This window comes from Tympanuchus pallidicinctus, unplaced genomic scaffold, assembly GCF_026119805.1.
Source record: "Tympanuchus pallidicinctus isolate F22 unplaced genomic scaffold, pur_lepc_1.0 scaffold8, whole genome shotgun sequence".
NCBI classification, from domain to species: domain Eukaryota; kingdom Metazoa; phylum Chordata; class Aves; order Galliformes; family Phasianidae; genus Tympanuchus; species Tympanuchus pallidicinctus.
In genome coordinates this window covers 38,644,833-38,789,011 of record NW_026294802.1, presented here as the reverse complement: position 1 = coordinate 38,789,011, position 144,179 = coordinate 38,644,833, and the positions used below count along the sequence as shown (strand labels likewise).

Below are 144,179 nucleotides of genomic sequence, written 5' to 3'. Positions count from 1 at the left end.
CCCTGCTGACCTACCATGAAACCACTGGAGGTTGTGGAGCCCCAGTCAGTGTGTACCATTGTTCCAAGGATGTGTGATAGCTACAGAGTAAAAGGTCACTCAGAGTACTTGCTTTGTTTTTCTCACTGGGACAGGAACTGCTCATCTGCACAGCACTGATTTTTTACCCAACGCCTTGGGAGTCAGAAGCATGCTGCTAGAGTGTTTCCAGTTGGAGACCCACTACTGCCTTTTAGAAATCCTTTTTGCATCTCTGAAAACAGCATTTACTGTGACAACTCTTACAGCTGGATGCATTCTGAAAAGCTAAGAACCTAAAGCTCTCAAGCTCTGAAGCTTTAAGTTTTCACGCAGCACAGCAAAGCTTACAGCATTTTCAGAAAAGCCAAAGTTTTGCAAGATTAGTTCTAGCTCAGCTTACCTGCTTTGAGATTCTAATATGACAGCTTTGTTTCCAGCCTCCTGTGTTTTGTCACAGAGGCCCTTCTGGGGAGGTGGGAAAGGCTTAAAATGATATTTCTGATCATTCCAGATTTTACTCTCATTTTAGTTCTAAAGTTCCATTAAAGCTCAAATTAAGCAAGGCTCCTGCTGTCAGCCCAGCCAACTGTGAATGGGTCTGTGCAACTACTACACATCCTTTGAAAGTATAGAATAATGGAAAAAATCTGCTAAGGATTCCCTTTTGATATATAAGCATTTTTACTGCAAGGATGTTCGTTTGTTTTAGGGCTTTAATTGCTTAAATATTTTCAGAGAAGAAAGCATACATGAGTCTTAATTGCTTCCTAAATTGGAAAGCTGCTGTATCTGAAGTAGAGAATTAAATTATTGTGCTCTTTTTGAGGACCTGTGTCTTGCTAATCTTCTAGATAAAATGAACTTTGGAGTGAAAGTCATTAATCATGATATCTTAATAACACACACTTCAAACGAAGGATCTAGCCTAACAGATTAAAGATATCGTGAAAGCAGAGCGTAGCGTGACATGCTGAGGACATCTAGTGGACAAAAAGTAAAATAATAAAAATACGCAGCAGGAGCGTTGCCTGCTCCTTTAAGGCAAAACCAAAATCAGGATTCAGAATTTAGCAAGAGTTCCACCTATTCAAACCCCGAAGTGCATGTTTTTGGGCAAGATAATGCTATTTTATTTTCGTAGATGAGACACTACTCATTTCTACTTGCCTTTAAATAATACATTATTTTCATTTAATTTTGGATGTGACTGTTTATTTTACATTTCCATATACATTCCACACATAGTTGTATTTATTTGCCAAATACATTATTTACATTCTTTTCTTCAACCCATTTCTTCAATAATGCAAGGATAATACTTACCAAATCATACATGTCAGCCAGTTTAATAATTCCGATGACCTTTGGGTGGAAGATGTCGGAAGTGGTATATATAGGTATCTCAAATTTAACTTTTATTAACCACAGATTTGGAATTGCTTTTATACAATCTTATAAAATATCTTGGTTTTGGAACTGCACTGTCATATTAGAAGGCAAAGCATCTACTTTGACTACTCTCACCAAAGTATCGGTCATCAACTTGGATTCTGAATCCTTGTAATGAATAATCTGAACTCTCCAGAAACTTAAATAAGACTGGTATAACTTCAGGTTGTTACGTGATGGAGTCTGCAGGTTTTAGAAACTGTTTAGAAGCTGTTACCACAACCAAACTGCCCAGAGAGCTGCCATGTGGTGAGGGAGGAGACAGATCATTATGAAATAACACAAAATAACCTCTGTCAGCATTGATAAAGGAAGAATTAGGAAGTTCAAAATTCACTCCTCTGTTTCTGGTTTGCTTTGGTGTTGTGTTGGCATGCTTGCAGTTACAGATGAACCCTTCTGGTCCTGCCACCCCTAGTGATAACTTGCTTCTCGAGTCAAGAAGCAACCTGGATCAGGAGCTTACAATATGGAGAGTTCAGTTTTACCCAGAAGGTCATACTAAACTGGGGTGTTTGTTATCAAACAAAGAAATTGGGTTCATGCATAGAAAATTACAATTATTTTAGACTTTGCTTCAGGGGGTCTCCTATTACTATTACTTGATAAATGTTGAAAAAGATCTTTATGCAGTGTGACAGATGATTTAATAATTATTCAGTCGTCAATATAATGTTTACAAAATAATATATTAAAAAATTACTGACTTGTCATTATGATTAGAGACAGAACAATTCTTCCCATCCATCTCACTTTACTTACATTCCCATCTTACTTACAAGCAAATCCATGCAGTCATATAATTACATAAATATGATAAAAAATAAAATAGAAAGATGCAGTCTTGTAATACACCAGATCACTCCTTATGGAAGAGTGTTTGGATGAGCTGCCAAAGTTACAGAGATCCACACTGTCCTGAGCAATGCTTCAGACTAGAAAGCGTGAGAGGGTATGTGTTAAGATACAGTGCTAGACTGTGGCTAAATGAAGCAATGTTGGAGACCTGCAAGGAAGTGGAGCACCACTGATACGTCCTGATTCACATTTCAGTTGGTGAAATATGGTTATATTTTTGGGCCAAGAACAGCAGAGTTTTAAAGAGGGTAATGAAGTTGGGTCTTTAAAGTAGCAGAGAAAGGCAGCTTCTGTAACTACAACCTTAAGGAAGAGCTGAGTTACTTTGGGTCTGAAGCTTGAGAAAACCAGGAAATGGCACATCTTCAGAGATATGGTTTTACCTGCTCAACTAAGGATCACTGTATTTTTCTCAGTGTGTCAATAAATTTTTGGATATACAAAATTGTGCCATGGCCTTTTTTCTCTCTCTCTTTTTTTTTTTTTTTTTTTTTTTTTTTTTTTTTTTTTATCATAGAATTTATGAGGTAGTTCTTTTGAAGGTAAAGTCTAAAGGGAAAAAGTCAGTGGTTAAAAGGGGTTGAATTTTCTGCCTTAGTTCCATAAAGCACTGTCTTTCTCCTCTTCAGCTGAACACAGTGATAATCTTCTTTCCCACAGATTGGATTGGACGTGCCAGGTTTACACCAGTCCTGACCACCATTTTCCAAAGATTCATGAGAAAAAATGTGTATTTAGGTATTGAGTTCTGCTGCAAGATCAATGTGAATAAAGAAACTCAATATGTGACTAAAATTTAGAAGTGTTGGAATCTATGGGACTGTGATAAATTGTTTCTTTATGGTATTTTCCTCAGAACTCTTCTATTATGCATACTGAATTTTATAAGGCTGATAGGAAAGTAAAAGCTTCTTCTGAGGAAGGATCAGTATTGAAAATCTTACAGTTATTTAAGTAAAACTTTAAGCTGAAAAAACTGTAAGATTTGCTAAGATTACATGTGGATTTTCCAGCCTTGCTATTCTGTTTGTCAAACTTATTCCTAAAACTCCCCAGTGAAGTTTTTGAAACAATCTATTGAAATACATACCTTATAAAGTTCTTAAAGGTAGCAAACTTTAACCCTTTTTGTCAAATCTGCAATGGGTATGAAGAATAATGGGTGTTATACTACCTATAATATCCTTTCACGTACGGCAACAATATCCCTAAATTTCCTCAAAATGATTTTTTTTTTACCTCTTTATTTTTATTTTTTTTAAGACAGAATAATCTTTTAACATTTCCTTGCAGGCCATATTTTCTAAATCTCTTACATTCTTGTTATCCACTGAGTTATCTCTCAAAGCAGCAGTTATCTTTGTAATACATGGTAGTGCTCAATAGCATACAAGGCATTGTAGGTTATATCTCTCCTATGCTGAACAGCTGTTGCATCTTGTAGATTATGGCCCTCAAAACACCTTCTAGAATGCCCTTCTTTAATCCTGTCACATTCTTAACTTAAATCAGGTGTCTGACTTACTGAAAGTCCAGAGCGTTTTCTTCAGTACTGTTCCATAGTTACTTATTATCCTGCTTTATTCATGCATTTAAAATTTCCTTTTTGAGTGCTTTACTTAGCATTTGTTGAATTACATCACACTGTTTTCAAGCTATGCCTTTCATTCATTAACATTATTTAAAATTTAACTGCTATTAAATTGAGCATTTGCAGCTTGTTCCAGTTTGAGTTTCTCTGCAAATGTTACAAGTATACCTTGTATACTTGTATATCTTGTATATCCTTGTATATCAAGATATACAAGGATATCTTGTCGGTCATCCAAGGCATTGTGGGGCATACTGAACGTAGCCTTTAACAGATCTCTGCAGTCTGTTTCTTGATATCTTCTGATGGACAAATAATTTTTGGTAACTGTCCTGTGAGATGTTTCTTTTTCTTGGGTGGCTACAAACCCAACTCATGATGTTTACCTATACCTACTCTGTATTTGAGATTTTACTAGTGAAAATTACATTTCAAACAGTATCAGTTAGCTAAGTATAACGTATATCGGATATCTGACCAAATATTGCAATTTATGAGTGCTGAAACAAAGGTGATACTGACATTTCAGTCTTTACTGCCTGCTGTTCTATTTTCTTCCTTGTTAAGGAACAGATGTATTTTTTCCTTGTTGTCTTCCAATTTCTATAATGTTTCTCTTGTTGCGCTTGGTACTTCTTGTTACTTTAAACTCATTTCCACTTTGATTTATTCTGGATTTTATTCCTTTGGAAACACCTACATCTATGCCTGTAGATTCTTATTCCTGGTTTTGTACTTAAATTTATCCTTTTTTTCTGCTTTTTCATCTTTTCCTGGCCCTGAAAGAGCTTTTTGATGGAGCCATATTGGTCTCTTACTATGTTCCATATATTTTCTTTGCATCATGACAGTCTGCCATTGTATCTTTAATATAGTCCCTTTCAGTAACTGCAAACTCTCTTGCAATCCTTTTTTCCTTAGAATATCTTCCCGAGAGACCCTACCTTCCAGTTCCCTGAGTTTGATGAAGTCTGCTTTTTTGAACTCTATTGTCCTTATTCTGCTGCTCTCATTCCTCCCTTTCTTTAGATATGTGAACTCTATGGTTTTGTAATCACTGTCACCGAAATTACCTTCTACCTTCAGCTTCTCAACCAGATCCTCCCTATTAGTCAGAACCAGTTCTAAAACAGCTGTAGGCTTCTCAGTATCTTCTTCCATCTTCTTAAAAGAAAGTTGTCCCCAACACGTCCTGAAAGCCTGCTGGACTTTCTACATCCTGACATAATTTTCTAGCATATATCTGTATATAATGCATGTCTGCCACTGTTAGGAGTGAGGAGGTCAACTTTGCATCTTTAGTTGCAAAGATGCTCAACTAAAAAAATGAACAAAAAAGTCTCACCTCTGCTACATTCTTATGTTGAGGTTATTCTATTAGGTCCCTATAATAGCATTACTTTTTTTTTCTTCTTTTTTTTGTCTTTGCTGTTGTCTTCTTTGCATCTTCAACTCTTCTAGAAGTTCAGAGAAAGCACCTTTATTTCTGACAGACAGTGTGGCATCTGCTTTTTCCTCAGGGCCTGTCTTTCATAAACAAATTGTATTCGTTTATCCCAGTTGTTAGAGGAAACAGCATGGAAACGTAGCCATTACGCAGCAGTCAGAGAGAGCTGGGACTCTTTCTAAATTCAATAACTATTTCTAGACAATCAGATGACTTTAGAAACTCCCTCTTTTTTTTTCTTTTTCCTACAACTATCTATGATTTTTCAATTAAATAAAAACTTTAAACAAGAGAGAGGCCTAAAAATGAGTTTCCAAGAGTGAGATTTCACAACCTGTGCAGGCAATTTGTTACAGTACTTCAACAGTAATTATTTTTTATATTTAACTGGAATGTCCACCATTTCAGTTTGCTCTCACTGACTCTTGACCTACGCCTGGACACAACCGAGAATGGTTTGGCTTCATCTTCTTTACTCTCCTAGCAGGTATACATGGAGAAGACCCTCCTGAGATTTCTGTTCTCTAGGCTGAACAATCCAGCTCTCCAAGTCTCTCTATATAGCTCACTTTCTCCAAGCTCTTCAGCATCTTCATAGTCCTTAGTCAAACTCATTTCAGTATATTCATGTCCCTCTTGCACTGCAGAGTCCAGAGCTGGACCCAACACACACCTGTGGCCTGCCCAGAACTGAACAGAGAAGGGTCACATCCTCCACTTGCAGGTGATGTGATGCCTTTCCTGGTGCAGCTCAGGAGAGGCTTCTTTGATGTGGAGGCTCATTGTTCACTCATTGTTGTCCATCAGGACATCCAGGACCTTCTCAAAGCTCCTTCTCAACCAGTTTGTCCTCCATTCTGTACTAGCACATGCAATTGTTTCTCTCTAGGGACATTTCCCTTCGTTCACCTTAAGATACTTATTGGCTCATTTCTCTAGGATGCCAAATTTCTTCTGAAAGGCAGCACAATCATCTGTTGTATCAGTCACTTCTGCCAGTTTTGTGTCTTCTGCAAACATGCTGAGGGTACACTCTTCCCCTCATCTAGGTCATTAATGAAGATATTAAGTCAAATTGGATGCAATTTTGACCCTAGGGGACAGCCCTAACAAATGGCTTCCAGCTGGAATTTGTGTCACTTATATTTCTGCTGAAATTATGCCAGCCTTTGAATCTAGCAGGTCAGCCAGATCTTAGTCCACCTTACTGAGCACTTGCCTATCCTGAACTTTGTCTTTGAAAATGTTTTGATGAATAGTTTTGAAATCCTTAATAATGTTGAGATAGGCATTCTCTATTCTCTGCTTGTTCACTGAGACAGTCATATCACTAGAGAAGTTTATCAAGTTGATCAGGCACCATTTCCTCTATGCAGATTCACTGATTACTCCCAGTCACCTTCCTAAGCTTAACTTCTTTGTAAATGGCTTCCAGAAGGAATTGCTCCGTAGCTTTCACAGAGATCAAGGTGAGGCTGGCTGGACTGTTTTACCCTGCATCATGGGTGTCCAACATTTTGTCTTGCCTGTGCTGCATTGAGTGAAGACGAATCGTCTTGGGTTGCACATAAAATGTACACTATATTTAATGTATATAGTATATGTATATCCTTTTTAGTATATATGTTTATTAAAACATTAAAAAGAACAGAGTTACAAAAGCATAAAAATATGGGAATATTTTACCATCAGTTTGGTTTGATGGAAGTGACTGTAATTTCCACTGAGCTCTCAAGTTGTGCATTAGAGATTTTTGATGAAATTTTACTTTTCCTGTGCTTCATCCTTGAAAATGGTTGCTCACAAATGTGTATACTGCCAAAAATCAAATACATAAGGTGTGATGTGAAGTGAGAGATAATTAAGGGATGTTTATCTGTGGTAAAATAGGTGTAGTGGTCTAGTAAAGAGACATGATCAAATTTTTGAGTTTAATATCTGATTGCAACTTTATTCATTCCGTTTGAAAATGTACAGGTAATACAGTTATGTAGAAATTCAGTTATGGTAATTCAGTTAGGACTGAAAATGGAGTTGCAAATATACAAAAAATTGATATTTTCAGCACTCTTGAAACCTTTTCTCAAATTCCTTTATCAACACAGAAAGCATGGCTGTATATATTTTGCTCTTCATAAGACTGTCTTTAGCCAACATAGCAAAATGCATAAAATTATTTACCATTACTTTAGTTAGCACTGCATTGCACCCTCCGCATGCCCTGGTTTCAGCTGAAACAGCACTGACTGCACACAGATGTTTGGCTGTTGCTGAGCTATGGGTGTGCACCTGGGGCCTGGCCAGGCTTCTAGGTGGGAAGCACCACTGCTATGATGGTGTGGGGCAGGGGCTGGGCTGCATGATAAGTTACGTGCAGCCCGTGGACTGTGGGTTGGACGTGCCTGCCCTGGGTCCTCTTGTTTGCCCTTCTTGAAGGTGGCAATGATATTTGATTGCTTATGGGAAAGATAATGAAGTGTGGCCTAGCAATGGCATCTCAGTAAGTCACATGTGCGTATGCTCATTTCTTCACATTTACTGTGCTCCAGAGGAAATGCTGTAACAGGAGTTGTAGGTGCTATGGGGTGACTAGTCTAATGATATACAGATTGTTTTCCTCTCAGAGGGGTGTGTGTTCACAAAACTGCCTTTTTTCTGACTGAAGTTCACTTTAATTTTACCTATATTATTTATTTCATTCTTTATTTTAAGAGTCAAACAACAGAAAGTGCCATAAGATCCAACCCAATGACCTTTCTTTTTCTCATAAAAATGTATGTCCACTCAAAATCAAGCACATAAATCGTATCTTTCAACAAAACATGTTCATTAATAGAAAGGTAGAAGTCATATTAGAATATGAAATTATCTTCTGAGGAATGCAGAAGAAAAACATTAACTGGACTGCATAAAAAAAGAAAAAAGGATTGTTTTTCATGTAGACCTAAGGAACAAAGCTTATTAGCAAGAGAGGAATTGGCGATTTTTCTAATCTACTGCTAACATATATAAAAGATTAAAAAATAGTTTACAGCATTAAGAACATTATTCAACTTGCTTATTTGGAGTATGAAGAATAAACCTGATGTTTACAGGTTTGTTCATCTTAGAACATGGTGTTGAAAGTTTTCTTATGAATTTAAAATTATCTGCATGTGAAAGACATGTGAAAGGATGAAAGACAAGAAAGGATAATGCAAAGTTGGCTGACAACTGATCAGCAATTTGCAGATCCAGAAATCAAAATAAAGATGCAAAAAAGAAAAAATCTTACAGGCTGGAAAACCATATCCTAGGTCCAGGAATTTCCTTGTTTTGTAGAATATGCAGTAGCAACTAGGAATGTTTGACTGGCCATGACTACATTTCCTCCAGATAATCATAGTCTTGTTTAGATTGGAAAAGAACCTGAAGATCATCAAATTCAATTGTCAACATGATCTGCAGAATCTCATCACTAAATCATGTGCCTTAGTGTGACATCCATGTCTCTTAAATATCAATAAAGAAGGGGACTCCACCACTTCACTGGGTAGCTTTTTTGCAATGTTTGCTTGCAATGAATCTGGAAAATACACAGTATAATATTAAAAAAATGAGTGAAATACTTCCTCAGCTTCAGTTCTCCCACCTGCTTCTCCAGATTCATAGATATCTTTGGGTGCTACAGATCCAGGACATGCTGTTTCTGCGGCACTGCCATCTTTTCCATCATTTTCAGAGCTCGAGCACTCACAGGAGGTTGTACTTCAAACTTTGGGAAGCAGAATTAGCTGGGATGAGAAAACTAGAAATGGCATTTATAACAGAATTCCTTCAAAAGAGTTGGATGTCTTTTTAGGTGCCCATATGAAGTGTTCAAATTGACATTTATATGTTGACATTCCCCAGAGTAAAGGGTTTGCTCAAGCGTAGCATGGAACCTGCCATACATAGGCAACATGGAAGGCACAGGAACACGGGTGCATTTTACTGGGTGAGGAATTTCCCATCTTGCAGCTATTCCTAGGCTCCTGAGTTAGAACACTGAGCTTTTCTCTCCTTAAAAGGCATGTTTTAGTACATTCTCTCTAAGGAGTCCCTTTCTGCCTTCTGTCCTCACTAAACATGACTGAGAGAGGGTGAAAATGCTGACTTCATGACTTGGACCAAAACCAACGTGAGTAGAACTGGTTCTCTGTGGCTTTAGGTAGGTTTAGATTTAAAAATGCATACTTTGTACACAAACAGCAGAACATATAAAAATGCATTGATTCAAAACAAAATACTGGTAATAACTTTATAATTTTTATTAGTTATCTGTCTGGTAAAAACACACTTGATTGTAATTCAAATATGCCAATCCATACAGCGTTTTTTACCAGGTGTATGCCTTATGCCTTAAAAGATAATGCCCTTACAAGTACCTTCTAACAATTTGCATACACTGAGTCCACTGTAGAGCAAAAAAATATGACTTGCATAATGAATTACACATACACACACGCAAAGGGAGTTATGCAAAATAAACACAGCAACTAGCTGAATGCTAATTACCTATAAGCAAAATCTGGAGATACTCAGTATGCAGAACCAATCAGTTATTGCAATGAACACCTATAACTAATTTCCTCCAGGAAGAAAATTTTCCATTAGCTTTAGCGAATTTATACCATTATAGAAAGGTTGTAGCTAAATAAATATTATTTTAGTTTAATTGGATTAAAAATTAGAAATGCAAATTGTGGTGCACCAGGTCTCTAAGTCCTTGTCTCCCTTTTTATGGTAATACCCTTCTAATGGTTTAAGCCTATGAAGAAAAAACACTGAAGATTTTAACTAGCAGCTTTGCAGGGGGGCAGAAAGGAGCAAAGAAGATTTAGTGGTGAAAAGAGCAAATAAATAGGTGCTCCAAGATTAAAAAGAGGGTAGAAGTGCATGCTGAGCTGTTGAAAGACCTCTCTGTGTTTAAAGAAAAATATTGTTTGGTTCTTTCACCAGTGCATGATCAAAATAAGAGGTACAAATTAGTTCATGGCTGCTGAAGCTACAAAACATCATGCAGAGAGCTGTCTTTGGGAACGTTTTAATGAGGAGAAGAGGTCATCAGACTGTGACATTGCTTTTCAGAATTCTTCAAGAACAACACAGACTTCCTGTTCCAAATGTGGTAAAGAATAAAACAACCTTAGTAGTAATCGTACAACTTTTGAACCGTGTTCCTTGGAAATACTGTACCGTGCTCATTTTGTAGCTTTAGTTAGCTATCTCAAAGGAACTCTTCCATATTTTCCATGTGCCCTTATTTCAAAAGTACAGTGAAATGGTAGAGCTTCAACAAGGATTATATTTATAAAATAAAGTTTTATTCAGTCTTCTAAAGAGATTTTAATGTTTTCATTGCTCTAGGTGAAATGGTACACTGTGGCTCTGTTCATTAACATTTAGCATCAGTGCAAAAATCAAGGATTACCACATACAGTTTGAAAAGACATTCAAAATGACTTTGAAATTAAATTCACTGTAATCTTAGTTTTGCAGCATTTCAAACGTGATTTTAAAATGCATAAGTTAATTAATGGCATTCCAGGTCAAATATCTCTAGCCCAATAGCATATAGAATGCCATCATTTGTGATATACCATATGTGCTGAGGACTGAAGAATTCCACTGTAGATATAATAAATAAGATGTATAGTACATGTAATTGTTTGAGAAGAGGTTCCTTGAGGATATTTACAGAGACAATTAGCAAAGAGAGGACACCAGTAAGTCAAGCAATTATTCTAAGTTCAGGACATCATTAATAGAATCCTCAAAACTGGAATAGTTTCAGGATTGTTAATAATTGTAAAAATGCCAATATATAACAATTGATAGCAGCTGAAAAACAATGGCTCCTGTGAAAGCTATAGTTATCAAAATCTTAATTTTTAGACTTATTTTTCAAAGGTTTCCAACGTTAAGAAAGAACATGAACATATGTCAGATAAAGTTCATGAATCGAATGCTATGGTTAATAATTTGGCTCAAATTTGAATTAGTTACAAAATAGTTAATATAGAAAAAGCTGTGTGAAAAAAAAAAAAAAACAAAAAACAATGCCCCTTTTCTTTCTGGAAGAGTTATAATAAAATATCATTTGGAAAAGCATCAACAACAATGACACAAAAATGGTACAGATAGACTACCTTTCCTGACATAGAAATTCTATTATAATCATTCATTTCATGTTCTTTTAAATCATAATTACTATGTTAAGAAAAGAAAGGATAATATAAGCCATTCTATATGCTACCTGTCTCTTTCTTTTCCTTAAATAAAAGGAGAAAATGAACTCTCTTCTGTAACGAGAAAGGAAATCTCTGTCATTGTGGTTTCACTCAGCTTTTTTTCAGGTGTACATAAGTGCTAGTATCTGTCCACCATATGAAGTATGTATTTGTTATCTGAATACTGCAGCTCTACAAAAGAATCAGACGTATTTACTAACAAATCCAAGCTGTCATTGACAAATACGTCTTAGTAATACAAATTCTTATGCCATTAATCTTCTAGTTTTAAATATTAATAATTGCCAGATCATGGCACCCTGGAACACTCTCCCATTTTACATAAGTATTTATGTTGATTTTATATTCCTTTTTATCATTTCCATTTCTCATACGAGGTACAAAAATGGCATTTGGAGATGTTTCTATTGCTTGCTTCACATCTAGAAAAACCCTGAAGCAAATTTTTCCCAGAAAGGCTAATAAGTTTGTTAGTTTTCAGTTTAAACCTTTAATCCTGTTTGAATGGATTGATGTCTTTTTCCTTGATTTACTAGATTTTTCTGTCAGTGATTAGGGCCTGGGAGTTTGGGCTAATCTGAGATTTCTCCTCTTCTTGTATTGTCATTCCAGAGCCCATTATTATTCTCTCTCTCTTTCTTTTTTTTTCCTTTCCAAGAATACCACTGTATTCTATTCAGTGACCATTGCTCACTGAAAGAAGGTGTCTTAGTTAGCCAATTAGCTGTTATGCATAGAGTTTTTAGCCAGCATGGTAGCAGTATTTGTTACAGGACTGTAAGCAAAGCATTGAAAAGTAAATGTTAAAAAAGAGAGAGGAAGGAAAAGGAGATTCTGCAATTCTGAATTTTGCTTTCAATTATCCCAAACTGCATTTACAGACAGTAATGACAAGTGTAAGTTTTGCGAATCAACATGATAGGAGAAAGGAATCTTTGATTCAGTGGATAAGCTGTGATGTAGAAATCCTGGAGCAGATTTACTAGTAAGTATGCTTTTATAATTAGTGTATCAATGAATCTCCATTTAATGCTGAAGTGTTGTAGGGTCCTTTGGTAGCAAATGTGGGCAGCTCTTGGGAAACTTTTATGTAACCATCATAAAAGAAGACACTACACAGTATTTCTGAATTAAATGTCATTAAATCTAGTGAATAACTTTACTGACTACAAGAGATCTGTACTGACATACAGAAAACAAGAAAGTGTCCTTGGTACATAAAAATGTAATTTTTGAAACAAACAAGTATCATTATAAACAATCACAAAGTAAACGGATATAATTTAGGAAAAAAATATCTGCATTTACTCCAATCAGAGTTTGATAGCAGTATTCCATCCAAATCTGTTTTGGATAAGGAAAATAAAGAGAATTATAACAACATCCAAAAGCATTATTATTATTATTATTATTATTATTATTAATTTATTTTCTTTTGTAATCAATATCAGATGGTATTCTCCATTAAATGAAAAAAGATATCCTTAAAGAATGATATGTAAATAAAATCTTTGTGAGATTACATACATGCCATTTCATGTGAGTATAACTAACATGGTTTTTTATTCATTGAATATTTGCATTGCTGTCAGTATTTTCCATCAATTTTCATGCAAATATTTTATCTCCTTAATTGAAACTTTATCAAACTACAACCTGTTTTCTCTGTCTTCAAAATTTGATACACTTTCATTTGGCAAGTGACATAAGATGTGCTTACCTAAGCATTCTGTTTAAAATTACTTCTGTGAAGACTTCACTCTGTGCATCTTTTGGTGCTAAAGCGAATATCTGCCGATAGCAAAATAATGCTGGGAGATGCATACCCTTCGAACTGTATTGCTCCATAAACTTTCAACTCAGTGAAAGCAAACATTTCTAGTTTACTACTGAAGAATGCTTAACAAGCATATGTGTACGCCTATGTCCATTACCAAGCACTGTGTAAAATAAGATGTGTTACTATGCCATGCGTACATTAGAATCTTGTCAGGACTTACAAAAGTTGTTTATGAATGTAAGTGACAGGACAATCTTGGTGTTATGTAGGAAACGTTAAGTTCATCTTTACGTTAAGAAATACAAGTGGTACCACAGGGAACTGGGAAACTTTCCCACTGCTGTTATTTTTTGGATAAAAGATAAGATTGTTTCATTGTAAACCCCACAGATTGCAAGGCAGTTTTAGCAGAAGTAATGTTTAGTGCTGTACCCAAAATAAGCTCCACATGAATTGGTTAGATTCTTCTATTGCAACAAACTATGTCAGTGGGTTTCTCACTTCCTAACCCAACCAGTGCTGTTTTGAAACAGCTTGTGTTGTATTAGCATTGGTAATAATGACTACAATATCCAGAAAGCTTATATTTAAGTAATTTACCCATAAACCTTACTTTGGATAGTTGTATGTGCAACAGTCTCAGGAAGTGCTTTGCATAGAAATGGTAGAGATCATTTCTGAGATACATTTCCATAAAGAATCCATTTCTGATATATTCCATGGGATGGGTGAATGTAGTAGATTCTAAATTACAGAATTTTGTGAAAAATAGTTGTGATTAACACAGAGTAAATCTTAAGACTTCAGTCACTGGAAATTCTTCTCTTCATGCCTCAATGTTTATTTATGATACAACAGTTTGTGTAGCCAAAAATTTAATTAGGCCCAAGGTTTCTAGAGCATCCAGGCAGGAGCACTGACCTTCTCTCTCCTCAGCAGAGAGCAGCTGGGTGGCATTCACTACTCTCTGCAGAATAATTCTGCTTGTCCTCAGGGCCCTCTGTGCATCCCTTCTATGCAGCCCTGCTGGTTCGTGCTCAAAGACTGAAAGGTGAAAGAGGAGAAAAATCTTTCAGAAATCTAATAGAAGCAACCTAATAGACAGCTAAAGTGCAATGAGGCAAGGGCAGCACAGAGCTTGAAAGGGCCATGGTTCATGAAGGTAAATGGCCTTCTACTCTGTCATAAGTTCCAGTAATTTAGGAGGCCAAGCTTCCATTTTGTGACAGTTATGGGAAAATAAACTGTATCCCAGAAGAACAAGAAGGAAACTATGCAAGTAGAAAGTATCAGCCTGTTAACTTTGCTAGTCCAGCATGGAAATAGTATTACTCTGGGAGAATAATAAGAGAGAAGAGAGAGAACCAGGGGAAAGGGAAGTAGCAAAACATGTAAAGAATGTACCAGATCCTTATAACTGATAATATTAGCCTAATGCTGACAATTTCATACTCAAGTTGGTAGCTTAAACATAGTAACCATGCATCAGTGGCAACATTTATTAAAGTCTCGTCATTAAGATTTAAAATCCTGGTCTTTGTAATCATTGAACAGGTTATAACTACCTACAGGCAGAAAGCTTGATCTTCTTCTCCATACCCTTGATTCTCAGTCTACGGCTGATTGCTGGTTGGTTGCAAGGGAAGCGCTAACTGTGGCCACACACATACCACATCAACATTATATAGTGTGAAAAGGTGGCATTTGTTTATATACCTTTCCAATCTACTGCAAGAAACTTGTCCAATCTGTATTAAATAAAAGCTTCAGACATTTTTCTGCTTCTCTTTTTCTTGAATTTGCAGACACATATCCTATTCTAAAACTGGCATGTGTGCCCTGCATGTAAACTCTTTTTCGCTGGCTGAGCTTTGAATATGAGTAATGAGAAACTGTGTAGTAGCCACAATCCCCAGCCTTTTCAGCTGTCTAGGGAGACACTTCTCTATTCACATGCCAAGACTCTTCAGAGTTGAGAAGGCAAAAATGAAGCTTGCGTAACTAGAAGAAGGTAAAAACATCAAGTTTTTTTTTTTCCTCTGAAGTTATTTGTGATATTCACAAAATGGGTATTCATGATTTTGTCCAGGTTAAAGTTTGACACCTTTTGCAGATGCCATAACTTTTTAGTAAGGAAGCTGCAAAATTGCATATATCATTTTTACAGTGTCATAGATCAGAGTAGAATTATGAGAGATCAAGCGTCCTGAGAAGTGAGCCCCACAGAACTATGTACAGTATTTGCTGCATAATGTAACTCGGCACTGAGATTATCCATGCATCTCCTTCATTATACCAGCACCTACCACAAGGGAAAAGAGATTTAAGGTAAGTAAGAAAGACGTCACAAATAACTACATTTGTTGGACTAGGACACCTTCAAAAGTTGGTTTTATGCTGAGTGCCTGAAGTTGTAATGTTAGTACACAAATAATTCTGAAATATATAGGTGGAAATTGAGCTGCTCTAAAACTTTTCAAAAATACCTCTGTATTCCAGTGAACCTGGCAGCAACAGATATTACAGAGGCTGTCTACAATTTTTAACTGTGCAATTGTTTCTGAATTAATAACTGTGTTGAAATGCTCTCATTCTTGGACATGGTCCCAGGCTAATTTCTGTGTGCAAGTGAAAATTTCCTTAGAAACAGCACTATAGTTCTGAGTGTGAGATTATGGAACAAATACATTAAGTCAATGTTAAAACCTCTTGTAGGGCTCTACCTGAAAATCAGTTGTGCTGCCATGATGTGGAGATTGTACTTTATATTTGTCCAGCAAGCTATAGTAGATCAGAAAAATCTCATATGAATAACAATAATAACAACAACAACAACAACAACAACAAACAACTCCGGATTAGTAATTTGAATAGTTTTAGATTGCACACTACTTCTTGAACTTCAGAGGTTTGTTAAAATGTAACAACAAAACCCCTGTTTTCCTCTGAGCGTTGCTCCATCATATAGTTGCAGAGACTAAGGAACAATTTTTGTGCAGCTGATCTTTTGTCTTCTGGAGGTCAGAAAAACAAAATCAAAGAGATACTCCAGCTTTATTTCCAGGGCTCCCCTTGGTACAGAGATAGGGAAATAGAGAAGAAGTCAGAAGAAAAGGAAGTCAGCTATTGAAAAGTTGGAAAACATCAGGAACTTAAAACTGGCCAGCAGGTAGTCACACTGTGTAGTTCAGGCTGTCTGCTGGAGGAATTTCTATGTTCTTCATCTTATTTAATATGTAGTAACTATGCTTCTGATAGCTGTTCTGCTGCACACCTTATTATAGATTTATCAGCAAAAATGTAAGAACAACAGGATTCTGTCTGCTCTCAATAGTTGTGATAGGATGCTACCAGGCTACCCTGTGGTCCAGAGCATGATGACCTATTATTTTCTTCTATGCAAAGATCACTCAGTATATCAGAGTTAAGGTCTCTTTGGGGCACCAGGGCATAACAATTCATATATGGCCGTTTACCTTTTTCCTCATATTGAAAAAATCTATTAAGAAAATTAAATCCAAGTTGTGCCATTCTTTTTTGGTCTGTTTTTATTTTGTTTTTCATGAAATAACATGATTTGTTATACAATTATTGAACTCAGTGGATTCATAGGAGTTTTAAGAATATTTCATTAAGGGGAGCCTGTCAAATGTACCTGATCTGAACTGTATTCTGAACCAGATGCGATTTATTCTTCTTAGAGGGCACAGGAAATCCCAGTTTAAATCTCCATTCATCCAAAAGACTGTCACTTGAACACAGATCATGAAGGATGCTGTGTTGAATTGAGGAGACAGCCAGTACGGCAGGAGGCCAGGTGAGGGTCAAGAAACAGCCAGTCCTCTTGGTCCCCTTGGCACCCACACCAACTTCTGGATGAAAGTGGGAACTCTGAAGAGTGCCACGTGTCTGATCAGATGTTCCTGTGTTAGTGCATCACTGTGCTTTCAGTGCTGTGGTGTCCATTGGGTGCCTATGAGAGGACTGCACAGGTGGTGTGTGTTTGGCTTAGACTGGGAAGCTGCCAGAGGGATCCAGAATCGGTGTCTCTGACAATGTTATTAGTTCTGATCAGGAAGATGTGTGCTGAATACAAGCAAAGATTGACTACCCTGTGAGATGAGCTCCTCACCTCCTGAAGGCTGAACTGCACAGTGGAGTGGATTCATTGTGCTCCCTGACAGCTCTCACACAAGAAAGTGGCCATTGAATCAGATCTGGTTTTGGCTCCTTGTGTTAGGAACCTAAACCTCAGTGTATAAACAGATCCCTCCCAAGCTAGTAAGAAACTTTTAAAAACAAACCACACATTCGATGTCAGTATTCAGTGTAATAACGTACAACAACAACACACTTTTAAAGAGATTCATATAGATCATATTCAGATTCCCCAATGTTTTCATTAACAAAATTGACAGTATTAATGAGCATTTTAATATACTGTTTGGGCATGCACTATCTTCATTTCCACACTGAGTACTCTAAGGCTGAGCATTTCTCAGCTGTGCTGCTGTTTTGTGAGATATCAACAAGTGATTCATTAAATGATTGCAAAAATCTCTAGTAAAATTTACACATATTTCCAAATATGCAGATTAAAAAAAAAAAAGAAGAAGAAAATACAGGGAAAAAAAACCACACATACACAAAAGAATGTTGCAGATTTAGCATGATTTTATGGCATCAGATTAGAAATTAAATGGCTTTTGTTTTAAAAATGTAGAAAATACATTTTTTTATAGTACAGAAGATGACTTAATATAAAGGACTGAGGGATGAACATTCTAAGGAAGTAAAATTCCTAAGAGGTTCTGAACACTGGCAAGAATTCATGGCCTCCAGAGCTGATGTTCCTTTAATTACATCAGTTACAGCTAGAGTTTCTGATACCTCTGGTAGCTGCCATCCTGCTAAACATTTCTCAAGACAAGATCTTGAGATTTTCTGTTTTATTTCCTGTTTCTTCCTTTCTTTCCAGAAAAGCCATTATCTTTGAGAGGGAAGACAGAATTGAGGCATTTACTACCTTTATAAGGAGAAAATTAAAGTTGTACTCCTTGTTTTATCTGGGAATATTCATGAAAATTCATCTAACACTAACAGAACTTGATTTCATGAGACTGGCCTACTAAAACAGAGCTCCCAATATTTCCATTGACTCTATATGAGACTTTGGTCACTCTTTTCATTCCCAAAGCTTTGCTGCCTCTGCCTGTCAATAGGTGAAGAAGGAAACATCACTATTCCTTCCTCCTAGGGGCAGAGTGAAGTTTAAATATACTAATGTAAGGCAGGAATAAGGGTGACTGTATATGCCAAGTGTTGCAAAAAACCTGATATCTAAAGAAGAACAAAAGAAGGAGAAAAAATACAGAGAAAAAATGAACATTAATTGAACACTGAACACTGCTAATAGAAAAATATATTTTAATATGGAATAATGTGGATGGATTTTTTTTCCCTTCTACTATCTTTTCTCCAAATTTGGCCTACATCATCATTATCTAAAACTGTTCTTATTCTAGCCAATACTTTGGGATGAGAACCTGTGTTCTTGTTTGTGGCTGAAACCATGGTGATAACCATTTATGACACAAGAAGAACTTTTATTTTTAACTTCTCTGTGCTTCAGTGACTTCTGTACAAAAGTTTTTTTCTTTTCTTTGAAAACTATCTCAAGACCAACTTTCTACTAGTTTGTGCTCTGTTTATGGCACATAGAATGTAGAACCTGTGTTGCTTACTAAGGATCCACAAGTATGACAAAAAAGTTTACTCTGGAAGAGAAACCAGATTATTTTCTTGTCTTAGTGGCCATGTTCAGTTTGATGAAATTTCTGGCAACTAAGTACCTAAAGGATTTTCAGTAACTGTTAGGACAAATCTATCTATCTATCTATCTATCTATCTATCTATCTATCTATCTATCTATCTATCTATCTATTAATCTATCTGCCCATCACTGATAAGTCTAGTACAGTTCTCATGCAGTAAAGTTTTAAAGAGTTTCTTGATTGTAAATGATATTACCGATGAACATTGCCCTAGAAACAATCTCATCTCCCCACATCTTCTCTGTTTTATCAAAAAATGTATTAGTCTGCTATAGTGAATCACACCAGGCATCCTTCTGTCTCAGTACCCTGACTTCAACAGCTGTCAGAAGGCTAGAAATGAGTCAAAGAATCTCTCAAGAAAGCAACCATACTTCTGTTTTGCTTGGACTTGTTCATCAGCAAGCTTTGAGGCAAGCTTTGAGGCAATAATCTCTTACAACTTCTTCAGGAGGCAATCCCAGCTTCAAGGAACCCATGACTCAGCCAGTTCCTGAGGCAGGCATATGACATCTTTGCAATTACAGCCCTTGATGTTTTCCCATTATTTATCCCATTTTCAAACCTACTTTTTTTTTTTTTTTTTTACTTTTTTTTTCCTTTTTTTTCCCTCACACCTTAATCCTCTGACAAAAAAAACTGAGTTTAGACATTATTGATTTTTCTCCCCATGTTTGTTCTGAGATTGTCTTGTGGTCATTTCCTCAGGGATATGATGGTTCTGCTTCTCTTAACTAATCAAAAGTAAGAAGGTGAAGACCTTATTAACTCCATGTATGTTTTACACACACTTTTGTTATACCTTTTCTCAGGTGTTTTTTCTTCAAGATAGACAATTTTGTCTGTTTACTTGATCCTCACAGTATGTCTTCCATGACCTTCTTTGTCCTTTTTAGCACCTTTTATGTTATTACTTTGTTGTTTTTACATAGTGATATAGTATTTGAGGTATGGATACACTGTGAATTTAATCCATGACATTGACTTGTATTCAGTGTTTGTTTTTACTATTTAGTCTGCTAGTTTTATTGCTAATGAACATTGTATGTACAATGTTAGCAAACTGCCTTTTAGTTTCAACCCCCCTTTTTAAATAGTAGCAGCTAGTTTCATAATATTCTCTGCCAAATAATGTATGAAGTCAGAAATGTGCTCCCTTAAGTACATCACATAATTTTTGCTGACATTGAATTTAGTCTGCCATTTTTTAACTGTTCAGTCAGTGTCATGAGACTACTCAGTTATACTACTCTCAGAAACCAGCAAATTTTGTTACTTTCTTCTTTAAAGTTTTTATTTCTGAACCTCTGGACTCTACAGAGACACCTCTGGGATTTTGCTGTTTTTTTTCCCAAATTTTTGCTACCTGTTTGTCATTCTGCTATTAATAGTGGTCTCTTGTTCTTCACAGTAGTCCTCTTAAGCCACATTTGGTAAGGGAACTTCCTCTATATCTTTTTGCACTTGTGCTTTGGGCTGGCCACCTCGACACAAGGTCAGCCTGACACATAGACTTAGAGGTACTACAGGCTGTAACATTCAGTTTCACACTCTATTAGGCTGACACTCTGTGTTTTAACAACATGCTGATATGGAGAGGAGGTAAGAATGCCTTCAGCAAAATCTGGGCCTGATGATCAGACTCTACGATTACAGCAGACCCAGGCATTATGGATCTTCATAAACAGCAGTTATTATACTATTTCACCACCACCTGTGTTCAACAATAACAAAAACCACAGTTTCTTAATTTTCTCCAGAGTATGAATTTTCCTGAATACTTTTAAATGAAGTAGTTTTATTCGGGTCTAAATTATTTCTCAATTATCTCAATCTATCTCAAGTATCTCAATAATGCTGACAATAATTAGAGGAAGATTAGAAATAGCCAGATAGATAGACAGCAGTGAGGCTTTTGGTAGGACATATTTCTCCGAAAAATTGTATATATGTGAACAGCAATCAAGAAAATAAAACTTTGTGCATGACATCCTGCACTGCCATGCCTCAGAGACCTGCATTTTCAAGAAGTCGATGACAGGGGACTGAGCATTTTCTTTTGCTACTGTACCAATCCTTCTGCAGAAGTGACCTCTATGCTTACTTTGCCTTTCAGTGTCTTAAAATTTAGTTTTCTGTGCAGACATTCACACTGAACACTGAAAAGAAGATACATATATATTTATAACGATAAAAGAGAGAGAATTTCTTAACTGTTATGGGCTTCTGATATTTTATTAGCCAAGTCTACATTCACTCTCACCCTTACAGGTCTCCCTGTGGTAGCTCTGAGCTCTGCGGATCTTGTAGACAAATGATGGAAGCATCTGACTTAGTGCCTTTTAGAATCAAAGAAGTTTGAGAAGGAAAAGACCTGCTAGGTCATTTTGTCCATCCCCTGCCAATAGAAGTTCATGACCTACTGTACAATAACTTCACTTATGTTTTGCCAACTCTCAGTTTAAACGAAAGAAATGATGGGGATTATATCACATTTTCTGGGACATTATATCCCTCTTGCTTCATATTGCCCATGCAGAATTTATGTGATTTTCTACTTAATATTCTTAATATCACCGTACTTACAAGGTAACTTATTTTCTGGTAATAATTGTTTATTCCATGATGTTATTCCTTTTCACATACATCATATTATAAAAGCCCTATATTTGTCTTATAATTCTTCCCAGTTTTCTTCATAACTCATCTCCTTAATTCCTTACCAGTATTTGCTGTTTAACTTCAACTTTATTCTTCTCTCTCATATAGGCTGTTCAAAACTGTGCATAATGCTCATTAGATTATTCTAGGCATGAAATTCAGGTGTTAATGTTCTACAGCAGGCTTTTGCCTGAGTCATAACGTGATGCATCTGGATATGTAACTCTAAATCTCATGGGTGTCCCCTTTATAGCTTAGTGCTGTTCTCTGACCAGTTCTCATTTTTGTCTTTTATTGCACCAATAAACCTTTTATACACTGCTGAAATTCTGTTTTAGTGGATCAACCTTCCAATTCTCAAGTAAGCCTACTTGTTCATTATCTTCATCACTTAGTATTCTAACTCATCCTACTTATTTTCTCATGCCCTTTTGTAAAATGTAAAACTTTTTTTTTGCAGGATTTCTGTGTCTTATATTTTACTTAAACTAGAAATAATAACAATAATAAAAAAAATTAGTATGCCAGACGTTGCGTTACATAAATGGTATTGAATTTTTAAAAATCAATTTAATCATTTCTGGAGCAGCAGAAATTGAACTGCCTTCAGAATATAATTTTTTTTGTTTTGTTTTGTTTTTCCCTTTGCATTGCTACAGATCAAAGTTAAGATTCTTTGTATATACTCACTGGATATTTCAAAACCAATATATATTTAGGCTTTTTTTTTTTTTTTTAAATATAACCTTCATGAAAATTCTTGTGAGATTTAATTACTTGTAATTTCAACCCAGCTTACACTATTGTTTCCACTGCAATTCTTTAGCTTGTTGGTCTGACTAGAAATATTCTAAAGCCTGAAACTATGAACTGAAATGAAAATACAAAAGAGAGATTGCATGACTTTTTTTCTCTACTTTGTGATCAGTTCTGAAGAAAAAATAGGAAGATGCAAACTGTATTTTAAATGACCACAGAGGTTAAGTAGGATTAACTTTATTGAACTATTTGTGTAAATATGTACAAGTAGCACAAATCAAGTTGGATTTCTGTTATAAAATAGTAATTTCTGTTTAATTTGACTTTTACTTTCTTAACTGAAAGAAATGCTGAGAGAAATGAAGCTTTTATAAACAGAAATAAACTTGAAATTCTACATGTTTTTTCCCTACTGGTATAACAAAGGGATCATAAGTATCTGTTCCTATAAAATCACAGATTCCTTAACTGTCTAAAGTTGCTTCAGGCAAACAGTTGGCAAACAAAGAGTTAAAAATAAGGTCAATGATTTGTGAAGAAATGTAGTCCTCAATGTAGACAAAAATAATATCAGTGGGTTTAGGTGTCTTTTATGTGTCTATTGCTAAAAAATACTTTTTTTTTTTTTTTTGATTGAACATTTTCATCCTTCCATTGACTGAAATAGATGACTGCCTTAGGGCATTTCTGAAGAGGAAAACTAAAAGAAAAATGGCAGAATTCCTTTGTTCAGAACTGCTGCTCTGCATATCCAGTAATTTTTTTAAAACAAAGACATAAGAGTCAGTGGGGAGTTTTGCTTGCAAAAGGACTGCAAAGTTAGGCTCTTAGTATGCAAGTGTGACAACTAAACAGGCAGGATAAGACTGCAGTTGCCAGAAAGAACTGATCACAGCCATCTTCTCAGTTTTCATATTTCAGAACTTTCCAGGTAACCACACGAGAGTAGTTTGGTCTAAGCACGTAGAGAGGGCCAGCGAGGAAAGGAAGAGAAACTATTCACACTGCAGAACAGCTAGGGAGCCCACTAGCTAACCACATGGTTGAGCAGTCTTGTGTTCAGATACAAGATCAAGGTGACCTTCCTTGAAAATGAGAAGACTTGTGCTTCTTCTGAGCTATAGTAAAAAGCTGACTATGAAACCTGCCTGCAAAGCAAGTTATTCATTCAGGATTACAGGGCTCTGAGTCATCTTCACTTGGGCACTTCCAGGGATCGGCATCTATAACATCCCTGGGAAACCTGTTCCAGTGCCTCACTACCATCATAATGAAAAGAATCTTCCTAATTTTTATACTAAATCTATCCATTTTTAGTTTAAAACCATTACTCCCTGTCCTGCCACTGTACTCCTTGACAAAGAGTCCCTCCTCATTTTTTCAGTAGGCACCATGTTTAACATTGAATATCCACAATGTGCTCTCCCTGAAGACTTCTCTTTCCCAGACTGAAGAAGCCTGGTTCCTTCAAACTTTATTTGTAGGAGAGATGCTTCAGCTCCCTGAACACCTTCATGACCCTTCTACGGAGCCACTCCAATAGCTCCATGTTTTCCCTGTAATAGGGACCACAGTTCCTCTCTGCAGTGCTGAGCAGTGTGTAAGAGGCCTAACCATTTACTCTTTGAGGCTAAGAAGTGACAGTAGCAGTTAGAATATCTCAGAAGTTTATGTTCTTTATTCCTCAGTCAGCACCAAATGACTCAGTCAAACTGTTCATCAGCTTTCTCTTTTGTTTGTATCTATTAGGAAAGGTTGCAGTGAGAAGCAAGGCTGTAGTTTCTGTGAGCTGCTTACATCAGTCTCAGCTGATCTGAAAGAATAAAACCAAGTTCTTGTCCTGACATTTGTTTTGGACACTTAGACTTCACTCTGTGCACAATTGCAGGGATTAGCTTTGCTGAAATCAATTTAGAATTGATGTCTATTTGTGAATATTGGGCAGTAAGAAATGCATTAAAAAATCTTTGATCATGAGGAAAAATTTGTCAGGCTTTCTTTTTTTTCCACTACTGCTGCTGTTACGACCAAAAGTGTTCTATGTAATACTTTAATTTTTTTTCTGTGTTCTCGGATATGTATTGACAAATTGGCTCATAACAGATACTTAATGGCTATTATAGGTTATAATGTTAATAAAATGTGTTTAAAAACAAAAAAATAAAAAAAACCATGAATAGGGTTCTCCTTAATGCGAAAAAGAATTCTAAGCGTAAGAAAAAACAATGCAAATTCTAAAAAGTCTTGTTAATATACTCTGAAAATTGACTAAGATCATAAGTTCCATTTGGCATTGAATATGGAGATGAACATGAACAACATGAAGAGTTTCTACATGTAGATGCACAACAAAATGAAGACCAAAGAAAATGCAAACCCACATAATAGCCTTCTGTAGTGAATTGACAAGCTTGGTGAGAGAGAACAGTGGGTATTGCTTAGCTTTATTTTAATAAGGTCTTTGAAGCTTTGTCCTATAGCATCCTCATAGAAAAACTGATCAACAATAGATTAAATAGTAGATAAACAGGTGTATTCAAAATTGGGTGAAATGCTGGGCTCCAAGTGTTGTGATCTGTGTCACAAAGTCTACCTGGAAGTCAGTAACAACTGGTGTCCCTTAGGAATCCATATTGAGTCCAGTATTGTTTAAAATCTTCATTAATGACTCAGATGATCTCTGCAAGTTTGCAGAAAACAAAGAAGTTGGTTGAGTGGTCACTATAACAGATAGTTGTACTTTGCAGAAAAAGCTCTGCAAGTCTTGGTGGACAATGAGCCAGCAACATGACCTGGCATTGAGAAAGGTCAATAGCACCAGGAGCAATTGCCTGCAGGTTGAGGGTGTGATTTTTCACTGCTCAGCATTGGGAAGCCCACAGGTGGAGCACTGTGTTCAATTCTGGATCCTGCATTGCAAGAGGGACAGGTACATACTGGAAGACTTCCAGCTTAAGACAGTGAAGATGCTGAAGAACTTGAAATAATGTAAGCTACGCAGTGAGGCTGAGAGAGCTGGGATTGTTCAGACTGAAGAAGAAAAGGCTCAAGAAGTTCTTCTCCATGTGTATAAATACCTGATAAACATACCTGAGGTAAAGAAGATGGATCCAGGCTCTTCTCAGTGGTGCCCAAGGACAGGTCAAGAGTCAATGAGCACAAACAGAAGTGGGAGAAATTCCTCTTAAACATAAAAAAAACCCCACCTTATTTATGGAAAAATACTAAAACAGGCTCTCTGGGAATGCTCTGTAGTCTCCAACCATAGATGTTCTTTCCAACCTTATCCATTCTGTGATTCTGTTCTTCAGATAATTCATTATAATTACTCTGCTGTGGACAGTAGAGATTTTGCAAAATCTCTTCACTCTTCTTTATTCTTATTTTATCTTATTTTATTTTATTTTATTTTTTTCCAGGGAAAAATCACATAGCAATTAATAAAAAAAAATCAGCTCACATCATTATGTACCATTTCTGTCATTTTGATTTCTGTTTAATCTGGTAATGCTATATCCGAGGGTGTGGGCCAATGAACAGTAGATCTCATGTCTCATGTTGTTCTTATTGCAAAATTATTCACTCTGCAGTGAATTAGTGATAGTGCTCAAATCTTATTGTGATTCCTGAAGGCAAAGACAGTACACACCAGTATAAATGTGCTACAATTTTAAAGGGTTGGAGGCTGATCCCACAAACCTTTTCTAGTGTGAGTAATTCTGATATGAAGTTTTCTTCCCCAGAGCTACTCATTTTTGAAAGGATTGCTTTTGCAGGAACCAATCCTTGTGTTATATATGACTGTTTAGATACTGGACTGTGAAAATATTTCTTCTTCTAAACATTGAATGATAATGTGGATGGTTGTTAGCAATGCAATTCCTCCAGCAAACAGGAGTGGATACTGCATATAGAATCAGTTTTACCATCATTACTTTTCAAGATAATACTTAAATATATATCTTATTTGCTATAGAACAAGTAGGAAAAAAATGTGGAAAAACGAAGGCTTCTCATATCAGTTGTGATTCTTTTTTTTTTTCTTTTTTCTTTTTTTTTTTGACTGGCAGTTGTTCCTATTTTCAAGTGTTTGTTTCTACTTTAATGAGGATACCAACTTTCATCCAGTGAGATGTGTGGGTCACTTTGTTAGCGCACTTGAACACACCAAGGCAATACACCAGCTGGAAATTTTGACTTTTAGTTGAAATTATTTTTTCCCCAGCAAATGGCTTTCCTTTTGACATATTTTAATGTACTTGCACACTGAGAGGAAGAGTGGGTGAACAGAAAACAGACTGTTTTATTAACCCAGCAGTCACTTTTGAGATTCATACATGTCCACTTTTTTCTTGCCTTTGTACCTAATCCCAAGAGACTGGTATCTGGCTTCCCTTGGAATAACAAAGTCAGTCACAAACCTCCAAACATGATTGTTAAGTGAATACCAACGGTTTCTTCTCATCTTTTTTTTTTTTTTTTTTTTTTTTTCAGTAGTGTGTTAGGGACTGTGTCCTTATAGATGCCCTATAACCATTACATTAATTTGGTTTAACATTTAAGGATTTTTTCTCTTGCAGTAGTAAAGGTACATTGTGCAAGGAATTAAATTGCTTCCTTTATTTTCTGTGTATATTTTACAGTGATTTTTTCAGCTCTGCTAATTGTGGAAAGGGAAGAATTAAAGCAATGCTGCAGGCACTGTCTGGACTACAGTTTCAACTCAGAGGAAGGCTACGGGATCAAGAGTGGACAGAGAAGTATTCTCAAGAAGAAGCCCATGCACGTTACCCACAGTGCCACATGCCACTTTCACAATACCCCGAGTTCAATGGATTTTTGCCTATGGGAGCACAGTTTTCACCAGACAAAGCTCCAGCAATCTCAGAGGTACCTATATTACCAGAAGACATTTACAAAGACTATTTCTGAATGCTGTTTTATCTGCAAAAAATTATTCTTAATTGTAACATAATTAGCTCATTTTTGAAGAACATCTACATGAAATCCAGGAGGGAGGAGAGGGATAAAACTGTTGGGGTTAATATTTTCTAAAAAATATATAGGACAAGCATATGCTAGACTATTAACTAGGTCTTGTACCTGTTCTGCTTAAAAACATGTTCCTTGATTTGTTAATCTTAGGACTGACTCTCTAATGATCTAGGGCTGACAACATATCCCATCCTTCTTTTGGGCAGTAGAATGGCCCTGGAGATTTCCTTCCATGCCATACAGCATTTACAGACAGCAATCAGGGAACAGGAATGGGGCGGAATTCTTGCCCCCTTACCCTGTGGGGGGGCAGGCAGCTTCACGTTGACGCCAGGAGGGAGGAGATGCTGCCTCCTGGTAGATCTTTGCCTGCTAGGTAGGTATTGAAAAACATATTGAAGTGGGACGTAAATGTGGTATTTCAGATACCACACGGTGGCAGCTGTTGATAAAGGCTGATACCAGTTTGTTTTTCATTTTTTAAACTGAGGAATGCTGAACAGCAGCTGGCAGACCATCCAAGTAGTCATTTCATAGCTTTTATATCAGGAATGTTCTGATAGCTTGATGTCTGATGTGTTGACCCTTTCTTTCTCATTTAGCAGAGGGAAAGAAGGTAAGCAGAGATCCAGCCACTATTCAACTTCTGGATCCAAACAGTGAATATTTTAAGCATTTTTCTCACTGCTAATAAACTTTCCTTCCAGTTCTTGCCACTCCCTTTCTCTTCTGGTCTCCCTCCACTCTTCTGTTCCTCCAGTATTCCTCAGCATAGCCTGAAGAAAAGGAGTTTAAGAAAAATAATGAAGTTTTTATTTATGCCTTACAGAATTTCTGCCCCTGTGGGCATTTGTCTGCCTGTCTGGCTAATGCGCTGTAATAAATCTACTCACTGCCATATCATCCTATCAATCAGTGAGAGGAAATGTTGAGTACGGTGAGCGTTAACAAGAGCTCAGAAGGGTCAGTGCACCAGAGCACTACACTGGCATGCTACTTTCCCTACAGGCTGCTTTAACCAGAACATAACAAATCAGGTAATGTGTAGTTGGCACCATGTTTTTTTTGCCAATCTCCTTGCCTTTACAAAAGAACATTCCTATCTCAACATTTAGGATAGTACCATCCCTTCTCTGGATCTTGATGAAAGGCAGTGTCCTCCTAATGCCTTTGGAGTCCCTGAGTTAGATGTGGCAGGTTAGGCTGCTTGCAGAGGTTAGTAGTGATCAACAGGTGCTGAAGAGCCCATGCGAATTGCATTTTGCTGGCTGGAAATCAAAAGGCAAAGAAATATGGGAAAAGGTGAAGAAAAGTAAGGAGGGGAATGTGGGGAAAGGGAAGCAAGGGAGAACGGGATAAAGAAAATATGAAGAGGGAAACAGTGAAAAAATCAGGAGAGGGAGAAAGATTAAGGAGAAATTGGGGAAAAACTAAGTAAGAGGAGAAGAAAAGTGAAAAGGAATGATAATAAATAGATGTGGAAATTCATCTATTGCTGGAGAGAAATACCAGAAATATGTAAAAATAGAGGAAGCTAGAAATACTCCTGTTCACACCAGTATGTACAATATCTCCAAAAGACCTTGAGGATGATCAAGAAAAAAAAATTAAAGACAGGTTTCAGGATTTAAACATGAAATGATGCCTCATTCATAATTAAGTAGCAGTGTTTATGTTACATTCCTACAGACAGGGCGACCTCTGTACATGGTTTCTTCTCATGCATTTGCGAGCAGCCAACATGCAATTAAGGACTGATTATTATTATTATGAACCAAGAGTCATGACTGAGTAAATTTTCCACCAGAGGCTTTACAGCAAAACCAATCTGTCCTCTTATGGCTGTCTGAAAAGTGAAGAAAGATTTGTTGGGAAGAATAGAGCAATTATAGATCTTTGAGAAGTTAAAAAGCCAAAGTGGGTTAACAGCAAGTAAGGGAAGACCATTATGCCTTTCTGAAAGTCTCGCATTTTCTTTGCATGCACAGAAGTTCTGATGTTGATAAGTGTAGCATGCTTGCATGGCAATAAAATGATAAAAAATCTTAATGCTGTTTTACACAGCCTAGAGCCAGTACTAATAAGGAATTCCTGTTGAGTGAAGAGGTACCATCAAATACCGCTGAGAACACTGAGACCAAGGATAAGGTAGCAGGAAAGAGTTAGCTTGATATTTTAGAACAGCAGTGCCTAAAAGAATTCAGAAGCTGATTCATTTAGTGGTCTTTTTATGTGACACAAAACCTGGATCCAGATTAATCTCTCAATTTGATCAAGGAGAAGCTATACTTTCCAGGAAGGTGGAAGTACCAGGAGTAGTAAAAGAGATCACATAATCATGGAATTGATGTCTTATTTTCTCCTGCAGTACTGGTAAGCAACATAAACTAAGCAACCTTGTTTTAGCAAATATCTGTACTGGAGATTTTGGAAAAAAATCTAGAGGAATGTTGGATGCATTTGTAACCCCAAAATGATGATTTCTAATTTTCAAGCTGTGGGCAAGGGCACAGTTCTTATTCTCAGTGACACACTCTGATGCCCTTTTCAGAACATTGTTCCAGTATCATAGTAAAAAGTCCCCTTAGATTCTGACTAGCAACACCTTTTTAGGAAAAATCAATTTTCTTTAGGAATGGCTTTTATCAAATATTAATTTTGGTGGAAAATTTAATGTCCTTTCTTCTTCAAGCAATCAATCAATGTAAACAAATTTTGTGGTATTTCAGATGATCACTGAAGTTGATCCCTCCTATACATTTCAATGGATACCTTTGAGTGGAGGTTAAAGATATGTAACATTTAACATGCATATAACCTTCTCCAGCCTCTCCCTTCTCAGTGGCATGCCTCTTTGTTGTCAGAGATACACTGTGTGGGAGAAAGATTATGCACATCCCTTGTAAGGACCGCTGACTTCTTTTAAGTAAAAAAAAAGCAATATTATATTAGAATAATTATCACTGCTAAACCCAGCAGCCATCGTTAAGGTATTTACACCCAAAACACAATATTAACTGGAAGAACTCCTTTGTTATGACAATATTTATAAGAATTAAAAGGTCATCATAGATTACACAAGCATGGATAATATGGACTTCACAAAGAAGAAAGGTAATGCAGTTTGTGGAAAATTAACTTTGTCAATTTAACCTTTCGACTGGTATGATCAGATTTCAAGTTTGGTTGATAGAGGTAAGTTTGTTAATATCATATAGTCAGGGTTCTTTGAATTTTTAATAAGTTTCTAAAATTAACTTGCCATGCAACAGTTGGATTAATAGACTGAATAGCCAACAGATGCAAAAAAGAATTTGGAAACTGAGGAACATTTCTGGTTTGGATGTAGCAGTTTGCAGTAACAAAATAATGAATTTTTCACTCTGTACTACCTAAATGTTATCAACTAATGAAAACTGCTTACATGTGTAGGTAACTTCATTGTTAAAGCACTGGAAATGAGTATACCAGAGAAACAGGTGTTTTTTCATAGTGTGTACTATAATAAGAGTTAAATAACTGCACTACCAGAAAATGCATGAAAAGCTTTATCAGTACATATCAAGGTGCAGGACTTTGTCCTGAGAACCTGTAACTTTGTCAAGGACCTGGGAATTCGGGAGCTTGGTCAGCTGGCATTAGGGAGTTGCCAGCATGGCATTGTAGCCAAAAGAATCATTAATTAATTAATTAATAATTAAATATGTATAAATTTATATTAATAAATCAAATAGGACCAGGGTTATTGTTTTCCATGTGTGTTAGGTATTGATCAGATCATAACAAGATGATATGTCAAAGCAGTTTAAAATACTCAATCTACTACTTCTGTATGAGTTACTACAAAAAATAATACCATTTCAATGACCTAGGATGCCAAGAAGGCTGGGAGATAACAATCTCTCAAGCTGACCCGTAAATAACTACATTTCTGTCTGAAATAGTTCTTCTGAAGCTGCTGGGGTTTAATCTTAATACTCTTAGAAAGTTTCTATGGGCAACATTTTGTATTTAGAAACACAAGTCTGGTTCACATATTTATAGGAGGGAAAGTCTTTTCAGGCTTTTTTACAACATTCTAAAATTGGCAAACATCTGTTTACTACTACTGCTAATTAAAAGCCTTGTGCTGCTTACATTATAAATCCTATGTAGAGAGTCTCATTTACCCAGTATTTACTTCACTGACATCTTTCCTGTTCCTCTTCTGAAGTTCTCTGCTGAATGCATTGACTGCCCACATTATTATTTCACATAACAATTCAAACACTTCCTAAAGCTGATTTTTTTTTTTTGGTGTTGTTATTTCTTTTTAGTGAATAGCTACATAATTTGATAAATTTTAGTACACTGAAAGAGAGAACAGAATGGCAGTAGTTTACTTCTCTTGCACAAGTAGAACATCTGAAAGCATGAAGATGAGGTGTGTATCCAAGAACATCATTTTCAGATGGAGGTATATATCCCATCTGTCTCTCTAGGCTTTGCAATATCTTGGTAGATCTTTGCTTAGGCCACAGCTCATGTTTAAATGAAATACTGGTTGCATACAGGAACATATGGATGCTTAAATTAGAACTGACCACTTGTACATCTGAAATAGATGCCGTGGTAACTTTTTGTTGGCAGCATGGTAAGCAGGTCTTTTAAGACTCTATTTATCTAGCTTATCTTAGGCTTTCAAGTAAGATGTGTTACATCATCAAAGTGCCATTTTCCACCTTGTTGACAGAAAAATATATGTAGATTAGCTTGGATATATGCATCTTAATTCTCTCATACACAAAAAATGTCAAATGAATTCCACATCCAAGTTTTTGAAAGGATAGAAGTTTTGAACTTTCTTGATTCCACTTTAAAATTATCTTAGGAGCTGATGCTTGAGGGTTAAAATTAATTTTATGTCAAATTACTGCAAGTAACGTAATTGAGGTTGTTATGATTTTTAAGTCTTCCTGAACTAGTTGCTGAAATTATCCAGCAGCACAGCTACCTGTATTTTCAGTGAATCCACATAGATTTATTCATGGTAGTCATTTGAAATATATTCCTTTTTAGTTTTGTGAACTATAGTATTATTTTTTTAATGCAATACATTTAGTACTGATATTCAATCTTTTTGTTATTATTTATTTGGTATTTATTTTGGTATTTATATTATGAGAAAGAGTATATAGAGAAGAAGAAAGGTGGAAATGAGGTGAAGAGAATCAGAAATAAGAGGGAAAATGGAAATGGGAAGGAGAGCAGGACACATTTTGGAAGATCTGGAAAGAGGAGGAGTAGAACAGAGAGCAAAATGTAGGGGTGAGTGGGAAATAAATAGATCTGTGTAGGATTCTCAGGCTCACTCATTATTTTGTAGACTTATAATATCTCTTCTTTTCTTCTTCTTTTCAAACTTCACAGACTTCATCTTTTTAACCTTACAGTGTGTAAAGTCCACAGTCACCATTCTTCCTCCCATATACCTCATCATTTTTGTCATTTTTTTAGACCTTTTTATTTTCACTATGTCTATTCTTGCACACACCTCCTCACATCTGAGCACAGCTGTTGACCTACTTCTGTGTGATAATTCCTGTAACATGGAAATCACTGATATCTCTGCTACTGAGAGTAAGTTCAGCGGGTCCATCACCTTCATCAGCTGAAGGAAGCGTTAATGCTGGATCACTTTGGCTCAAAATTAGAATTGCAGGTTACAATTCTCCAAGGACTAGAAACTGTCTGCTATTAGGATGGTTCAGTCTATAGAGTATTGTGATTGTATGAAAGAGGCCAAGGGCTGTTAAAGACAGGTCTGAGAAGCAAAATAGTCATGCTTTAATCACAGGATCTCTTGATTCCTTCCCATGTATTTTCAGTGCAGAGCTATGAGCAGCAGTGCTCGTATGTCCAGGATGTTTCCTGGCATGACAATCATCGTCTCAGCAACTCTTCAAAGAATTCTTGGCACAGCTTTGCCCTATGCCAACTACTACTCTCTCTTAAGAAGATTTCTAATTTATAAGGTTCTGGGACGATTCATAATTAGCACTTTACCAATAGTGATGCTCATGTAGAGGGTAAACTATTTGCAGACATAAATACAAGATTTTCTATTACTTCTGGGGTTAGCGAACACTGCCATTCCCCAAGCACATAAATTTTAGGTATTAACAGTCTGCAACTGGAGTTTAAAAAAGTTTTGCAATTCTATAGTAGAAAATCATAGTGGAAATGCTGTTGGCCTTACGTTGAGGGTGTGCAGGCTTTTCTAGTGTTAACTAGATGCACGAGATGTTATTTCTTATCACCTGCAAAACAGAAAATGAGTCAGCTTCTATGGCTTGCAAAATGGACCAGTATTTTATGAAACATTGGCCTAAGCTTAACAGGAATCCCTGCTTGCTGTTGACTTCAGTGGAAAGGAAATCACAATGGGAGTTAGGAGTCCAATATAAATTTTTACTTGACAGCTCTACAAGTCTTGAACTGACAAATGGCAGCCAAGCAAGAAGTAGTCAAGTTCTTCTGCTTGGGCCACAAGGGAAAGAGGCACTTTAGAGCAGTAATGCTAGTCTCTATGACAAGGACTATAGTAACTGAATTTTGAAGACTCTTAACTGTTGAGATATTAAGTATTATTCACTGCATAAGTAATTATATAACAGATGACATTAATGATTCTTATGCAAGTGTTTGTTAAACCTGTAATTCAGATTTAATGAATAACCAATGGTCTTTGTTATAAAGAGAAGGAAACCACACTTCATTTGTGAGATTAATCTTATTTAAAGCAAAAAATTCTCTCCCTGAATAGCTGGTGGTATTCAGCCTAAATTAGCATCTGCTGAACTGAGCGGTTGAGCTTCCTCTGACATTTATTAGAACAAATGCATAAAGGCTGTGCTGTGGCAATACCATTTAATTGTCAGGGCAATTAGTTGCCACTTTGGATATCAGAATTGCTGCTGAGTTAAAGAAAAAAAGAAAAGAGGTTGGTTGTTACGAAGACCCAGCAGAAATAGTTTCATTTTTAACTGGAAATTGTGTCTGAATTTTATGTTGCTCATAAAAGTGAGAATCTGGTGGCACAGACTGGACCCAGGCTTAGCAGAGAAAAAAGTAATCACTTTAACAGTGGTTGGTCTTCTTTTTATGACTTCAAACCAACCCTGACTTTTATAAAAAATATGTAAATCACCCAATGCTAGGGGCAAAGTCCCTGTAGTGTTTATGGTTCCCTTAGAAAAATAAGGAGTATTTATTTTCTTTTCAACTGCATTCATATATTAAAAATAAAAACCCTTATATTCTCATGCATTATTCTGTGACTCTTAGCTCATTTGTTCTGCAGTTTGTGTAGATCTCCTTAAGCAAATCAGATGTGCAAGCTGTCTAACAGTTAAACTCTTATCTCATACTTACTGTAGGATCCTTCTTATTTTGAAAAATACACATATGGTTAAGTTATACTCTTCCAGTATACAAGTAAACTCATCATTTCATAAGAGAAGAGGATTCAGTTGCATTCATTTATTGTTCTTGTTCCTGTCTAATGGCTTCTAAAGATCTTTGTAATCAAACTTCATTTACATGCCATATAGAACTACCATAGTAGAACCAGAGAAAATTCCATCATGGAAATGAAAGTCTGTTTAGGTCAAGACTGATCACAAGTGCAATGTCTGGAAGCCTGTACTCTGGCAGCTTGTACAATGGCTGGCCTTTGGATTAATATAGGAATGCAGGGCTACAAGTCCCTTAATCTTCATAAAGAATGACAACCATCTCTAAATGGCTGGAGTCTCAGTGTTGCGAATCCTCCCTCCTCCCCTTCTTACTAAAGCAGGATTTGTTAATTTCAGATTCATCCAGATGAAATTCAACAGCCTGACTTGTGTGTTTGTAAATTCTTCATCTGGACAAATCTGAGATTGAAAACCGAGATTTGATTAAGTGTTTCTCTGATTTATAGAGGGGAATTTTAAATGAAACGCTAGGAAGAAAACTGTAAGGTTTTATTTTGGGTATGCTGAGGACCTCTAGGCTATGTTGTGATTCAAATGCAAAGAGGGAAAGCTTTGCTACCTCAGCTACCATGCACATACCATTTATGTGCATGCATTCAAAACTACTTCCACCCCTCCCGAAAATCACAGTATGTTTTTACCATGAGAGATGATTCTGTCTAACTAAATGGCCTGTCTCCTTTTAGAGTAGAGCCAGACAAGGGTAAGTTCATTTAGAGCTATATTAAAATTAACTTAAAATTAACTTCTGTACATTATTTTCCGAGCAAAGATCTTTGAACTTTGGAAGCCAGCACTTTTCAGCTATTTCAGGACATTAAAAATGCTCACTACAGACAAAATTCTTACAATTTATAGATCAATTAATTTAATATTACTTTATTTTCCTGGAGTGAGGAACAAAGACAAAGATGAATGGAAACTCCAGATAATTTCTGCAATTAGTGGAAATCAAACTGAAACATGATTGAAATAGTGTCAAGATGTAAAGATTTTTCTGTGACCTGCAGTCCAGCAAAACAGCAGAGGCTGAAGATGATCAGATTCAAGAGATTGCACACTTTTGGCTAATTTTGAAGAACTGGAGCTGAACAGACCATTTTCTCAGTCCTCTGAAGTGCTGACATGCATAGCCCATAATATGAGTTATTTCTCTGAGAGAAATACTTCTCTCAAGTTCTGCTTCTTTCTACTGCCAGTCCTGCTACTTCTAAATTCTTGTTGATCTCTGGGATGTTGTGATCTTGATTAAACAGTCTTTCCATATATACAGTGCTATTATCTACCTGCATGATTTTTCTTCAGTGGTAAACTTACATAATAAACAATCTTTAATAATCCTCCTGGATAATAAGGCTTACCATTGGAAGTGCCATATTTTTACTTTTCAGGAATTCTTATCAGTTTTAATATTAATGTTGCATGTTAGAAATATGCAGTCATCAATGATCATTTACAAATCTTCTAGTGTCCACAGTATTTTGAAGAAGAGCGCGTAGTTGTACTCAAGTATCTCCTGAAATGCATTTTTCCAGAAATGAAGAACATAATCATTGTCAGTAAAAAAAAATTGTGTCTGATATTTTGCTTTATATCTCCACTAGTAAGGAGAAAAATTAAAAAAATATTTATGTATATATTTTTCTGTCCTGATTCAAAGCTCACAGCTGGTTCTGGATCTCTGAAAACATCTTCAGTTTGGGGAAATGCACCGCAAGCTGTAGAGACAGATACTCAAATGCAGTGAAAATGAAGTGATTAACTGCCTATAAAATGCAGATACAAGATAATCAACTACCAACTCATCATAGATAAATGAATACAAGGATTCTCTTCCACAAATTCAATCTCCTGCTGTTAAAAACTGTAGTCTAGAAACACAGCTTTGGCTTCCATGGCACTTTCCACCTGTAAATAGTCATACTTATCCCTTCTCAGGAGACAGCTACCTGAAAAAAATAATTTGGATCTGTGGGATTGCTTAAATTTCAGAGGGCTGAGAACCATACCAAATTAGTAATGGAGGAAAGTGTAACAGACAGAAATTGCTCTGGTGCTCTTCAAAGGAGAATATCTGTTGTGAATTACAGCAGCTTTTTAAGGTATTCATAAAACCAAAAGGAAAAAAAGATGCTGTTATTCTCCAGCCATGAATGTTTTCAAAGCAATGCAACGAGCAGAAGTTGTCAAGAAGGCAAAAAAAAAAAAAAAGCCCTCCACAATTACCCCCCACACCTCTGGCATTCCACATCCACTTATTTCATCCTGGTCTGCATATTTATTTTGAGTTTAATTTGGTACATGTAGTGTACATTTGCCAAGGGATTTTTGTTGTTGTTCTTTTTTTTTTTTTTCTTTTTTTTTTTTTCTATTTAAATCTTCAGTTCCAAAGCTATGTTTTAATCCTATTACTGCTAATTGAGTGAAGTCTGCAGTCTTTTTGAGTTAGGTGAAGTTCAAGTTGTAATTGGTATCAAAGAAAGGCACAATGCAAGAACTGAATATTAATATTTAACTCTTGCCATTTTACTATTTCCACTTGAAAATCACAGCAGTGGTTAAAAGACCTTTTTATGAGTTCATGAGGGTAGTGAATTGGAGACTATGGGATGAGATTTTTCATTCATGCAGCAAGATTAACAAAAATTGCTTTGTAAGAAGTGTAAATGAAATATTATACCGGTGCCCAGTAGTACTGGTTAGAGCTACAGGTCTCTCAATATTGCCATTATGAAATTTTGCCTGCAGGTTAAGTAGCTGCACTGCAGAATTTTGCTCGAGGCTAATACAGCATACAAGATCCTAACCCAGGAGCTATTTTGTTTCATATCTCCTATTTAGACCTTTGCAGATAACTGGAAATTGTGCCAGTTTTAGATGGCATTTTGGATTTGAGTACTTTCTAAATGACCATAATTCCAAAGCAGAACTCCTCATAAGATATGCATACAATGATGGATTAATTGCTTATGACTGAAAATAAGGACAAAGACCACCCAGGACGAAGACCAACCCTTTGATTTCAGATCCCTAAAAAAGATCATTAGTTTGACTAAAAACTGTTCAAAGACACAAATTATTTTTTTTTTTTAGAGATTATAGAAATTAAAAGAAAAATGGCCATTGACTTGGAAGCTTTGGAAATAATTTTCTCCATGATTAAAAGAACATTTAGAAAATCAGTTAACTAAGATTTTCCGTAAATTTTATTTTCTCCATTATCGTGACTGTTTGTCTCTTGCTTTTATCATACCCGTTGTAATATTTTATATTTGCTACTGTAATTTTTGGTTTGCTGTAATCAATGATTTGAAATCAAACAGACAGAAAACACTGTGGGGAAATAATTCCAGCAGTATGGTAGCAGCGGCTATATTCTCAGAACTGCATCTTCCTGAAATATCATTAACACCAGCAAAAGACACAGTGCCTAAGAGAAAGAAAAATGATAAGAAGCAATGCTGGAATTCACAGTAAACAAGCATGAGATCAAAACATAGAAAGGGAGCAAAAAGGAGAGATGAAAAATTAGGCAGAGAAGAAAAACTGAAAACACCAGAGCAAAAAAGACATAGCTGGAAATACTGTATCTCCATCATCCATTTCACATTAGATGGGATAAAATGTAATAATTGTTGCTTATTTTTTCTGCTGAAATTGTTGTCCATCACATGATCACTGCAGATAGTCCAAGTAAATCATTTGTTCAAAATACATAACTATCAATGGCAGCAAAGCTGACTATAGAGTGAGATATTTGACTAAATCCTTGCTCTGTGCAATGTGATTTTGGGGCAAAATACAGATAATCTATGCCTTAAAAAATTATCATTTATATGCTAATTTTCCATTAATATTTTATGACATCTTACTGCAGACTTTGTTGCATTGGAAAACGTTGCAAAGAGCAAAACTCAGATCCATTCAGATCTGATCTCCTGAACAGATCTCAAAAGTTTTCTAAAGCAAATCAACCATTTTCCTGTGTTTTTTGCGATTTTGTTGTTCATTGGTTTGTTTCTTTTTTTTTCTTTTCTTTTCTTTTTTTTTTTTTTGAGAAAATAATCTGAAATTAAAACTAAATTGGAACCACACAATATATATAAAATTACATATTTCATTAGTGCTTTTACATACTATGGCAAGATCTCTAAAGAAGAACAGACTTCCCATTTTGTTCATATCTAAACTACAAAACATTGAACAGTATCCTTTTTTTTTCCTTGAAATAAAAAGTTGAAAGAGGTTGATTGCAGTTACAGGCCAAAAGATGTGAATAATTTAAAATAGGTTGTGTTATGTCTTTAGGCAACATATGATCTCATATACATAAAGAATGAAAAAAAATGAACTTAACAACAATTTGGGCCCCTCACTGCAAGAAAGATATTGAGGCCCTGGAAAGTGTTCAAAGGAGGGCAACAAAGCTGGTGAGGGGTCTGGAACACAGGCCATATGAGGAGAGGCTGAAGGAGCTGGGAATGTTCAGCCTGGAGAAGAGGAGGCTCAGGGGAGACCTCATTGCTCTCTATAACTTCCTGAAGGGAGGTTGTAGTGAGCTGGGGGTCGGCCTCTTCTCTCGTGTCATCAGTGATAGGACCAGGGGGAATGGTTTCAAGCTACAGCAGGGGAGATTCAGGCTGGACATTAGGAAGTATTACTTTTCAGAAAGGGTGGTCAGGCACTGGAATGGACTGCCCAGGGAGGTGGTGGAGTCACCGAGCCTGGGGGTGTTCAAGGAAAGGCTGGATGTTGTGTTGAGGGACATGGTTTAGTGGGAGCTATTGGGAATAGGTGAACGGTTGGACTGGGTGATCTTTTAGGTCTTTTCCAACCTTGGTGATTCTATGATTCTATGAATTTCTATTGGACTTACAGTTTAGTCTCAACTCTGCTCCCGCACTCCATAAAAAAAAAAAAAAAAAAAAAAAAAAAGTTGGCTTGAATGCAAATAAGCAACGCCATTCACCTTCTGCTACTGAAGTTGGAAATTTTTTTGTTTAAAAATTAGTAGTTTCAAGACATTTCACACAGAGCACTTGAAGTATGATCCAATTTATTCAAAATCAAACTTTGAACTTTTTTCTCTAGTTAGTAAAAGCCAACAATATCAGAATAAAAACATTCTGCTAATACCTTTTGGGGTTTTGACTCATTGCCTCCAGCATCCTTTCCTAGCTAGTTATCTTAAGTAATTATCTGGCCCCCACTGGCATTCTGATAACATCGCATAAATTTTAAGGTTTCACCTCTCGCCATCTCACAGTGAAGAAGGTTTCATAATTTACAGGTGAAATTTTGAGACATAGAAGCAGACTCAGAGCCTCCACAAATACCCGAGTATATCCTGTAAATATTTTATATCTAATTAAGGTTAGTTGCCCAAATCACCCTCTGTGGAATGGAGAAAGACAAAAGATGAGTGTTTCCAGTGGAAAGACAATATATTTCCTGCCTCTGTAAAACATCTCTCATAAGTGTCAAAAAGTGAATCACTTTCTGGAGGTCTTTTCTCTGACCATTGTTCAGAAGAAACTCTTTTTATTAACTTAGACTAGATAGGTTTCTCTGAAAGTTGAATGTCACTTGTGATGTACACTCAGAATTATCCCGGGACTCATATTCATGCAGGAAATTGAAGTCTTTGTTCAGCAGGTAAGCACTGAGACTTCTAGCAGCCTTGATGGACTTCCTCCAAAGAATTTTTCCACTTCCTTTAAACCCAGTGAAGTACCAAGAATTCTACTTTTCAAATCAGTAATGCTTCATTTTTTCACAGAAGGCTTAGTACACACTACACCAAATACTGCTCCAAAAGTTATTGTGGGATGCTAAAACTCATGTTTTAGGGTAGTAGTATGGGCAATTAGTGACCTGCATGATTGTAAGTTCATCTTTCAGCTTTCTGCTTCTCTGATGTTGACCTCTGGTAGAAATAGGGGACAATGAACAGGTAAATGTAATGACTTTCCATTTCTAAAGCAAAGTATTCCATGTTAGATGCTGTATGTCAATTATGTGGAGTATTCACAATGTAAAAGTGCTTTCTGTGGTAGTGAAGCAATAAAACAAATGTAGTTTTCCTGCAGGCTGCATAAGGACTGACACACACAAACTGACAGACTTGTGACCAATTCCAAAGAACACCAAAAACACTTTTACTTCGGTAAGGTTTAGTTTGGGTCAACGAAAGCAGCAGTTTTAGAGTTAGAAAAATAATAATTCTATGTTCAAAATTAAAAATAACTCTGTAAACATTTTGAAAACATCCCATCCATTGATAATTCCCAGAGAATTTGCACGATCAATATACTATGCTGATTTGTATTTAAATCATTGTTAAAAAAAAAGAAAAACCAACATCCTACATGAGTTATTATTTTGGATGACAGATAATAAAACTTAAAGGGAAAATAGTTCTTTAAAACCCTGTCTGAGTGAATAAAATTGTGCATAACAGGAAAAAAAGAACAACACACACATGCAAAACTTTTCTGTACTCCTATTTGAAATCTTTCTACAAACTCAGGTCTCCATGTGTACAGGGCTAGTTTAAGCACATTTCCTACCAAAAGAAATGCTGACGTGATTCCCTCACTGCTATGCTACAGTTAATGGGCTACTCTTGTGATAATAGCAATATTGCTTCTAAAAGTGTGATGACCCTCCGCAGATAGAAAATTCTTTATCTGCCATCATACATATTGAATGGAAAAAAAAAAAACAAACAAACAGAAAAAAATAACAGCCCAACTCAAGCAACTCTAAAGCACTTCTTCATGGATTACAGACTTGGAAGAAATGAGGCTTAACTGGAATTTATTCTCAAAAATGAAAAACAATAAAAAGAAAATCTCTTTTAGAAAGAATAAACTCTTGACAGTTATTTTGTCTGTAGTATATGTTTCTACAGTAAAATAACATATGTATAACATATGCATGTAGAAATTTGTAGAATCAAAACCTGTGAGGAGTGGCCCACTGTATACATGGGCCACAATAAATATACATATGAGCAGTTACAGATACCTAAGCTCTGTGACCAAAGAGTCTAATCTCTGTCTGTTCCTAATGGATCATCAACAATTTCATTAGAAATTCATTAGAAAAGATTGTTGCAGTACAGTGTTTGCTACAATATTTTACTACATTTGCACCTTCATTTAGAAAGTGAAAGCAAGTGGCTAGACTTGACCCATTATCCACTGTTGCAGAAGATATAATTTCAGATCTGAACTCCTAGATCAGGACCTCGGGCACTAAAACTGAGTTTCTCAAGAGTGCTTAAATGTCTTAAAAATACAGTCTCTGTTATCTCAGTTAATTTATAATTCCCAAATTATGCAGCAAACAGAAGAATCCATATTTATTTTTCTTTTAATGGTAACACCTAAATCTTTCTGATATGTCAACAATATTAATGTAGTTAACTTGAAATTCCAGTTATTGCTTTCTGCAGTTCTTTCTTTCACAGCTGGAAGATGAAAGTGGATTTTTCTACAGTTTAAGTTCCTCTGAATATTATTATATTCTTAGCCAGTTATGCAGTTTCCCTGCTACCATTGTTGGCTCTATGCAGCCATTTGGTTCATTGGCTTTCTTTACAGCTCTTAAGTTCATCATGTATGTAAGTCCTTTCAGAAATATCCGCTTGCAGAAAAGAGAATGTTCCCAGGTGAATTCTTAACAGTACTCCTCAAGACTTAAATAAATATAAAATACATCTTTCATGCAATGTGTTTCATTAAGTAAGACACTAAAATTTCTATTATTAGATGACAGTTGGCATTTGCATCACACAAGCCATTGACTATGTGCTTGAATAGTTCCTAATATTTCAGAAATGTAATGATTAAAAGATGATCTTGAAAATCCAATTTAGTCTTGATTTAATTTTCAAATCATAATTGATTTTCAATTTTTTTCTTCATTATTCATAACAAGTGTTTTACTGCATCTCTAGTACACACACTCCTAAAACCTTCTCTAGCCTTTCTCACTGCTGTTTTCTACATATTTAGATGACAGAATTTATATTCCTACTTTTCAGTTAATTTTAATATTAGAGAGTTGTTCCACAATAATGTTGCAAATTGTGAGAAAAGTCAATGTTTCTTGCAAATGATAAGTTTTGCTTAAAGAGTATTATTCTGTAGTTGCTTACCTTCATATAATTGAAGATATGTGGTCTTATAGATCTTATCTTTTCTGAGATTCAAAGGAATTCATCATGACTCCTTAGCTCCTCCAAAATCAGTTAGAGAGCATTGTATTTTGCTTCAACCCTCAGATTTCTCTAAAATTTTCATTTTTTCAAGGAAAAGTACTATGGAACTCAAGTTTCTCTGCCAATCATAGGGAAAATGTCAGTGATGCTTCTTCAGGTTTTGTTTTAATAAATAAATGAGAATATATTGAATAAGCTTCCTAGTGAAGCAGTGTTCCAGGAGGTTCCTTATGGCATCCAACATTTTTTCAATTTTTTCCATTCCAGTGCAGCAATATTTGATCATTTTTAGCACAGCTTTGTAAAGAAATGCGGTGTTTTATGATAGCAGTTGCCATCAGTTTGCTCATCATCAAGCTTTCTTTTATGCCATCTCAATATCTCTTGAACCTGCAGACCAATTTCAAAAGAAGCACCTTGAGGTGTCATGAAAATCTGCAGGTGGGCAGGGGAAAAAAGCACGAGTTGTACATCAGAGAAAGCTCCTAATGAGTCCACCAAGTGTGCAGACGTGAGTGAGAGAAGCAGGCCTGTGTGAACTTGTAGGGCTGGAGCTTGGAAGCCCGTGTACCACCATATCCCTTGCCAGGCAGCACATAGGAACACCGCTTGGAAAGTGCTGGGTGGTGGCTGTGAGAAATAATCCAAAATGTGGGATCCTGGAAAGAACGATTCAAGGGCAATATAAGAGGAATCCACAAGAAGAGGTACTGTGTTCCTTTCACTACATATCAGTACAACATTCAAATTAGACTGAATTTATGTAACACTGTCATGAGATAAGGGAGGATTGCTATATTTTGAATTCATTCAGAGCACACACTGAGGTTGATTTTCTGTTGGTATTATATTTTCTGTAGGTTGTTAAAGCAGCCTAACAAATCAACACTTTTGACTTGTGCGTTCAATTTTGAGCAGTCTTTGTATTTAGTTGCTATGCTTGCAAAGTTCCATACGTGAAAACAGACGTACTTTTTGCCTCAGAGCGATGCACAGTGCAGAAAGTTCATTGAAAATATCACTATTTCTTATAATACAGAGTAGTAATTAAAACAAGAATAGAAGCAATTCCAGTAATTATGATTTAGGCAAAATCCCTAATTAATGGCACAATTTTAAAATTGGAATGGTAAGATCTTGCCACTATTGGAGCAAGTTATACTGCTTATTAGATTAGAGAGAGAATCTGAAAATTAGACAATTGGCAGGGTAAAAGCTCAATTTCTGAATCACTTGGCTGAAAGACAAAATATATTTGTTAATATCACTAGTTTAGAATATCCTTGCTGTATGGCTTTAAGAAGGTTGCTGTAATATTTACTGTATCTCCTTTATGGTATCACTGAGTGGATATTTAATTTGTTACCATTTTGGGAAAAGAAGTATTATTATACTAATACTACACAGCTCACAATGGGATCAAATAGGCTTAAGTCCACGTGGACAACCTAATCAATACCTGCATACAGTTAGGAATCAAGTTGAGCATAACTTGGATCTTCTTTTCCGTGCAGTTTTGTTGGTGTTTGTGCTTGTCTGCAAGTTCAAAGCAATTTCTCATGTAGGTTATCAACCCTTGTTTCTGTTCTTCACTATACTGAGTATCTAGTGCAAGTTCAAACATCATCATTGCTCTTGGAGACCCCTTATTAAAGTGTTCTGAATTAGTAGTTAGATTTTAATCTGTAAGTTGCAATGGACCTATTCACATATGAATTTCTATTCTTCCTGATTACTTATGGAAGAAATAATTTATGCTTCCTACTGTGTTATTTATAGAGAAACAAATCTAGAAGAACTCTGAAAGACCTCTGCATTTGGTTACTCTTATTGAATTTTTCAGGAATTTCTATTGAGCTCAGAGCATTTTCAGAAGCCTCAGCCATAGCTGAAAGAGGTTGTTGTCAAAAGTTATTGGCTAATTCTGGTTTCTTGAACCAGATCAGGGCCCCAGCATGCAAAGAATTAAACAGTCATACAGTGAACTCCTTCTTTAAAGGCTGTACAGCTGAAAAGGACGTTATTGACAGATAGCACTTCTGAAGTCTCAATGCCAATTTCAGCAATATGGAAAAAATATAGCAGTGGAGAAAATAGCCGTAATTATTCAATGCAGAAAACCTAAACAGTATGTTTAGTTGCTGAAGACAATATGTTGCTTCCCAAAATTAAGTGAAAAAAAGAAGTGTCAATGAATGTCGCTGTGTGCAATTATATCCACATGGAGGAATTCAGCAACACACATTTGCTTCATATGCATTTCCATGTCAGAGGTCATTCTGTCAGACTGCCCCTCTGCTACCATCTCTAGCATAGGAACAAATTAGAAGGGTGTATTTTGGTGGGAAAGTGCAGCCTTTATTGCTCTACCACTAATATCTGCCTCTTACGTCATGGGCCAACAGAATAAAAAAGGAGGCATTACTTTCAGAGCAGCTCTTGTAACTTTACATTTGAAATTTCAGCACTAGGAAAAAAAAAGTGTGTAAAAAAACTCAAGCTTTTTTAGATTCCTGTGGAGGAAAAAATGAAATCTGTAAACAAACTCCTTTCATCTTCCCCAACTACCCTATGCTCCTGGGTGTTTAACAAATGCTTATATAAGACTTCTGTAATTATTGAACTGTTCTTCTGACCTGGTTCTTGAAGGATATTGGATTTCTGTTATCTGCAAATGGAGATGAGCTGTTAGATCACCTGAAGTGCTAAAATACTGCTTTTTTTTTTTTTTTTTTTTTTAAAAACAGATTTATTACAAAATTTCATCTCATTTTTTCCCCCAGTATCCTGCACTTCAGCATTTCACATTTAACTCGTAATATCTGTTCAGTGTAATTCAAGGCTGACATTTCCTAGGTAAAATTTTATTAAGCGCTCTTATGACTATGGTACGATATTACAAATGAACTATTTTCTCTGAAAAACAATAACCACATAGCTGGAATATTACTTGGGTACCTAATATTATGATTTAAAATAATTAAAGCATGCTCTCTACGAGTGCTGTTTTCTGTTTATCTCAATTATCATTTTCTGAAAGGGCCTCTTGTCTGTGCACACTGAATCTCAAAGTACCCTCTGAGGACCTAGTTTAACACATCTCTTTAGCTTCCCAATTTTCAGAAGAGCCATTGATTTTACAGTTGGCAGCTACACTGCTGTCACTATGAGGAGCTGGAATTATTGCATAGGATCAGCTTAAACAATGGGGTGTATCAAAGTGTGAATTGGCTCTATGCCTTCTGTTTTGTGTCCCCCCCCCTTGTTTTCCCAATTTCCCAGTTTTTCAGAAGTTGGACTGTGGGTATCTGTGGCAGCACAGAATAACAAGCACAGGATTAGTGGCTGAACTTAAGAAACAGACATCTTCTTTCCCATTTTGGATGAAAATGAAGACAGTATTAAGTATGTGGTTTTTAGAATTGGAAGTCCATGAGCAGTGACTGAGACTGCAAGCAGGAGCCTATAACCTCACAGAGCACAATTTTATTTATTTACTTATTTTTTGTATTCTCATAATTCTCTTTATTCCCTCTCTCTCCCTATCTCTATCTCTCTGTCCTTTTTTTTTTTTTCCCCTTATTATTTTTTGGACACAAAAATATTCCAAGCAGTAAGGTCTATGTAGGAATATGATATTCTCTATTTGTTAATTACAAGGCTATTTCTAGAAAATCTCTCATAGATCTGAAGAGATACATACATCTCAATTCAAAAAAGACCCTTTCTGACAAAAATGAAGAGTAGGGATGGATAGGGAGAAGAATGAATTGTCTAATATAACTCTAATTTCTTAAAATGCAATAAAAGCACTAGATACTGTGCTTGTAAATAAAGAGACAAGCATGTAGGGAAGGAAAAATGAGTCACTGGGACCAGTGGCATGCACAAAGAAAGAAGAGGACAATTATAAAACATTATCTACCCCAGCCTTAAATCTTCTTCGGCCTCTGTTGTACGAACTTGACTGAAAACATTTTAGGCAAAGCTTTAAAAGAACTTGGAGGACTGTACAAAAATGCCAAGAATTGGATTAATTGGCATAATACAAGGTGGCTGGGCACAGTTGGGGAAAGTGTCAGTGTAGGGAGAATCCCCACCAAGTAAGACTGTCTGTGCAATTAGCTATCTGAACTCTAACCCTTCCAGAATAATTAATGAATAACAGAGGGGATCAAGACAAAGACACAAAGTGATTTGGTGGGTGCTAGCAAGTAATACATCAAAGAATGCTGGTAATTGGCCCTGTGGCTTTCATTCTTTGCCCTATTTCTTTCAATTCATTGACTCAAAATAATGGGTTCAGGTTCATTATCAACAGGTTTTAGCTGCAAGAGCACAACACTTCAACAAAGCTATGATTGTAGCAGCACCAGTGGTTAAGTAAAAAGTTGTAGGCTGTAGCACACTCCCTTGAAAGGGAAAGTGGCAACATAGTGATAAGCTTTGTCTTACATGAAACTGTTGGCATTCACAAATTTGCTCTGAGTTTTCTAAGACTTGGTTTTCACTGAGGTTACAATGCTGGAATACAGCTGGTATGGGCAGGTATGTATAACCACTTTGAATTATATTATAGCAGTGGCATCTATATTTTGTTCCTTCAGCTATAAGAAATGAAATAGATTTCTTGACACCATGTGTCACATATACATGACATTATTTGCATACTGATAGAGAGAATTTAGAAGCTTTTTTTTCTATGTTTTTGGAGGTATTACAGTAAATGGAAAGTTAATTATTTCTAATCCCTAAAATATGTTCTGATCTGCAAAATTTTACTGGTGAATTTGAAATTTATTATTATCTTTTTTTTAATCAAAATCAGAAATGGAATCTCCACTGATCTGTTTTGTTTCTAATATAAATGCTGTTCTAAGATGTTGATTTACCTGATGAGTATGTATTTAATTAATTAGAATAACTTTTCTTCAAGTATAGCAGAAACAGAATGTTAGAGTAGCTTCTTTATCTGTCATAATCAGTGGAAGAACACAGCGTATTTTTGCTCCAGTTTCATATTGCCATCATTGTTCTTTCCTATTTACAGCCTGTAGTATATATTGGCTTTTTTGTTTGTTTTTATATTTGTTTTCCCACCACAATAAATACAATTGACTTTATACTAAATACATATACTGGTTAAAAATTGTTATCTTGATTCAGTATTTGAGAAACATTACAAGTGATTTAAATTTTAGAAGCATGCTTACGAGTTGGATGTAAAAATTATTTTTCCTTGAAGATAAGAGGCACTGTTTTGAATGTGTGTCCATAACAAACACATAAAGTGCCATAAATGTTTAAATCACTGAACTGTGCCTTGTAATCTTATGGGTACCCACCTAATAACTTCCCACTACCTCTGAGAACTCTGTTAGTAGGCATCTGCTGGTACAACAATGATTTGTCTGCGTGTTACATGTCATATTCTGACCTCCATTATATCTCTGTCTTTTTGAAATTGCTTGAACAAAGTTTATCCATAATTTCATTTCAAGAGTGCCATATTTTTTGAAATGAGAAAGTAGTCTTCAATAATAACAGTAAAAGCTGATACAACTTAAGGCATTTTGTCATGATTTTAGTCCATTTTCTGCAACTAATAATGAAGTATGGAATATTCAAATGAGGGTATGATTCATAAGTTTATAAATACAGCAATAAATATACTGCATGACCAGAAGAGTCATCCCCTCTAAATACTGTTTAAAATAAGGTCATCATAGATCTGTATGTAGTGCTCTTGTGCTGTTGTCTTTGGTCACACAGATTCATTCATTAGAATGCATGCTTTATTCATACAATTTGAACAGAAGTGTTTTGGTTTTGGAAGAACAAAACTTCATTACACATCTTCTAAAGTGAATAGTTGCTTTTGATAAATTCTAAGGAACATTTCTTCACATTCTTTTAAGCTTTAAATATCTGTAGTAAGATACTGCTCTTCACTGACAACATTACATGCCTAATGTGAAAAAGCCATAAGAATATTTGCTTTTCCCATTCCCTGATTCCAGCTGGTTTTGATGGAGATTTCTTGTGTAAATCTTGTGATGGCTTAGACAATATGTAAAACACTGTGAAAAAAATTCAGTTGTTTTCTCTTAAGCTTAAGTTCTAACACCTATGGAGATTTTCTGTTTATCTTTTTGCATGCAGACAAGGATGCAGTAAAAATATATCTTCACAAAAATTGTTAAAATGGCAAACACTTAATAAATGGGTGTTTATTTTAGTCTTGTCACTGCTGCATGGTATTAAAACACATATTTTGAAAAACATATTTCTATTATGAAAAGCAATATTCGCAGTGCTTTCTATCACACGTATAACTCAAGATCCTGTGCTGGCAAAATACTGGTTGATCTTATCCCAGTGGTTCTTACATTTTTTCATAAAGTTTCTTCTCTTTTGTATAATTTTACCTTCAAGTGAATAACAAGACTTTGGGAGAGGAGGAAAATCGTTATTAAAAATACACAGAGACTTGATCAAAATAACTTTGATGGCTGGAACGATGAGAACAGTCATTCTATTCTTCTGACAGGTATTTTTTGGTCTGAGATTTGAGGGCACTGATATTGATTTAGAAAGCTATGTGGCTCAATTTTAAATGAAATGTAAAACTTTTCCATTTTCTCACCTATCAACCTCCATAAAAGAGCAGCTGCTCTCACAGGTAAAAGCGTTATTCTCGCTTTGGGTATCACAGTGCACTTATTATGTGAAGCTTAACTAAACATCTCCCTCTTATATGAATAGGAAAGAAAATCTGTCTTTATTTAGTGTAGAAGATCTGATTTTAGCACCTGCATGCAAGCTTGGATCCCAGTCTGGAATCTGGGATCCAGACCTTCCTGAGGTCATCCTTTTCAGTGGGCCCTTGCTTTTCTTCTCTCTTTGGGAAGTGACAATAGCAATTCGCTTCTCCTTACTTCCCCTGTCTCCTGTCATGCAAGTAGCTGTGACCCTGGCCTTTATATCCACTGCTCCCTCCTCAGAAAAACAGTAGCAGTCTGAATATGGCAGGGCAATGGCTTGGATCCTGGTTATCCCACAGAAGGCATTCCAAGAACACAGACAGGTATCCTTCTACCACTGTTGAACAGAATTGCTCTTCTACACTGAAAATGGATTAGATTTGGTAGCTGAACTACCCATATAAGGGAAAGGCAGAGGAAGAGGAGCTGAGATAGCCCTGTCTCTCAAACACACTCAGTTCCTGTCTCTCAGTGGGAACAGGAACAGCTCTAGAGATTTAAGGAGGTTTAGATTAGAATTAGAACATAATCCATTGTCTTACATTTTAGTAGAAACTCATGAAGACTGCAAAAGGCAGCGGAGTCCTGGCTGATGAAAATCTGTTTCTGTTTCAAAGGCTGACCTCCCTGGAAAAGTGGTCTCTATGCCAAGTATTCTCATAGGAAAGGAGTAGGGCCTGAATCCATGCTAGCCCACAGTAATGGACATGCTGAACATCTGTGCAAGTCACCTTTCCCTGGAAAAAGAAAAAAAAGTGCTTATGTACTTACGTGTTTTTAACTAATAAATAAATAAATAAATAAATAATTCTAAAGTAGGATCTTGATTTGGCTGATACTTATGGAATATGAATATGAATAAAGCATGGTCTAAACAGGAGGAAAAAAACATAGCTTTTTCAAATTCTTAGGTACAAGTTCTGGAGTGGATCAGGGATAAAAAGGTATAAACTATCAGTAATTACATTCAGAAGGCGCAGTCTATGTTTCTGGGTTTTATTCCTTGATGAAGTCATATACTAACATACCTCAAAATCTCTCAGAGATGATAATATTTACCGGGATAAAGTCTGGCAAAAGACTTACAAGAATTTTCAATGAAAGGTTTAAGTAGCAGGCAAATATCACAATAATGTCACTTTAATTTAACTGTGAAAGTGAAAAAAGGAAATGTTCGTAGCCTAGGGAGGAGAAGGAGACTGCCTCTTTTCAAAAGTGATTTTACTTTTCTACAAAGTGCATTCTTTAATCAAAAGAATAAGGAATTAGCTCTGTAATTCAAGGAAGGTGGTGGCAGGATGCTGATTGGCAAAAAAATGTCAAATACAGTCCTGATCAGGCATTTATCATGGAAATTTGTGATGTGAAAACAAAAAACAACACACGAATAAAGAGACTGTATCATATATAATATCTGATAACAAAGATGCATTGGTCAACTAAGAACAGACTCCTTCATTTGTATTCTCTATCCTTAATGCCAGGCCTTCCATCTCAATCTCCTTGGCTACTGTGAGACTCTCTATGATGTTTTTGGGATCCCAAAACGTACTCTTATGAAAAAAAAACAAACAAACAAACAAAAAAAACAGGTGATAGTTGACTATTTTTTAGAATTTTGAATTCATTGCATCTTTTCAAGTGCCCACTGGGGATCTGGGCTGTCCAGGTTAGACCAGAGTTTGAGAGAAGGTGGATAGAGGTCCTATGATTTTGTTCAGTCTGTCATGTTTTGTGAACAGCAACAGCATCTTCAGCAGCTATGACTCTTTAATAGAAAACACCTCAGGTTCAATGTCTGATGTGGACATTGTCCAAGTGTTTTATCTCACTGATGTTTTTGTCTCAGTAAAACTTCTTGCAATGTTGGATCTCCTTCTTGATGAGTTCAGATGCACTATTAACTTCTTTCATTAACATTACTAAAATTTGAGAGCTGCTGTTAGAAATTCATCCTTCTTTCTTTTTGTTATTCAATACACCATAAACTTGACATTCAAAGCATTTTATCATATCTTTTGAAGTATTTTATCATCTTTAAAATAAAGCAGGAAAATAATGTTAGTTGTAGATCTTGCATCATTTATTGTGTATCCCATCTCTCACAAAGGCTTAATTGATTCATTTACTCATGTTACACAGGGAATAATACACAGTGAGAGAAAATGGATCCTTCCCAAATGCAACTCAGATGTAAAGCTACATTTGCTCCCATAGCAGTTAGAGCAGTTATAAAAAAACAAGGTTTAAAACGGATTCCCTCAAGGCTTCAGCATATAGGCACTACTAGATACTTCAGGATATTCATACTTTGGAAATCACTGCATTAAAATAGTCTACCCTGATTACACAACTTTTAATCTCAATTCAAGATAAACATGTCTTCAACACCACATACACCTGAGTTGCCCTTTTTAAATACCAGAAACCTTGATCCATATTCAGGAATTTTTTCTTGAGTCTACCTGCTGTGATGAAAGAGTCATCTCATCTCATATTAATTTTGTCTCGGTACATGGAATATTATTATGCTATAGCTTTTGGGGCTGCTTTTCAAATCTGTTTCTGAGAATTTTAAATCTGTTAAAGTAATAACTAAAATTTCCAGCTTGCTTCCAAACTAAGTGCTGTGTAAGATGAAGCTTCTGTTACACAACTATTGCTCACTGTAATTGTCTTTAGCAGTTACAGAAAGTCAAATATAGAACTGAATTTGAGGTAGTTCCTTAAGAAGCAAACCTTGTCCCCACCCTTCTTACAGAGGAAAGCAGGATCTGTAAAACATGGGGTAGCTTCTCCTCTCTGTCTCACTGACACTCTCCAACTCAGCCATCTCTATCACCCACAGCCTGGGTAAGGAACTGGGGTGAGTAGGGGGCTCTGGGGATCACTTTGCTTCTCACACTTTGCTTCTCACACTTTGCTTCTCAGAAGGAAGGACAACTGGCAGGTTATGGGCTGCACTCAGAAACCACAGGAGATGGTGTCACTGCAGAAGTGGTGGCAGGTCTGGGGAGAGATCTTCAGTGCCTAGCCCAACATTTGGGCTCAGAGAGAGCAAAAGCACAGCAGAGCTTAGCTGTGCAGTCATTAATATCAATTTCAATGCAAAACTTTTAACTGCAATTGAACTTGTAGTGTTCTTTGTTTGTATGTTTTTGCTTTTTTTTTTTTTTTGACAGGAATTAGTTGGTTAATGTGATATTTTTCAGTGCCATTTGGATTTAGTCCACATTACAATCAAACAATTGTATTCTGTGGCAGCAGCATCTCACCATAGCTAACTGGGTTTAAATTAGACCATTAACTTAATATACTGCTTTCTGAGGAGACATGAACATTAGATTTCCCCATTTTCTAAAATTAAATTTGTTGTAGCGCATAAAACAGTACACGGTCTTTACTGCTTCCTCCTACAAAGCTTCTGTTGAGTTCATTAGAAGTTTTGCCAACAAACTTGGAGTGAGATCATATTCAAATGAAGCTTGCAGCACATCACAGTTTGCCATTAGGGAGCTTGCTACCCATTCCCTGCATCTCTTGTATGTTAAATTATGAAATAATTATAGAACTATAGGGACTTCAACATTTGTGTGTATACAAATGTTAAGTTCATATGTACGAATGTATAGACAGCTAAATTCATTTTCAGTTAAGCGCTCTGCTAAATATAGACAATTTTTCCCTAAGGGAAAGGAATATAAAACTCACTGATCAACAGAAAAAAATAGTAACGCACCTTCCCCTCCCCTAAACCTATAATTGCCACTTGGTATCTGAAGAATTTAATCATACTTATTCTTTTTGCCTCCGTGGTCATGGACAAATCCCTTAAATTCAGATGCCTAAGGTAGAGAAGAATTTTCAAAGCCTGGAAGTGATTTAAAACCATAGGGCATTCTTGAGTTGTTTTTGTGGTTCTTACAAGAATATCTCAAACACATAATTTGGCATCAAAGTCAATATCTGTTCTTTTGGAGCTATACACAGAAGTATTCTGGTACTTCTGTGGCAACTGATAGGATTGAATGCTAATTTAGGTGTCCAAATTTAAATCAAGGTAAATTAAAAAAAAAGAAATGGCACAAGACTGTAAATTTTCCCTAGCAGTTGTTATCCCCAACCTGAAGGAGAAAGAGAATGCCATCATGGGGGTCCTTTTACACAAAGGCATAAGAGTGTTGTGTCTCTGGAGTGTTGCAGAGCTGCCTTGAAGCAATATAAAGAAATGGTCAGCATGTATGCAGAGATCCAGGGTTATGCTCCATGATCATTCTGTTACTTTTGGCAGCTTCCTGGGACTTTATGAATATATTACCCATCTGGATGGTAAATAATCTGGGCTCAGCAATGCTGTGGTCGCACCTGCCCATGACTGACCTTGTTTGAAAGGGACAGATTTTGCTGAGTTTTGAAGGTAGGGAAGCAGCACATGGCTGTAGGCAGTTGTCAGTGCTAGGCTGGGAACCAAACAAATTCTGTCTTGCAAGCAATAATTATACCATGGTTCAGTAAAAGAGCACTTGTGAAATCAGGCACAGCCATGCACAAAACAGTCCTGTCGATCCACTGGGATCTATTAACATTTTATCTTGGCATAGACTACATAGGACTGTACAAAACCTGCTAGTTTGATGTTCCTTAAGGAAGAAAATCAAGCGCAGGCCAAACAGAAGCCACCCCTCAAGGCTTAAGCTATACATGCTGTAGGAATTACTTGTCATTTCTCTTGTTTTCACAAGATGTTCCAAAGTCTGCCTTTTTCAGAAGCTGATCAACACAGCTGTCCCTTGCACGCAGTTGGAATCTCCCTCTTCACCTCCTACATGGCTGGATACGTTGCAAGGGCTGCAGGGAATGAAGCAAGATATTGCAGCACAAAATCATTTCCCCCTTTTTGGGTGTTTAATGAATTGTGACTTTGAACTTGAAGAGTATATCCATTCAACTAAGGCAAATTCAAACAAAACATTTCAACATTGTTGAAATGGCCAAACTGGCTATATTAGAGAGACTATGCTAGATGTCTTAGCCTGAGTTTCTAATTTCAGGTTTCTTTTATAACAAATGCAGCACAGGAGGGGACTCAGGAGACCTGTGTGCCATCCATAGATAGATGCCTGTGGCAATTCAAACAGATCAGCTCCTGCAGATTAGGATGACCTCTCCTAGGTGGAGATGGTCAGAGGGCTGAAGCATCTCTCCTGCAGGTACAGGCTGAGAAAGTTGGGGCACTTCAGCCTGGAGAAGAAAAAGCCCTAGGGGAACCTTATAGCAGCTTTCCAGTGCCTGAAGGGGACCTACAGGAAAGCTGGAGAGGGACATTTTATAAGGGCATGTAGCGACAGAATGAAGGGAAATGGCTTTAAACTGGAAGAGGATAGATTTAGACAAGGTAGTAGAAAGAAATTCTTTACTGTGAGGGTGGTAAGACACTGAAAGAGGTTGCTCAGAGGGGTTGTGGATATCCCACCCTGGAAGCCTTCAAGGCCAAGCTGGACAGAGCCTTAAGCAACCTGGTCTAGTGGGAGATGTCCCTGCCTACACCTGGGGGATTGGAACTAGATGATCTTAAAGGTCAAACCCAAACCATTCTATGATTCTTTCTCTAACTTAAAAAGTGTTAGCTTCGAAAAGAGGAATTTAATCAGGTACAAACACATGGTAAGAAATAAGCATTGCATTGCCTGGAAGATTCTGTGATATCTCCAGGACCCTCAGGCAAAACAGCTGCAGAAGGATGCCCCAGAGAGACAGCAGGAATCATCCAAAGTGATTCAGCACCTCACTCACTGCATGGGGATACACCCTCACTGCCCTTAGATACATTTCTTCATCATATGTGTTGGATCCCTTTCAATATTATATTATTTATTTCAGCGTGCTCCTCCAAACTTCCTGATTTAGCCAGAGTTTTAAGCAATAGCTGAATGCCTGTGGGTGGGGATGAGGAGAAAGGAGAGATGTCTCACATTTCATACTGTAATCTGAAAGAGGAAGTGCTGAAAGTTTTGCAAGGTAATCAGACTCAAAAAAAGTTCAGTCTTTTTTGCAGCCACTTTTCAGCCTTGTGAATACAAGACGCCTGATGTCTATACTGACAATCTTCAAACTTCGATGCTGAAGCTGTAAAAAACAATTAAAAAAGAGAGAAAGGAGAAACAAAATAAAAATAATTCCAAACTTTAGCAATTCTTCACCACACAACAGCAAAAGGAATGGGATGGTCGGCTCCAAAAATGATAGGAACTATTCACAGAATGAAATGAAATGAAAGATGTTGATAAAGTTTAGTAAGCATCAGCATTCTAGATGCTCACTTAAAATTTAACCTGTGCACCGGATACATTTTACCTTACTGTTCTAAAATATCTTTTTTAATGAAAAAATTGATATCTTTTTTTTTCCTTCAATATCTGGGCTTGACATCTGTCAAAAAAAATCAAAATATGACTCAGTCTATTTTCCCTGAGAGTCTAGCATCAACTCAAACTAAGAGCAGCTTTTATTTATTTGGCTTTAATAGCTAGTGTTACTCTTTTTTTTTTTTTTTTTTTCAGTACTTCAGTGAAAAAAGCTGAAATTTTTGTTGTATAAATTAATATACAACATAAACTTTAATTAAATGGATAGAAATACTCAGTTACAGTGTCTCAGGATGTAATGAAGGCGTAATCACAGCCAATGGGACCAGCATACAAAGAAAAGTATAGTCATTTACTTTATTCTTTTATTACTTTTTAAAGGTAACTCCAGAATCATATAATGGGTAATATCTGTAGCTCATTGGCTGTACTATATTTATTGATGGTGAAACAAAGCGTTCCAATTACAGCACAGAAAATTTTTGAGTTGTCTTTTTGTAGATGTTACAGAACTTCAAGAGAGAACAAAATCCCCACCTCCAATATCTAAGTACTTATCTGTCAGTGGTAATTTGGGTGGGAGTGAGTAATCATGAAGCTGGTACCATATAAAGATGAGCTGTTTCCTGGTCCATCTGTGAAACTATTAGCAGCTGGGAATGATTTTGCTACAAGTGTGCAAAAAAAAAAGTTGGAGTGGTTTTTGGTACCTGTTTGAATGGAGGTAAGAGTTGCTTGGTGTGCTAATGACGTGTTTGGTATCTCAAAAAGCTTAAGATTTAAAATTGCTCTTTCTTAAGTGAATCTGTGAGAAAAGCTAGAGGATAAATACCACTTGTCTCCTCTGAGCAATAAGTCATTCCTACAGTGCCCAGGAGTGAAGATACTCTGTTACTTCAGTAGCTTTAGATGTTTACTGTAAACCTTCTTGTGCTTCATAGAAAAGTTCTTGTAAAAAGATGTCCAACCAGTTATAGACACCAACAGGAATTTTAGTTTATAAATGCTATACTAACGCGATGCCAACTTGACATGCTCCTACTTTCCAGCCAAGCTGAACTTATCAAATTCTCTTTTTCTTTGATGCACACAACTAATATTCACACTGCAAAATGCTCAAAGGGTTAAGTTAGAGATCAAATAGTCTGTAGTAGTGTGCAGGAGAGCCTCAGCCTTCACCAAATCATATTTAAATGATAAAAAGCATTTCAAGGGGGTTAGAACCTAACTGTGAAGCTACTGCTACATTTAATAATGTAACCTCATACATAGTGATAAAACTTAATTATTGTAAATTCAATTGTGGAAATTACAAAAATTATTTATGTCAGAAAATAATTGAAATGATTCAGTTTCTGTTTATTTGAATATTATTTAATATTTTTATGCACAAACATTTTTTATTTTGTTCTCAAGACTTTCACTTTAATGATTTTCTTTAATATTAGTTCTACTGGCTTCATCATTTTTCTCCACATCGGTATTACTGGACACATAACATCTCAATTAAATTTTATTTTAAATTTTAACTGAGCAGAAATTGCTACATTTGTATGTTAGAGAGCAGTGCTAAGAGTGTGTGACATTGAGGAGAATCGTGGTTTCATTTTTGGAAAATGTCAACAACTTTGTTAAATAAAATTAAATAAGGTAGCTTCAAAGACATACATATTCAGGGGCTACTGGAAGCGTGGAAGTACCACTGCTTTTTTGCTTCTTTTAATCAAGCAGGTACAAGGAGATCTTACGAGGAAATTAAAAGTATCATATAAACTTTGTTATTTAACATAAATTTATTTGAACATAACATTATACATCTGTGGAATTCATCATTGCAGATGGGCAGTCTTTGTATGAGAGAGGAATATTTATAAGTGAATGTTGTGAAATATTTAAATAAAACATTTTCAGAGAGCTTCTGTTCAGGACTTCCTGTTTCACAGTCACCAACATTCAGCTGGAAGTTGCCAGTCACTAATTTTCAGTTCAGTCAATCCCAATTGTTATTTGGATCATCTGTTCAAGTTATCATATAATTCTCTTCCTTTTCCCAAATATCTCAGAATTGTTAATGATTGAAACAAGTGAAAAAGCTGGAATACATTGCTCACTGTTATGGCTATCTAAATTTAGTGAGATTTCTCAGAATAGCTCTTAAGGAACTTAAGGTTATTTCAACAAATCAAACTCTGATTGGAGATATATGTATTTAATTTGTTAAACAGGATTAAGACAGATCCACAAAGATGCTTAGGGTCAATTTAGGAATCTATTTTTATTGACTTTTGCAAAATTTGAGTATGTAAAATGGAGTGGTCCACCCTGGGCATGGAATAGAGTTCTCTTTTTTTTCTGATGATGGCAAATGACAAACGCACTGCCCTTCATATTCACAATTGCCTTTACAAAATAACATTACAGGTGGTGAAAGTGATATTTCAACTGTGCCTACATACACCAAGATAGCGTACTGTAATAATAATCCTAACAAATTGCCAACCTATTGCACTTCTCAAGCAAAGTAACAGTGTGACTGGAAATACTACCCTTTGTCAGTTTCATATATGACTGTAGTGTACTCTGCAAAGGAACTCTAGTCCATCTGCATCGGTCGCACCTGTTTTTGTGTAGCAAAGATCATCACCTGGTTCCTTTTTCTGCTGACTCTCACATCTTTTTAAAACTATTTTTATCTTTACAAAACACAAAACAGCATCCAGCAGCCAGTACACAAAGAGATTAGGAGAGTGATCTTAACTCCCTTTTCCTTTAATGATTCGAATGGTAATGTTAGATATTTTTTAAAAGCTGTGCAGATTTTCATATTTAACTGTAATACCAAAACAATATCATGTCACTTGAATCTATGAGTTAGAATATTAATTAATTTAATTTTGGCAAAGACATTCCAAGCACAGCTGCATGAACAGATTTCTAGGGCAGCAGAAGGGTGTATTTAATGCTGGCTTCCTTTGCCATAGCCTTTAAAGCCTGAGATAAGATTTTTTTTTTATTTCCAGGCTTCCCCCTCTAAACTCATATTTAGAAACCTAGTCAGAAGTTCATGGCAGCAGCCATTGTCCATTGTATTTAGTAACCTGTATGCCTTTCCATGGTGCTGACTTTTCATACTTACAAGAATCAGTTCATTTACACTGAAAGTCCTAAAGAAAAAAGTGAAATGTACCTCTTTATGGGTATGAGTTTGAATATTTTGTTCCACTGCATCTGTGTGAAGTGCACTGATCCACTACTTCAAAAGCAAGGTCAGGATTGCTATTTCCATCTGTCAGCTGGTGTGCTGCCCTATGTACAACTAAAACTGAGACTAACAGAATGCATGCATCCTGTGAAGCTACACAGTAGAAAATAAAATCTCCTTTCCATTATGATCCACTAAATCTGTTCATTAGAGGCATAAAAAAAGCCCATGAAATTTTCCATCTTGTTTTCACTGAGTAAGAACATTGAATTTATAGTGTCCTTCATGGTGGCTGACCCACCCCAAAATGTTGACTGCATGTGGTTCTGCATACTTCAGGTATCTGGGTGAATTTTATTGAGGTATGTCTTATAGTCACTTAAGCTTTTTTCTTTTTTTTTTTTTTTTTTTTCCCATTCTTCTAGTTGCATTTACGGATTTATCAGTAAAGCTGTCCTGCTTTTGTTTACAGTCTGTCTAATGGAAAGGTGTTGAGATCCAGCAGGGAACTAATCTTGCAATTTGGAGCACACAGAAAAGCAGTTTTCCCTCATCTTGAGCTGAAAGTTAGTTTACAAATATCAGTAATCATAGCAGATCTTGCCTTCTTATTTGTAGTTATGAAAAATACATGTCAAAGCCAATGAGATTAATTAAAAAAAAAATAATCAAGAAACTCAAGTACGGGGAGCCTTTTTTTCTACCCTAAAAGTTCTATTTCTGTTTGCTCATCTATGGAGAAGAAATATGAGAAAGAGGGCCAAATATTTAGATATGCTTTTGTATATTTGTATGGAACTGAATTCAGACTTGTGTCAACTAAAAACCCACCACTTGCAGGGCAATTCAGATTGCCAGAGACAGCCATTTTCATAGACAACAGTTCACCTGCTATGCTTTCTCCAGAAGAATAAGGTCCACACTTAAGTACAAATCACTGTTCCTTTCTGTTTACCATACTTCCCTTCTGATGTATTGGTTGGGGTAACATAAAACTTCACAAAACATTTTCAATCAAAACTAACCTATAAATGGACAACAATATTTTTTGTCTGAATCTGAGTGCTATTTTTTTCTGGATTCCTACACTGAATGATGCAGGTATACAAATCTGATATGATTTGGAAGAAAAAGTCTATGTATATTAACTCGTTCTTAAGCTCTCACTCCTGGTAGGCAAATACTGCGTTATGTAGTGTGGATTGTAGAGGTAAGCCCCAGTAATTGAATAACTGTGGTGTTCCTGGTGGAGCTTGAGATGGGATGCAAATGTTTGTAGTGCCTACCTACCTCCTTCCTATCTCTATCTCAGTATCATGAGTAGTAAAATTCACACACAATTGCTTTTTTTTTTTTTTTTTTTTGTTAGAAAAATTGAACAGCTGGTGCCAGCCTACATAATAGCTAGCTATTCTAATGCCTTTTTCTTTTCATTAACAAAAGCACTCTGAATATTCATAAAAAGTTGACATTATTTCATTAGCATTTGCCAAGGATCTGTAAGTCTACTGAAAAGAGTATCATGCTCTCTGCTGGGTATCTGCATGAATGTTTCTAAAACATCATGTCCCACAAGCACAGATGACTGTACCGCCAGGCAATCAATCGACACTGAATGTAGATTGCCAGTCTTTCATTCCTGCTCTCTTTCTTGTTAGTTCAGAGCTGTATTTATTGTTACTTCTTTCACAAATCTGTGAGATCCTAATCTAGCTCTCCAATAGATAGACAAGAATGGGTGTTTGTCAAATTTCTCAGCCCTTCTGACCTCCTCAGTTTTTACAAAGAGGTTTTTATATATTGGATTTTTACCTGTACTACAGAAACAAGACTTTCAAAGTTTAATTCAAAATCGGAGTTGCACTCCAGGAGTTCAAAAACTTCCAGTCACGTTCAAAGAGCAGGAATTCTAACACATGGTGAAACTGGTAATTATAACTATTGGGATTGTGCCTCCTGAGCAACTAGTGACATGGGGCAGAGACTGAAATTTTGTTCTGAGTTTTCAAAATACATAGCATGAGGGATTTCTAGTACATTACAGGATCCTAGGAGCAACATGGCTACTGAATGAATGTGCAGTGTAGCTGCATTTGTCAAGAGGGTTGCAGGTGCTAAGTTGCCAGGATAGTAGAGAGAAGTGATACTGATGATACCCATGCCCAACGGGTAGTGGTTAATGGAGTTAAGTCCAGCTGGCGACCCGTTTCAAGTGGTGTCCCCCAGGGGTCGGTACTGGGGCCCATCTTGTTTAATGTCTTTATTGATATCCTAGATGAATGGATTGAGTGTACCCTCAGTAAGTTTGCAGGTGACACCAAGCTGGGAGGTAATGCTAATCTGCCTGAGGTTAGGGAGGCCCTTCAGAGAGGTCTAGATAAGTTGGATTGCTGGGCTGAGGTGAATGGGCTGAGGTTCAACAAGGCCAAGTGCTGGGTCCTGCACTTTGGCCACAACAACCCCATGCAGAGCTATAGGTTTGGGGATGAGTGGCTGGATGATTGTGAAGAAGAGAGGAACCTGGGGGTGTTAGTTGATGCTCAGCTGAACATGAGCCAACAGTGTGCCCAGGTGGCCAAGAGGGCCAATGCCATCCTGGTCTGCATTAGAAATAGTGTGGCCAGCAGGAGCCAAGTAGGAGCCAAGGAGAGAAGTAATCATCCCTCTGTACTCATCACTAATGAGGCCACACCTCGAGTACTGTGTTCAGTTTTGGGCCCCTCACTACAAGAAAGACATTGAGGCCCTGGAACATGTCCAGAGAAGGGCAACGAAACTGGTGAGGGGTCTGGAGCACAAGTCTTATGAGGACCGGCTGAGGGAGCTGGGATTGTTTAGTCTGGAGAAGAGGAGGCTCAGGGGAGACCTTACTGCACTCTTCAACTTCCTGAAGGGAGGTTCTGATGAGAAGGGGTTTGGCCTCTTCCAGGCAATGAACAGGACCCAAGGAAATGGCCACAGGTTGTACTAGAGGAGGTTAGGTTAGACATAAGGAACTTTTTTCAGAGAGTGGTCAGGCACTGGAATGGCTGCCCAGGGAGGTGGTGGTGTTGCCGTCCCTGGCAGTGTTCAAGAGGCATCTGGATGAGGAGCTGCGAGATATGGTTTAGAGGCTTGTGGTAGCAGTGGTAATGGGAGGATGGTTGGAGTAGATGATCTTGCAGGTCGTTTCCAACCTTGCAATTCTATGATTCTATGATGGACTGGAACCTTATTTTGTTCTTTGCTTACTCTCTCCCACTGCTTCTCTGTGCTGTTGTAATACAATTAATAAATGATAATCAAGTTAAAGGACAGCTTTGGTCTGTTAGCATTTTGAAGTAGTGTAAATGGGTGGAGAGCTTGAAGAGATTTTCATGAGAGTTTTCATTTTCACGAGATGTGCAAAACTCATCCTATGTTGGTCTCAATGAAGAGGTGTTGGAAAGAAATATTGGAAAAAAAGACATTAATGCTCGCTGCAGTGATTATTAAGCAGCCTGGGGACATTATCCATATATAAACAAATGTCCTGGGTTTCTCATAAGCTACAGAGCTCCTCTTTCAAGAATAATAATTACTTTGTGAATTTTGGCCTCCTGCCCCGAGACATTTTTTTGCTCTCTGGACACATGGGCCAGTCTCTTCCAGTCTCAGACTGACTCTAACTTTGTCGCATCCCATTCTGAAAAGGAAAATGGCCATATTAAAAAAACAAGTACAAATGACAAAATAAATAAGCATCATTTTTTTTCTTCTGTATTGAGAACTCTGTAATAAAACAGCAGTTGAGATTTGTGATTCTATTCATTATCTCCAGGTCCCTGTGCTAATTTTTATCCACTGCTTTTCTCCTCCGCATGGATTAGCAGCTGTCTGTGAACCTACAGCCTGCAGATCCACAAAACATGCTGTAAGAGTTGCACATCAATAGGAATCAGCTGCTTAACATCCCTATATTACCCTACACAGAGTCAGACATCACTGCAGGTGAAGAAGATCTGCAGAAGGAGAATAGTGATTCTGAACTCTAGCTCTCTCTTCCTTGTTCTGCTTAACTGGAATACAATGGCTCCAGAAAACGTAACTCCTGTAATAATGATCCAGCAGGAATAATGCACAAGAACTTGACCGAGAACATTTTGCAGATGTACTCTTCTTATGAACAAAATAGCCAGATATCTTACTATGGAAATCAATTGTTTTCATGTCTGTATATGTTGTCTAGCTGCTACCAGAGACTGGTGGCCTTTTAAATCTCTATGTGACAATATAACACACACACAATATATGTGTGACAGAACCGGGCTTTAGTTCCAGCTCTGCCTAAACTGGCTTTATATGTCTCCCAGTTACTTTAGCTGTTACACCAATGAATGTTTATTATACCCCAGTGCATGGAGATTTTTCTTTGCATATTAAAGGCAGAGTGATAGGAACACATTCTGCCATTTCTGTGATCAGAAGTTGTGATGCCTGTTTGTTTTTATCTGCATATATTGTAGCTGATTACAACCACAGTGTGGGAGAGGAAGCGTGTTTTCTGAGGGTAGATTTGTAATCCATGTTCTTTCCTGTGGCAGTCTGCAAAAGACAGAACAAAAGGCAGATGTGGCCCACACAGGGGTTGGGGTTGAGGTGAAACTAGAATAATTTGTTCCATTCTGAAGTCTGTTATGTGGTCCTAGTTCTACAACTTCTACAAATAAAATTTTTGAATGGAAAATTTAGGGATAAATAGGAAACAACAAGTATTTTCTCACTAAGTGAAGCCAAATCATAGATTCTTGAAATAAGCTTGGCAAGTAGGGTTGACAAAAGGATATTCTGTGGATACACTCCACCTTTTCATAACAGACTTGTTCCGAACAGTGAGAGCGATCTATACTTTATTAGGCTGGATTCCAGTGCTCAATTTCCCAAATTTCATATAGTTATAAAAAGGAGAAAGGAATAAAAAGTCCTATATATATATTTATATATATTGAAGACATTGACTTTAAAATATAGGAAATTCTAACATGTCATCCGATGTAAATGGATTTGGCTGCCTTCAGCTCCACTGTAGCTGCATTGATTGACACAACCTGAAGACCTGTCTATTTTTTTGTTGTTTCATTCACAGTTTCAAAAGCAAAATCACTGTTTGAATCTTTATTTTAAAACAAAGAATGCATATAAATTGTGTCCTCTATGTTCATCAGACACGCTGTTGAGTTTGACAGTCCTATCATTTGTAAGCTACATATATTGTTGCTTTAATGCATTCCCTCACTACTTTGATAAAAGCCTTAAGATGTTGCCACTAGTCCTTTGATGTTTCCTTCTGATGTTACAGTACCTCTTTTCTTCTCTTCCAAAAATTCTGTATTGCATAAACATGAGCAGGCAAGACATTTCTAGTTAAGGACAGAAATATCAAGTTCTATCAATAAAAGGATAGGGAAAAAAAAAAAAAAAAAAAGGAATGAATCCAGACTTTTGTATAGTTTAGTCAAATGTTTATAGATTAAAAAATACCCTGCAAAGGTGTTAATATTACACTTAGGCCAAACATATTTCACTAGTTCTAAATAAAATATCTAGGCTGCAATGATTTTTCTTGTGATGCAACCATTTATTTCTTAATAGGCTGCTACAGAAAGTATTTGTACATCTGGTTTTGTCCATGAACTATCAGGCTACTAACAGGAATAAACTGATTTTTGCATAAAAGAAAAGACTGACATTTTATATATACTTTCAAAGCCATATGTCTTCCTTAGAAGGAAAAAACACTTCGTTTTTCTTTTTTGCTGTGGATAATTAAGGGATCATTAATATATATATATTAATTATTGTTATTTTTATGTGTGTTTCAAACAAATGTTTCTGTGAAGAGCAGGTTCCATTTTCCCAATGGAAATAAAACAATCTTTGTCCAAAAATTTTCAAAGTAAGAAGTAATAGTGAAATTGTGAAAAATAAATATTATTGTTCACAATTTCTAAGGAAAATCAAGGCAAAGATGTAACATTCTGCTCAAGACTGTGTAGGGAAACTATACCAAGTGCAGGGACTGAACACACAAAGCTCGTGAGTGCCAGTCCACTGTAATTTAAATTACTGGCAAATGTTGAAAGAGGGATTTTCTTATGAATGGCAGAACTGTTTTTCTGCATTCAGGAAGAACCCAGTGTAGTGGAGCCACACCATGGTCTGGTGATTAAAGGATGTTAACTTAAGCCAAGACATGCCAACTTGTAATCTTATTTCTTCCAAGACATACATCTCCAAATACGTGTGCAAATCTTTTTAAAAGCTTTTTATGATCAATTCTTAGTAACATAAATAGGGCATAAAATATGGCTGCTTTGTTTCACAACTGAAGAGTGATACAAGTTTTAAAGATCTGTTTCATAGCTCTAATACAGGATGCTCTTGACAGTTACCACTCAGAGCTTAAATCCAACAGATAGTTGTTCATGTGAATATTTCCCTAAAATCAGTGAAACATCTTGGTAGGACAAAATGGGAGAAATGGGGGCTAATTGCTGGATAGTTGCCTAGGAAGGAATTAGCAAACATTAAACATTCTTGCAGCAGCGATTAGACAAAAACAGTCACTCCACTCTCCTTCCTCTCTTCCCTACAATCCCCTTCAATTCAAGATGAAAGTGAGAAAGAATATTCTTAACTAGGGTTAAATTTTGAAACTGGAAATAAGGGTTAAATATAACTATTTTCTGTGAAATCAAAAACTACACAATGACAAAGGGTTATAGAGGATCAGAAAAATGGAAGGAAAAAGGTAATTCTTGTGAATTAATATCTGCTAAGCACATTCATTTTTCATCTCTCCTCTTATCAACTACTACTTTTGTGCCTACCTTCCATCTTGCCTGCACTGTTGAAGCTGCTGAGTTCAGACTCAGGAGGATGAAGGGATGGCCTTCAACTTGCTTATAAATAGAGAAAGTCACAACTCCAGAAGGTGACTTTTTTTTCTAACTTGCAAACCTTTAAAACTTTATTCTAATGCTGGTTGATTTTACTATACAGCTGTAAAAGAGAATCTAAAATTTATGCCTCGATCATGTGAATGGTCACTATGAAAGGTCATATATAAACTCATATATTTCCTTATAAACATATATATTTCCTGTTGCTGTGCAGGCTCCTTCTTGTTCTAATCATAGGATTAAAGAATTATTTGGGTTGGAAAGAACCTTTAAAGATCATCTAGACCAATCTCTCTACCATGGACAGGGATATCTTATACCAGGTAGCTTACCTGAAGGCCCATCTAACATAGCTTTGAACTCATATAAAACTATTAATTATGTTAATCTCTCTTATAAAATTAAATTATTATTGAAGCCTACATCCTGCTAGAAATGAACACCCATGACACAGATATTGAAATTTATATTCTGGGACTGAGAGAGAAAATTGTTTTATACTGAGTTTTATGTGGGTTTTATTGAATTATTTTCAACCTTAACTTTTCTGGGATCCCTCACTCCTCTGCATTTGAAACACAGTGCGCAGCCAAATCAGATGTCACTCACAGCACTCATCAAACACCTTTCTCCTCCAATCCACGGCAGTTTTTGCACACTCACATAGAACCCAGATCAAGTAATTCTCTGTGTATGCCTTCTAAACAATGACACTCTTCTTCCAGTATGGCCTTACCTGTGACAAAGTATATACAGGAATTTACTTTAATGAAGCAGTTAGAAATTGAAAGTATTTACCAACCTCTTCACTGTGTGGTCCAAAATTTTCCATTTTGGAAGAAATGCTACCAACAAAACAACTAGACTTAATTTTGATCCATAAGAGGTTCAAAAGCTCTGCTAGGAGCATTTTCTTGTTTTGCTGGCAAACTTTCATGTGATCTGCAGCCTATTCTGGCAAAGGAATTTTTGGATGATGTACTCTTCCATTCGGCTTCACATGTGACATCAGGTCCCTTTGTTCAGTGCAAATATACAGTGAGCTAACCAGGGTTTTCTGAATCCAAGAGTTTTTATGTTGAACAAGTTCTATTTATTTGTTTTGCTTGATAGTTAAGCATTTCTTATACATCAACATGCAGAATGTTTGGCTTTGTGTGTGAGTTAAACTCAGACAGCGGTGTTTCACTTTTATTACGGGCGCATGCTTCTCACTGCTAGGACCAGTTTTAGACTTGGCACCTAATTAAGATGTCCACTAGAAAGCTTGCATATGGTTTAAACTTCTGCTTATATTCCAGCATTGTCTGTTCAGTGTTTTGTTTACTTCCTAGGCAATTATGTAATTGTCATATCTAGATTTTCCTTTTCTTCTCTTAAGGTTATTTGGTTTTCATTATGGTGGCAGACTTATCTTCCCTTTGCTCCCTACTTTTTTTCTTCCTACATTGTTGGTGTTGGTTTTTATTTTTCAAGAATTCTGGGTAGGAATACAGGGATACTCAAAATTTGTTCTAAGAGGAGACTGAACTTAATGTTCCTTCTGTTGTTCGGTCTCCTGACAGCTCTTAATTAAACCCTATTTTTTTCTACTTACATTGTCAGCCTAATCTACCTAGTTGGTCTAACTTTTCTAATTTTTCTTAGTTGTAGTGTTTCCTTCTTTCATAACTGTATTAAAACTGTTACTCTGCAACTATTCATCCAAGGTCAACATTTTCTGCCCTTGTTCAGTGCAGAACATTGCCTCAGATCTTTCCAGAAAATAAGATAATGTCATCTGCAAATCTAAGGTGACTTGAGTATCTTTCATTGATACAGATATGCTCTTTTCATTCAAGGATTATGGAGACCTTCTTCATGCAGCAGAAAAGGGGGCTAAGGAGATAGTTCAGCAAGATCTTTTCAGTTGCCTTGTCAAATATAAGTTTCTACTCAATTGCACTACAAATGGTTTTTGAAGAAACAATATATAAAATAAAGTATGCATTTAGAAGGGAAAATTAAAAATCAGTTGTTGTCATGAAAATCTTGCTCTGGGAGTTGAAAATGTGGGTTAAATTTAGCTGGGCTGGTGAAGTATGGATTAATGTGACAACCTAAGTACTTCTGTTAGAGATCATCCCTGGAGAGTGACAGCAAGAAATCTGCACTCCAAGTAGTGGGATTTCATGGTCTTTAGGGAAGGATAATCTTGTCCAGTATAGAGACCACCCTGACTGTGACAGTGAGCTATGTACCATAGCAGCTGTTGTCAAAGGAGACATCAGGTATATATGAACAGCTCAAAGAATAGTGCAACTAAAACCAGAGGCCAAATTTGGGTACAATATTCAATTCATCAGTGTTCAATCTGAAAGTTTTCCTCGCTTTGACAAGCTTTTACGTATCTGATTCAGTGAGACATTCCATAGGAACAAAAATGTAAGGATAAAATCTGGACTTGATTGAGAAAAATAATGATTTCACCAAAATACAACTCTCATACATCTACTCTGCATCCAGCTATGGAAAAGACAGTAAGCTCAGATAAATCTCAGTAAATCATGTTGTTAAGCTACTTCAGAACTGTGCAGGATATATTGAGAATATGAACTAGGTTCAGAGTAATCCTGGGGTCATGGGATAAAGCAAAGAAAATTAGCTTATTCTAGATGATAGTAAGTGTTAGAAAGTGTTTTTCCTCTGTGTTTAGATTTTGTGGCTTTTTGAATGGAAAAATTGATGAGAGAATGACAAAATGATTGAAGAAAACTATTAACACAGCCATTCTATAATGCTATTGATTTCTTTCAGCATCTATTTTTCAGTTTATAGTGAATTTAAGGCACAGACAGGAAGTTACTTTCCTTGAAAGTGCTGTATCATTTCTTCTTCCTTAACTGAAATTCCAGACAGAGTAAAGGAAATACCCTTCTGAGCCACTTCTCCTTTCTCTCCCTTGAACCAACTGGGTATACAACAGCAGTGACATACATAATTCATAGTCAGATTTGTACTGGTCTTTTCTTGTTTGCCCTGCTGTGTTCATGTCCCTGGGCTCCAAGCTGACAGTGTTTTGTAGAGGTGATAGTGCTGACAGAAATCCAGCCTCTGCCGGTAGGTAAAGACATTGACGCACCGATGCTTCTGCACTTTAACCGAGTGATAAAAATCAGCTTAATCAATTCTTGTTTTATTTTGCATATATGTCACATTTATAGTTTTAACTATCATCTTCCTAAAGCAAATTGCCTTCTTTCTTTAATGTGACCTACTGACTACACTGACAACTGCATGAATGCACTTGCTAATTGAATAAACTTGCTAATATTAATAAACTCTTCCTAAATTTTACTGTTTAAAATTCATAGAACATCACTTTGTTGCAGTATAAATAATGTGGTATGTTTTCCTACTGAAAGTTCTGTAACAACTTGCTGAAGACTAAAATACTGTTGTCATTATTAAAATGAGAAGAAAGTAAGAAAATCCAGTGACAAAAACCACATGTAGACGTATTAAATATTCTATATTGCTTCTTTGTTTAACTCAACAATATATATATTTAATGATAATCTTTTCACCACTTTCTCTTTCATTATGAAAAAAGAATGATTCTTACTTTTCAATCAGAAAAATATTAATTTTGGTGGCTGATTTTATACAGATACATAACTACAACAATTGATTTTCTAGACAATTCTAACCTAACTTATTATTAACATGTACATTCTTTTCCACATTAGGACTGTTGTATTTGTAAGACTTAGTTTTTCTTGTTCTGTACTGCTTATAATTAATACTGCTCATAATTAATACTGCTTATAATTAATACTGCTTATAATTAATGCTCTAATAATGACTTACCAGTAATAATCGTTCATTCTATAATTCACACAGAACTCTCTTTAAACTAAGTAGTATTTTCTTTTCATTAATCTTACTAAAATCAATTAGTTTCTGTTATATAGCATGCTTGAATTTAGTGGATATTGGCTGAAACTTGTTGACTAATTTTAGCTTACCTGAATATCACTATTCTGGCTCCTACTCTGTAGTGTCTACTGAGTGTTTGTTGTACCTGAATTGAAATGGAGATGCCATAAATTATAACAGTAACACTGACAGATGGGTGCTTGGTTCTGCCAGGCTACCTCCTGGTTCTATTTATGACATTTTAAAAACAGTTTTAATCCTAAGGGTTTTTAAATATTGATTTCAGAATTCAAGTATTTGGAAAAGGAACTAAATTTTGGTCTGCTGTATATTAGAGAAAGTATATCGTTTTGTTTTTTTTTTTAACTATTTGAGATACTGCTGAATGGAACATGGTAAACTGAAATTAAGTAAAATGTGTGTCAAAAAAGCAACACTGCTTGCTCAGTTAAGTATTGAAAATACCAATTATGCTATTTTTGTAAGAATTCCAGTCAGCTGTGGAGTACAGCAAAAAAATAAGTATCTGGGGCCTTGCACTCTCTAAATGTTCTCTGAATGAACTCTTGGCATCCTCTTAGATATTCATCAGTGTCAGACCGACCAAAAAGTATTTTTTCAGTTTCAAAATAAAAACCTCCAATTCAGAAAAGGACTCCCCCAAATGAATTATAAATTTTAAAAAAGTCAAATTATATTCATTATAACTCCTGGTCACACTAGGGTTCCTTTCCCACTAATTTCTAGGATCTTTATATAATTTTCTCTCTCTCTCTCTTTTTTTTTTTTTTAAATGACAAATGCAAATCTTGTGAAATTACTAAAAAATTCAAGGCAAAAATTACTCTATCCACTGTAATCCACTGTTAATACTCTAAGTGGAAATGCACTGCAAAAGAATATAATGATTTTTAGTTAACATTCAAGTGTTGACAGCAATACGTGCTATTCCCATGAATGATATGTAACAGCATGCTGAAGCATAAGCATGGTCAGACACATTGCCATTGCAGCCATAAAGCATATTTTAACACAGAATGGAGCAGGTAGGTTTAAAAGAACCACTTAGCAATTTATATGAAATATTTGTTTTTATTTTTTTTCTTGTACGGTTGTCCTTGATGTCCTGTATATCCTGTTATTGTCTTCATGGAAATGTCACCTACTACTGCCAACTACTCTTATTCTGTGACAGCAATCTTTGCACTCAGACCCTAGGCTGGCTCAGAATTATGTTCAGCTCTGATTTCAGAAAAAACAAAACAAAACAAAACAAAATGACAAAAAACATCACATTGTGAAGCTGATCCTAAGATTCAAAAGGCTGCCCTTTATCATTCAGAGACAGAGAAAGGTACTGGAAAGCAGATTTCTTAGGCTGAGAATCATTTTGTCAATCTTTATTGAAACTGAAATGCTTCACAGAGTTAAATGTTGCATACAAAAATATCTCAACCAATAGATTGTCCTCCATGACCTGGCTTGATCTTGCAGATCTTTCTCAACCTAGATGATTCTGTGATTCTCTGAATCTACCTCACCAAACTGCCTTATGCCACCAACTTTGATTTCTCCTTTCTTGCAATGTATGAGTTGGGGAACAGCTTCTTTTTGCATTGAGGTAGGACTGAAACAAAAAAATGGGGTTAGTAACAAGCAGTGCAATCATCCGGTGGTGAAATTATCACCCACTTTTTAACAAAGTGAATGTGCTTTTCAACCAATGGATTCCATTTTTTGGGAGAGAAATACATGTAGTCTCCTTGGCATGAATCTTTTAAATTAGAAATAGGTAAAAATGAAGTTTTTATCCAAAACGACTGCATTTTGAACTTTATTCTTGAAGAAAAATAACTGACCAGAATCAGACTTGGTGTTTTCAGTTTGTTACTTTCTTCTTTAGCTTGTGCTGCCAAGGAATGAAAAACTTTGAAAGAGTATTAAGAACACTGTGTACAGATCTGCCTTATTGACAGAAATTAAGGAGCAAGGACAAAAACCATACTCCTTCCACAGAAATATAAGTATATTCAAATACCAAAATACTATTTTCCCCTCTTTTTTGCTTTCACATCCATACCTTTTCTCATAATTGACATCCTTATGTTTACAAGCCAGAAACACACAGTTTTCAGGTCTAGCTTCTATAACTGTTTTACAATCTCTGTATCAAAACAAGAGGTTTATTACTGCTATCGCTTCATCTCAAATGTCACAAAATCTGCTCTCCTGTGGAGTCAAAAGTGCAACAAACACTGAGTAATCTGCTGCTTCATGATCCTTCTTCCTACTTCTGGAGGCTGATTTACCTCTGAGTTCTCCTAGCCTTCTAAGTGAGATATAATTAAGAAGAGGATGGCTGTGGTCACATGAAAACAATCAAATCAAAGAAAGAACCACTGTCTTTTGAAATTAATCCATTAAACCCTTAAAAGGAATGAATTCAATTAGCTGCCACACCAATTTTTTTTTTTTTTTTTTTTTTTTGCTTCAACCTATTGGAATTTCTGGCACCTGACTTTCTTATCTACTGATAAATGTAAGGTATGCATGTGCTGGTTCTCTGCAATGTTAGACCCATTTTCTATATCTCACTTATGGATATCAAAGCACAGTAAATATATTTATTAACAATATAGACTTTTTTGGTCTTTTCCGAATGCTTTTATCTCCAGTTAAAAACAGTGATGTAAAAATATAAACTGTTAGGATTGCAAACATTATCGTTATTCTCAATTGCTGTATCATTCAGTGTTATATGGAGTAGATTTGGTTTTGACATGGTATTTGCCAGAAAATATTGAATCTCTGAATCAGATGCATCATTTTAGTTATGCATTTACCATACTGCAAGGACTTAATTTCTATGGATTTGTGGTTGTTGTTGTAATTGACATACACAGAATTTCTAATGTTTCTGCTTTGTTTAGTTAGAAGGACCAAACAAACTGCACTCATTAGCAGAGATTTTTAAACTAAAAAACAGATTACCTTTTTGTATTCAAAACTGATTTTCCTAGAATGCCTGTCTAACAGCCTTTTTTTCATTTAATAGCATCTTATTGGCTGACCTAATTAGAATAAGTTCTGGAAACAGAAGCAAGTAGTTAAGTAAGGGCATCAGGAACCAGTTCTTTAAACACAGCTGTGCAAAAAGTTTCTTTCCATCCTTGAAGAGCAAGAGTCACACTCACTGTTCTTTAATAAAATCAACAATAAAGAGGAACTGGAACAGTAAAGGTTTATTATATTCACAGATGTCATGAATCAATGAGAACACGGACAGGGTCACTGCAGAGTCAAAGTAAGGATATTAGCCAGAGTTTCATAATTTGATTGTGATCCATTGTTATTCTTGTGTGGCCCATTAACTGCAGTGCTAGGTTTTATTCGCAGTTTAGATTTCCAGCTTAAATTCTAACTAAATCAAAGGGATAGTTTTGTAAAAATACTTCCTGTAGTTTGCTTTTCTTAACTTTATAGGCTGTTTTTATACTGCAATGTTAAAATCTTGAGTCTTTTCTGCCAGTGAAGACCACAAAGTCATGGAGATTCATTGTTATTTTAAAACATGACAAGCTGGCCTTAAGACCTTAGGGGTCCTTTCTTCAGAAGTCAAGCTGGTGATGGATAAGGAGCCATGAGAGGTATGTGTATCTTAACTGCAGGAGTTCAATTAAGAAGCCAAGAGTGTCTCAGGTACACCAGCGCAAATGGAAGTGCTTGCTTTGATAATGTCTCTGTAGATGCTGAGTGCAGGTAGTTGGCTTCCCCCAACTCATTTCTGATTGCACAAGGAGGTTAGCACAGAACGGACCTGAAAGGACTAAGCTCCATCAATGCTCTGTGAGTGCTAGAGAATACCACAATGGGGAAATGCTATCAAAATCACTGCATCTGCAAAGGGATTTGTCAGAAAATGGGTAGCTGTATGATCTAGCCCTCAGCAGCTATAACCATGAGAGCTCTGTTGCCTCTCCTTCCATGACAGACATTCTCTTCTACTGTTTATACTGTTCAGAGAGTTTTCTCAGTCAACCCTGTTTTCTCCAAAGTCATTTTTGGAGTTCTTTTACCCCCCACATTACTTTTGTTTATTTCTTACAACTGTTAATTTGCTGAGCAACACAACTTTTTTTTGGTGCATGTTTGGCCGAGTCTCACTGTATTTGCTCTGGTGGCAGGGTGGATTTGCTTGAAAATGTAAGGCTGAAGTGGATTCAGGAACGTTCACCACTTTTGCACACTCCTGTAATTCCCAGTATGCTTGTCTGAATTTAAAGGCTTTTGATTTTTGGACTCTCTCCCTTCTTCTGCCAATGTTTCAATGTTCTTACTCTGAGAACTCTGTTCTTGGTATTTAGCCAGACTCACTTTTATTGCCATTTAATGCCATATTACTGTTTGGCCTATTCACTTCTTATAGAAATCTGTTGCCTGGCCACTGTCCTTTGAAGATAGGAGGACACTTATTAAGTTCCCTCATAGCCTTCTCTTCTAAAAGTAGATACTCCCCCTCCTTTCAATCACTGACCATTTTTTTTGCTTGCCTTTGGATCTACTTATGCACTTCTCATCTTCAAAGTCAGTATTTCCACTGTAAACACTTTGTTAAGAACACATCCTATTTTCAGCTTCTGATATTGCAAGATGCTTGATATCAGCAGAGCCCTGTGAAAACCTGTCTCATAAAACTTCCTAAAAGCCAACAGAGCTGTTCTTGGAAAGACAGGTTCACGCAGCACAGTGCAGAAATGACATCCTGTATTTTTTTTTCTCTTCTGTTGCAAATGCTTTGTGTAGTTTAAGTATTATTCCCCCATCCCTGCTTCTGTTTTTCCAACTGTAGTAAAACAATGGACATTATGTAAGAAGACAAGTTTGTTGCAGTAACTTTTACAAAACAGAGAATTTCGACCCATTTTTTATTAGAACTGTGATTAGAATTAGACACTGTTTTCTGAATATACCCTATTTAAGGGGCTTCCTTCATTTTTTTATTTCAATTATAAAAAAGATCAATTCCAAAAGGAAGAGGACTGGTCCAAAATGCAAATAACTGTTAGATCCTTTGGAGCTTGAACATGTACTTTACTGTGTACATATGTCTGACCTTTTACAGGGAAACACTAGGCTTTGTTTTTTCATAGTACACATGAAGTTACTGTGACTTAAACATGGGTTAGCCACAAAATTAACTGTGTATTCCTGTATTTACCTTCAAATTACAAGGTGTAATTTACCTTCAAATTACTATGCTTATGTCTTACTACTGGATGCTCTATTGTGGTACCATGTTTTGTGCCGATGATTCCTTTCACTGATGTGCATATTACAGAGATAGCAACTTTTAAATTAAAAAATAAAAAAAAGTATTTATAGTATTTTTCTATAGTATTGTAATAATTGAAAAGGTACATATATGTAGCTGAGAATAAAACTGTGAAATTAATATGTTTTGGCATTGTTTAGTATAGATACAACTGCAAATATCTTGGTTTTTGTAATGATTGGCAGTGAGAAAGATAATACTCCCATGCTGCCCTGCGTTTATCTGCTATTTTTGGATGTTGATACGCTAAATCACAGAAATAGTAGTCATTGTTGAAGACAAGGTCTTTGTCAAAGAACTTTACAATGTTTCTTCTTCAGTCTCTTCACCCTTGAAAGAACATTCATAAGTTCCTGATGAATATGATGTCAAAGGTTAAACAAGATGAAAAATAGTGCATTAGAGTCACATGAGATTTTTTTTTTTTTTAACTTGAAAGCTACTGTAAGGCATCAACTAAACACACAGCTCTGAATTGCCAGACTGGATGTCTTTTGCTTTGTATTCTCTCTTCATGCATATTAATGGAGGTCTTCTCTAGTCAGATCAAAGTTCCAATAAGAAAAATATTCACATTAAAAAATTAATTACAGTGTTTAGCTTAAGTAATTAATTGACATAATCACACATGCTTTTATATACGAAACATTAAAGTGAGAAGCTACATTATTTGGTGATAGTTTTCAAGATAGAACAGAAGCGTATAATTGCTATGTTGAAATTTCATTTTGTTAGGAAATTTCACAAACGTGCTCTTCTCAAAAAGTCTAACAGAGCAGGACAAACAAACAGCTGACGTTCGTTTGTAACAGAAGTTAAAAAGGATAAAGGATTATTCCATCACTGAAATTGCGAACTTCTTTTCTAACTCTTAAAATTCATTTGAAAGTCATCAGAAACGTCTGTGTTATGGCTGTTTTTCTTATCTTAAAATGAAATTAGACTTTTTGGGTGCTTGCAGAGCATTTTTAATAATTAAAGAGTTCATAATTAGATGCTTATGTTCTGGTACAGTGACTGAAAAGAACATGAAGTGCCATAACTCAAACAATTTCAGAGAGATATTGTGTTCAGGACATGATAAATGATATGATCAGTGAGAGAAATTTTACTTCAAGAGCAGTTAAAAACACTGGAACAAATTAATGTCCAGCATAAATGAAGTCTACTGTTCTGTCCAGCATATTTTGACTTTATTTAAATATTATTTTGTAACAGACATTTAAACATTTATTAAATTCAGAGTGAATTTTCATCAAGTTGATATTATAATAGCTAGTTCTCAAATCCATAAAATTTAAACAAACAGAAAGTTATTAGACCACTCATTTTAATTCCTAGAAAATCACAAGCTATTGTGTTCCATTCAGTTATTAACCTAGAACTCAAATGTGAGTCCAATAATGTGTTTGATAAAAATATATGTTGGATTTGGATAACACATTTCTTCCACAAGGTCACTGAGACTTAGTTTGAAGAGAACAAAATTTGGAGTATTTCCTTTTGAATATTTCACTGTCTATTTACTTAATTTCCAATATAACCTTGCTTAACATCAGCCTGTGGCCAGTGGCTTTTTCCACACTTCGAGTTAGCTTAAAACCCCTCTCAGGTTCAGCCTCCCACATTAATTTCACAAATTTTAGTTTGACAGCAGGAAAATAGTGGAGATTCTTTGAGCCTTTGTTGAGACACACTTTTCTTACTCCTCAATTGCTTCTGTAGCTCCATTCTGTATCCTTTCAAATTTTCAGCTATGTTTTGAACATCTACATTATCAGGATAGATGTATTTGCAGGTTCCATACTTAATTAATTCTGAGCTGTAAATAAAAGCAGAGTATAGTCAGGCTCCTATTCACTACTTCCTTTATACCAAATTCTCTGTCTCGCTTCAGTATCATCTGGGCACTCCTGTGAGTTGCTGGTTTGTTCCTAGCCAGATTCATTGCTTTCAGCGTATTCTCCATGCAGTCTTCTCCAGTGTTGTATCCTATATATATTTTTATATATATTCCAGAATATGCATATTTCACTGACTTGGAACATATTTTGTTTCAAACAGGTCACTAGCTGTAGAAATACTGACAGAGATGTTGAATAGTACAACACTGTGAAGAGATCCCTTTTTCTGATGCCAATCCTTTGCTGATTGCTTTATTATGCATATTCGTTAACCAACTCTTAATCCAGTTAAAATACACTTTGTTGATATTGTGTAGTGCTGTATTTTTAATTAGAATATTGAATGATACTACGTCAAAAGGCACACAGAAATCCAAGTGTACCTACATCATTATCTTTGGCAACCTAAATTGAAATCTCATCAAAGAACAGAAGAGGATTTGTTTGACAAGGCTTATTTTCCACAGAGTTATGTTGACTAGCATTAATTATATTCCTGTCCTTTAATAATTTATTAATTGAATATATTTTCAGTTTTCCCTTTATTTTTCCCAGGACTGATGTTGGGCTAGGACACTGCAAGTTAATGTATCATCTGCTTGCCCATGGTGGAATATCAGTATGGTACATGGCACTGCTACATACTGGAATATCATTGGCATGATTCATGTTTTATTTAGGCCTCCTAAATGTGACCTTTTTTTACTTTTGACATACTATTTTTTTACTGATGGAAAAATCTCATCAGCAAATGTGGAAGTAAAATAATTGATGTAAATATACTGAAGACCTAGTCATGCCACTGTGGAATTTTTAGAAATGAAAGAGAGAGCAATGTGAGTGTGGGAAAAGATATTGCAAAACACTACCACAGTTTTACAACACAAGGCTGTGTGCTCAGATTACAAAGTGCAAATGAAGAAGTTTGACTCTGCGTCTCTAATTCTGAAAGGCAGTTATGTTCCTGTTCTCAGAACTGGCTTGTCAGAAACAGGGACATTAGGTTACACATGCACTGGGATTTGTTCTGGATTCCAAAAGCTATCTCAAAGTGTTCATTTCTGTTCTAGCTTTATTCTAGTCTAACTATAGTATTTGAATTTGTACTGGATGCTTTGGGTCCCCAAATGCTTCGTGTTACTGGTTTTGAAGAGGTTTTAATTTCACAGTAATTAGGATAGAGACAAGAGATAAGAGATATGACATAGAGATAAGAGACAAAAGTAGTGCCTCAGAGAAAGGCGCTTTACTGCTGAATTTCGTGCTGTCCTTCGCTCCTCAAATAATCTGAAAAATTGCCATTTAAAATGTGCAGCCACATCCACTACGAGAAAATGTCTGAGAGGACAACCATCACTTATCTGCATAGATTTGTCACCTATGTGCACACAATAGTCAATATAGCTTCAGGAGTACCTGGCAGGAAGGTAAACTTTGCTGAGAATTAAGCAGGTGTTCCAACAGGACATCTCTGTCCTGGACTGTGTCTGAGGCTCTTCTCTCCCTGCAGTCAGAATCTACCTGGTTCCTCAGCTGGTCATTGGGTCCCTATTTATACTTAGGTTTCCCCAAAATCAGGCATATCAAGGAGCAAGGTAATCCATTTTACACAAATTGGGAAGACATAGGGATGATTAGTAGCAAATGGTCTACTGACAACTGCTCATTTTGTGTCAGGAACCAGAATCCAGTTTGCACTGAGCCATTGGTCTTATTGATTATCTATCCTGAAAAACATGAGGTCTTCCTTTAAGGTGTTTTGCTTTAAATAAATGATGAAGTATTCATTATATAAGGAAAGAAAAACAAACAAACAAAAAAACCATCCTCTATGTTGAGACTATATTGTTGTTGCAATAAAGAAGGTATAAAAATAAATGCTGCATATCCCAGATTCAAAATTTTTTTAACAATTTTAAAATGGAAGTACTGGGAAGTCTCCTACCTTAAAAATTCATGTATTCTCTGACAAAATGTTATTACTTACTATAGGAACTCTTCAAATGATAAGGAATTAGAAAATTTCTGCTGGAATTTCCAATACTGCTGAAGGAAACTGCTGGGATTATTGGACAAAAAAGGAGGATGCTTTTACCCTAATAGCTACTCTTCTCACTTGTCAGATAAACAGAGATCTTATTTGGTGGATTTAAGATATGTTCAATGCCTCAAAGCAGTTTAGAGCATGTATACCTAGGCTCTTTGTCTTGTAGGACTGCTTACACATGGGAGTGATATTTCAGTTATCTTGCTTTTCATATTTATTTTACTGATCCTCTAACATAAATATTTAAATTTTACCGATTCAAATTTCCCTATTTCTGAATTTACTTTCTTCCTCAGAAGATCAGAGCCTTGTCCAGACAAATTTTGAAAATCCCCAAGGATGGAGATCTCACAGCCACTCCAAGCAACCTATGCCAATTCTTAACCACTCCTTTAAAATCATTAAAAGAAAGCTCAAAATCAATACAAAGTTTATTGCATGTAATTATGGTAAAAGTTATTTTTAAATATGTATTTAATTTAAAGCATTTAGAAAACCTAGCCTGAGTTTAATATTACTGAATAAGATAATAAAAATTTTCCAGCACACAATAGCCTGATCATACTTGATAATTGACAGGTTTCATAGAACGATTAAGTTTTGAGTTTCCTCTCCCATTTCACACATGTTGTATGGGCAGGAACTGTCATTTCTAATTTTCAGAGAGCTTGACTTTGCATTCTTAACATTCCTTTAGCATAACTTGACTTTTTCTCCCCATTTATTATACATCAGAAATACGACTGTAAAAATAGGAGTTCAGTCCTGCTTTGCCTTTATACAGTGATTTGACTTTCAAAAGGTCTTGACTTATTATTATTGACATTGACTTCTCAGAGTTATTTAGATAAAAAAGGATGATTAGGGACAACTTTCAGTACTTTTTGTAAATATAGGCCTAGATTGCCTTTTAACTCTAATGGTTCTGTGTTAAAATGACTGCATTTTGCATCGTGAAACCATACCAACAGATCCCATCAGTGGAGTTTAAATTTTTTTCTTGTTTGTGAAAGTTGAAGACACTGCTGACAAGATCTAAGCACTGAAAGAATGTCAGATAAGAGAAATACTCTTAATAATCTTGATTTTTTTTCTTGATTTTTTTACTTGAATTCTTCTCAGAAAACATGGAAGTGGTGGGATAGCTCTGTAACGACTCACCAGGTAATATGACTGCACATACTTTTAGTCTGCCACCAGCAATCTGCAGGCCAGAGAAAGTAATAAGCAAGCCACTTCTCAGCAATATCCTTGTGGCTTAAATACATTTCTGTTTAAATTTCTGTCTGTATGCAAAACTTAAACAAAATAAATTCCCAAATTTTTAAACAAAATAATATAGTTTTAAGATATTGCAATTCTCTTATGTTTCTCATTTAATTTGAAGATATCCAATATTCTAGATTTCTTGCTTTAGGTAGACCTGTAGAAATTTTAAGAAAACAAGGAATGAGTTTTAAGAAAAATTAATTGCTCTTTCAAGAGAAAAATGCAGATAGGGTAAAATGCAGTAATTGTATTTGTAGTCTGTGCTTTGGTCCTGTCCCATTTGTATCATCCTAAGAAACTGCATTTTCAAAACTGTTGACTGAAGTGTTTTTAGTTGCTGGAAAGAGATCTTCATCAGTTTGGGCAGGGAAGGTCTAGATTATAGGTGTGTTTTGTGACTTTGGAATTCAGTGCAAACAAGAAGTATCTGTGGGCTGTTCTGAAACAGCAACAGAAAACAAAGGTTTACAGCAAATTCCTTCTATACAATGGGACATCTATTCTTTCTTTCAGCACCTCAAACTAATACTTTTGTTAAACTGATATGTAGTAGATTCCCTTTCTGTGTTCTAATTTAGGAAGCAGCCTGATTGTCTAACTTTCAGTGTGAGCACAAGCGTTATTGAAGCTGAAGAAGCTATCATTCTTGCTAAATAGTGATAAATCAGAGCTCAAACTAACCCTGCATTATACACTTTCTAGAACTAGTGTTGCAGACACTAAGTGAGACAAAGGTCTCGCTTAAGACAAATAATATTACAATCTGAGTAAATCCTGAATGCACATTTAGTTTTTTCTTACAAGGGGTGCATACCTTCTTAACATGAAACAGGGGACAATCTAAACAATGTGTTTTATATTTTATATCACTATTTTAGTGGAATATTATGACTTTAAGACTTGCATCAAAATAATTAATATTATATTCATTACTGTGCAGCTTAAACTTTTTATATGACTAGAAAATTAGTTTAAAGAAACATAAAATAATTTTAGACACGCAACCGTAACACAATTAAAAACCAAAGTAACTTCTGTAATGTAAAGAAATATAGTTAATTTAAGAAATATAGTTAATTTAAGAAATATAGTTAATTTAAATGCAAACCCCCTTTGTGAGGTATTTATCTCTGCTTAAGTTTGTTAGAGGGATTAAAAAGAAGTTTGTTTAATTGACAAAATTTTTTTTAATAAACAGGGGCTGCAGAGGAAGTCGTGCTATTATTTAGCAAATATTAACCATGCTTACAAAGAAGCCACTTAAGAAAAATTTATTACATGAAATCTGTGACCAGTCATTCCATAGCTAAAAAAGAAAGCCACGGCTGAAATGACTGGGGTTTGTGTATGCAGTGCTCCTCCAATAGTTAAATTGCAGGAATGTGACACTGATCTGAGATGAGAACTATCTGAAGTAGTAATTGTCAATTTTTGTAATCAAAGGACAGCCCAAAGTCTGGCTCAGTTTGGCATGAACGCTCGGTTTATAATGTCATACCAACTCGAAAAGTGATCTGTCCTCAAGAGGCACTTCATGAAAACGGTGTGGCTTGAAAACAGTGGATGGTCATCCAGGATTATAGCTTATACTGTGCATTTATTTATTTATTTTTATCTCTATTTTTATTTTATTTATTTATTTATTTATTGTGAAAGGGCAACAATGCCTCATTTAACTGACTGTACGTCTAACAAGGTGAGTCTAATGTGAATTTAGTTATAAATGAATGCTGTTGATCTTGAAGGTGCTTACGTTGTTCTATTTTTTTGCTGTTTAAGTACAAAAGTGTAGTTGCTTTGTGATAGTAAATTTAGGGTATGCATGTACGCTTGTAGATTTGATTGCAGTGATCAGAGATTCCAACAAAGACCAATTTTGCATGGGAAAAGTAAAATGTGTAGCACACTTCTCATCTTTTCTCAGGGTCGCTTATGATCAGACAGTTGCACTTGATGTTCTTTGCCAGTTACATCTGAATTATCCTCTTCTATTTTATTATTTAATAATTATTCAGAGGATCTATTCTGATATGTTTGGGAAAGATAGCACATAAGAAAGAAATGTGTAAGAGTACAAAATTTAAAAAAAAAAAAAAAAAAAAAAAAGATTTGAAGCAAATAATAATGATTCTATCCAGTGATATAAGAACTGATTCTGCTGCTTTCTAAGTCGTCACACCGGCAAATGCTTGAAACTTTAGCAGTTCTTTCTATTTCTTTCCAGGTACAAACACACTTGGAAAATCAGTCTAGATACCATATCCAGCAAAGTCAGCGGCACCAGGTGAAGCAGTACTTGACCCTTGACACAAAACTGTCCAGCCAGACTCTCTCCCTGTCCCACTCCCACACAGTCCAGCCCACAGGAGTGACCTCTATTTTAAGGAACGGACACATGCCTCCAGTCAGTGATATTGGCACACCAGAGAGTCCCGTGACCAAGCTTCTGGCCCTTGGAGGAGAACATGAAAATGCGGTAGGGCAAAGCTAGCAAAAAGAATGGGGAATTGGGCATTGTTTATTTCTATGAAAATGCAATAGGATTCACCTTGTATTCACTGTGGGCAAGAGATTATTGTCTTCACTTTCATAGAGCCTTTAGTTGCAGAGCATGTGCCCTGAGTCCTTTCAGATTACACAAACAATTCCCTTGAATGCCATGCAAATAGCTTATTGCAAGATCAGGTTTCTAAACTATGGCCAATGCATTCCTAGCAATGCAGACTTTTTTTTTTTTAACCAGATAAGAGTTATTTCAGTCTAAAAGTACTATCCTAGCTGCATAACAAAATTAAATACTGATTAAAGATGTAACTGAAAGAATCATTCATTCATTTTTCAGTTAGCTGGTATATTTATATACAGGTTATCTTGGGTAAATTGGCATAGATCTGCTAACTTTAGTGCCACCGTCGATTTTAACAGAGGTACAGCTATTATACAATGTCACATTCTCAGACAGTGTGAGATGTAGATCATTATGGCTTTTAATACTTCAGTAGATCTCAAAAGGTAGTGCTTATTAGGTAAAAGGAGAATTCCTGCAGAAATAAGTGGAGGTGCCATATCATATCTTGAGCGTTAATAGAATACGAATTACGAATACCCTGTGACCAATCTGAGCAAACTTGGATGCCATACAGCTAAGTATGAGTGAATTGAAAGGACAAAACTAGTACTTGTTGGAGGGCTCATTTGTGAACTCTCTGTTCTTTCTACATTGACAACTGACTATTAATGTCAGAATTATGGATTACTGAAACCATTACTCTGCAAAGATAGTTTTTGATGGCCTTCATGGTACTCTGTTGACTAGCAGTTACAGTGTCCTGGAATGGTTCTTAAGTACCTTGTATATGTGACCAGGAACAACTGTTTTCTGTACTATTACAACTCTTTATCTTCCAGAGCAAAAACAACTGCTTGCAAAGAACCTCTTATTCCCTACTGAGCTGTGCCTGTTGGTATTTGAGACGGTGATATTTGGAATTTACCAAAATCCTTGTAGGGAAGTCACACAGCAAGAAAATGTAACAGAATATTAATGAAAGGTTCTACTTTTACTGCCATAGCACAAAAATCTGTCTCTGATTTTGTGGGTCGACTATAGTAGGAGGCATTACTTTCAGAGCAAGCCTTGAAGACATGCTGTGTCAACTGACCTAAAAAGGCTACTGAATGGTCCCTTGACTGTGAGTGATATTTTTCTGTGCTGTGTAGTGATATTTCTAGTTGTTGCATGGAGCCTCCTCCATTTCCTTCAGCTATGGCTTTTTCTATATATTCCATCTGCTTCAGCAGATTTTGATTCAGACTAGAACAAAAGTGGGTCCAGAAGGCTGGCTAGAGAAATATCCAGTGTAATGCTAAGCACAACACAAACTGTGGAATCTTGAGAACAGTGCATAGTACCAAATCTTGAGTGACTCATACTCTTGCAGAACCACAGGTTCCTTTCAGTCTTCCTGCGCCAGTGGAACAAAACACTGTGAATATGACACAGTTGATGAAGGTGACAGATCATAGTTACAGCTTAGCAACGTGCTTTTGTTGTCTGATTTTGGTGTTGCAATACAGCATGAGGAAAGAAGAGTGAGTTGGTGGCTGGAAAGAAGGATGCTAAACCTAGGAAAGAAGTAATGCTGAAGCACAAAAGTCTACAAGAATTTTAATAATATTTTGTAGAAGTACTTGAATTATTTGAATTTTAAGATATAAACTTCTGGAATTTTGTATTGAAGTAATAAAAACAATTATATTACATATATTTTCAGAATAATATTTTCTGCGATAATAATAATTATTGGTCTTAAAATATTATTTCACTAGATGGAAGAAGTTATTGAAGACATAATCAATATGGAATCCAGCTTTAATGATGATGGGATAGGTTGCTCTGAAACACCTCTTCTGATGCAAAGAACTGTAAGTATTTTGTGGAATTTGGTCTTCATATTTATAATAGAGAAATTCACTGAGTTATTCAATTGCACATTACATGTCAGAAGCCAAAGCAGTGCTATCAGTGGATTATTCTTCTTTAGCTACCTGTCTTTTTGTCAGAGAACATTATAGGAAAAGTGTGGTGGGGACAGAAGTGTTGTAAGAGTTCTGATTAGCTACTGAAATACCTTGAGAACTTGTAGTTCTAGCCCAGCACCAGTTCTATTGTTACAGCTGTAGTTCACATGCCGAACTATGAATACGCAGATTCTCTCTGCTCTCAAAGGTGTTAAAAAGCTTTGCTTAAAGGTTCTTCTATCTTGTGTTAAAAATAAAATAAAAGCTTGGCCACATAATAGTACCTAGAGTAATGTATTTACTTCAGTGTCACATATTGAAACAAGTGTTGCCCCTATTGGTTTTTATAAAGTGAAGTTGTGCTTTTCCTGAGTAATATTAACAACAATGATGAAATGCTTTACAGTAGAAATCATAACAAATTATTATTGCTCTCCACCCTCTTTTTTTAATAAAATAATGTTAAAGGACTGACAAATTTACTTAAATTTTCATACATGATACAGATTTAAAGAGAAAAGATGGACCTTTTCTGACACAAATGCTCATTATCATTTGGGAAAACAGTGTCTGTAATTTTTTTTTTCTGGTTACAAAACATCGTTGTCTACCAAAAAATATATTAGAAGACAAGATCTCTGCATCACTATGTTGCCCACTACAAGGTCCAGTTTTAATGTCAATTAACAATTCTATAAATACCTGGCATTTGCATAGCATTTACAAAAGTAATACAGTATAATTTGTACACATCTCAGTACAGAACATAGCAAAGAAATGCTCCTTGGGGGCTGAATTAATATTTTGGTAGAGATTACTGTGAAGCATGGGAGGATGCTTTCAGATGTTGGTTGTATCATGGACTGGGATGATGGGAAGCATGAATTCTGGATTTTGAATTGGACTTGCACTCCCTCAACACCTTTTAGAACTGGATGACATAAATCTACCCTAATTCCAGACTCATTAGTCTTTATCTAGCCATGAAGGACATACACCAGTGAAATATACTGAATACTCTATTCTTGAAGAGCAAGGTGAGATGTAAGGGTTTTTAGGCCTAATCTACATTTTACTTTCAAAGATTTTATACTCCTACAATGACTGTGTGCCAGATAATGATGTACAGATTTCTGTTTGTATAAAGGATATCAACAATTTGCTAGGTAAACTGGAAAACAATGTATGTTTCCAAATATTCAGTAGCGTGGCAAAATGTAGCTGGCCTTCCGCTGTGCATGCAAACTGTGCCAGAGTGGGAAGAGTCAAGCAAATCTCTGCCTTTGCCTCTTCCATCTTCTCTTTTGTCATTGTGCCCTTCTTTAGCACAATGCTGAAGTGTCACACCTTAAATGTTACGTTCCTTGGATTACTACAATTGGTGCAAAAGTGTCTCTCTAAAACTGTGATAAAATTAGTGTCCTGGTTTTCTGAATATGGTAGATGATCTTTTCTTCTTTCTTTTTCTTCTTCTTCTTCTTCTTTTTTTTTTTTTTTTAATTTATTTTTTTCCTTTTCCCCCAGAAATCTTTAAGCTTGACACAGCCAAATTTCTGATTTTTCTCAGTAGACACTGGTTGGGATTAAAGACTTCACAGTGTTATCCATTGTGTGTTGCTGTGAACTGATGTTTGCATTAGTTAGATGCATCTATATACCATTTTAATGACACGTTAAACGAGGACACTGAATTCTATAAGACTACTCATGTGAATAATTGCACAGACTCATTGCCTGACCCTGAATTAATGAATTACAGTCATGTATTAGTAGAATCAGAGAAGTGAAAACAAGAACATCCCTCCATCTCTTATTAAAATTATAGCTTCTAAATTGCAGTTACTCTGTCTTTTATTGTGCTTGGCCTAAAATTCTCAAAACTTTTTTGGTTTTGATCAAGAACTTAAGAATTGTTCCAAATAGGGAATAGCTTTTGCTTCTCTTAACACCACCCAATTGCTTTAAAATTGCCTTCTAAAATGACTTTTAGAAGTTGAGTTACAAGATTACGTGTACTCCATGTGCAAGAGATCATACTTCATCTGAAAGTATTTGTAAACCCTGTTATAGAGCTATCCAGAAAATACAGCTGAAATTATATGATCTATTACTTGAAGAAAACATTTTGTTCACGCTGGAAAATGTACTTAAAGAGTAATAAATCTGTAAAACAATTAGAATCTCTACTTTTAACCAGGTTCAAGTGGTAAGAAAAAATTAGATTTCTCTGCTGATAATGTCTAAAATTTAACAAAGAAAATTTGCAATTGAAAGAGAACACAACCAAATTATAATCCTTTTCCTAGTTTCCATAATTCAGTCTTGTGAAACTGTTTTCTAACAGCCCGTAACATACAAAACCATATTATATGAAATCCATTTCTGTTCTAAATAACACATTTAGAAAGATATCTTCCTGACCTCATAGACAACACTGCAAAGTTTCCATTTGAAATGAATACGAGTGAGTTTTTGAAGGTGAAGAATGTTGTTTATGTCTCATATGTTAACAGATTTTTGTAAAATAAACATTTCTCATTCCCATCAAAAAATTTGTTCTTATTCAAAACCTTCCAATTATCTTCAACATTTTACTGTGAAGTTCAAGTTTATTAAATTTCATATGTTTGGAACATACAAAATGTAGATGTACAGGTTTGTAAGTGTAAAACAAATATTACGTAACTGTTGAAAGTTTAGAGTAAGTACCAAAAAGCTGTGGTTTGTATCACTTTTAATACCTGAAGTGCAGGAAACATGCTGGATCAAGGGAGATAAGCAGAGCATTAGTCACAGTGAAGAGAGCCAGAAAACAGCAGAGTTAAAAAACAGGATCTCTGCACTTTTCAGTATTGGATTTGACAGTGTGTAACCCAGGGAAACCTTTTGTTTTTACTAAATGCTGTTTTGTTTTGCTAATATGTGTATACAGCCCTAGGACTCAGCAGCAAACCATTGATTTAGCAAACACAAGAGTCATCTCTGTGAAAAGTTTGGCATTTTCCCAGTGGTTTCCTTTAGAAATAATTGCTGAATCCCAGATAACCACTGTGTAGATACTGGGATAATGATCGCTATTTGACATGGAGTCCGCTCAAACGTACATCAAAGGCATTAGGATATTTACTGATTTATAGTGAGAATAAGATGAGAAGATACTACAGTTCTGAAAGACACAGACTTCTCCTATGGCGCTGTGTGGGACAGTGCTAAAAATGATTCAATTTTGTGAGCATATCCAAGGATTATAAATTGTCTTTTGTTCTGATACTCCAGAATACAAGACCTTTTAGAAGTACTCTTGAAGGGAAACAAAGAGGCTCTGTATACAGTAGGTGGCTGGTGGTGAGTGAAGGAATTCTGCTTGAGGGAGAGCACTACCATAAAAATGGTCTTGAAAAAATCCCCAGCAATGGCCCACTAATGATCTGGCCCACTAATGGTCGAAAGAGGTGGGTTAACTGTTACTGGAGTAGTAGGTATGGAATGGTTAAACAAAATGGAAAAATTCAGATTATTTGGGACAAAAGGAAAAGCTCCAGGAAAAAAAAAAAACAAACAACACCTCTTTGTTGATTTGTTTACAATGTCCAGCACTAAAAAGAGTTTAAAAAAAAAACAACCAAAAAGCGAGACACAAAACTAATCAAGTGTCTTTTTCTCTGTACACTGAAATTGTCTGTTTTGCCCAGCAATAATAGGGATAGTTACAGTTTGTCCATAACCTGATTCTTCCCAGCTTCCACCTTTACTTTGCCCTCCCTCCAAGAACTCAAGTGGCTGCCTATAAGATAAAGGGGGCCTCTAGTTAAATCATTAAAAGATGCCTATGATGTTCAGACCAAAGCAATAATAAAGCTAAGCTCAGCCTTATCAGCAAACCTCAAAGGGTTCTCCTTCCATTCCTAGGCCTGTGGTTGTAAACATGTAGTTTGAACACTGCTTCACTAACTCACTTTCTGCTTTCATATTTGCTTACCCATAACTAAGGAGTCATTGACTGAGAGGAGAAGAAAAAGACGGGCATCCTGAAAGGCATGCTTTTACTAGCAATTAGATAGTAGCGTTGAAGTGGCATGCTTCAGGGAGCAACAGCACATGGGGCCCATAGTGCTGTGGGGATATGTTGGCTTACAAGAGAACTCCTCTTGAAGGATCCTAAAAGATTTCATGACTTCATCACTGCATGTTTTTGGTACACTCTCACTGAGATTGGTCTGCTTACTCTCTGCTTTGGAGTCAGGTCAGTTGGGATTGCTCCACTTCTCTCACTGTTGCAGGAAAACAGCTTACAGAAAAAATCCTGATTTTTACTAAGGCTCACCTGTGGCTTGACTTTGGTCAGCTCTTTTGGCATTTGGAAAAATCTTGGGATGTGCAAGAATGGGTTAGAGGTTAGATCAGGTCAAAAGAGGCTGGCTGTTTGCCTTCTCTAATATGTATGATTCTGTCGACTACAGACGGTTCTCATTAAATCTATTAACTCTGCATTTGATTTTATGGAGACACTATTAATAAAAATAGAGTCAGTCTGCAAGATCTCAATTCTGTTACAAGCTCTTTGAGGTCACAGTTTCTCATCATGGCATTAATAATTTGGATTTGTTCTAATTATTTTTGAAATACTTATGGCTACCATTTGGATGAATTACTAAAACTGTTGTGGAATTATACTGAAAAAAAGAAATTCAAGTAGGTATCCTCAAAACTGTTTTATTCACTAATTGTTGGGAATACTAAATCATGAAATAAAATCAGTTTTCCAATCAGGTCTATTTTGCATTGTTGATCTAGATACCCCTATGCTGCATAATCATATGATTATTTTTTAATTTAGGGATTTTTTAATTTAGGGATTGGCCACTTGCCAATCTTTACAAGTTTGAAAAATCTGCTAAAACACTGTAGAGAAAGAGCTAGAGTAAACATTAACAAACTCATTTGCTTAGGTTGGGTAATTTGAAAAGGCTGCATAACATCAATGAAAATGCTTTGTCAATCACATTCTACACTAGATTAGTCTTAAAGTCCAAGGAAGAATCAAAGTTCACCTTTGCATATAAACTTCCGTCTAGCAGTTCTGGTATCATTTACAAGTGTAAAGAAGAAACATGAAGGAGAAAGAACAGTCTGTAGCAATTGTGGAAATAATAGACTCCTCAAAAATAAAACTGGTGAGCAATTTTTTTCTTTGGCTTTCTTCAATACTATAAAAGTTACTAGATGGGAAATTGTGTCTTTCAGTAGCAGAGAACTAGCAATGAAATGCACAAACTGAGAGCTCCTCAGAACTGTTTTCTAGAGCTGAAAAAAACTTTCTTTTTTCCTCTTTGTTTTTCTAAAAGGCAGGTAGACAGAAAGGGAAATATTCTTAAAAATACTATAGTTTGTACTTCCTGCAGAGGGAAACTGGAACATGGTCTTCATCTTGGAGCTCAAAACATTTTGAACAGAGGTAAAAGAACAGAATAGATAAAAGAGGTTTGTATTTCTCATGCTCACAAAATTTACTTTTAGTAAGAATGTGTTTTGATATTATATCTTAATTTTTTAGATAAATTACATATCTCTGAAAGTCTTTGGAAATAATCTACAGGCAACCTGTAATGCATGCAATCAGTATCAGCTTATTAGTTCCCTCTTTGGGGGAGTTAGCTATGCCCAAAGAAACATGCAAGTAAGATTTTATCACAGAAATGCAAAACCAGAAATAATTAAAACAAACAAACAAAAGCCCAACAATTTGTAATCCAAAATCCACAATTTGTAATCCAAAACAATTTGTAATCAGTGTCAACTCGTTATCAACATGCTGCCCAACAACTAAAGCTGAATTAATCATACCTAATCATAAACTACTCACATCTCCCCATCTGAACTCTTCACTTTTTGTCTTTCAGAGGCAATAGCAGCCAATGATTTGTCTCACTGATTTTACATCAAACATTTAATATGAAATACATTGCAGTGAAGAAGTATCTATGTATCTCCACAAATATGAGAGGAATCCTAAGAGTTCACTCAAATATTCATGTTTGGTCTATAGATATCTGTATTCATTTGTATTCTTGGTCTGCGGGAACAGACAAAAAACATATATGAAAACTTTCAAAATGGAGTTTTATCCCTTCTTATAAGTAACTCCAATACCCTCAAAAACTTGCATTGGTTAAAATTTGAAGAGTCAGAATTTCAAAGTAGATCCTGAACTGGTGGACAATGGATAGAACTTCATGTATGTGTTATCATACTGTAGTCTGCTTTTGTTGATAGGTGATAGAATCATAGAATGGTTTGGGTTGGAAGGGACCTTTAAGATCATTTAGTTCCAACCCCCTGCTATTGGCAGGGACACCTCCTTCTAAACCAGGTTGCTCAAAGCCCCCTCCAGCCTGGCATTGAATGGCTCCAGGAGAGGGCATCCACAACCTCACTGGGCTGTCTGTTCCACCATCCTCACTGTAAATAATTTAGATATTTAAATATTTTTAGTTATTTAAACAATGAATATTTGATATTTCTTTAGGTATTCGGATCTAGGCTAAACCTACCCTCTTTCAGGATAAGCCTCTTTCAAGCCACTTCCCCTTGTCCTGTCATTACATGCCCTAGTAATAAGTCCCTACCAACTTTCCTGTAGGCCCCCTTTGTGTACTGTAAGGCTGCTACAAGTTTCCACCTGAGCCTTCTCTTCAAACAAATATATTTGTTTTTGGTGTGGGCACTCCTCTCTCATTCTAAGCTTTGTCCAGCTGGATCCGGAAGAAAATTCCTGTACTTCAGGACTATCATACAGGTTCCATCTTATTCCAAAGCCTCGATAGCAGCCTCTGCTATGCATCTTAGGTGTTCTTATCTTTACATAGCAATGCAAGAACTTAAGTTCTTACTACGTGTCAGGTAGTCTCTATTTCCCTAAGGCTACATTAAACAAATTGGGGTCTGTAATAGATAAACTGTGGCTGTTTCTTGAGCTGAACTTCATGAATATCTGTGAATGGCACTGGCACAAACTGCATAAAAGATTTGTCTACTCAGGGTCAGCAAAAGAGGCCACTATGTTATTGCATGATAAAACAGATGCACAAAAACCACAGATTTTCTGAAGCCTGTTTTTGATAAATATGCTCGTGAAAGATAGACTTACTGTTCTTAGTATCACCTTCTCCATCCACCAAGGTCTTTACTACCTGCATATGGTAGTTTATAGCAGGGATATAGGCCATTTGTTTATTGTAGTTTATATAGTTTTATATGCATTTATATTTTCACTATAATTGTGAATATATTTGAAAACAGTCACTACAAAGAGGAATTCCAGTCAAAATAAAACCCTGTGTGTTTGATGATAGATAATCTATTAAACACAGTAGATCACATAATACTTTGCTACACAGTATTCATATGCTTAGGTGATATGTGAAATGTAAGAGGATATACAGAGTACGTAAATATAAATATATGATAGCAGTAGTGATAATATTGATGCTTGTGTCTGTATTCAAGAGAAAATGGCTGGCATTCACATCCCAAAAGAAAATCAAATTTTCACTTGTCCCTCAGCCTCATTTTTCTTCAGAATTTTAATGCCAATCACTGTTTTCAGAGGAACACTTCAGATGATTTGGCATATGTATTTAAAGAGGATAATGAGAGAAATAGAAGAAGTTGAAAGGAACCAGGAATTAGTGAATTATCTGGTGTTACTAATAAAATAATCTTAGTAAAACAGCTGGCAGTCTTATTTAAATTGTCATTTTTGAGTTTCAGACTGTAGAGATTAGTGGGGCAGTATCCTGGTGGCTTTTTATTTCTAGCTCTCAGCTGGCTTATGACATACCAGGACATCATTTCACTTTTGGTTCATGTCTCTTAAGTTAGCTTTGTAGCCAGAAAAGCCAAGAAAAAAAGAAAAAAATAAGATGAAATAAAATAAATCAAATTAAATAGAGATGAAAACTGAAAGTACAGAACTCTACAGCAAAAGGTTGATTCTCCAGCAAATTCTTTTGCTTGGTCATATTTGACCAGACATTTATCTAGACAATGTAATTCTATGTATATGATCAGGGCAGAATGTACTATAACTGGGAAAATGAACAGAGTTCATTTTTCTGTGATGAATAATGAACCAGCTTGATGATCATTATTTGAAGATAAGAAATGAACTAGTTTTCATACATAATGTATAATATGTAATATAGTATATCTGAACATTATGTTCCTGGTTGAGAAGCGTGCAATTATGAACCATGTTAAAGATAAATATAGAAGGAGATACAATTTGTTCTAAGGAAAACAAGTCTGAAAAGGAATACATTTATTTCTGCTGTTCTTTTCAGATAATACAAAGAAAACTGGAAAATTTGGATATTAATTATTTCTAAAGAACATCTATTTTCAAATACATCAAGTGTTTTGTATTTTAATTAAAAATGGACCTAAAATCTTTAACTGTTCTTGATCCAGTTTCTAAACAGCATATGCAACTTTTCTGATATCTTAAAGCATAAACACATCTTTGCAAGAAAAAGAATATCACAGTTTCTGTCTTTCACCTTTCTTCAAGCAGTCTAGCAACTGCAAAACAAAGCCAGAGGTTGAATTTCAGTCTTCTGAGTATAGGACTTTTATTGACCCACAAAAGCATTCATCCTGTCTACAATGCTTTTGAATTAGAAGAAAAGTCACAATTCAGTAAAACATACAATGAAGATATAAGAATTAACCCAGTTTTCCCCTCATTGGAAATTGGAAATGGTATACCAGATACCAGTATTTAGAAAATAGTTGCAGTGAATGTGGTATTACACTCTCATTGATCAATTCTCTATCTGGCTAAATTTGGTGCACATTTTGAAGTTTATCTATGGACTCCAAAGACTGAAAAATAATTGAGTTTGTGTATCATGTCTAAGTAGGAAAGAATCCCAGTAATAGGAATAGTGAACACATTTGATTTTATTTCGTATGTAAAATGAACTGTGAACATGGTTCCAAATTTAGATTTCTACATTTGGAATGCATATGACATTAGTATAAAATCTTTGTAAAGTCCCTCCTTTGATTTTTTAATTAAAATGAATAAGCAAGGATCACACTGAGATAGATGGGTACTAACATATGTTCTATGGCTAAGGAGGAGAAGTAGCCTCATTTTACAAAACTGTTCTTTGAAGTGATGCTATCAATTAGGTTCCAACGATAACATGATTTAAAGGGGACATATTTAGGGATAGGCAAGATTAAAGTATTGTACTAATATTTCACATGTGAACACTTAAATGTGGATGCACTATGAGCAAGTACTATTTTTATCAAGCACCAAAGGAAATATTCTCTTATAGAGATAGTACCCAATCTTTCAGGTTAGGCAGCTACAGTTTCTTCTTAAGTAAGGTAGTATGTGCTTTGCTTCCCTGTTCTTTGAGTTTGCCAAGTCAGTACATACAGTACAAGCAATCTAACCCTGTGTATTGGAGTCAACATCTTCAGAACTGTCTGTACTACACAGACAGTGGATTGTATTACATATTTCTATTACTGCAGAATGCCCTCAAAGTGTTGTGTGCCTGCTGTTACTAACCATGAAAAAAAAGGGTAACTTAAGGAAGATTCTTCTACCAGGACAACTCCTGCAGCTTGCTAGTTATATTCCATGGGCTCCTCTAACCTAGACAGAATGAAGACTTCTGGTAGAGGAAGTCAGGTTCTGATCTCTTCCTCTTCTGGGAGTTTTAACACTTCTGATCATATACATGTGCTGTTTGACCTTTACATGATCATGGAGGACTGAGAGAAATGGTAGCTGGACGACATGAGCTTTTGCCAACTGGAAGTCCATCCTTCTTGCTCTTAGGCTCCTCGGGGGAAGTAGGCTGGATGATTAATTTTTCTAAGTTGCCAGGACATTCTAGATGACAATGGGGAAAAAGCACTTGTTATCATTGGCCTTAGATATTTTTGGGAACTAGGACGTGAAAGGTATCTGCTCTTCAAAAATATTTGTACCTTCATCACTTCCATGATTTTTGGATGCATGGAGAACTGCTTGTTACTGGAATTATTCTTTCTATGTAGTCTTACATATCCGGGATTTATTGATAGTAGCTCCCTTTCTGTGAATGAATATTAGTGAATTATCTACAGATTGTAGAGAAAGGAATTGATCAGGATTAATTTCTAATTAAGGGGTGGGCTAAAAAGATGACAAAGATTTTTTTAAAAGATATTAATGAAGTGCTCCAAGAATCAGTCCCAAGCCTCAGTTTATTTTATGTTTTTATTAGTGAGTCAGGAATAAAAAGACACAGATTTTCTGATGCAATTTACCATGGTAGCAAAAGTAGAAAGCATTTTCAATACAACAGAGGGTCAGGATATTGTAGTGGAAGAATTATATGACTGTGATGACAGAATAGTATAAATGGAAGGAATGTAATAGTGCAAGGTCATTCATTTAAATACTAATAACAGAAATGTCTGCAGTAAGCTGAGAGCTCATTAGCTGGAGGTGACAGAGAAAGATCTGGTTACATTAGTTGCTTAGAAGATGACCCTAAGCCATCAAAATGATGAGAATGAAAAAAAAAAGAAAAAAAAAGGAGATAAATATGATCTTAGGATCTATCATAAGAGATTTCCAAAAGACAGGAGGGAATATCCACTGTAGAATTCACTGGGTTGAAAACTTTTAGAATGCTAAATAAACTGTTCAGAAAAACTAATTCAAAGCAGAAAAGGTAGAGAGAGAAATGTTAGGACAAATCACAACATGCAAGTATTGCTGAAGAAGTATGAACAGTTCTATTTAGCAAAACAAAAGCAATTGAAATATGAATGCTAAAAAATGAATTACATAAGTTAAAGGAATATAAAAATGAAATAATATTTATTCAGGAATGGAAATAAAAATAAAGATTTTTAAGAATACTTCACAATCATTCAAATTCTGGAACACGCTCCAAGTCAAAATGTTGGAGATAGGAAATATAATTGATTTTAGGACTGAGTATGGTTTATTTATGAAATGTGATGCTATGGTAATTGAACCCAACATCCAAGAAACACATTCTAGCCCAGGGTCTCTGTCTAGACTGAACATTACCACAGTCAACAGAATTTTTAAATTAATAAAAGTATACTTGCCTTTCAAACAAGGTTCAGCTGTTATTTTCTACCTGTGCAAAATTGATGAAATCATAATCCTTACAGACTTGCATTACTGTAATGCAAATATGTCATGCAGAGATTAGCTAAAATGAACAAATAGTTTAATAGTATAAAAAACGATGTAAGTGAACACTATTGTGGCATAGTGTTCCTATAGGGACTATAAGTGAACAGGCGTAACTCTTATCCATACATGTTATTGTATGAATATATATAAGATAACAAGAGAATCCTTCTATTTCATTTCTAGAAAATATGGAAATGCTATTTGATTTAATTCTTCCTGAAGTTAAGCAGTATTTATTAATAGCTATCATGCTATAGGATCTGGAATAGTATGGTATTCCTCTTAATAAGGAAACAGTATTCCTTAAAAGAAAAAAAAAAGAAAAAAAAAGAAAAAAAAAAAGAAAACCAAAATGACCAGATATATGGCCTATTCAGTGGTTTATGGACTGTTGGATGGATTAGGAATTGGCTGGCTGGATGCAGCCAAAGGGTTTGTGATCAATGGTTCTGTGTCAGGGTGAAGGCTGGTCATAAGCAGTGTCTCTCAGGGGTCAGTCTTGGGACTGGTGCTCTTCATCATCTTCATCAATGACACAGATGATGGCATTGAGTGCACCCTCAGCAGGTTTGCTGATGACACCAAGCTGAGCAGTGCTGTCAATACATTGGAAGGAAGGGAAGGCATCCAGAGGGACCTGGACAGTCTGGAGAAGTTGGCCCATGAAAACCTAATGAGGTTCAATAAGGCCAAATGCAGGGTGCTGCACTTGGGATGGGGCAATCCCGGGTATTTATACAAACTGGGGGAAGATTTCCTTGAGAGCAGCCCTGCGGAGAAGGACTTGGGGGTCCTGGTGGACGAGAAGCTGGACATGAGCCAGCAGTGTGTGCTTGTAGCCTGGAAGGCCAACGGTGTTCTGGGCTGCATTAAAAAAGGGGTGGCCAGCAGGGAGAGGGAGGTGATTGTCCACCTCTACTCAGCTCTTGTGAGGCCCCATCTGCAGTACTGCGTCCAGGATGAAACTAGATAATCATTGTGTCCTTTTCAACCCAGGCCATTCTATGATTCTGTGAGATATGAGAGATTGCAAACTGCAATCACTGCTGTCTACTGCCAGCTAGTGATCTGGTAGTGAACTCTTTATCACACAATTCTGCCTGCAGAGCAGTTTGGACACAAATTTCAAATGCAACAAACTCATCTGAATGAGGCCTTTACAGCAATCACCAGGACTCAGGTTTTTGTGAGATCTGCTGAACTCAAGCCAGGCAGTTGCTCAGGTACTTCAACTAAAGTTTGCTTTTATAATTGGTTTAAACTTCGAAGTTGAGCATCTTTCAGGATTGAGCCCAATGAATGGAAATTCTCGTGTTCCAGTCTGTGCACACAGGCACTGAAGATCCCATGACACTTTATACAAAAGGAAGAACGTTAACCCTAGTGTCCCTGCCAAATACTAACTTCCTTAATTACAGTCTGCTTTCTTTAATTCTCCTTGCAGTTTTAATTAGATACAGTATTATTCTCTTCCTGTACCACATTGTCACTGGTTATTCCCACCGAATCACTTACTGTGTTAAAGGTTTTTAATCTTTTGTCCAAAGCTGACTGCATTTTAGAAGCAGGAAAATGCGTAATTATATACTGCTATATTTAATGTGTGTGTGCTCACCCTGTACAAGCCACTTGCATCTAGATTCTCAGTCATACATACACAAATATATGTATTGTCAATGCAAAGGTTGAAAATGATGTGACTTACCAGGACTTCTCAGAACATCACAGATGTGAACCAATGTAACTCATGACACCTGCAGGATAAATAGATTATTTCCTGGGACTTCTGCATTTTCATACCCAAAGATCTGTGCTTTCACATCTCTAAACTGAAACAAGAACATGCTTTTGATGCAGTGTAATTAAGCGCAGATTTTAAGTGCTTTGGGATTTGTTGGATTTGACAGTGCTATATAATTGTAAGATCACTGTTGTACACAAATCTTATATCATTGCAAATGATTAGTACTTTTAGTAAGATTTCATTGTGTTGTTTTTTTTTTCTTTTTTTGTTATAACACAATGTCAGTGTATATATTTATTTAAACTATTATATTATTATAATAATTATAATATTATATAATTATAATTATATAATTATATAATTAATTATATAATAATATAATAAATTATAATTATTATAATATTATAATATATTATAAACTATTATATTATATAAACTATTATATTATTATAATATTATAATATATTAACTATTATAAGTTAGATTTTTAAGCTATTTAAAGCTTCATATTTACAAAAAATGTTTTCTATTTATATGATATCATGAAAGATAAATGACATTATTGGTCATGGAGCACTAATGCATAACCAAACAGGCAAATCTATTTTAAAATAGTATTTCTATAGCATAACCCAAAATGCATTTTAATTTTAATTATTTCAAAAAAAGTTTATTTATGTCTACATTTCTAAAGCAGCTTCCTACTTTCCTAGACAAAAATGTAACTTTCTTCACATTGTATCAAAATTGACTGGTTTCCATTTTAAGCTTCTTTTCAACATTCTGTCATATTTGCAAGGATTTTCCAGGATGGATATCAGTGCTGGGCAAAATCAGGCAGAAAGTTGCAACAAAGTACTACTCAGCTGTTTTTTTGCCTTTGTATCTTTAAACTTCTCCCATAATCAGCAGTGTAAATACATTTCAGGAAAGATTCATTCTTCTTTGCTCACTGTTCTTATAGGTTGTGGTTTAACCCAGTAGGTAGCTAAGCACTACAGTCATTCACTCACACTCCCCACCTCCCAGTGGAATGGAGGAGTCAGAGAAGAAACGTGAAGTAGAACTCATAGATTTTGAGATAAAATCTATTTAATAAAAGGGAAAAAGAAGTGGAGAAAATAGTAATGATAATTTTTGTATATTTATATATACATATATGTACATCATATACATACATATATATACATATACACACACACATATGTATATATAAAACAAGTGATGCACAACACAATTGCTACATTCATTCTCCTGTCAGGTGCAGGACACATTCCACTAGACCAGGCTGTTCAAATCTCCATCCAACCTGGCTTTGAACACTTCCAGTGAGGGGGCATCCAAAACTTCTCTGGCAAACCTAGCCCAATGCCTCACCACCCTTACAGTAAAGAATTTCCTCCTAATATCTAGTCTAAATCTATCCTCTTCCAGTTTTGGAATGACTTGGGTTTCAGTTTCTTTTTTGTCATATCCACATGGAGTAATGAATCTGCTTTCCTAATGACTGACAAAAAAATGTCAAAAAATGAGGGAAAAATGCTGGAGACTGTGTGGAACAAAGATAATGTGGAACATTTGGGGAAATACTGCATTCCTTTGGCTACCCAATAGAAGTGATACATCCAGGCATTGATTTTTGGGCAGATATTTGCTCAAAGCCCTGGCTGCATGGGATGATACTTCAGCAATTCTACTGATGGAAGGAATCATTTGAATTTGTGTCACTACAGGCAGTATCAACTGAGTTAGATGATATTACGACCATTAACTGCGTAATCTAATTGAGCTGAAATGTGTACCACTGGCTTTGGGGTTACTCACCCAAACTGTCAGAGAGCTTTGGAATCCTCCACACTTGTACTTTCAGGTGTCTTGGTAGTGATTTTTCATTATAGCCAGTTAAGTGTTTATAACATCTTCTTTTAGATTTGGGCTTTCTCACTTGAATTCATGTTTTGTGAATAGACTACAGACATTTAACTATACTAAGATCATAAAGATGACAGTATTTATAAATTAGAAACACTCAATGATGTTTCTCATGAGTTTGTGTTGAACTGTTTAGTTTGGGTTTTTTAATATTGATTTTGACAATCTTAGAAAATTTGTCAGCAGTTAAACTCAAATTATTGAACTTGTGTACACGAATGTGCAGACCATTTAAAATATGACATATACAAACACAATGTCATATTTTTTTCTCATTTGTTAGATTATTTATGAGATTATTTTGTTTTCAGCAGTTACTATTTCCCAATTTACAATAGTAACTTAACCCTTATAATAGCTTTATGCAGTGTCCACTGTAATTAGAGTGGGACTCACATTGACTCTCATTTTTTTTCTATTACTACTAAATATGAAATTTCTGTTTCATATTATTTCAATAAGCAAAAATAGTTTATTACTGTAGGAAGTCCTTAAATGTGTCTGGAGTAAATATGAGTTTACTTTTGTAATATAGTTATGCTACCATTGAAACAAAGAAAATCTAATGTTGAATCTGCAGTGCATGCTGTAATACTTGTCAGTTTTCCTCTCAGGAATTAAACAAAGGTGCTTAACATAGAAATGTACTTAGTTTTCAAATCCTGAATATTAAACATATCTTGTTCTTGAGTAACACTCATCTGAATTCCAAACATTCTCTTAAAAAGTATTTTCATTGAGAGATCAAATATTTAATCAGATTTTCAAAACTGACTCGATGTTTCAGTTTCTAATGGTACTTAAGATTTCTCAGTTCTCTTATGTAAAAGACATCTACAATTTATTTTAAAATGAGCATGTTATTTAAGTGTTTTCAAAAAGAATTCTGAATGTTTCATTCCATTCTGGGCTAATAGGAGAATGTAATACAAACTATGCTCTCAGAAAATTTAGTAGAATTACTATTACAACAATAAAGCTTGTTTTCAATTTAAGAATTATTAATAAAAATATTGTAAGCAATACCACTTGATAATTTCATACTAAGCAAATCACTGGGAAAATGTCTCAGTTGAGAACAACTTATGGTGAGGCTTACAGTCTGTACAAGAAGGCAAATGAGCAGAATATTATAAAAGATGGTTCCCAGTAGAAATTTAGTTGGTATCTCAATGACCTATCTGTAAAATCCTAGGGTGCTTCAAGATGTATGTTTAAATCTGTAAAAATTAGTTTTCTTCTTGACCTGTTGGATGCAAAAGCAGTTTCTGAGTCCTCTTATGTTGGCCTCAAAAGTAAAAGTAAAAAGTTCTTTATAGCCTGTATATGCATTATGAAATAAAAAAAAAAAAGAAAAAAAAAAAGAAAAAAAAAAAGGTTGATTTGCATTCCTATTCCTATTTTTTTTTTTTTTTCTTTTTTTTTCTGAATGTCGACTTGGGAAAACATTGATATATTATGCAATGTTCAGTCATGAAATATTTGTTATATGGTCATAGAATCTTAGCAGAGCCTGAACTGTACATTACTGAATGTCTACAAAGACTGCTCCAAAAGTAATGCCTTCTATTTTATTATGTTGGCCCATGAAATCAGAGGCGGATGTTGGTGATACGACAGTGGAGGCTGAACCTTCCAACCAGTATCCCATTACATTTTGTTGCCGGTTGACAGATGGCAGCAGATAGAAGTCTGTCAATGGTCTTCATTCCTGAAGACCAAACATTGAGGTGGTGGCTTGTATGTTTCAGCAGTGGTGACAGCAACAGTATATTGCTTCTGCTGGTGAAGATTTTTACAGTACAGCGTGCTGTTGGTCATATCTGGTAAAAATGCATAGCTAATGATGTTTACTATCTTGAAAAATAATGTTTTGTAGCTGAGGATTTGCTCTGTAACATAGAGTGATTGTGCTCTTTGTATCCGTTGTAGTTTTTGTGGAAATAAATAGGATGCATTACTTTTGGAGTGACCTACATATGTATTTATAAATTGTCTCATAAATGTAAAATAATTCAAAGTAATACTTGGATAATTATCTAGAATCCATAGAATTTCTGGAAGTAGCTGAAAATCAGCAAGGTTATTTTTACCTTTCACCTAATTCATGTTTTAAATGCCATTGTGCTAACCCTGTACTTGGAAACTATGGCATAAAAGAATTAAAAAATAGACACTGCAGGCCATACTCTGCTGTCTTTCTGCAGCTGAAACCTCTACAAGTTTAACTTGGAAACCTGCTTGGGGAACAGTGGCATACTTTGACCCTTCTCTTTCATTGCAGTTTAATATTCCATAAGTGTCCCTATAGAAACATATATACAGTTCCTTCTAGAGAGCGTAACTTCTTCAAAGTTTATTTATTCTAACAGTGTTTTTTGTTGTTGTTGTTTTTGTTTTTGCTTTGTTTGTTTGTTTTCTCCCTTTTCTTTTTCTTTCCTCCAACTCCTCCTTAAGCTATCTAGCAGCATTTTGGATATATATAACAGTGACCAGGGAATGGCACCAGCTAATATGAGTCTCACAACTGCTTCTTGTCCAGCTAATCTACCAGTAAAAAGGGAACTCACAGGTAAAAGAACTCTGATATTTTAACATTTTACAATTTCAAAAGTGATGGTGTTTCTCTTAAAAGCTGAAAAAAAGTTCAGAAGTTCATTTCCTGAGAATTTTTCAGTGTGCAGTTTCATTTATGGACAAGGACGACGGCCGTGGAGAAATATTTTCTCTCTGTTCTTTTCTTTAGCAATTCTGAAATGTTTGCTCTATAGTTCTTATGAATATCATGCTTCTAATAAACCTAATTATTTTGGGAAACATAGTGAATTCTTCTACATGTTGGCTCCTGATCAATGCTATAAATAAATTATCATCCATTAAATTTGTTCCAGAGTAAAACAAATGGTTCTTTTAAAAGTTCACAATAAGGCTATTCAAGGTAAATTTATGTTAGTGGATTAACAACTTTGAACGTTACATTCAGTTAATCCAAAGAATGCTAACAACTGTGTACAGTTTATTAGTGTCACTCAGAGGAAACAGTGAGCTTGTTCAATATGAGTTATCTTAGAAATCTTATTAACTCTTGCATTATGGGATATGCAAATCCATATTCACATTAGTGTACTGTTTTATCCTGGTGTAAAAGTACAGAAAATTGGAGAAAAATAGTCCTCCATTTTTATATTCTTAAATAAAAAATCTTCCTTAATGAATATCTTAAGTAACCTGCCAGACTTAGCTCAAAAATTGAATACTGGTAGAATATAGATTTGCTTAAGATTTTGTTTAATAACAAAAAGATTAATGAAGTAAAATGACTAAAAGTCTGCTTTTTGTGAAAAGAGGCCATTTTGAAATGGTGACAGGATACAGGACTTGCAATTTAAGGGCTGTTTAATAAATGTTACTTTCTGTCAGAAGCAGATACGCGAGCAATGGCCAAGGAGAGACAAAAAAAGGATAACCACAATCTCAGTAAGTATACGTGCATCTTCCATCTTGTTAAATAGAGTGTATGGGAACCAGTGTACATTAGCTACCATACCTCTGCTCATTGCATCTTACCAGGGTTGTCAAATTTAACTTAGTCTGTGAACAGTCAACTACACAGCTTTCTTCCCCAAACTCGAGTTGTCTTTTACATTTTTCTTTCAGTATACCTTATACGGTATTAATGAATTTCTTTATACAACATCCTCTGTTATTTTACAGTACTGTTGTATATATATCCTGTGCATATACATTTTACTCCATTTCTTTAAGAATTAAGGTGCAAAATAGGCAAGAAAATAGGCAGACAGTGAAAAAGAAAACATAGCAGAAATGATCCAGGCTCCTCACTTGTTACTTACTGAAACATCCAAGTGAGAGACTGCATCTCTCTATTGGTAATTGGAATTGGAAAAGTGGTAATTGGAAGAGAAAAGTAATCATTCAATCAATCAAATATACAAACAAAAATTTATAAACTAGCTGGTGTAGTGAAGCAGGTAAAGCTATGGAAAAAATACATTACAGAAGGAGATCAGAACAGAACTGGATGACACAGTGCTCTGACTGCTCTGAGATAGTTTAAGCTTAAAACAGTGAATTTCATAGTTCAGTGTTTAAATATTAAACTTAAAAACTAAACAACATTTTTTAAAGCCTAGAACAGATAAATATACTCTTATTGCTGAAAGAGAAGTGCCTGTAAGATTGGGTGATTTTTCCCTCTAAAGAGTCATCTAAAGCAAAAATCTGAAGCATTCTCTCTGAAGAGTGTTGAATAAAACAGTAATATTCTCTAGTTCTCCTTTATACTTCTGGCAGAAATAATTCATGAATTACCTAAATTGGTGATTTGATAAAGTGGTAATCACCACTAATTATATCTTTCTTCTCTGGCTATTCCAGTGACATTGGAGAGATTTACAACTTTAGTTGTATGTGCCTGAAAGTGTACATACACTGGTACATTGTGCTGGCAAACAGTGCAACAACTTCCTACTACTTTGATTCTCCAGAAGGCATCCTTGTTTCTGTCTGCACATTTTTAGTGGATCACAAACAAGCCATGTAGATTTTTTTGTTTGTTGCGGGCACATCTTCTCTGAATTACCACAGTATCTGCTGCTGGTCTTGTTTGGGTAGGAATAGAGAGTTTTGGCTGGCCTAGGAAAGGTGGTGGTTAGGAGTTGTCTGGAACTGCCAGAAGAACAAGACAGTTGCAAGCACACATTAGGGATAACAGGTATTACCATTTCCTCCACAATTTGTTTATTTTTTTTTTGCTCTGAGGTCATCCTTTCTGCAATAAAGGTGTTTGTGAAATGTCCTTCAGTGCTAGAAAGTGAGATGAAGACAGTATGCCAGGATCATGGCAAGCAGACTCGTGACATCGCTTCTAGTTAGGCTCCAGGTGTATATTTCAGAGCTCAAAGTCTTTCTGGAGATAGCTCTGCTATATGAACACTTGAACATATTAGCACGTTACCTGTAGCACATTTATTAGCATCATTACCTATTTTAGTTACATTAGAGATGGTGAGAAAAATCAGTTTTTGGAACTTGATCAGAATTATACCGATGTTCATCATAAATGTCCACACTTCAGAGAAATGTTCTTAAACTTTCCTTTTGAAATATTAGATTCTCAATGGAACTGTGAAGGGAATTTAGATCTAAGAAATTGAACCCTTCTTTATGCAATTACAACAATTTAAGCCATTACTTTTTTTTTATTATTTAACAATCAAAAGTATTAAAGCTTTTATGTTTTTTTGCTATCTGATCATCCTTGTATACGTACTTTCATTTTTTAATTGTTGTTTTGGCTTTGGTATAATTTGCTGCTTGAGATTTTTTTTTGTAACCCAGTATATCACTGAAATTGTGACAGGAATTAATCAGGAAAAATATTTCAAAATTTCAAAATTTCAGAATTTCCCTTCTGATTCACTAGCATAACCATTTGAAATTTATTTGCAGGAAATAAATAAAATAGAAAGAAAAAGAAAGAGTCTACTTCTATTGGAATTTTTTTTTCTTTTTTTTTTTTAAGTAGCCAGTGTTCACTATTTTTGATGTGTCTCTTTCAGGACCTTCCCACACTATAAATGTGAATTGAACTGCAACTCCTAAGCTGTAAAACTGCATGTTTAATATACATTCTTTTAACCTCACAGTAACTAAAGACATCATGTTGTTCAATTGCTGTGTGCTTGAATACACTGTGTTCTCCTAAGAGATCCAGCGTGTTTATGCCAATGGGTTGAAAGGAATAACAACAGTACATTCAGATGGACTATAATCCTATCCCCTGAATATGGAAATTTCAACTACAAAGATTGAAATGCTTTAATCTGTAAAGCAAAATTCCTGTTTCTAGGGAGACAAAAATGTTGATACGTTTTGCCAAGAGCATTTCAGGAGGGTAAACCGTAATGTCCAGGCAGGTTTGAACTGGAGTCTGTGAGGGAGAAAGTAGCTGAGTGACACACGAGCCTAAAAGGCTTGCACGGGCGGGCAAGAAGGAAGATCTCTATGTTCTGGGAGAAGGAAAGGAATAAAAGTGAACTAGGTGGTGGAGCTGAATCTGCAAGTGATATACAAATATTACTGTGGAAGGCTGAAGTCAGCCTAGGAAGACCCACCAGGCGTCTCTTGATTGCAGTCTTCTAATTCAGCTGTCCTGGGTTCTAAGGATAGGATTTTTGTGCAGGCATTCAAATTAAGGCATTAAACTTAAAGTGAGCATCTCCATGTATAAATGTAAAGGAACATTTAGCATTCTGCTTGTGCTTGGGTCATTTCTGGTCTGGTGGAGGGTAGTGGTATTAGCATTTTGAGCTCATGGAAAGGTTGTCCAAAAAATGGGGAACATCAGAAACTGCTCTGAAATAAAAGTGGTGGGCTGAAATTGAATCTACCTATTCAGTGCAGCCTTTATTGGGTCCAAGTACCATGTGAAGAGAGCAGATAGAAGTGCAAGATCACACCAGTAGGACATTCACAAATACCACAGCCATACTCCTTGTAATATCTGTCATTCTTCCTCCTCATTTTTTTTTCTTTATTTTTTGTTTCCTGATAGAAAAAGTATAATTTGCTATTCTAGTTTATTTTTTTTTATAATTTGCTATTCAGTTTAGGCTACCCTGGAGCTGGAAGTCCTGAGTAGCTGGCCATTCCACGTACAACAGGATCTGCATTAAAGCACATGAACCAATGATGTTTCTAATCTGTTAATTTCAGCCTCATAATTGTCTTACTATGTTATCTAGATTGTAACAGACTTACTGCATTTACAGAACGTTTGTTTAACATCTCCAGTATGTCCTAGGTATTTTATTTCCTCACTGAATATACTTTCTGTGTCACAATTATGTACCAGAAATCCCCCAAAAGTTATTTTGGGCCACTGAAAAATATGATATTTCTACATATGTATGTGGAGAAAACCTTGTGAGAATGCAGGGGAGAAGTCTCTCTACATTAGTTAAATGGAAGCAGAAAAGTGACAGGACTTCTGTGCGCTCCATTCTGGATTCCAATATTTCAAGAAACCAGATTGAGAGCACAAAGAGGGAGAACTACTTCTAAGAATCACAGAATTACAGAATCATAGAATGACTGAATTTGGAAGGGACCTAAAAAACTTATCTTCTTTTTATGTTTCTAACTAAACTGGAAGTAAATAAAGATAAAATACGTAGTCTTTTTTTTTTTTTTTTTTGCATAGCAAAATTCAAGTAAATATAATTTTTTAATTGTTCAAATAGTGTTTTTCTTCATTTTCTGAATGTTATTGTAAAATTTATTCTAAATATTATTGTGTTGTCCATCACCAAAGGAAACAAATGTTATGTTCTGGGTATTAAATGTTTCTGGAGCATAATGAAGAGGGATGGCTGTATAAGTCCTCTCCATGGTTTAAAATGCTGTAGATAAGAGATAACAAAGCTGTTAACCATGGTCTGTAGCAAGAGTTCTAACAAAATGTGAATATTTCACCATTAAAATAGTAACTTTAGTTTCTTTTTAACAGTTGAGAGAAGAAGAAGGTATAACATTAATTACCGAATCAAGGAGCTTGGCACACTCATCCCCAAGTCTAATGATCCGTGAGTTCAACAGTCTTTCCTATAATAATGTTTATCATTTAAATACAGGAAAAAAAATCATAGTTGCATACTGGCCGTAGGACTGTCTGATGTAATACAAAATGGTTTGTGCCAGGCCACTAGCTTGAATCAGTCTGTTAATGGCAAACTTCTGTCAGATTTCTAGTGCCTGTTGGGAAAACTTATGTGAAAGGATAATAAAATAAAAACAGTACTGGTGTGTCACACACCAGGAAGATGGAGTGGGGAAAAGATAAGCCAAAAACACCACAAGTCTGTGTGATATCTCTGGAGAAGGAAGGAATGATGCTTTCAGCCCTCACCATGGGCCCTCTAGTGGGGTAAGACAAAATATGTGCTGTCAATATCTGCCCTTTGGCTAAGCAAAATAAATAAATAAGCAAACAAAATATTAAAATTCAGGTTAAGAGACTGCACACTGGGCATTTTTCAGAAGTATTCCAGTCAGTGGAGGAAAAAAAAAAGTCCTGAAAAGCAAGGCTAAAAATAATAATTGATATAATAATAGCAATTTATACTAATGCGTATACTTACAGTAATACAAAATGTACATTTCTTAAACTGTATCTGCATTTCCTTCAAGCTTATATTTGTCATCAATATGAAAAAAAAATCTGCCTCAGTAGGAAATACTATTGTACGATTAGCAGTAGCAATTCAGTGGGTTATTTAATGCTAGACTTCAGCCTTTGATATTTTATGTCGCTCAGGGAAGATTTAAGACCATGTTTGCATTTTGCATAAAATTGATTATACACATTTGTTCTTTATCATTTGCATGTCAGTACAGACCTGCACTATACTTCGAAGGAAAACATCTATTGATATTTCAGCTTTTTGTTTTCTTCCGGACTGAGAAACTTTTGATTATATTAAGGATTTCTATAAGACTATAAAACACTGTAAGACTTAGATATAGACAAGATTGGCAAAACTAGACATTTTGAGTGAAATCATCAGAGAGAAAGTTAACATGTCATTACTCTTTGAGAGAATTCACTTTTCATTCTACAGCATCCATTCAAGATTAGATAAATAGGCACATTCTTGTTATTAATATAGGTCTGAGTGTTACAGCGTGCTAAAATAAGAAGTACTTTGAGTGTCCACATAAATTTTTGGACGCTTGTGATCACCTGCAAACAAACACTGGTAAAAGAATTTTAATTTTGCTGGCATATCGTTCAGTATTCAAGGCCATTTGGGCAAATAATTGAAAGATTTCTCAGAAAAACAGTGGATGGCACTGTTGGTTTGCAGCTATAAAGTGATAATGGAAGCAAGTTATATTGCAATTAGAAATGAGCATGAGGTACAGTTTCTAGTTGTAGTTTTGATTACCTACAGAGGTGCTTCAGCTACATGTTTTTGATCTGGATTCCAGTTTTAATTTGTTCAAATTGTTAACAGTCATTTATAATGTACTTACAATGAACGCTCCAGAACTGCAATTTTATTCCAGTAAGTGGATGATAGATTTTACTTACTGATTTTGGAGATGTAGCCTTGGATCAAAGTTTCAGAAAAATATTCTGACTGCATCAGCTTTTCTTGTTTTAGTCTCCAGTCCCACGATTGTGTCCAACAGAGCATTGGCGCTAGAAGAGCTTATGTCTGCAAAAGCAAAAAGCTCTAGGTTATGAGGATTGCTGTCTTCAAAAGGCTGGTAATTGGTACTACTTTTAAAAATGGGCCTATTTTAAAGTGTTCGTGTTGGTATTAAGAAGAAAGAAGCATCAAATATGCTGGACACAATGAAAGATGAAGTTATAACGTAATTTTGCTGCATTTTGGTGCCAAGTTAAATTCGTCTGAAGAAGTGTAAATACATTTTTATACATATTTGTAAGAGGAAATACATCAGTTTGACCATGTCATTTTGTTGGCTGAACAGATCAAAATTATTTATTTCTAGTATCACTCTGTGTTGCCAACTCATAACTCAGAGTCCTTATCTTCTCTTTCAGTTCTTTCCTTTTCCCTAGAATACCTTACTGTGCCCCCAATCTGCCCTCCTCTTCTTTGAAAGAAAGATGTATCAGCTCTTACAATATTTTATCTGTAACATTTTACCACACATCACATTTTCACCTTATATATTGATTTTTGAATATTCTTCTTATATTATAGTGGGAGTTTGGGTGTGAAGGGAGAAACCTTACTGATGCATGGACTAATGATAATGAAACAAAACAGCCTTTGCATTGAAGAGCAAATACTGCTATGACTAAGTCATTGTGGTTAGCATGCCTGTCCCAGATGACTTGCTTCAATAAGATTATGTTCAGACTCAGGAGTAGAAAAGGGCATTTTTGATGCTATTTGGAAATCTTTTATGAATCATATTTCTCAGAAGTTTTTTGTTTGTTTTTATTTTATTTTACTTTTGTTAGTTATATGGTGAACTTGTTTGGCTCCTACAAAGCCTCTACAGGGACTTGCTTTTGAAAAGATAAAATCCCTATTCTCTTCCTCTCCTCTTTACTATTTTTCAATTTAATGATGATAACTATGGATTATGTTGCTTGAATGAATAGATGTTTTAAGTTCACTTCATTAGCATTGGAAAATAGAGATAAGTTGGAAAGAACTTTGCTTCCTTTGTTTAATTTTCAGAGCTTAGATAGCTAAGTGATAGATGTTTCAGAAATGCAAAACTCTTGGAAAAATTTGAAGACAGAATAAAAAAGGCCCAAAATTTTAATCATATTTAGCTGAAAAAACAAAACTTTTTTTTTTTTTTTTTAATTATACTCACTTTTACATTCTTGATTTCTTCATGTTTGGCCTTTCAAAATCTGGTGGCTAACAGGGTGATAGAGGGTGGGAATAACAACTCAAGAACTGTTTTAGGTAGATAGACTGGAATTGTCAGAAATACTGAGAAAAAACATCTTTCCTTCATGAATTCTTGTCGTTCTACCAAACCAAGATGCTAAAAGAACGTCTAAGTATTTTGGACAGAATTAGTGGATTGCTCTCACTCTGCTCTGTGCACCTGTGCCTGATGTTCTGTCTGTAGTCTGTGGGCAGACCTTCTAATGGCCAGCATGGCCTCATTTCTTGTAAAGGAAAAGCTTGTGTACACTCAAGCTATTATAAAACAGAAACTTGCTGCCTCTTTCAGGAGAATACGCTTGGTAATTGTACAGGTCATCAAAACAGGTGCAAAGTCCTTCAAAGTGTTTCTTTGAACAAGCTCAGTTTAAAGCTAATTTCTCAGAAGTAGAGAAATAAATGGTCTGCAAACATAGTTTCAACTTCACAGATGTATTTGTTATTATTAACTTCTCTGCAGCTAGCAAACCCTGTGACTACTGCGCGCTCCCAAACTTTGCTTTCATTACTTAGTTTTAATCTTAGAAGATCGGGTGCTCATGTCCCTCCTCCGGATGTCCTTCAACTTGTAAAAGCTAGTGAAGCTCCTTTGACTTCAACAAAGATACTTTAATGGAAGCAATTTGAAAATTAGTCTAATGGCTGTGTTTTGTTTTTTTCTCTTCTCCTAAGTGAGCAACTCTCCCAGATAAGAGTTTCGCTAAATTTCTGGGCCAGATTGTTTCATAGAGAGATTTAGCTGATAAACTTAAGAGGAGCTAGGGTTCAGACTAATAAAACACTTTGTGTATTTTACTCACTTGCTACTTTTCCATGCCAATCATATTAAGCGTGGTAGACCTATATTAATTAAATTAATGCCTGTAACTTTCTTAAAGTTTCAAATTATTGTAACGTGTAGAAAGACACAATTCACTTGAAATTAAGTAAAAACCTGTGGTAATTCTAAGCTCTAAATAGCATACTTATACCTGAGATGTCACTGGAGATTCCCATCTTGAAAAGTTATTGTCTTCCTATCTTTAGCTCTTTGTTGTTGTTTAACTCAGAAGGCAGCTCAGCACCACACAGCTGTTTGCTCACTCCCCATAGTGGGATGAGGGAGAAAACAGGAAACAAAATAGAACGAATGGGTTGAGATAAAAACTTTTTACTAAGACAGACAAAGAAATTAAAAGTAAATGCAATGATAAATATATATACATATATTGTCCACATAATTAATGGCCACCCACCAGCCAACACTCAAGTAACTGCTGATCAGCAGCCTGCTTGCAGTGCAACATCTCACCACCCTCTGACTGGTGCACAGCCAATTCCCAAGCAACATCTGCCCCCTTAGCCAACTGCCCACAGTTTTAGAGCTTTCTGCATGATGTGGCATGGAATAATCCCTGGCCTGTTTTCATCCAGCTGCCCCAATTTTGCCCTGCGCCATGTTCCCATGCCTTGTTGGTTATGGCCCCTTGTCCAAAGAGTTGCCCAGCCCTGGGCATGTGCAAATTTCTGAACCTCCATAACGGTTTCTCATCTATGTAGTGCATCAGAAAAAGCCAGATGGTCTAAATCCCCAGGTCCCATACCTGTCTACCATTTGCCCTGTACATTTGGCAGAATGACAGCTACTTTGGTGGAGGCCTTCAAGAGTTCTTTCTTACCTTTGGGATAACAGTGTAAGTTTCCTTGGCCGTTTTGAGAGCCTGAATTAAAACCATAGATACTCCTACAAGAACTAAATCCATTTAACACCACAATTTTACTTACTCAGATTGTGAATAGAGTCAAGTCTCATTAACTAAAACAACAGAATAATGGAAAGTGGTAACTGACAAGGACATAATTTATATTTCTTCTTGACTCTATAAATATCAGGGTATAAGTGTAAGTATTTGGAAGAGATACTTAAAAAGAATGCACTAAGTTGATTACTTCTCTACTCCAACTTCAGATTCTAACTAGTTTGAATATCTTTTTCCCTCTTGAGCCTGTCTTATAGGACCAAAATGTCTGTAAGTCAAGATGGTTAATTTTAAGCTACCTTGCAGTGAAATAAATAGTTTAGATTGACTCTTCTAAATTTAACGCAACACTAACTATCCTTGTGTCGTAAAATAATGAACTTTGTCAGGAATTCATGATTTTCAACAAAATTTATTCCTATTAAGGCCTCTAATATGTTTCATGAAGGAATACATGGAAAATTAATAAGTGGATATGTGAAACTCCTTGAACACATGGTACATTTGAACAAGTGCGCGGTTAGTAAGACTTCTTGTAAGCTGGTAGTTAAAACATGGTTTTCTGAATGGGAGATGGGTTAATTTTTACTTTGAATTGGAATCTGGTATTTAGCTGTGAATTTTAACTTGAGTTATGTTGTTCCAAACTTGCTGAAGCAGTAATTTTTGTCATACTTCTGCCATTGTGGTTACCAAACCATGATTTGTGTAGTCTATCATCAGTGAGGAGTGGCACTCAGCACAGACCTTTTTTTTTTTTTTTTCTCAACAAGCTTAAAAGCAACCTCATTAGTAAGTCAGGTAAAAAGAGTAGTATATTTGAAACGATCTTTAAAAATTTAGGCTTAAGTCCTCAGTAATGTATATTTCCTAGTTCATTAATGCAGAAATACTGCACATAGATTTTAATCTCAGAGTTAATAATAAAAGCAATTTTCACTAAAAATATAAAAACTGTAATGGTAGAATCATGATATTGCATTTAGCTCTCCCACAAAAAGTCACTTTATTACTTTCTTTTGACACTTATTTTCATTCTGGGATTAATTTTACTATATAAGGGCTTCTTAACTATTCTATTAAAATTTCCATTCAGAAGCAATAATATCTAAGAGTGAATAATAGTCATGTAAATCATTATTTCATATTAATGTAAAAGATTTTGTAAGTTCTTATGAATTCTGCTGACATGCACAATTGTGAAAAGGTTATCTCTACATTCTGCAGTGATATGCGCTGGAACAAAGGAACTATTTTAAAAGCATCAGTGGAGTACATCAAGTGGCTACAAAAAGAACAACAGAGAGCCAGAGAATTAGAACACAGACAGAAGAAATTAGAGCACGCTAACAGAAGACTTCTACTCCGAATTCAGGTCTGTATGAGGGAGTTGTCATGAACTTCAAAGCTTTCTCAGTATTCCTACCTCATCAAATTTTATTAATCTGTATCATTTTTTTCCCAAATGTCACTTACAGCAAAGCCATTTTCCCTGTTTATTGCGGTGTAGATTGAGGAAAGGATATATTTTCAGATTTCTAAGAAATGCCTGTGATCATTATACCTTACATAAAGGAATATGTGGAAAGTTAATAAAGTATGTGTACAAACAGTATATATTATGGACTAGGAAGGACAAAAAGGAAAGCAAAAGGTACATCTCTTGTGCCAAAAACACAATACAGGACTTAAAATTCCTTTCTGTGTTTTCATTTTCTTCTGTATTTCACATTAAAGTTCTTTAGGTATAGTGTGCAATGTTGTATCTGCTCTTGACACAAATGAACATGATGTGGTGGTGGAAATGCATATATGACTATGCACACATGCAATGATGACTTAGCTAGACAAAAAAATCAGTCATCTTATGTATTGTAATTTACAGCTATGTATGTATATTGTGAGAAATGTGAAGTAAAATATCCTCTGCATCTTTGGATAGCAGTGCACAAAAAGTTTGCAACAGTTTTCTGTCAGTTTTGTTAAGTAAAGAAGGCAATGATTTCAGAAAACCTCTCGTGCATCTTGCATTCCCGCAGGAGAGCTGTTTAATGGTGAAAATGGAATTAAAAGGAAAACTAACAGGTGGCTCAATGCAGATTTTCATAGATTAATAATTTTGTATTTTACAACATAGTTTCACAGTTGGACAAGAAAAATCTTTAATTTGCATGTATAGTCTGTATACTTATCATGGTAGTTCTGAAACATTATTTCTCTTCCAAAGTCATTATCTAATTATCCTTATTTATTTATTCATTTATTTATTTGTTTGTTATTTATTTACTTAAACTTTAGGAACTAGAGATCCAGGCACGTGCGCATGGCCTTCCAGTCATGTCTTCACTCAATGCAGTAGATTTAGCTGCTCAGGTCACCAAGCAACAGTCATATCCAGAGGAGAACTCTGTAGACTACTCTCATCAAATGCCTCTGGCTCATGGACCAAATTCTGATGTTTGTGATGGATCTACAGCCTTTTCTGATCCACTTTCCCACTTCACCGATTTGTCCTTCAGCGCAGCTCTAAAAGAAGAGCAACGACTAGAGGAAATTTTATTGGATGACACAGTATCACCATTTGGAGCAGACCCTCTCTTGTCCTCCACATCCCCAGCTGCATCAAAAGAGAGCAGCAGGAGAAGCAGCTTTAGCACAGATGATGGAGACGATTTATAAAAGCAGAAAGGGCCTCGCATTTCCTTGAACCACTTGCTAACAGACTGAGTTGAACATAAGCATGGTGTGTGTGCTTGTTCCAAATATGAATATGGAAAACCACTGTGAAGATAACAGGCAAGGCTTAAATCAGCATTTACTTCACAGGAAAAGGAGATATACATGGATTCAGATCACTGTGCCCCAGATTCACATCATCTGTTCACAGCTGACATTTGCACAAATCTTTCTTCCCTGGAAACCTTTTTACTACTGTTCCACGACTTTTTATAGCAGTATGAAAATGCTTTCCACAAAAGGAATGTCTGTGTTACACAAACGTGTTCAGACTCTGTCTTCAGTCTGCATTTACATTTATCTGTTATATATGTGCTGCTTAGTAATTTGCTATTTTTTTTATAACAATGAGAATATTGTGTTAAAAATTCTACAAAACATGAGAAACAGTAGGAGAATGTGTAAACTGGGAACTGTAGAATGATACATGTTTTAAAATCTGAAAAAAAAAAAATAGTAATTCATTTGCACAAGTGAAGTGAGCATGAATTTAAAGCCACATAGATTTCCTGTAATGATACAGGAGAAAAATAGAAACTAACATAATGACAGAAACACAAAGAAATCCAAACAGAAAAAGGTGATGTTTCAGTAGAAAGTGTTTAGAAAGACTGTGGATGTACAAGACTGAACAAAGATATTCCACATTACCATCAGCACAATTTAAAACAAATACTACTGGTAAAAGTGCTGTGTCAGCTGCTTATTCCAAGAATAATTAAGCTGTATCCTTCTTGATGTGGAAGAGATAAGAATATGCAACAGTGTGCTTCTGGACTGTGCTTCCAGAGCTTTTTGGGAGCACATTAAGGTTTTTCTAAAGGGAGTCTGTCTTTTCCATAGCTATGCCTTTGCATTGTTTGTGAATAGAGAGAATTGGCCAGATTTCCATTATACACATTGAAACAATGGTAATTCAATTTCAAATTTGCCTTTGCAATCACTATAGAAAAGCAAGTAAGACTTCAAATCAAAGGAAATATTTGGAAGACTTGATGCGTTTTCCTGGAGTACACTAAGTGCAGTCATTCTAATTGTAATATTAACATGCAGAAAATAAGCTCGTACAAGTTCTTCATTGCTCTTCCTCCACCAGCATCAAAAGAGCATATTTGGGAGTTTTCTAATCATTCAAAATATATTTCAAACGTATGTGTTAAGTTTTGCAGTCACTGAGCCCTGCTTAATTTCCCAGAAATTCGCCTTTTCCCATTGAACTTTTACATGGGAGGTAGACCACAGTTCTGAACTATATTGACTTTAAATAACATCTTGAGTTTTATGACTATTATAAGGACTGCTCTAAAAAAGCATTATAGTTTTAAAAAAACTTACAGTTTTAAAACATCCATTAAATGTTTTAAAGTTGATTTTCATTCTTCTGGCAGTTGCTTCAGTCTGAAGCACCAGATTTTTCTTTCTCTTCCAGCTTGAGAAACCTAGCAGGAGGTAGGAAATGCTCCTTCTGCTATTGCATTAAGCACACTCAAGCTGTCTTCGTTCATACAGTTTCCAGCACCCTCCTCTCTGCAAAAGCTAAATGTATCCATGCCTGTGGGTGTGTATTATGATGATGATGTTTCACTACCATTACGCTGTTTTCTAGAAGGAAGTGGTCATTAGTGTTTTCCCTGTATTGCACCATCATCCTTGAAATGGTGATACAGGCTACCAAAAATGATACACCAGGGCACCACACGCTGAAGATATTGATGAGATCTTTGTGAGGGTAACTGTATCCCAGGTTGTTTTGAATAAGCATCCCCTCTCCCACTTTGATGTGGTGAGACTGCTGTGCAGCTGGGAAGGCTGCTGGAGGGCCAACCAGAACACAGTGCCTTCTGGCTTGCGCAGAGGAAAAGGATTGCACGACTGCAGCAACAAACCCTGATGTCCCTCCTCAGGCAGAATTTCTCTCCTGTCCATGAGAGTTTTACTGGACTAAAATGTAGTGTGCGCAAAACACATTTTTAGCTCTTCCCCAAATCATACAGATCCGTTTAATGAAATCCCATGAAAGAGATGCATAATTTGTCCATGGCTCTGGGTCTAGAAAAGAATTTAAAGACGTACAGAGTTTGACCTCAAGCAGGGCAGGGGGTGAGGAGAACTGGCTATTTTTGTCAAAATGTATTAAATGATAAATGATGAATTCTTGCTTGTTTTCAGTAGCAGCTGTTCAGAGCTGGTGGACACGTTCTTACAGAATACACAAACTAGCAGACCGATAATTACACAAAAGGAAAAGGGAGCTGAAATACTAACATCCTGTTTAATTCATGAAATGGATATGGATACTATCCTAAGAACAGAAACTTAGATTATTTCACTGTGCATAGCATAGATGGTGTGAAAAGCTACAGCAAGTGCAAACGGTTTTAACAAACAGAATACAGTTGTTTTATGTATTAAAGTAACTAAATATAATTCACTCATTTAATCTCAATAAGAACACTGTTACTGTAATACCTTTTGACTTTAATAGGGCTGTATATATGAATGGAGGATGTAAAATTATTGTAATTTAAAATTATGTTAAGTCTCTTAGATAAGTAAAGGCATTTACATTACTATTATGAGACTGTAGAATATTTTTATAATAATTGCTATTTTTCATTGTTAACCATATAGTATCTTGTTTTCTAAGTCAATGTATGCATACAGAATGTACTTTATTACACGCTGTATATGCAATCTTTTTCAAATTGCATTTTATACAGGCTGGTATTTTATGTTTATTATATGAATACAATTAAAGGACTGAAATTAAAACATCTCTTTATATTTCCCTTGTGAAACTTCGCTACCCAGTCCCACGAAGAATGCCATCACAAGACAATATAATAACATCCTCTAAGAGCACCTGAGATACTGAACAGACAAAACACTTCACAACTGCTAAACATTTAGTCCATTATGATACATCATGATCCAGTAGCCTCCCATTAATAAAAATAATTGATACATTCTTTAATATGGTCTCCTGCCATCTGCTTATTCCTGCTGCTAAGGCTTTGATTTATGGAAAGTGTTTTCAGAATGTTGCGAAATTGCTAGCAGGCATGATGATATCAGTTAAATCACTAAGAAGCTCTACAAAAACCTTTTAATGTACTAGATGTTCCCCAGACAATCTAGGATAAACAGAATATTGTATTTTAAGATGTAAAACGTTTTTTTAAAGCTGATAATTAGGTAGCATTTTGGCACTAAAAGATATTCTTTCTTAATGAATTGTGTAAGAATTTGGGTTGCTTTTTGAATTCCTAATATCAAAAGTGCTGCTTTCATTACAGTATATTTGGTGCTTTCTGTGCATGGCATGATGCAAATACTGTTAAGTAGTAACATATACTTCAGCTACAGTTTTGTAATAGCTCATTGTTTCTTGTATAATGGTGCTCATTGTTTGTGTACATCAGATAAACATTTTATTTGTAATAAAAATGCTCTCCAGAATCTTTATTTCATCAAATCAACGACATCCATATCAGCATTAAAACAGAATAATATCATAAATGTTATTTAAAGTCCAGTGATTAGCCATTGAGGGAAGCTTTGCTTTTTTTCTACACATTTATTATGCACTTAGGATTTGATCATAAAAGATACTCAGTTCCTTGTGAGGGACTCAGTTCCTTTGTGAGGGACTGAGAGCCCTCAGTTCACTTTGAAGAAAGGCAACGCTCAGCCTGTTGCAGGATCAGATTCTTAATGGCTGAATAAACAGCATCAGAAAATAAAATCAGAAGTTATTTCAAAGATCAGAAAAGCACACTGCTTGATTAAAAGTAGTGATATTTGCAATTGAGAGACAAACAGATTTGATGTCAGCATCATTTGTGCTGACAGCCAATGAGAGATCAGAGGAAAATGTATGAAGTTGTGATAATTATCAGACCAGAAGTCTAATTATAAAGGACGCTACGGTAGTGAAGTATGCTAAGGCTTATTGGTTAAATCACTAGTACCCATCAAGTTAAATATATATCAATTTCATTAATTGGCAACCACAAGACAAGTGTTCTATATTCAGGGTGGTGATGATTTTGATATAATCCACCGCATTGTGGTTAAGTATATGATTCATGTAATAAGAAAAAGATGCCTCCAGGCTATTGTTCCTAGCATGGATTAAAATTTACATATTGCTTCTCCTTATGTCAAAACATCTGGTGCCTGCAAATGCTAACATTTCGTTTAAAAGTTTCACAAGATAGGAAAAGTGGATTGGAAACACTGCCTGTGAATCATTCAAGCATTATAATGGAATAAGAGGCTGAGTTATGAACAGGCAGATTGAACAATAGTATAGTCAAAGAGATTCATATGCTTATGAGTTTGATAGGCAACACTTTGTACAAGGAGAGGAAATGCCCCAAATCATACAAAATAATGTTTGGGGGTATTTTATTTTAATTTATTTTTTTAATGTCATTGAAATAAATCATCTCAGTTCCTTTCCAAACTGCACTTTTTTTCCAAATAAAATCCATGTACGTAAGTGGATGTAGTTAGTGCTAAGATAATGGCTAATGCATTCATTTCATTCATGCATTTCAGTATGTTGGCATTCATTTTCCCTTCTGCTATGTAGTTTCATCAGAAAATTATATGACTCTTTACTTTTTCTATCTATAAATATATGTTACATCACTATATCAGTGTGTACATCAAGGTATATCTCAAAAAATTTGGATGATCAGCTATCCTAATGCTCTCAACTATGTGAAAAACCTGCCAGTCCTTGTACCAGCACTTAGACTTAAGATCTTTTATCTGTTGATTTCTAGATAGGGTGTTGGATATTAATTTTGAGGTATAAAAAAATAAATTTTCTGGTGCTAAATTACCTGAAAAGCCCCATCACAGGCTGCTGAAATTAGTGGAAGCCCTCTGTATGAAAGGAGGCAATGAAGATACTATTTTCCATGAATATTTCCCAGAGTACTTTCCCCTACTGACATCCAAGGAATAGCTAGGAGTGCATGTCTGTTCAGTGCAGATGGTGGCGATACATTCTATTTATTTGCAGTGTTCTTGCCTTCAGTGTCCACATGATTCCAAATTATTTAAATTTAGTATTCCACATTTGGAAAAATTCGTTAGCTAAATATTTCACATTGCCTTCCAAGAACAGACTGAATTAAAGCAGATTAAAAAATAAAGCCAGATTTTCTTTTTCAATTCTTTGCTGCTCCTTTTGCCTGTTGATGGCACTGTGGTACACCTGAAGAGATGGAGAAGCAGACTTCTTCAGCGTGTTGTTTCTACTTCCTGGCGTCTCACACAGTCAGGCCAGTTCTTGGAGCAGCCTGTGATACTCCTGATCAATTTGTCTAACTTCTTCATTTGTGAAAGAATATTTTTTTTAGATGCCCAGTTTTCGTTGTTTATCGCTCAACTCCAGAGCAGCTTTAAAATCAGAGCAATACTTCGTTGGTGGAAAATTTTTCCCTTGTTCTTCCATTCAAAATTTTGAATTTGTCTTTTTATCAATTAGTGGCACAGCCATATTTTCTCATCATTAAGGTGAGGAACCTCACCAAGAAAAGCTTCTGCATCATTCCAGAGCACTAGGAAAATTAAATACCTGGAATCATTGCAGAAATACCATTTCCACTGGAAAACGATTTCTACAGCTAACACACACAACCAGCTTGCTATAAAAACAAACCAACATAAAGCAATATAGTCATACTGGGAGGTAAAGTAAGCATGGTCAGCAGTAAGCACGGAACATACAATCAACTTTTGCAATAAAAATTTAAGTAGTGTTGTCTCCATTTGGGAATTTACACTTTAAATTACACCCAGTTTTTTTAAATTACACCCACTTTTTATTTATTTATTTATTTATTTTCCCCCAGTGGGTAAAAACAAGGGAAAACAAAGCTCAAGACAGCTAAATATAAGCTAAGGTGAAGACAGGGATTGTGGAAAACTAAAGAAGGTACATTCCTGATCCCAAAATATCACAAATGGATGCCAGTGCACTGAGGGAAGATCTCTCAAAGGCAAATTTGAACCTGAGAGACAGACAGGGGAGCCCCTTCCTTCAGGGAAAGAAAAGATGTTATTTCTGTCTCTCTTCAGGCTATTCACAGCTTCCATGTTAAGCTAGGAGTGCTGCTCCTCGCCCACCTCTCTCACATCACTTTTTCTCTCCTCATCTTTTCAAACTGTGCTAGATTCTGGAGCACAGAGCACAGATATTCGTCCCTTCCTGCTTTGCTGATGTATGAGGAGCATCAGCGACTTCTCCTCCTTGTCAGAGCCCAGCTACAGCCTCAGCCAAAGCTGATCAGTCAGTGGTTCAGCATATTGGTAGCTGTGCAACAATGCCAGTGTACTACTAATACAATGTACTACTAATATGGTTATGTAAAATGTCAAAAATGCTATGTTACATGCCTTGATATTTAGTATTACCAAGCTTGGGAATAAAATAAACTTGTTTTTCCTGTAAGTCTTTCCAGTTCAGAGGAGCTAAACTAGTTCTGACGCTCATTATAGTGGAATCCAGTAGGAAATGGATGTCTGGTTCCCTTATGCACCTGAAACTCGAGGCCGGGTGGTTGTGAGCTCCAGGCACACTTTTTGGTGTTACCCATTTGTGAGTGCACACTGCTTGATTTTGACTGCCTTGCTGGTGAGGGCAGACTATTTCCATCAATGGTCTCCTGTTTGCTTTTTATGCTAAGAGCTTTTATACCTTTTCTCTTGCACCCAAAGCAAAAATTATCTTTTCCATATACCTATAAAAATATGCATATTACTGCCTCATATAACAGCTTCATGTTCTATATTCTCCGTGTTCAAAGGAGGGCAACAAAGCTGGTGAGGGGTCTGGAACACAGGCCATATGAGGAGAGGCTGAAGGAGCTGAGAATGTTCAGCCTGGAGAAGAGGAGGCTCAGGGGAGACCTTATTGCTCTCTATAACTTCCTGAAGGGAGGTTGTAGTGAGCTGGGGGTCGGCCTCTTCTCTCGTGTCATTAGTAATAATGAGTAATAGGACCAGGGGGAATGGTTTCAAGCTACAGCAGGGGAGATTCAGGCTGGACATTAGGAAGTATTACTTTTCAGAAAGGGTGGTCAGGCACTGGAATGGACTGCCCAGGGAGGTGGTGGAGTCACCGAGCCTGGGGGTGTTCAAGGAAAGACTGGATGTTGTGTTGAGGGACATGGTTTAGTAGGAGCTATTGGGAATAGGTGAACGGTTGGACTGGGTGATCTTTTAGGTCTTTTCCAACCTTGGTGATTCTATGATTCTATGATTCTATGATTCTATGATTTTGCTGGTATAGCAGAACCGAGGAGTAAGCACATTTTTTAGGAATACTTTCAAATATATTCCTACACATCTGTCTCCTTCAAAGATGATTTTCTGAAGCAATGGTTTCTACAGAACCAGTTCCTTGTGGCACTCTCTGTGCAGCATCTTTACTCCTCTACTGGCCCACTGAATTTGAGGAGGATGTGGAGGGGTGCCATATGTCACTTTTCCAGGCTTGGATCAACTTTTCCAGTATGGATCAACTTCATAAATATTACTTTTCTGTTATAACAGTGGGGGACATCTGCCAGCAAGAGGCAGTGGAAATCCTATTCTCATTTAGCACAAGGTCCTATAGCTTCCTCATCTGTAAAATACAGAGATTCCTAGGTCTGCATAATAAATAATAATACACGTATGTGGTATATGATTCTAATGATGTAATTCAGCTTCAGGTTTTTACTGCCATTCATAAACTGCTTCAGCAGACTTCTTGTAATTTATGATATCAATAGAGCTCCTTAAATTACATCCTAGATTCTGCCATGTCTTGCCCTATGAAAGGAAAATGGCTTTGTATCCAATATCACTGCAAGAAGGAGAATGAACAAGAGTCAAGTGTCCTTTATTGAAGGCGAATATTGCCTTCATAGTGTGCAATATATGAGTATTGAGCGCTTGACAACAACTGCAGTAATCCTCAACTTAATTGTTTGCTTTGAAACTATGAGGAGTTTCCTAGCACTGATTTAAAATGAGTTCGTCAGTGTCATGGGAAAGGTGAGGCCATCTTTCTCTGTGTTCTGCATTTTGAACCCACAGCTTCTAACTCAGAGAATGTCAGGGAGAAAACAGCAGCTGCAAAATGTTGGCATCCGCAGTCTGGCTAAGGATCCTCTTCCTCTTGCCTAGGTTTGGCTGCCATGCCACAATCTGCTGGGGGAGAGCTGAGAGCCCTGACTGAAAGGATTGTTCCTGAGGTCCATGGAGCCCAGGGCAGGGAATTGCTCTTGGCTGGAGTCTGAATCCATGATGGCAGTTCTAAATATTTCCAGACATGACCCAGGTAGAAATTGTCTTTTCTGTCTTTGTTAGGAAAGGGGATAAATCCCTGTGCACCACTAGGGAATGGATTGCAGCATGATAGACTATTGTCTCTGCAGGTTTTTTTCCCCTTTATTTGTCCTCCTAAAATGAGGGGTGGAATAGGAATTCTTCAAAAGTAAGTGGAGACAAATGGCCAATTTAGCACTGAGTTATTCTAATTCAGGTGCTTTCTTCCTCTGCAATGCATAAGCCATTCTTAAGCGGAGGAGTCCTGGGGGTAGTGGCTTCAGGGGATCCATCATTGCCATGACTCCATCAAAGCCCTTCAGGGGACAGGAGGTGGTGTGGAGGCTCTGAACCTCACTGGGAGACAGCTGCTGTAGTTTCCCATCACATGAATACTTTTATTCCTGCCTAGGGAATGATCTACTACTGCTAAAAATCAACAGAAAAGAAAGTTGCATAGAAGCAACTTTTGCAGAACCAGACACACTTCTGACTGTACAACAGTAAGCACATTATTTGTTAGGTTTCAGCAGTAAAAGCCATTTGTGTTAGACAATAAAGTTGGATTCAGTAGAAACACTACCACCAATATACAGGCCTAAATATTTGAAATGTTAATAACATTTGTAGTAGCTTCTTTTTAAGACTTGCAGATACCTATGATTTTTCAAAGATTTTTCAGATGGAGTTTCACCTTGATTATTAACTCAGAGGGAAGATGACTTTACAGATGTTTTCTTTGCAGAAGGTGCAGGAAACAGTTTTAACTGATTTTATATAGGTAGGGAAACTTGTGTAGTTTGTGTTTCAGAACAGTTGAGCTGATATTAGGGGAGCACTATCAGATTTATACTACATAAATAATACAAAAACCGAAGACCTGTTCCGAATATCCCACAAGTTTAAAAATACTTCAACTTGGGCTTTGCATATTAAATATACTGATATCTGTACAGCAGGAAATGCAGTGAAGGCAAATGAGGGGGCATATGAAATTTTCTCTGCTTTTTAGATAGTTCCCTAATCTTACTGCAGCTGTACCTAACTATATAGGATAACATGCCAACTCACTGGAATGTTATCTGGACTGCTTTTTATTGCATTTGCTGTATATTGCAGGAGGATTTTCTCTTTTTTTTTTCTTTCTTTCTTTTTGGCACAATTTAATTCTAGTGGCACTGTGTAATTTCCATCAACAAAAGAAATGAAATGTATACAGTAGAAAATGGATCCTGTTTTAAAATACTCAGCCCTGTCAGGTGTCCATTAATCTATATATATTCTGCGTAGGATGTGGAAAGCAATATGAGTTTTCACATCCTTTGTATTTAATATTTACCTGTGGGCATGTATAAAATAATTCTAATAAATCCACAGCTACTTACAATTTACAGAATGGGACTAATGCTGGTAGTTGATCCTAAACTGACACAAACCAGATATTCTCTTAATGTTACTCCAAGGAATTTTAAACTGACTCTGTTAAAGCCAAGGTTATTTGCCTTGGGGATGCCTAATGGAAGGGTTATTATAACACTGTCCACAAATAGGTGTCTTGAGAGAGCCAGGGCCATAATACTTCATTGACAGCTAATAGATTGTGCTATTGCTGTATCATAGTGATCTTTGAGGCCAAAGGTCATACCTCTTCCTTAATATTTAAATAAAGATACTTGACTAGAGCAGAAAACAGCTTATTGCCAGTGATGGCTGCTGCTCAATTTACAAGAACCTTTACAAAGTCATGCTAATTCCTGGCCTCCTTAGAATGCACGATAACCTTTCATAAATCCATCTTTTCCAGATGTCCTTGGAAATGACAGTTATAAAACTACAAATGATTTGTAATGCAAAATGGGACTGACAGACTTGGAGATTAGTTCTCAATATACTAAAATGACTAAAGACTATAGCTAACAAAAGACTTAAAATGCATCAATAAGTATCTGCCAAAACAGCTCAAGAGTATCTTAAACATGCTCAGTAATGTCTGGAATATAAGAAATTTTCATGACTGTAATATGACAGGTGACCATTTTTCCTGTAAGGGTCTCAGAGTAAAAACTTTCTTTCTTTTGGTTGATCTGGAAGACATATTTTGAATTTCTTATGGTTTGAATATGCAGCATTTTATTTATCTGTGTCATTCTTTTCATAAATAGAACTGTTCAGGAACCAAATAGAATTGTTTTTGAGATTCTACTGGGATGTATTCGCTTCACAGTAAAAATGTGTTATAGAGCATATTTAAATATGGAAAGTGCTGCAGAAAATATATTTGGTTAAAATTAATAATACTCCTTTGACATTAAGAAGGAAAATAAATCTCTAAAATTTCTGAAAGTATATATGATCAGTGTTATTAAGTTTCATTGAAGATATACACTAAATTTTGTATTAACAGATAATCACTTTCTTCTGTTCTGGGGGATGCTTCATAATTCAGAGAATGTTTGTTTGTTTGTTTTTAAATACACCATACAAGCAATATATGATTTACTCAGTAGTTCCAACTGTTTATAGAAATCAAGGGATAGCAGATGTTGACAGGTATGCTTAGAATTACAGTCTCCTAGATCAGGAATAAAACACTTTCAAAAAAAAAAAAAAAAAAAAAAGTGGAAAGAAAAGAGAGGAAAAGAGATTGGAAAGGAGAGAAAAAAGGGAAGGGAAGGGAAGGGAAGGGAAGGGAAGGGAAGGGAAGGGAAGGGAAGGGAAGGGAAGGGAAGGGAAGGGAAGGGAAGGGAAGGGAAGGGAAGGGAAGGGAAGGGAAGGGAAGGGAAGGGAAGGGAAGGGAAGGGAAGGGAAGGGAAGGGAAGGGAAGGGAAGGGAAAGAAGAAAGAAAAGAGAGAAGAGAAAAGAAAAGAGAGAGAAGAGAAGAGAAGAGAAGAGAAGAGAAGAGAAGAGAAGAGAAGAGAAGAGAAGAGAAGAGAAGAGAAGAGAAGAGAAGAGAAGAGAAGAGAAGAGAAGAGAAGAGAAGAAAAGAAAAGAAAAGAAAAGAAAAGAAAAGAAAAGAAAAGAAAAGAAAAGAAAAGAAAAGAAAAGAAAAGAAAAGAAAAGAAAAGAAAAGAAAAGAAAAGAAAGAAAAGAAAAGAGGGAGCTGCAGTAGGTGTATCTATACTACGATAAAAATTTCTGTCTAACTGGCAAAGCATTAAGGTGATGGCAACTGCTCGTAGAACCAGCAGGACCTGCTGTGGGAGAACATCTTGCCTTCCAGCTTGAATTCACCACTCCTCTCTTATGTGATTTTCTCTTCTACTTCAATGCACTTGCTCTCACTTTTGTTCTTATATCTTTTATCTAAAATACTTTAACCCCAGGAAATGTTATTTTTGGTACTTGGAAGCATTCATTGTGTTAATGAAGTATTTGAGGAAATAAATAATAAATGTTATCCATCATGCTAAGGAAATACATTATTACGAAATGGTCATTTTGTTCATCTTTTCATACTTTAAAGCTACCTGGGAAAATGATAATATACATTAGAACCAATCATATAACTTAATTGGTCACAAATGTGTTCCTAGCCTTTGTTCATTTGTGAATTATTTCACAGTTCTGGTTTCTGCAGAGGTTATTTGCATTTTCCAAGTTTTATATGGATTATCAAGACATATTTCAGCCAATTGTTTGTTCACACACATTCTACCTCGCTGTTGCAGCATTTCTTCCATGGCAATGATTGTATGCCAACATATAATGATGTTGTTCCTCCTCCCAGACTTAATTTGTTATTAATCAGTCACTCCGTGGTTTATGAACAAAAAGGTAGATATTGTAGATATTAAGGAATGATGTTAATGAAGAAACCTGTTAGAAAAAAGCTCTTCAGGCTTTGATCTGTTTGCAAGCTATGGTATCATTTTCCTTCCAGCTCTAGTTCTGTTTATTTTTTCCTCTTATTTTATACTCATGGATGCTTAATGACATTTAACAGGTGAAAGTGCTTCTGAAAGCAGTCTCTATTTGCATTTGTAACTTCAAGTCAGTTAGAGTTAAACTGTACCTGAAAACACATAAAGAAGTCTCTTTTTCTATTCTGGAGCTCAGACACCAGCTCTGTGATGCTATTTGTCATGATGAGACAATCAAGTAAGGGCATAAAGCTGTGAGGGAATTACACTTCTCAGGGAACTAGGAACCAAGAGTAACACCAAAGGAACCTGCCAGAAATGAGGTGAAACTTCCACTTTTTGTATTTGCCTGAGCCACACACCTTATTTTATTACTCTTGCAGCCATTAATATTTCCTTGGCATGAGGCACTAATGTTGTTTAAGTGAAAATTAAGAACAAGATTTAAACACCGAGGCCTCTTCAGCAGAGGAGTGGCTTAGTGTACAATATCTGGCTTTGAAATATCTGGTTTGCCTTTTTAAATTGAAGGCTTATCATATTTTCCACCCATGTGATTAATAAATGCTTTAAATAAGGCATCAATCTCTTCTCCATTGACTTTGTTGCAGTTTTTTGTTTGGTCATTTTTATGATGTTCGTTTTAATAGTAATGATGAAAAGTTAATAGTAATAATGAAAAGTTAAACTGTTTCAATCAGAAGAGATTACAACAAAGCTCAGGATAGGTAATAGTCTAGTTGTAGGGGCAGCTTAGCTTCTTTGACTGTGAAAGACTTCAGATTCAAACATTCAATAAGAGCCCTCAGAGTGCTGCTATTTGAATTTCTCTGTATGATTGTCTTGCCTGACGCAATCTAGAGCAGCTTGGCTGTGCACTAAAGATATCTGCCAAGTTGGCACTGGTGCTTTATGCTCAGTGCTCCATGGGTTTTGACAGGATCTGAAGCTCTGAGTGAGGACAACTTGGGCTTCACTGATTTTGTGTATGTTCATGAAAAAGAATTGTGTGTACAGTTCCAGCCTTGTCTGCAAAATTGCTGTGAGAAAGTGAGATGCATTCACAATTCATCTGATGGTTATTGTCCTTGAGATTTCATAGCAGGGCTCTCCAACTGTGGGCTCCAGTGCAAGGACAAACAGATTCACATGAGTCAAGAGCTGAAGGCTGTAGCAGAAGCAGTAACTTCAGATCACTACAGGTATACTGCAAATATCTCACTGCTGTGCTACAAGCAAGTGAGGCACCCGCAGCACTAGGAGGCAGATGAGCAGAGGTTAGTAAATGCCATAAAGTATATAGGTGCTTGGTAAAAGTAAAATTAATCCTACAGTTCCTTCATATTTATACTGCAGTATTTATGCTTGGTAGTTTGTGATTGACATAAAATGGATAAAAATATTCTCTTTATGTTTTCCTTGATAATTTAAGTAATAGTTAACTTCATTTCCAGACAGAATGAACACCTCCAAATATGTGACATAGGGACAGTTAGGAAAAGCAAACTCAGAAAGTAGAGAAAAACCTTCTCTGACACTTTAAGTTTACAAAGTCATAAATGTTTGTATTATTAGAAAATGAAAAATAAAAGGTGGGGAAAAAAATCATGATGAGAAAGTCCTGTGGTTTGGGATGCCTTGATTCTGGAAAAAAATATCCAAATTTGCTAGGTATGTTCAGGAGATAGGATGGCTAAGCATTAAATGGTTTTTCTCAGCCACCCTGTCCTAAACCAGTAATTCAATTTCAATAAGAAAACTGAAACCACGTGTTTCTCTTTATAGGAAAGACTGGTAAATTGCATTTAGTTAACCATTTTCTTCCCACCTGTTCCTAAAATGGTGTACTTCTTTTTTTTTCTTTTCCTTTTTCTCGTGAATAGCAATGAATCTTTTCTCATATAAAAGATCAGCACGTATTTTATGCACACAGATAAGTGCCAGGTGTGATTCAGCAGCAGATCACCTACAGTAATAGTATAAACAGTGTTTCAAGAGGAGTCCACTTACAGTGGGGTACTGTCCTCCACCTGATCACATTTGATCACAGATGAAAATACAAATATGATAAAGTTATTCACTAAGGGAGACCCCCATAGTTCTTCTACAATCAGCAATATATTCAAGGAACTGATTGAGAAGGCATGTTTTCATGCAATGCATCCAAACAGTGAGGAAGGAAAAATGAGGATGCACCATGTAGAAGTAAATGTGACCAGAGCAAAAAAGCAGGTGGCTTGCAAGGGATAATACAGCATAGAATACACCTTTAACTTTTCTTTTGTCTTAAATAAAATTGTAAACAAAATCAAAAAGAAGGAATTGAGTTTTTTCTCCCTTTTTAAATAATGTAATTACTTATATCTAAGTACTTATTCCTTCTCCCTGTATTGAATGACAATAGTGATGCCTGATTGTCATCCAGAAAAAAAAAAGAAAAAAAGCAATACAGACATTTTATGCTATTACAGTCCACTGGAAAAGATAAATGCTCTTGCTGAAAATTCCAAAATAGTGGTTATCTGATCCATAGGCCTGATGAAATGCTTACACAGAAGTAACCAGCAGATTTTCCTGGCAAACTGCTGAAACTGTTGGTAAAACTCTTGCAAGAACTGTGAATAACATGTGTGATAAATGGTGTCGACAAACCTCATCCTCTTTGTACATCTGAAGAGAGCTCAATTAATTCACATGAAGAAATTAAAGGTGTATGAAAAGGATTGAGACAAAAGCTGAAAATAAAAATAGATCTGCAAAATATTAGATCTCCTCTACTCTCAAAAGAGATCAATTAAATCTTTACAAGAAAAAAAAAAAAAAAAAAAGGCACTGAAAAGGTCTCCTGTGGGGCCAGCAAAAGTCTGCAGCGTAATATTTTGGAAATGCCATAATTCAAGGAGAATACAATGTGTTATTTTTACGTGCTGCAGAACCCCACAACTCCACCTCCACCTCCTGTTAAAAATGCTACCCAGCTAGCTTAATTCTCACAACTCTTTGACATAGTGTCCTGGATTTTAACACTTTCTGCCTGTTTTATTTTTCATGTCTGCAGCAGTTCCAGGAGTCAGTCACCTCAGAGCTATTATTCTTCATAAATTAGAGAGGAGTGACTGGGTCCTTTATAAATTATGTGCACCACACCAGAGACCACCCGGTAAACACTGTGACAGTAAACAGGTCTTATCTTTACACATATTTTTGAGAAGACTTTAAATTTCTGATGAACTGCCTGCTCCATCTCTAAATAGCATTAACACTAAAAACAGTATTCGCTTTTCATATTTGCTCATCTCTTTATCTCAGATTAACCACTGTTTAATATGTGGTTAAAATTATTCTGCACATCATCAACTGATCAATGTGAAACAGCACAGAGAACAAAAGGAGCTTAATCTTCCATGAAGCTTCAGTCAAGTGAAACTGTACATAATCCAGAGACAGTTTCTTTTTGATAACCTGCACTTAATACACACTGCTTGTCTCCCCTTGCTCTGCCCCTGCATATTTTGAAACTGCTGGTTAAAACACAAAATAGCCCCGATTATTACTATTATTCTCTTGCTAGATTTCACACGCTTTGGGCCTAATTGTGTAAACTCTTTGCAGTGAGCACGATGGCTGAGCTATCCCATGGACATGACGGTGTGCTCACAGCCGTGATACCAACGGGACCACTTGCAGCAACGTTACATCTGGGAAGAAAGAGGACTTGGTGAGATGAGACTTTGAGCAGTGATTAGGGCTGCAAATGACTTGAGACAAATAGTTACTCTTTGGGCTGCTGAACTGATGCAGGAGGGAGTAGAGAAGAAATGAATAAACAAGGTGAAAAAGTGAAAAATAAAAAAATCCCTCATGTAAACAAGGCTAGTAATAGTACAGACAGCAATGATACACCCGATTATGAAGGCATGGCAGCAGAAGATAGGCTGTTGTCAGCGGGTAGAAACACAAATTGCCTCACCGAACCCTGTGTTTTTCGAAAGGGAATTTCTCAACACTGAGAGGGCTAAGGGAGCAATGCAGTAAAACAAAACCAGTTCCCTGCACCTCGGAGTTATAGCAACATCGGTGGTGTTAGCACTGCCTGCAGCGCACGGTGAGATAAGGGCTGAGCAGTGGTTTTGCCACAGAGACCAGGAGGGCGCGGGTGGACGGACACCCCGCAGCACAGCTCCGCACAGCCCTCACAGCCCCGCACAACCCGCACAGCCCCGCGGCACAGCGGCAGAGCCCGACGGCGGCTGCGGGCGGCGGCCCCACTAGAGGTCGCTCTCGTTACAGCGTTCCCGCTCCCTCGCCCGCTAATTATTTGACTCAAAGGAACAATTCTGACTTTCAGATTGGAACGCCTCACTTTAAGTGGTGTGCTAGAGAAAGATATAATGCCTCCTTAGCTTGTTCTCCTGCTGATGAGTAGATGTTGGCTTGACTGAATGAATCATCCTGGATATTTTAATACACAACGGCTCTACTTTAGCAAAGAAGTTTGAGCTTTCACCTTGGCTCCCAAAAGGTTGGAAATTTGACCAGATAAAACAATGTTGCCATTAAAAGTGCCTTACTATTGAAAGCCTGTCAGCCTGATCCTTGAGGATCTCCTAATGGCACCTCAGGTCTGCTGTGTACTTAGATCCTGTAACTGCAGATGTGAACCCCTTTACATTTGTTTCTTTCTGAGAGAAAAGAAGGCACGCTTTCCCATATGAGTTGGCAGTAAAGTTCCAGCGTCTACCTCGTGCTTTTCTTTTTTTTAAAAAGGAAAACAGTGATAGTTACTTTTTATTGTAATCTTATTACAGAAGCAAAACAAAACAAATCTCCCACAACAACAAAAAGAAAACAAACAAACAAACACACACCGCCAAACTTGCCTATCCAATATATTCTTACATTTTCAAATTCTTGTAGGATGTCACCTCCCCTACACTGCCTACATGGATGAAATGCTTGATCCAACTTACAGAAAGTTACATTCTTTAGATTAATAACAGTGAAGGACTTGAAGAAAATTGAATGAAATGCAAACGTAACCCCATCTCTATAAACAATGCAAAACACGTTTGAAGAAAGGTGCAGCAAAGCTCATTGATATCAGCTAAAAGGCTATATAAATATTCATGGGATAGAAGGAATTTTCTGATTTCTGAGAACAGTGGAGGAAGAAAGGTGGAAAGACAGTGCATCCTCTCAGCATAGGGAGTTGCATGTAGGAAGCAAAGAAGAGGAGGCTGTAGCAAATCAATGCCAGTATCATACTGAAGGAAGTCAGAATAAGAGAGGAGATTCCCCTGTTAAACAGAGAAATGGATGATGGGAAATAGTGGGGGAAACAAAAGGACTTGAATTAGTAGTGCTGGGGTGATGGAACCAAAAATGAGAAGTCGAGGGAAAAAAAAAAAAAAAAAAAAAAAAAAAAAAAAAACCACTCAAAAGTTTTGGAAAAAGATATAGTAGTAAAAATTTCTGTGAACTGAGAAAGAAGACAGTATAAGGATGCACTATCGGGCCATAATCACACAGACTGTGTGGAAAGAATTCAAACTGAAGCCTATTTCCTTGTAACAAACTGGAAAGTAGAGTTACAATGCAAATACATATTCCCCACAATATCTTATTGGGATAGTTAAAATTATTGTGTAGGTGAGGATTCTGATTCTACGTTTGCTAATTTCACTGCAGTGCAACTGGAAATCTCTGTGGAGTTATTGCTTATTTACAGTCCTGTGAGATCATGCTCGGTATCTTAAAAAGCAAAGACATTTTCAGTGTTCCTTTTATGTTTCCAGAGTACTTGTTCAGTAACAAAAAGTGTTTCCCCTAAAGATTTTAAAGGGCCCAGTTTTTCATTTTCATCAGCCTCACTGTTTCCATCTCTCCGGAATGATTTTAAATTGTTACCTTCCCAAATTGGCATGTTGGTACTCAACTTACACAAGCACATGAAGATGTGCAAGTGCACATCTCATGCTAATAGGTATTAGTACAGTTATACTGTTTAGATGTTCAGTTGACCAAACTTTGGACCGTGATATGAGAGAGAATGACCTCAAGTTGTGCCAAGTGAGGTTTAGGTTGGATATTAGGAAAAATTTATTCTCAGAAAGTGTTCATGTACTGGAATAGGCTGCCCAGGGAAGTGGCGGACTCAACATCCCTGGAGGTGTACAAGAAATATGTAGGTGAGGCACTAGGGGTTTAGTGGGCAATGTTGGTGGTAGGTGGATCATTAGACTAGATTATCTCAGAGATCTAGAGATCTTAGACATCTTTTCATAGAAAAAACCAACTGTAGTGGTTCTATGATTTTATGATACTCCTACTACATGACTTACATAGGGCTGGACACCCTAACTGCACTAAGCAGACCTTGCATATTTGGAGACCATTGGCCCACTTTAATGAAGCTGCTGGAACCTGATGAGTTTTTGTTTTACCTCTGCAGAGGGAAATTGGTAACTTTGCAGTTGTCCATCTGTGTGATTAAATTTTCTTGTCCAGGTAAAAAAGTAAATTTCTGAATTTAGAGGGAATAATGTTGAAGGTAAAAACAGAAGCTTGCAGGAGAGCAAGATGGCTAAAACCAGAGCTTTCCTGCAAATAGTAAACATCTCCCTGACCTGGTGTGGAGAAATTCCTCCTTCCCTGGAAAATGTGAATCCTGGAAGTTGAGAGGGTTGCACAAAAACCTTTCCATTCCTTAGAAGGAAGGTGAGCATAAGAAAACTTCCTCATTTTCTCCTGCACAAGAGGCCATCTTTGTTTTGAAATCCTGGCAGACACTCAGTGCAGTTAATTTCTCCATCCTTTACAGTAGTTCCACATGGATTGTGGTAGCCTGAGGGCTGTCATTACTGTTAGGGCTTACAGAAGGGGAAAGAAAGATCAGATTCATTATTCATTTGTACTGAAGGAAAAGGAAACAAATCCAGAGAGACAGAGTGGTCATATGCAGAACCCAGTTTTCTCAATTCTCTCCTGAGATCTGCTGGGCTATGCTGCCTTTGGCATGTACCAGGGGTAAGAAATATATTAAGTACACGTGTCTGTCCAATAAGCTGTGTAGCTTCTACCCATCTCCTGGGCAGAGCAGCCTCAGGACTTCTTTGGAGCTGGAGCTGCAGTGTAAGAACTAAAGCTGGGGGCCCATGCCTGCCTGTGGGGGGAATATTCCAGCCCAATAAGTGAAGGAATAGAGCTGCCACATCCTTAGTCAGGGCTGAATGCAGCTGTACTGGTGATACAGAGAGCAGCATTTTCTTCAGCTCATGACCCGGAGTATGCGCCCCTTAGTTTCTCCCGTAAATCCATTGCTGCTAACTGCTGCATTAAATAGACACATGACCTCAATATTTTTAGTTCATCCCTTCCTGGACTCTGGTTTGGCTATTACTATAAATTAGGAAAATGAGAAAGGATTGTATTAGCTCTGGAAGTGTCCTTGTTCTGCAGATCCCTCACCCGGTGTCAGTAGTAGATACAGCTTTCAATTAGCCTACTCCTGTGATTTGCAGGTGGTCTTTTGTTGTGTATTTTATTTTTAAACATTCACTTAGGATAAAAAAATACATGGTCAGTGTGAGGGGCTTATGGGTGGAGTTCTTTAGTAGCACTGATAGCCGAACTTCCTTACCTCCTTAAAAAGATATATTGAACCCCAGAATGACAGGGGTGGAGATTTCTAAGGAGTGTCACAGTTATCAGAAAATCCAGTGGCCAAAAATGGCATCAGTGGAGAAGGCCTTCATGCCCCACTGGGAGATTTTTCACCCAGAGCTGGAAGAAGAGCTCTCCTAGGATGCTGTGGAGAGAATGAATAACCCTGGTTATTCACAGGATGGTGGTTCCCATCCTGTAAAAGAAAGGAGAAAGAACTTTCCAAATCAAAGTGCTCTAAAGACAATAATACTGTGGAGGAAAAAGCATCTTGATATTTTTATGCGGAGAAGTGAGTGGCTGCACTCCAGTTTGTACTTGCTGTGCCCCAGTAGAGCTTGACACTTTCTCATCAAAGCTGGCAGCCTATGAACTGTTGTAGAGGCTGGTAGAGTTGCTAGTCTTCCCATTGGTTAAGTAAGATCAGGTCAGGTACCCATCAGTGACTTTCCTATTGAAAAATAGGTTAAGCCTTACAACTGCTGGCCTAGAAGAGGCAAAAGCTTTGCCTGGATAATACTAGGTGTAACAACCCATCTGTAACTATTAAAGCTCCAGGATCCAATACCCATTGAGAATGTATGATAGAGCGAGTCTATTTTCATCCCATTTACTAAAATTGTATCACAGCTAATACTAGGGTAAACTTTTTCATTGCTATCTGTTATTAATGAAAAGATACTTGCTAGTGCAAGTCTGAACATTCCCTGCTACACCTAGTCACAGACTTACAGATTTTTAACTAGATTTTAAGGCTTTTAAATTTTCTCTTTAGCCCTGCTTTACTAGAACATAGCACCTACAGGCCAGTTTATGTAGAATGGTTTATGTATAGCTCAGTATAGGTTAGCAAGAGAACAATACTATGTGCATCTCAGAAAACAAAATTCTTACTATAATATTGATTCTGACTTGAAGGAAATATTTAAGATGGATTATTTCCCTGTACAAATTGTACTATGGAGCCATAATATTCACATTTTTTTCCTGTTTGGGATATTACTAATCTGATGGGTTGGCATTAAATTTCTGTTTATAAGGAAAGAGAATCAGGGAAAAACAACCTTGGAATTACCATAGAAACATCTCTCTTCATCTTGATTTCAGCCCAAAAAGTATAAAGAATATCAACATACTTATTTGAGTGTGAAGATATGTGTGTGCATTTTTTGGGACTGAGCTTTTCAAAAAGTCTTTGTCAGTAGCCATCTGATACATGAATGTCTTTGTTTACAGCAAAATGCTGGCAAAAATAAATAGGAATATTGAACCAGAACAATTGCCTTTAACAGCCAGTGCTGTAAATCATACACGAGCTGTCATCATGAGTTGAAACACGTCTGCATATTTAGTGTAGTGTTTAGCTTGCCTAATCAGAACAATATGCAAACTGTTAAGAGCACATGAGAGCTTGCCAAGACAGAAATTATTTACAAGTTGCATTTTGTATTGCTGGAAATTTTCAATGAAGAGGAGAGGAGAGGAGAGGAGAGGAGAGGAGAGGAGAGGAGAGGAGAGGAGAGGAGAGGAGAGGAGAGGAGAGGAGAGGAGAGGAGAGGAGAGGAGAGGAGAGGAGAGGAGAGGAGAGGAGAGGAGAGGAGAGGAGAGGAGAGGAGAGGAGAGGAGAGGAGAGGAGAGGAGAGGAAGAAAAATATTTCATGTTAAATAAAAAATGTTATACCAATTAAGCAAATACTAAATGTATTTGTTGACAACACAATTCTGTGAGCCAGATCCTCATTTGATATAAGTCATAACAGTCAGTGAGGCTGTACAGATTTATATCAACTGCAATTCTGCCTGTTAAAATTTTACTTTCTGTTACACTCAGAGGACTATAAACAAATAATATAGAGCTACATGTATTTTTCAGCTTGACTTCATTTGCCAGACAATGGTATCTTAATAATACATATTCTCACCCTAGAACTTGTCGATAGGTGTTGTAGGTATATATGCTGGAGCATGTTCTGAACTGGGTAGATTGGATGCATGTTATGATTTACCGCTACTTTAATTTATATTTCCAAGTTCTAAGAAATAGTAAAGTTTTTGTAATTAATTGAGTTTTGTAATTAATTAAATGAGAAAGAAAGGGCTACCCAAGTTCTCATCAAGGTTTGTTTCTCTTTGTATAGACTTCAGATGTCCCTTTCAACACTATCCCTTACAAGGCTTTAGGAGTGTATGGATTTACCTGCCTTCCTCTTGCACTTTCTCTACAGGAAAATTCCTCCAGCAAGATGAGATTGTCTTTAACACCACTGGGAGACAGTGATAAGGAATAAGGTTGCTACGACCAGCAATGCCTGAGGCAAAGTGTTTCTACAGTAGTTTTTGATGGGCCTTCAGAGTCTATCTCAAAGGCCTTATTTGCTGCCTGTACCAATAGAAGAATATGGCCCTTGGGGTAGTCAAGGGCTGCTCCTTGAGAGCTGCAAAGCAGCCCCACCACCACTGAAATGGTGCAGGAAAAATGGACAAGAAGTGTCCAGTGTCTGCTCTGGCCTTGTACTGACTGCTGAACAGAGAGAGTCAAGACCATCAAATCCAGAGGGATAGGGCAAATAGCATGCACTAGTTTAGCCTTAGGAGGAGCATCATGCATTCCTACAGCCATGGAGGCCACTGGGAGGAAAGAAACATTTGGAATTCAGACTGATCTTCTGATTCTGAAGCTTGGAGAGAAATGTAGGGAAGGGAGATGAAACTTTCCCTCCATTATCAGCTGGTACAAGGACCAAAATGTTCATCACTACACAAAATTATTTGATCAAGAGCACAATTTCCACTTTTACATGACTTGTAGAAAATTTCAATAACTACTCTCATTTTCATCTGATAAATTGCCATCTATTTTTACGGACTATAAAGAGCATTTTAACACAAATTCCTGCCTTGAGTGTTTGCTGTTTACAAATCAGGTTTTCTTATGTTTCTGAGTGTCCTCTTCCAGCAGAGAATCCTTTGTGAATGTATAATTGCTCGGTAGGCCACACACTATTTGATCGCGGTGGTCTACGAAGAACAATAAAAGTAGACTTACAATAGCCTTCTTTAAACCATGCTTGGCACTTGACCATGAACATGCATGTATTCTGAGGTTTCCACTTATTAAAAATCCAGCACGTTTTATTGAGCAAATTAATGGTTCAAGATCATAATGAAATACCACTATTACAGCTGATCTTACCTAGAAAAATATGGCACTAAACCTAATGAGAATGAACTGTTCTCTCTCCATTTTACATATGCTGCTGACATCCATATGTGGCATTACAAAAACTGTCTTTGGCTTTTTTAGAAAAATCTTAATGTGTATTTAAATGAAAACATAAGTGGGATACAATCCTCTGAAGTACTTTATTCAATTAACTCTTTTTTTTTCTTTCCTCAGTAGAAAGATTTGAATTATTTTATATTGTTTTGCTCTCTGAAAGTCTCTAGTGTGATTACTATGATGATGCCATTTGTGCCACTCTGAGTACATTTATGTTGTATTTTTCATTTATAACTCCTTGATTCAGATTTTTATGATGAAACCATTAGGAGTCCAGTTCTGCAAAAAAGGCTTACGCCTCAGTCCTGGAAACAAAATTGACTGCTGAGAATAGTCCTGATATTGTGTGACTGTAACTGCAGTACTGTGGCTTTATGTTTCACTGGTCCTGTAATGGGACAAAGTAGTGCAAAAACTAAGATAAAGCATATTGTGTAAGTACAAGGATGAAGTTTTCTCTGGATTGAAACTGTAAAATATTAACTCAAATGCAACTAATTGTAAAAAAAGTTGGAAGCCAATTTTTTTCAGCTGTTACTATGTCAAGTAAAGATATAGAAACAGTGTGATATGAGATGAATTTTTAGCTTATGAAATCTAAAAAATAATATTTTTAAATGAAATTTTGCAGGTCATTAGTCTCTAAAACATAGAGAAGTGTTGAGGGCTATTTTGAAAATGCCAGATAACTAATATTATATTCTAACTGGTCATTTAAACACACATACACTCACAACTTTATTTTAAAATAATACATTCCATAACTAATCACAGATTGTTCTGTGCATTTGGCTCAGTAGCCAAAGAGACATGAAATAATAAAACTGATTTAATGGAGAAGTTGTAGTCTACTGGGGTTAAAAATCTCCTGTCTACAAGAATTTAAATAAGCATTTAAATAATAGCCCATAATAATTCAAAGAACTCCTATGTAGTATAGGTGAAATAAGATAGTTGATAGAAGAAATTCAGACAGGTTATTATAAGGATGTTTGGAGTACCCCATGACCATACAAGTTCATAGGGTAGAGAATAATGCCAAAGACAGCCTTTATCTACCCGGGCTGTGCACTTTGCTTGACAAAAAGATATTCAGTGGCCAGATTTTGAGATAGTTACTCACATTCCTATATTAATTTCCATAGTGAGTCATACTAAAACCAAAGGGACTTCTTTGGAGAATTGCATTTCTTGCCTTTAGGCAATGTGTACTTGATTTGAAAGTGAACTGTAGCATCATTGCACTGTCCAGTTGTGGTAAAGTGTTTTGGCAAACAGGCATGTAGTTTTAGCAATTAAAACATAGTGAAAGGCATTTGTTCTTTCCAAATTTGCACTTGCTTTCTCATCAATTGTCTAAGAGACTGTCTTTCTTCAGTAGGACAGGGGCAATAATACGTGCCAACATTTTGGGACAAGGTAAAAAATGTGTATGTTAGCAGTCCCATTTTCTCATATTTTCCCCTCTCTGGTATATTACATATTTTCCCGACATCTATAAGCTTCTATGTTTTCTATACTCATATCCTCAGATACTCGTACAAACATTTCCTTGATTACAAAGGCACAAGTCATAACAGCAGAGTAGCAAAGTTATTCATGATTTGAAACTCATGAAGAACTACACATGCAAAATTAATATCTTCATTTTTGTTTGTTTGTTTATTTAATAGTTAATATTGATTTAGGTAGTTTTTGTCATTATGATTAAATACAGGTGAAGAGAGGCATTTTTGGATACTTATTTTCTTTTCATCTTTATTAAAGTTTTCCCTTTATTGAACTGAAAAAATATTAAACATTTCACCTTAGACAGCAGTATGAAGTATGACAGTGTAATCCAGGTGGGAAACACAGGAAGACCTGGATAAAAGAAAATGAACTGCAAGGGGTCTCAAGCTGACAAAGTTGACAATGCTGTAATACTACCTTTGATTCAGTCTTGAGCTGTTTGTTTTTGCAGTGAACACAAGTTTCCATTATAATATTTGCCTGTATGAAAAACTATGGCAAGACTTTGGTTTCCATGGTGACACTTCTCTTTTTCATACATATTTATCATTAAAAAGCAGGAAAACCACCCTTTTCTATCTGAGAATGTTACTTTTAGCACTTAATAATTGAAGCCAAACCTGATCTATTTTTCATGTCAGAGTGCCTTACACACATTTGTCTATCAGTGAAAACTCATGCAGTATTACAGTTATTTTCTCGTAAGTAGTTTATTCCATACATTTCCTTTCAGGAAAACATTCCTAGGTTTTAAAACTGGAGAGGAGCCATTCTCCCAACCCCACATTTTCAGCTGGCACCACAGGGTATCAGGGCTTAGCTTTCAAACTATTTCAGGGCACATTCTGCTCTATACAAAGCTTTCAAATTCATTAATATGAAATGCAGGAGATGCAACAGCATTTCTGGTTCTTACAAGTGACCAGAGAATACTTGGAAGACTAAAATATTTTATGAAATTAACTTTTTTGGAAACGGAAATATTCTGTCTTTACTTTGGCTGAAAGTCTCTTGCACCTATCTACACATCAGTGTTGTCATTTATTCCTCCTCCCCAATAGAAATGAAACTAATAAATAGGCAAGGATGACCACTCTGTCTCTTTTCCTTTTCTTTAAATCTGTACTTCTGCTGGCACTTTTCTAACATTTCTCAAGTGAGAAAAGCTCAAATCTAAACAACTTTTCCATTCTTGGGATACCTAGCTGATGTCTTTTATTAGCAGAACTTTTAAATACAAAGGGGAGATACCCTGGTGAAATGTGTTGTCTAATTAGTTTTGAATCTAGAAGCACCAAGGATATGTGACATAATTAAATATACAAATGATACTTGAACCTAAACAGTTTTGACAGAATTTTAGGTAACATCTAAGTGATACATTCAGAAATGTATTAAGTGGTAATGAATAAGGTCTATATATTACATATATTTGTAGTGGATAAGTAGTCCTAGGTTCCTTAGAATATTCTTAGGTATCTGTATGTTTTTTAGTGTTTCCCGGCATAATTTAGAAAGGGATCCCATAAATCCATTACAAATTGGTGTCATAAATTTAGGATGAGTTGTCTGGATAAACTGATGGAATAGACCATGAATTGGGATGCTGACACCATGCATATGCTGATGAGTATGGTATAAAAAAGCAGGTATTAATGACTGAGAGTCATTACAGCTTTGCTTAAAAATCAATGAATACCATGGGTGAAATGCAACTGGAGATGAGTATCATAAATTCAAGGATTAAAAAATCCTTGGAAAGGATTGTTACGTGTGACAAAATCATGGAAACTTCAATCAGTTTTTTTCTTTCTGACGTAAATGCAGATTATTGCATTTGGCTGGCAAAGCTCAGCTGAGTGGTGATTTAGCTGTCACCTATGTAGGAGTTGCAGTGCTGTGTACAGAAAGGGTTCCCTGATGTGTTGGGAAAATCATGTCAGTACAACAGGTTCTCCAGCCACTGATTCATTCCACCATCTCAGAGTGGGATACATGTGTGGAAGAAAAGAAAAAGTCAAAGCAGCACTGACACATCTGTGTTGCATAAATAGGACTAGGATGCTAGTTTGAAAATGAACAGAGAAGAGATGTGATTGTCCTTCTCATCCAATATCTCCTTCTAGCTCTAAGATGTTGGGGAGAGCTGCATTCTGTGCCTCTGTGACAACCCTGTCTCCCAATCATGTAGCTCCTCTACTCCATTTGGAGGAGGGGAGTTCCCCCATTATTTCTTACTTTCACGTAAAAAAAAAAATAAAATAATATTTGTAGGCTTTTTTTATTTGTTTTGATTTAAACCTACTTTGTATACAGTTTTTCATGAGTTTCATAGCATCATAGAATCATTACAGTTGGAAAGACTAATAGTATCAACTAGACCAGCCATCAACTCGCGAATTTAGGAGTCAAGAAACAAAAGGTATTAGGAAAAAAAATATAAATCATTACAGGTACACTACAGTAAACAGACAGGTAGATAGCTAAACAGATACATGCACATGCATGTACTTCCCACCTACATTAGTGGTAATGCACTAGTAGGCAATAAACTAGTAAGAATTATTCATAAACTTGTTAATATAGGGCAGGTCAAAATCAGGATTATATAAAGGCTGCTCTGAAAGTAATTCCTCCTTTTCTATAATGTTGTCCCACAATGTCTGAGCTGGATGTTGGTGGTATGGCAGCAGTGGTTGAACCTTCTTGCCAGTATCCCGTTAGATTTTGTTTCTGTGTGACAGATGGAAGCAGAGGAGCAGTCTGACAAAATGGCATCTGACATGGAAGTGTATATGAAGTAAACCTGTGTCACTGAATTCCTCCATGAGCTAAGAATTGCACCCACTGGCATTCATCAATGCTTGCTGAATGTTTTTGAAGACCAAACAGTAGACGTGAGCCCAGTGAGGTGACGTGTGGTGGCAACAGTGACTTGAAAGACAAGCCATGTTACAGATGGCCATGCTCAACTATCATACCAAAAAATGAGGTCTTGATCAGCTTATCCATGCAATTTGGCTAATGGAGGTGACTAAGTTGAAAATTAGTGCTTTATATCTGATAATTTGCTCTATTAAATGGAGTTATTGTGCTCCTTTTATCTGTTGTAATTTCCATGGAAATAAATAGTAAGCAACCTATAGATGAGAGCAACCTATAGATGTATACAAATGTAGAATTCATGTGTACATTTATATGTGAAGTCAGCACTCAAGGTTTTTGAAAGCAGTGTCTAGGTTAAAAACTGTAAAACATTTTTGAACATTTCAATTTTTAGTTTAACTCTTTCCACTTTTGCTCCCATAAAACCCAATAAAGACGTTTTCTTTCCTTCTAATAACTTGGTTGGTCACACCACATATAGATGGTTCAGCCTAGGTCTTGATCTTCTCTTCTGGATTTATTTATTTTCCACTGTAGAGCAGAGGTGGTCTTTCATATATGCACTAATAATGTTTACATTTCTAAAATGGAACACAGACTTTCACTTGAGGTAAAAAATCACAAGGTCAAGGAAACTAAGAGATTGGATCTTCTGACTAAGCAGACTGCATTGTAAAAAAACTTTGAAGATCTTGATTGGTCATGTTAATATTCTGCTTCAGAGCCAGAGGCCAATGTCTCATGTGCGCTAGAATTTCTTGTTAAAATTGGCTTCCAAAATATATTTTAATTGCCCACTGACACTAATGAAACTCTAATCAAACTAACTAGCAATTGCGAGTGTGAGTGCATTTCTGCTGAGTGCTATACTCTCTGTGATCCAGCCCTGGTAGGAGGGGATGTTAGTCTACCAGCTAAAATTTCTAATGGAAGAGCACTAGTGGCAATAAAACAAGAGGAAATGTTAATAAACTCATTGGTGGTAGTAAAGGCAGATCGAACATGTATTGGTGATTTTCAGTAGAACAAATGCATCTAGTGATCATCAATGAATTGGAGGCTGGGCTGTTTGGGTAGTAATGCCCCGAACAATTAAGACTAACGTGCTGCAGAAAATCTCTAGAGATAGGTTAACTCAT

General features: G+C 36.1%; 1 protein-coding gene across 6 annotated transcripts; it reads left to right on the top strand.

Annotated features, from left to right (window-relative positions):
• The first annotated feature begins 52,936 nt into the window (after positions 1-52,936).
• Positions 52,937-116,708, top strand: TFEC (transcription factor EC). 6 transcript variants are annotated; one of them, XM_052668467.1, is made up of 8 exons: positions 52,937-53,028; positions 83,357-83,608; positions 85,462-85,557; positions 103,026-103,140; positions 103,989-104,045; positions 108,100-108,175; positions 114,001-114,148; positions 115,072-116,708. In XM_052668467.1, the coding sequence occupies exons 2-8, from the start codon at positions 83,528-83,530 to the stop codon at positions 115,450-115,452; spliced, it is 954 nt and encodes a 317-aa protein (XP_052524427.1). In that variant the 5' UTR covers positions 52,937-53,028; positions 83,357-83,527; the 3' UTR covers positions 115,453-116,708. The 6 variants fall into 6 exon arrangements, with proteins under 6 accessions (XP_052524427.1, XP_052524426.1, XP_052524430.1 ...); XM_052668466.1 differs by having other exon boundaries at positions 52,942-53,041; XM_052668470.1 differs by lacking the exon at positions 52,937-53,028 and adding an exon at positions 69,625-69,761 and having other exon boundaries at positions 103,995-104,045.
• Positions 116,709-144,179: the final 27,471 nt, after the last annotated feature.

Coding starts and splice junctions, on each gene's coding strand:
- TFEC (XM_052668467.1), top strand. CDS start 83,528: ATGCCTCCAGTCAGTGATATTGGCACACCAGAGAGTCCCGTGACCAAG. Junction 85,558..103,025: donor CTCTTCTGATGCAAAGAACT/GTAAGTATTTTG, acceptor CTCCTCCTTAAG/CTATCTAGCAGCATTTTGGA. Junction 108,176..114,000: donor ATCCCCAAGTCTAATGATCC/GTGAGTTCAACA, acceptor TACATTCTGCAG/TGATATGCGCTGGAACAAAG.